Genomic DNA, 144,179 nt, shown 5'->3' with positions numbered 1-144,179 from the left:
ACGTTACCTATACCTGAGCTACCGTAATATCCATCACTATCGACTATTCACTGTGGTATAAAATCTTGTATGAGCATAATAAAAAAACAAAACTTTTTTTGCGCTAATCTTATGAGTGCGGCTGTTTACTTTCTTTGTGATTTATTGGAACTCTTCAGTTCAGCCAGCACCACCACGACAGCTGAGTGCGCATCTTATCTATTGCATATAGCGGTTTCCAACATCCCCTGTAAAAGAAAAATGTAAATGGTATAGGTATGTCTTTTACAGGATACCTTAGTATGGAATAGTGCAGTCTACTACATTATCCCATACTTTTATTTGTAGTATACTACCAGATACCAGACAGACATATAATGTAACACAATATATACATGTTTGGGCTCTGCTAATTCCAGCAGATATCACGTAACCACGAATATGCGCTTTGCACACATGCTGTCAAGATCCAACTAGAGTGTCATCCATGTCTTGCAATGTTTTATTCAATGACATAGCTTACGCTCTAGTTATCACTTGACTGCAAGTATGACTGTGTTGAATGCAGCAGAGCTGAATCCTAATGGGTATATATATATATATGCAGCTCTGGCAAAAATGAAGAGACCACTGCACAGTTTTATAAAAATCAGCTTCTCTACATGTCTGACAGCCATTCCATTCCGGTGTCAGTTGAATTCCAACCAGAGTACACCTCATACTACTTAATGTGCTTCTGATTAGATGATCACCTGAACCAAATCTTATTTAACGAAGGAAAGTATAAAAAACACTGCTGTTGTGACAATCCTCTTGCAATAGGACAAGCTGGATGGCAAAACAAGTGCTAGTAATATCCCAAAAGTAATAGGAATGAAAAAATAACTTTTAACCATGCCTAAGGAGTTGAAAAGAAAAGTCTTGAGTGAGGAAAAGAAGGCTCAATTCTGGCTTTACTAGCAGAGGGACACAGTGAGCGTCATGTTGCCTCCATCATTAAGACATTGGGGATAACAAAGGTGCAGACCGGCAAAGGGCGAAAACGACTCTCCACTGACCGGGATGACCGTCATCTTATTCGAATGTCACTCTGCAACCGCAGGATGACCAAGTGACCTTCAAAAGGAATGGCAAATGGCAGCTGGGATGAAGTGCATGGCAAGAACAGTTTGTAACATGCTCCTATAGGCAGGGTTCAAGTCACGTAAAGGTAGAAAAAAGCCTTTCATCAATGTGAAGTAAAGGAGAGCCAGGCTGAAGTTTGCCAAAGACCATAAGGATTGGACTATAGAGGACTGGAGTATGGTAATCTTCTCTGATGAGTTGCCCAACACCTGGTCGTCTAATGGTTAGACGGAGACCTGGAGAGGCGTACAAGCCACAGTGTCTTACACCCACTGTGAAATCTGGTGGAGGATCGGTGATGATCTGAGGATGCTTCAGCAAGGCTGGAATTGGGCAGGTTAATCTTTGCGAAGGACATATGAATCAAGTCGCATACAAGGTTATCCTGGAAAAACAGTTGTTTCCTTCTGCTCAGCAATGTTCCCCAACTTTGATGACTCGTTTTCCAGCAGGACAATGCGCCATGCCACACAGCTAGGTCAATCAAGATGTAGATGAAGGACCACCACATCAAATCCCTGTCATGGCCAGCCCAATCTCCAGACCTGAAACCAATTGAAAACCTCTGGAATGTAATCAAGAGGAAGATGGATAGACACAAGCCATCAAACAAAAAAGAACTGCTTAAATTATTGTACCAGGAGTGGCATAAGGTCACCCAAAAGCAGTGTGAAAGACTGGTGGAAAGCATGCCAAGACACATGAAAGCTGTGATTAAAAATCATGGTTATTTCTTAAAATATTGGTTTCTGAACTCTTCCTGAGTTAAATCATTAGTATTGTTGTTTCTAAATGATTATGAACATGTTTTTTTGCATTATTTGAGGTCTGCAAGCAATGCATTTTTTTTGTTATTTTGACCATTTCTCATTTTCAAAAAGAGCCTGAAGACCCACCTCTTCCGACAAGCCTACAACCTGCAGTAACCACTGATCGACCAAACCGCTGCATGACCAGCTCTATCCGCACCTTACCATGGACCCAGAGTTCCTTGTGAGCCTTCGCGGGCAGGGTCCTCTCTCCTCCTGTACCAGTTATGACTTGTATTGTTTAAGATTATTGTACTTGTTTTTATTATGTATACCCCTCCTCACATGTAAAGCGCCATGGAATAAATGGCGCTATAACAATAAATAATAATAATAATTTTCAGAAAATAAAAACAAAATTTATTGCTTGGAACTTCAAAGACGTTGTCAGTAGTTTATAGAATAAAAGAACAATTTACATTTTACTCAAAAATATACCTATAAAAAGAAAAATCAGACAAACTGAAAATTTTGCAGTGGTCTCTTCATTTTTGCCAGAGCTGTATTTAGCAATAGACTGCAAAGCCATAAGCCCTGCCTAGAGGCTGTATTCAGCCACTCTCTTTGCTTCAGCAGTCGTCCCTAGTCTAAATGCAGAATGTATGGCATACAGTGGGTACGGAAAGTATTCAGACCCCTTCAAATTTTTCACTCTTTGTTTCATTGCAGCCATGTGGTAAAATCAAAAAAGTTCATTTTTTTCTCATTAATGTCTACTTTGCACCCCATCTTGACTGAAAAAAACAAATAAAAATGTAGTAATTTTTGAACATTTATTAAAAAGGAAAACTGAAATATCACATGGTCATAAGTATTCAGACCCTTTGCTCAGTATTGAGTAGAAGCACCCTTTTGACCTAATACAGTCATGAGTCTTCTTGGGAATGATGCAAAAAGTTTTTCACACCTGGATTTTGGGATTCTCTGCCATTATTCCTTGCAGATCCTCTCTAGTTCCGCCAAGTTGGATGGTGAACATTGGTGGACAGCCATTTTCAGGTCCCTCCAGAGATGCTCAATTGGGTTTAGGTCAGAGCTCTGGCTAGGCCAGTCAAAAAAGGTCAGAGTTGTTCTGAAGCCACTCCTTTGTTATTTTAGCTGTGTGCTTAGGGTCACTGTCTTATTGGAAGGTGAACCTTCGGCCAAGTCTGAGGTCCAGAGCACTCTGGAAGAGGTTTTCATCCAGGATATCTCTGTACTTTACCGCATTCATATTTCCTTCAATGACAACCAATCGTCTTGTCCCTGTGTGGCGCCCCTGTGGGTCCAGTCGCCACAGATGTACTGCACCTCAGCCAGAGGAGCTCTCGGGTAAGGAGGGAGCACTACCCAGTACCCACACACTAGCACCCAACACCTCAATCAACATTGACTTTTACTCATTAACTGCCCTGGGGCCTAGCTCTACCTGTGGAGAGCTGTAACATCCCTGCTGCATTACCAACTGCCCCAGTGGACCTGAACTGCAGCGTTGGCCATTTCCCTATTGCCGAGCACCACGGGTGGCATCACGAACAAATCCCCTATAAACTTTATTCCCCCTTGAATTGACTTTTATTGGACACCCAGGGCCACGGACCAGGTCACAGCTGCAGTGACAACCCCTGAAGAACCGTCTGATCCAGCCTGAGTACCCGACGGCTCTAGTGGGCGCTCAATTTTGGCATCATGAACAGGATGTACTGACCCGGTAAACCAGATCCCTTGTGCCTATCGTGGCCGGGTTACTGAATGGCGCGAAAGCCGTACCCGCCCACTGTAAAGACTTCCATGCAAAAATAACTTGTCTGCAGTGAGATGATCTGCCTCCTAATATGGGTGGCGGGAAAAAGAAGAAGGAACCCCCCCATGAAGGAGAGAGCGGGACCAGCTCGTGGGCGTGGCAGAGAACCCGGCAAGCAAGATTGTGAGCAGTGGTTGCCCGAAGCGTGGGGTGGAAGTGGTGGACTCCCGCAGCAAGTGGGACGGGGACCAAGACCAGCTGCTTACCATGGACCCAGAGTTCCTTGGAGCAGAGGTGGAGGAGCTGAGCCGCCAGCTCCTGCGGTCGCAAATCACCACGTTGACGGCGTGGAATGACGCCTTGTTGGAGAAAGTGTGTGAGCGGCGGGCGGCCTCGGACCAGCATCCCTGACCCCAGTGGAGTAGGAGGAGGAGGCCGGCACAGATGCAGGTGCTGTGACCAACCCTTCCCCGGTGACCGAGGAGACCCTGGTAGGCCCACTGAACCCCCCAGTCGGCCCTTAGACCCGGCCAGACATGTGAAAATATAGCCTGGGATCAGACATCAGACATCATGGACCGACTGACGGTGCTGCTGCAACTTAACCGTACGTCCCAGGAGGAGCACAGAGAATGGGTGGGGTTCCACTGGGAATGCTCAGGAACTGATATAAGGGGGTTTCCTGGGAAGACCCAGATGGAGGGGGACTGTGTAGAGATTATTAGCTGGGTAGAATATTGCCAGCATCAGGCGCTCAAGTGGGAGCAGGAGGAGAAAAAGTGCAAAGCCCAGCGGAGGGCCTTGGAGGACAGGAACAGGCAGACCAAGGCCCAGGCCCGCAAAGCTAGATATGCTGACTGAGGTCTGCTGAGGCAGGGCACTGTGGTTTCCTTTAAGCTAAGGAAAGACTGGGGATTTATTAAGGAGCCCGGAATGGTCTCAGAAATTTGGTGGGATGTTGAGGAACACCTCCTGGAAGGACACCCAGATCATGAGCTATACCCGCGAGACCAAGTTACTTACACTCGGCACTGGGGTGAAAAGGGGTGGCACGCCCTTAACATACAGAAAGGCCCATGGAGGCGCATGGCACCCAGGCCAGTGGCTGCCAGCCCAAAAAGACAAACAGAGGCCTCAACACCAGCTGCTGCAGCGGTCCCTGCAGCTCCAGCATGATCACAAATGTGCACCCAGGCTACCCAGACCCCGGTGGTAGGACATGATTCATTTGAGTTACCAAGTGTGACACAGGAGACAGAACTTCCCCAGCCAGGAGGTTGCAGGCCTGAGGATCTGCCCTGGAGGAAGAAGTAAGAGGTGACAGAACATAATTGTAAATAGTTAAGTAAAGCTGTTTAGGTCTTGTTAAGTCTAGTTAATGCAGAGACAGAGTGGTCATGGACAGTGAATGGCCAGAACTTTTATTGTACAAAGTTAGCACTTAATGTGCTCCTTGTTGGTTTTACATTACCCATTTAGAGTGCTAGAAGGACGCTCTATATCTTTAACAGAAGACCAAAGAACAAAAAACATCTGGTGTGGCCAAAAAGTGGTCCAACGAGGTGATCAGCTATGCCCTGTAGCCACGCCAAGGGCCTACGTTGGGGGTTTGAGACGGGTTCCTCCATATAGCACTATGGACAGTGAGGAGAATACCTGGCTCGGGACCTCACTGTAATTTATTGAACTCGATTGAGAAAGTTTTATTGAACAAAATGCTATGTTTTAAGTTATTGTTAATTATATGCAACGTTAAAGTGCGCAATACCTCCCATAAAGGGAAGAAATAGCTCTTGATTGTTTACCCGTTTGACTTGTTGAATTGCTATTCAAAAATTTTGATTTTTTTAACATTTATTTTATTTACTCTGTTCCAGCCCACGGACGTGCTGTGGTTAACGGGGGGATGTGGCACCCCTGAGGGTCCAGTCACCATAGAGGTACTGCACCTTAGCCAGAGGTGTGGTTCTCCACTCTCAGGTAAGGAGGGGACACTACTCAGTACCCACAAACTAGCATCCAACACTAGACCTCTCCAGGCCAGGGAGGGACTAGGTAGAGGGTATGGGTGGAGAGAGTGACAGTAAAAGGGAGGAGTTGGTGAGGAGAAATGGAGGAGAGCAGACGTGGAGAGAGAAGCTCCTGGGAGAAGAGAAAGAAGGGGTCCTAGGGGCACAGGAAGTGAAGAATCCACCCGTGGCACCCGAATCCTTGCCGACTGTAGTCGGGTGGAGGGACCAGGTCACAGTGGGGGAGCTGGCCCCCAGACTAGTGGAAAACTACAAGGCTCAGCTAGCAAGCTGGAGGCTGTGGTAATTGTATGTGCCACAGCCACAACCACACATATTCACTGAAAAGGCAGCCACATAGGGTCAAGGGGACAAGGAGGACATCGTCCGACAGGATCCGAGGCTGCTGGCTTGGGAAACTGTGTGTGAGGCGCAGGGCAGGAGAGGCGAGGGCCAGCACAGTGAGAAGGCCAGAGAAGGAACATAAGAAGGGGGTCTGGCAAAGTGTACTCCAAATTATCTGAGAATTGGCTGGACCACAGACCCGGAGGACACAGCACCCAGCTGGGGACTGCATATAAGAACTGTGAGTAAAGTGTGGAAACTGCACCCTGCTGTGTCCTCAGAATTATTTATTGCGTCACCTGCCCTGCACCACAACATCCATCATCATTGACTTTCACTCATTAACAGTTGATTTGAACCGCAGCGTCGGCCATTTCCCTATTGTCGAGCACCATGGGTGGCATCATGAACAAATCCTCTATAAACTTTATTCCTCCTTGAATTTACTTTTATTGGACGCACAGGGCCATAGACCAGGTCACAGCTGCCGTGACATCCCCTGAAGAACCGTCGATCCGGCCGAGTACCCGACGGCTCTAGTGGGCGCTACACCTGCAGCTGAAAAAGACCCACATAGCATGATTCTGCCACCATCATGTTTCACTATTTGGAATTGCATTGGGTAGGTGATGAGCAGTGCCTGGTTTTCTTTACACATACCGCATAGAATTATCAACAAAAAGGCATATCTTCGTCTCATCAGGGCTGCAGTGATAGTTGACTTTGTGGAACTATCTGTAATCTCCGTACTGCATCTCTGGAGCTCAGCCACAGTGATCTTGGGGTTCTTCTTTACCTCTTTCACTAAGGGTACCGTCTCACAGTGGCACTTTTATCGCTACGACGGTACGATTCGTGACGTTCTAGCGATATCGTTACGATATCGCAGTGTCTGACACGCAGCAGCGATCAGGGACCCTGCTGAGAATCGTACGTCGTAGCAGATCGTTTGGAACTTTCTTTCGTCGCTTGATCACCCGCTGACATCGCTGGATCGTTGTGTGTGACACCGATCCAGCGATGTGTTCGCTTGTAACCAGGGTAAACATCGGGTAACTAAGCGCAGGGCCGCTACAAACAGGTATCTTTGACAGGGTCCACTACAAACAGGTGTCCGGTACAGCGATGGGGGCGAGGTGTGCGCCCCCTTATGCAAATCTTTTTATGGGGTGGTGGGAGGAGACCCAGGTGTATAAGAACAGTTATTATCGGGAACACGTCCTGAAATGGTATCGCTTTATTGACGACATTGTGATCTTGTGGACAGGCACAACTGAAACCCTGGGAGACTTCGTCAGGGAGCTGAATACCAACCAATGTGGCATCAGGTTGACATCAAGCCACCCCGGGAAAACGGTGGACTTCCTAGACCTGAGGATTATGATCGATAACCATCGGATCACCACAACCCTCTTTCGTAAGAAGACAGCCACAAATAACATTTTACACTATTCCAGTTTCCACCCATACCATTTACGAAATAGTATCCCTAAGAGCCAATTCCTACGTGCTAGGAGAAATTGCAGCACTATGACTTGCTTCCAGGAACAATCGAAACTGCTTACTAAACGTTTCCAGGACCGGGGATATCCACGCAGGGTGGTCTCAAGGGCATACGAGTTTTCCCGGCAGAGATCAAGGGAAGAGGTCCTCAGGACGCAACAGAAAAACAACGGGAATCAGCTGAGTTTGATTACAAGGTTTAACAACCAGCGGAAGGATGTATACCACATAATGGAGTCGAATTGGGGTATCCTACTCAGCGATATGAGGCTGAGGAATATTATCCCGAAGAGGCCAAGAATGGTAGCAAGGAGGGCGCAAAATCTAAAAGACTGCCTGACTAGGAGCCACTTCAGGCGACCTACGACCAGATTAAATACAGGTAAAACCATCATTGGGTCTTATCCCTGTGGCAGTTGTTCGATTTGCCCCCTGATGTTGGCTGAAGTGGGAACTTGTATTCCATCCCTGCCCTTCCGGGTCAAATCAAAGTCATATTTTAATTGTCGTACCAGGAACCTGGTTTATGCCTTAATCTGTGGCTGCCAGAGAGTTTATGTTGGGCAGACCACCCAAGAGTTGCGCCGGAGGGTGCAACAGCACATCTCGAATATTACCATGGCCAGGAATGACAGGGAAAAAGGGAAACAGATCACTTCTGTGGCGGCCCATTTTTTAGAACATCATAGGGGCAGCCACAGGAGCCTCCGTGTCATGGGCCTCGAGGGGGTCACCCCTAACATTAGGGGGGGGATACTCACGGATGAGCTACTAAGGAAAGAATCCCGTTGGATATTTGAACTTAAGAGCTTGGCTGGCTTGGTTGGTCTGAATGAGGAGCTATTGTACACGGGGTTCTACAAAAAGCTTTAGTTGTTTCCATCTATGGTCTCTTTGTAATTCCCATGTGCTGTGGTCAATTGGGGTGCTTTGGCTGTGGGTACCATTACCTGTTATCCTCACCTTTGATTTCTTCTTATAGGTGATCTAGGTTGGTTTCATCCGTTGGTGGCAGTTTGACCAAGACATGGTGGATCTTCAATTCTGACTCCTGCTGGTACCGTTTGGAGAGAAAATGAAAAAGAAAAATGAAAAAGAAACATAAAATCAGAGATCAATCTTGGAGTAACCGAAGCCCATAACCTCAGTATCTGAGTAATAGATTTGAGTAGTGTTTCTTATCATCTGAACTGTTATCTGGCCCTTGGCCCCTTTCCTTTTGAGTTCTTTTCAAGTACTTTATTTAGATAAACAACCACTTACCTCTCTTTGGGCGTTGGGTTCTGGCGTAATCTGACACGTCCTGGTAGGTCATGCTTTAAAGGGAACCTGTCACCCCGTTTTTTCCGTATGAGATAAAAATACTGTTAAATAGGGCCTGAGCTGTGCATTACAATAGTGTAGTTTGTGGACCCCGATTCCCCACCTATGCTGCCGAAATACGTTACCAAAGTAGTCGTTTTCGCCTGTCAATCAGGCTGGTCAGGTCGGATGGGCGTGGTTTCTTCCCCCAGATATTGCGTAGTTTTCCGTTGGTGGCGTAGTGGTGTGCGCATGTCCAAGGTCCCGAATCCTGCATAGGGGTGTGAAAATAGCAGCGATGTCCGTTAATCCATTAGTGGTCGGTGGGCGCGGCCATCTTCCTTTGGCCGCGCGTGCGCAGAAGCGGCGCTCTGCTGGCCGCGGCTTCAGGAAAATGGCCACGGGATTCCGCGCGTGCGCAGATGGATATCGCGGCGGCCATTTTCCTGAAGCCGCGGCCAGCAGAGCGCCGCTTCTGCGCACGCGCGGCCAAAGCAAGATGGCCGCGCCCACCGATCACCAATGGAATAACGGACATCGCTGCTATTTTTACACCCCTGTGCAGGATTCGGGACCTTGGACATGCGCACACCACTACGCCACCAACGGAAAACTACGCAATATCTGGGGGAAGAAACCACGCCCATCCGACCTGACCAGCCTGATTGACAGGCGAAAACGACTACTTTGGTAATGTATTTCGGCAGCATAGGTGGGGAATCGGGGTCCACAAACTACACTATTGTAATGCACAGCTCAGGCCCTATTTAACAGTATTTTTATCTCATACCGAAAAAAACGGGGTGATAGGTTCCCTTTAAGTCTAACTTGACTAAGTTTTCTATTTTCAACAGCCATATTTGGATGGATTGTGTGTGTTTGTGGTGTGTTTGTACCCTGGCCAGGGTTTGTATCTGTTTGAAGTAGTTTAACTTGGATGTTGCACATGGTCCAGATTGGTTGTAAGTGGTGGACAAGTAATATATAAATGTGTAATGAGCTTAATTGCCCTTACACCGAAGTGCAGGACCTGTGATGTGACAGTCCCAAACAGTCCCTTTTGGGACCTCTATTGAGGTTGAGAAATCTGAGTGGGGTCTGGGATGGGCGCATCTACTAGTTAATGACATGTTGCTAAGGTGCCAGGCGCCGGGCATGGTGGGAGATTGTTTTCTTTGTTGGGCGCTAGCGCGACCCACTACAACCTAGAATCTTGTTCTATCCTCCCCTATTTGGGTGATCGCTGTATGCTTATGCCTGGGAACTGCACTGACACTGAGTAATTTTTGTGATTTGTTATTATGGGGCCAAAGTATAGCCGGCCGAGTGCCGGTGGTTACTATGGTAACCATATCTAGACCTCAAGGTCTCTGCGCATGTCAGGAGGATGGCGCACAGCCCTCTGGGACTTTGCTCACCTGGCGCCTGCGCAGTTCATTAACTATGACGCCGGGTGGAATCTCCGACGACGCCATTCCGCTGCACAGCTGACAGGAGGATTGCGCACAGCCCTCTTGGACCTTGCTCACTTAGCGCCTGCGCAGTTCATTAATCATGACGCCGGGTGGAATCTCTGACGCCGACATGCCGCTGCACAGCTGACAGGTGCTCCCTCCTTTTTTGATTTATCTTCTTATTATAAATACCAGAGAACAAACATGAACAACAGTATATTGACCTTGAGGAAGACGCCTTGAGCGTCGATACGCGTGGGTCAGGGCACCCACACAGCTATCCTGTTCTGACATGTTTGCTGGCTAATACCATTGAGCTAGTTACCCATACTAGGGCTAGGTAAGAACCATTATATCATTCCCTTTAGGTGGACATAGTGGGGTGACGATTTGAGTATTTAGACTCTTTCTTTTATACCCTTATTTGTGTTACGGTTCTTATTTGGTACCAGTTTCCAACTGTGGCATTTAGCCTCAAATTATTTTGGAATGTGTACATGGGTTTGGGACATGCTGTCAGTAACTAGTGTGTTGACATATCAAATGATGGTATAATATATTAAGCTGTGTAGGGTGCTTGCTTACTTGTAGTATTTATTGTATTCATTGTATTGATGGACCCTTTATGTCCTTCTGTTTTTAGATGTTTTTAATGTTTTTGTCTATGTTGTTTTCTAAATAAAGATTTGGTCTATTGTAAAACTATGTTGTGGTGATCCCAATAATTATGCATACGCTTGCTCTTGGTTGATTTAATTGTTTATTGGTATGCATATGGTGATCCCCTTTTTATATTATAAGACTTGGATGGTGCCCACTCACACACAAGGAGTCCGATGTTTACCCTGGTTACCAGCGTAAACGTAAAAAAACCAAACAGTACATACTCACATTCCGGTGTCTGTCCTCCGGCGTCTCAGCTCCTCTGCAATGTGAGCGCCGGCCAGCCGGAAAGCGAGCACAGCGGTGACGTCTGATGTCACCGCTGTGCTTTCCGGCTGTGGTGCTTACACAGTGGAGAGAAGCAGAACGCCGGGGGACAGACACCGGAATGTAAGTATGTACTGTTTGTTTTTTTTACGTTTACGCTGGTAACCAGGGTAAACATCGGGTTACTAAGCGCGGCCCTGCGCTTAGTAACCCGATGTTTACCCTGGTTACCCGGGGACTTCGGCATCGCTCCAGCGCCGTGATTGCAACGTGTGACCGCAGTCTACGACGCTGGAGCGATAATCATACGATGCTGCGATGTCACGGATCGTGCCGTCGTAGCGATAAAAATGGCATTGTGTGACGGTACCCTAAGGCTCTTCTCCCATGATTGCTCAGTTTGGCTGGATGGCCAGGTCTAGGAAGATTTCTGGTGGTCCCAAACTTCTTCCATTTAAGGATTAAGGAGGCCACTGTGCTCTTAGGAAACTTGAGTACTGCAGAAATTCTTTTTTAACCTTGGTCAGATCTGTGCCTTGCCACAATTCTGTCTCTGAGTTCCTTGGCCAGTTCCTTTGACCTCATGATTCTCATTTGGTCTGACATGCACTGTCAGCTGTGAGGTCTTATATAGACAGGTGTGTGTCTTTCCAAATCAATGTGGGAAGGGAAGCAAAAGGCCAGAAAAAGCCATACACCTGATAACTACTATTGAGAACTCTGCTATTAGAAGTGGAAAGGAAGAACAAACACAACAAATCTAAATAATAAAAATATTGGAGGAAGAGAAACCAATCACAAACTAAAATGTTTCTATACAAATGCACAAAGCATGGGCAAAAAACAAGGAGAATTGGAACTACTAACACAGGAGAAGTAATAGGATGTTATTGGAATCACTGAAACTTGGTGGGACAATACACATGATTGGAATACAAGACTAGAAGGCAGGGCCGGACTGGGACTAAAATTCAGCCCTGGCATTTGAAGTTACACAGGCCCACTTGTCACATGGTGACTGTATAATATCTTTGTACACTTGTAGGCAGGGCCGGTTTTAGGCAAAGTGGGGCCCTAGGCAAAGTTTAAAATGGGGCCCCAAAAGCTAACATATTCCACATCACACAGAAGCCTTTCTGTTGTATTTACGTGCGCTGAGTTCAGGCCGCTAAATGAGTTTGATCGACAATACGGAAGTTGTTCAACGCTTGTTTCCCGGCCTCTTTCCACCAGCTGAGGAATAATGATGGGACAGAACGATCACTAATAGATCACTAACAGATCACTAACAGATCACTAACAGATCACCATACAGTATCATGTTTTCAGCAGCACATCTACAGTTTACACTGGCAATGTGCTGCTGACAACAAGGCTTTTTGTTCCAGCAAAAACAATCTGAATATGCAGCATTTTACTTGTTTAGTAAAATACACCCCATAGTCCTCCATATATTATAATGTGCTCCATAGTCCTCCATATAGTATAACACACTCCCTATAGTCCTCCATATATTAAAATACACTGCTCAGTCCTCAACATAGTATAATACACTCCTCATAGTCCTCCATATAGCATAATACACTCCTCATAGTGCTCCATATAGTATAATGCACCGCCACAGTCATCCATGTAGTACAATTCACTTCCCATAGTATAATGCACCCCATAGTTCTTCATATAGTATAACGTATTCCCCATAGTCCTCGATACAGTATCATGCAGCCCACATATAGTATAATGCAGCCACCCCAGAGTATAATACACCAACCACAGAGTATAATGCAGCCACCCCAGAGTATAATGCAGCCACCCCAGAGTATGTAACCCCCATAGAATATAATACAGCCCACCTCCCCATAATATATAATGTAGGCCCCCATAGAATATAATGCAGCCCCCCATAGTATAGAATATAATATACTCCCCATAGTATATAGCAAAACCCGCATATTATATAGCACAAACCGCATAGTATACAGCACAGCCTGCATACTATAGCACAGCCCGTGTAGTAGATAACACAGCCCACAGAGCAGTATTCAGCACAGACCACACAGTAGTATACAGCACAGACCACACAGTAGTATACAGCACAGCCCACGTAGAAGTATACAGCACAGTCCACACAGTAGTATACAGCACAGCCCACAGAGTAATATATACAGCACAGCCCACAAAGTAATATATACAGCACAGCCCACAAAGTAATATATACAGCACAGCCCACAGAGTAATATATACAGCACAGCCCACAGAGTACTATATACAGCACAGCCCACAGAGTACTATATACAGCACAGCCCACAGAGTACTATATACAGCACAGCCCACAGAGTACTATATATAGCACAGCCCACAGAGCAATATATACAGCACAGCCCACAGAGTACTATATACAGCACAGCCCACAGAGTACTATATACAGCACAGCCCACAGAGTACTATATATAGCACAGCCCACAGAGTACTACATACAGCACAGCCCACAGTGTACTATATATAGCACATAGCATACAGTAGTATACAGCACAGAACACAGCCCACAGAGAACTATATACAGCCCACAGTAGTATACAGCACAGAGCACAGCCCACAGAGAACTATATACAGCCCACAGTGGTATACAGCACAGAGCACAGCCCAGAGAACTATATACAGCCCACAGTAGTATACAGCACAGAGCACAGCCCAGAGAACTATATACAGCCCACAGTAGTATACAGCACAGAGCACAGCCCACAGAGAACTATATACAGCCCACAGTAGTATACAGCACAGAGCACAGCCCAGAGAACTATATACAGCCCACAGTAGTATACAGCACAGAGCACAGCCCACAGCCCACAGAGAACTATATACAGCCCACAGTAGTATACAGCACGGAGCACAGCCCACAGAGAACTATATACAGCCCACAGTGGTATACAGCACAGCCCACAGCCCACAGAGAACTATATACAGCCCACAGTGGTATACAGCACAGAGCACAGCCCACAGAGAACTATATACAGCCCACAGTGGTATACAGCACAGAGCACAGCCCACAGAGAACTATATACAGCCCACAGTGGTATACAGCACAGAGCACAGCCCACAGAGAACTATATACAGCCCACAGTGGTATACAGCACAGAGCACAGCCCACAGAGAACTATATACAGCCCACAGTAGTATACAGCACAGAGCACAGCCCACAGAGAACTATATACAGCCCACAGTAGTATACAGCACAGAGCACAGCCCACAGAGAACTATATACAGCCCACAGTAGTATACAGCACAGAGCACAGCCCACAGAGAACTATATACAGCCCACAGTGGTATACAGCACAGAGCACAGCCCACAGAGAACTATATACAGCCCACAGTGGTATACAGCACAGAGCACAGCCCACAGAGAACTATATACAGCCCACAGTAGTATACAGCACAGAGCACAGCCCACAGAGAACTATATACAGCCCACAGTAGTATACAGCACAGAGCACAGCCCACAGAGAACTATATACAGCCCACAGTAGTATACAGCACAGAGCACAGCCCACAGAGAACTATATACAGCCCACAGTAGTATACAGCACAGAGCACAGCCCACAGAGAACTATATACAGCCCACAGTAGTATACAGCACAGAGCACAGCCCACAGAGAACTATATACAGCCCACAGTGGTATACAGCACAGAGCACAGCCCACAGAGAACTATATACAGCCCACAGTGGTATACAGCACAGAGCACAGCCCACAGAGAACTATATACAGCCCACAGTAGTATACAGCACAGAGCACAGCCCACAGAGAACTATATACAGCCCACAGTGGTATACAGCACAGAGCACAGCCCACAGAGAACTATATACAGCCCACAGTGGTATACAGCACAGAGCACAGCCACAGAGTACTATATATAGCACAGTAGTATACAGCACAGAGCACAGCCCACAGAGAACTATATACAGCCCACAGTGGTATACAGCACAGAGCACAGCCCACAGAGAACTATACTATATACAGCCCACAGTGGTATACAGCACAGAGCACAGCCCACAGAGAACTATATACAGCCCACAGTAGTATACAGCACAGAGCACAGCCCACAGAGAACTATATACAGCCCACAGTGGTATACAGCACAGAGCACAGCCCACAGAGAACTATATACAGCCCACAGTAGTATACAGCACAGAGCACAGCCCACAGAGAACTATATACAGCCCACAGTAGTATACAGCACAGAGCACAGCCCACAGAGAACTATATACAGCCCACAGTAGTATACAGCACAGAGCACAGCCCACAGAGAACTATATACAGCCCACAGTAGTATACAGCACAGAGCACAGCCCACAGAGAACTATATACAGCCCACAGTAGTATACAGCACAGAGCACAGCCCACAGAGAACTATATACAGCCCACAGTAGTATACAGCACAGAGCACAGCCACAGAGTACTATATACAGCCCACAGTGGTATACAGCACAGAGCACAGCCCACAGAGAACTATATACAGCCCACAGTGGTATACAGCACAGAGCACAGCCCACAGAGAACTATATACAGCCCACAGTGGTATACAGCACAGAGCACAGCCCACACAGAACTATATACAGCCCACAGTGGTATACAGCACAGAGCACAGCCCACAGAGAACTATATACAGCCCACAGTGGTATACAGCACAGAGCACAGCCCACAGAGAGCTATATACAGCCCACAGTGGTATACAGCACAGAGCACAGCCCACAGAGAACTATATACAGCCCACAGTGGTATACAGCACAGAGCACAGCCCACAGAGAACTATATACAGCCCACAGTAGTATACAGCACAGAGCACAGCCCACAGAGAACTATATACAGCCCACAGTAGTATACAGCACAGAGCACAGCCCACAGAGAACTATATACAGCCCACAGTAGTATACAGCACAGAGCACAGCCCACAGAGAACTATATACAGCCCACAGTAGTATACAGCACAGAGCACAGCCCACAGAGAACTATATACAGCCCACAGTAGTATACAGCACAGAGCACAGCCCACAGAGAACTATATACAGCCCACAGTAGTATACAGCACAGAGCACAGCCCACAGAGAACTATATACAGCCCACAGTAGTATACAGCACAGAGCACAGCCACAGAGTACTATATATAGCACAGTAGTATACAGCACAGAGCACAGCCACAGAGAACTATATACAGCCCACATCTCTTCTCTTCCTCCACCCCCTCCCCTCACCTCCTCCGAGAATGGCCCCACAGTCCAGAAAAAAAAACACTCTCCTCACCTCTCCTCTTGCCAGCGTTGCTTCCGCCTTCCTGCTCCTGTCTCTGTCTCAGCAGCGTGCAGTCTGCCCGGGACACAGCAGGTGCGCGATGATATGACGTCATCGCACACCCGCAGTGTCAGAGGCAGAGCGGGGAATGATGGGAGAGGAGCGTCTGTAGACGCTCTCTCCTCCATCATTGAATTCAACTGTACCGGCGTCTATACGCCGGTATAGTTGAATGCGACGGCGGAGGCGGGGGGAGACGGATCGAGCGGCCCACTACTGGCACCGGCCCTTCTGGCATTTGCCAGAAGTGCCCGATGGCCAGTCCGGCCCTGCTAGAAGGATACAACTTATTTGCAAGAAACAGACTTGATAAATGAGGAGGTGTTGCATTGTATGTTAGAAAAGTGTATATCTGCACAGAAATTGAAGCTTCAGAGACTGGGAGTTCTGTGGAAACTGTTTGGGTAAGAATAAAAGGAGAGAACAATGGAAAGGACACCATTGTAGGCATTTACTACAGGCCGCCTGTGCAAGCTGAAGATGTGGATGAACTTTTTATGCATGAAATGGCTAAGTTCTCCAAAAAATATGACATAGTGGTCATGGGAGATTTCAACTATCGAGACATTTGTTGGGTATCTCTCTCAAGTAAAACTAGCAGGTCAAACAAATTCTTATCTTATCTTGCTGACAACTTTATCTTTCAAAAGGTAGGGGAGAAAACAAGGGGATCTGCTACCTTGGATCTAAGGGTATGTGCACACGTTGCGGATTTCTTGCAGAAATTTCCTGAAGAAAACCGGAAATTTTCTGCAAGAAATCCGCATTTTTTTTTTTGCGTTTTTTTTCCGTTTTTTTCGCGTTTTTTTAGCATTCTGCAAGCGTAATTAGCTTGCAGAATGCTAAAGTTTTCCAAGCGATCTGTAGCATCGCTTGGAAAACTGACTGACAGGTTGGTCACACTTGTCAAACATACTGTTTGACAAGTGTGACCATCTTTTTACTATAGATGCAGCTTATGCAGCATCTATAGTAAAAGATAGAATGTTTAAAAATAATAAAAAAAATAAAAAAAATGCTTATACTCACCCGCAGACAGCTGATATCCTCACCGGCGTCCGTTCCGTATAGATGGTGTGCGCGCGCAGGACCTTCCATGACGTCGCGGTCACATGACCGGTCTCGACCAATCACAGGACGGTCACAAGACCGTGACGTCATCGCAGGTCCTTCACCGCACATCAGCTACAGGAACCGAAGCGGCAGCATGCAGCTGAGAGGCGGGAAGACATCGAGGGTGAGTATAGGACTATTTTTTATTTTAATTCTTTATTTTTGACCACTTATATGGTGCCCAGTGCGTGGAGGAGAGTCTCCTCTCCTCCACCCTGGGTACCAACCGCACATAATCTGCTTATTTCCCGCATGGTGTGCACAGCCCCGTGCGGGAAGTAAGCAGATCAATGCATTCCTAGGTGTGCGGAATCCCCGCAATTCCGCATTTTTAATGAACATGTTGCTTTTTTTTCCGCGATGCAATTTTTTCGCGGAAAAAATCGCAACATTTGCACAAAAAATGCGGAATACACTGTAAATAATAGGAGGCATATGTTAGCGTTTTTTTCGCGTTTTTATCACGTTTTTATAGCGAAAAAACGCGAAAAAAACGCTAAAAATCCTGAACGTGTGCACATGGCCTAAAGGTACCTTCACACGAAACGACTTTGTAACGATATCGCTAGCAATCCGTGACGTTGCAGCGTCCTCGCTAGCGATATCGTTTAGTTTGACACGCAGCAGCGATCAGGATCCTGCTGTGATGTCGCTGGTCGCTGAATAAAGTCCAGAACTTTATTTGGTCGTCCGATCGCCGTGTATCGTTGTGTTTGAAAGCAAAAGCAACGATACCAGCGATGTTTTACACTGGTAACCAGGGTAAACATCGGGTTACCAAGCGCAAGGCCGCGCTTAGTAACCCGATGTTTACCCTGGTTACCAGCGTAAAAGTAAAAAAAACAAACAGTACATACTCACCTGCGCGTCCCCCAGCGTCTGCTTCCTGACACTTACTGAGCGCCGGCCCTAAAGTGAAAGTGAAAGCACAGCGGTGACGTCACCGCTGTGCTGTTAGGGCCGGAGCTCAGTCAGTGTCAGGAAGCAGACGCTGGGGGACGCGCAGGTGAGTATGTACTGTTTGTTTTTTTTACTTTTACGCTGGTAACCAGGGTAAACATCGGGTTACTAAGCGCGGCCCTGCGCTTAGCAACCCGATGTTTACCCTGGTTACCCGGGGACCTCGGCATCGTTGGTCGCTGGAGAGCGGTCTGTGTGACAGCTCCCCAGCGATCAAACAGCGACGCTGCAGCTGGGACCCTATGAGGTAGCGACCATGCTATTATAGAATTTTTGATAACTAGAGGAGGAAGACCTGTAAAGACTCAGGCTTCAAGGTAAGATTTCAGAAAGGCAGATTTTAAGGGACTCAGAAAGAGAATCGGAGGGATCCAATGGCTGGATATCTTTAAGGACAAAAATGTCCAGGAACGTTGGGAAATGGAAAGAAGGAGGCATATCCAAAGAAGAATATAATGCTGTCTGCAGAACCTGCAGGGCACAAATCAGATTATCTAAAGCTGACAATGAATTAAGGCTTGCAAGAGACGTCAAAAGCAGTAAAAAAGGATTTTGGGGATATGTCAAAAGTAAAAGAAAAGTCAAAGATGCTATAGGATTTTTACAGGATGAAAATGATGAAATGGTAAGAAAGGATGTTGAGAAGGCTGAACTTTTAAATTCCTATTTTGCATCTGTTTTCTCTCAGAAAGGAAATGTAACATCAACTGATCTTCCTGTCCTATTAAAGGAATAGAAGAATCCAGGATATCTATAAACAGAAAGATAGTGAGGAACCACTTAAGTAACATAAATGAATTCAAGTCTCCAGGTCCAGCTGAATTACATCCCAGAATACTGAAGGAGATAGCAGAAGAAATTTTTGAACCACTCTCCATAATCTTTGAAAATTCAAGGAGAACAGGAGAAGTCCCAGAAGACTGGAGAAGAGCAAATGTCGTTCCTATCTTCAAAAAGAGGAAGCAGGTGGACCCAGGGAACTATAGGCCGGTGAGTCTGACTTCCATACCAGGAAAGATCTTTGAGCAAATTATTAAACAACATGTATGTAAGTACCTGGATAAGAATGGAGTGATTAACCAGAGTCAGCATGGGTTTGTAACTAATAAGTCATGTCAGACTAACTTAATTTCCTTCTATGACAGAATCATTGACTGGGCGGATCAGGGAAATGCTGTAGATATAGTATATCTTGACTTCACAAAGCATTTGACAAAGTATCTCACACCATCCTTATTGAAAAACTGACTATAAGTATTGAATGGACAAGGCAACTGTTAGGTGAATTCATATCTGGCTTAGTGATCGGACCCAAAGAGTGGTTGTAAATGGCTGCACATCCAATTGGAAGAATGTCTCAAGTAGGGTACCACAGGGTTCTGTCCTGGGCCCTGTATTGTTCAACATCTTTATCAATGATTTAGATGAAGAAATTGAGGGTACACTAATTAAATTTGCTGATGACACAAAGCTAGGAGAGATAGCTAATACTAGAGAAGAGAGAGAAAGGATTCAAAAAGATATAAATAAACTGGAGCAGTGGGCAGCAACTAACAGAATGGTTTTTAACAAGGAAAAATGCAAAGTACTACATCTGGGCAATAAAAATGAAAAAAAAACAGTTACAGAATGGGAGGCATAGGGCTAAGCAACAGCACATGTGAAAAAGACTGAACATGAGTCAACAGTATGATGCAGCAGCAAAAAAGGCAAATGCAATTCTGGGATGTATTAACAGAAGCATGCAGTCTAGATCACGCAAAGTCATTATTGCCCTCTACTCATCTTTGGTCAGACCTCACCTGGAATACTGTGTCCAGTTTTGGGCACCACATTTTAAAAAAGACATCAACAAACTGGAGCAACTTCAGAGAAGAGCGACCAGAATGGTGACCAGTCTGCAAACCATGTCCTATGAGGAACGGTTGCAGGATTTGGGAATGTTTAGCTTGCAAAAAAGAAGACTGAGAGGAGACTTAATAGCTGTCTACAAATATCTCAAGGTCTGTCATTGTAGAAGGATCATCTGTATTCTCATTTGCACAAGGAAATACTAGAAGCAATGGGATGAAACTGAATGGGAAGAGACACAATAGATATTAGAAAAAACTTTTTGACAGTTAGGGTGATCAATGAGTGGAACAGGCTGCCACGAGAGGTGGTGAGTAGTGATGAGCGAATATACTCGTTACTTGAGATTTCTCGAGCACACTCGGGTGTCCTCCGAGTATTTTTTAGTGCTCAGAGATTTCGTTTTTCTTGCCACAGCTGAATGATTTACATCTGTTAGCCAGCATAAGTACATGTGGGGATTCCCTAGCAACTAGGCTCCCCTATGCCTCCAAACTACTGGAACAACACGTCTACCTTCTATTTTTTAGTGCTCGGAGATTTAGTTTTTATTGCCACAGCCGAATGATTTATTATTATTATTATTTATTGTTATAGCGCCATCTATTCCATAGAAATCTCTGAGCACTAAAAAATACTCGGAGGACACCCGAGCGTGCTCGAGAAATCTCGAGTAATGAGTATATTCGCTCATCACTACTCACCACTTCTTGTGGCAGCCTGTTCCACTCATTGATCACCCTATCTGTCAAAAAGTTTTTTCTAATATCTAATCTGTGTCTCCTCCCATTCAGTTTCATCCCATTTCTTCTAGTCTTTCCTGTGCAAATGAGAATACAGATGATCCATGTTTTTGGCAGGCAATCCCCACATGTTTATTGGCTGTGTAACAGGCGCCAAACATGCAGGGCTAGAATTCAGGTATTCAATCTGAGCACCAGCCAATGCTTGACCAGTGCCGAGCATATCCGAGCGCCCAGAAACTAGAGTGATATCCGAGATTCACAGAGCACGCTCTGTCGTTCTCTCATCACTAGTGACTTTAGCACTGGGACTCTTCGTAAGGCAATAGAAATGTAAGAGGTGGTCAAGAGTTCCCCTTTCAAGAAAACAATCACAGAATATGTTGAAAAACAAATTACAGATGCAGAATATGCTCATTAATTACCATTCACAATTAGGACTACATTAAGCTAATCTGTGACATTATGCTATTTCACAAAACTAGTAATGTGGCAGAAATTTTTACAGTTGAGGGCCCAAATGCCACAAATTCACTAAGATGAAAGCAAAAAAATGATCAGTTATACAACTTCGCCTTAGGCCGGTTTCACACGTCAGTGGCTGCGGTACGTGTGGTGACAGTTTCCTCACGTACCGGAGACACTGACTCACGTAGACACATTGAAATCAATGTGTCTCTGCACATGTCAGCGTGTTTTCACGGACCATGTGTCCGTTTGAAAAACACGGAGACATGTCAGTGTTCGTGGGAGCGCACGGATCACACGGACCCATTAAAGTCAATGGGTCACGTGGTGCCGCTCATTACAGTGATGAATATGCAGCTCCAACTCCCATATGGGTGGAGCCGCATATTCATCACTGTAATGAGCGGCACAACGTGACCACTCATACAGGACAAGCTGCGACGCTGAGAGGAAGCATCGAGGGAGCTGAGTGAGTATTTTATTTCCAGCGGGTGGGCGCACAGGGGGTGGGAGGGGGTTGGTTACCGGGAACTTTATTTCAACCGCAAAAAAACAAAAAAAACAATGATTTTTCATTCCTTCTCTCCAGCGAACGCTGCTGGAGAGAAGAAATTAATGGCGGCTTCAGCACCCAAAGCAGGGGACAGCGCTTACTGTAGCGCTGTCTCCTGCACGGTCCGTGTGGTACCCAGTCGGCCACGTGAGCACACGGACACACGGACACGGATAACTCCGGTACCGATTTTTCCAGTACCGGAATTATCTGGACGTGTGAGACTGGCCTTATGCTCACTGGCAGAACTAGACTAAACTTTGCAGAAACAGTGTAGTCGACCTCATGCAACATGTTGGTCGCAAACCTTTTCCAGGTTGAAGTTTCTTTTGGCGTCTATCCAGATATTGCCTTCCCCCAAATTAATTCTTCATTCCACTAAAGCGACTTTGGCTCCAGGACTGGCATCTCTCCCAGCCCACACAGGCTACCCTCTCAGGCTACACGCTGCCTCAGCAGCTCCTAAACCACTTAGCAAGTCCCACCCACAGAAACCCTTGATTCAGAGCCAAATACAGTGAGGTTGAAGGTCTTCTCAGTCACACTTTTAACTGCTGTGGACTCAAGCCTACCAACACCTCAAGCTGGACAGGCCAACTCCTAATTCCAGTTCACTGAAACCTTCATGATGGACAACACTGCTCCATCCTCCAGCTCACCAACACCATGATTGACAAGCTAAATCTTATGATCTACATAAGCTAATACAGGTTTTCCAAGCACCTCAAGCAGTTTAACTACACTATGCAATTTGATAAGAAACTACCCCCTTATCTACATTATTTGGCTCATCTTACCAACATTCCAGAATCACAACTCACAAGCCTATGTCCTGGACTAATGTGGACGCTGTTACCTCCTCCTGTTTGACCACTAGGTGGGAAGCTGACATCTTTGCTGTCAGTTAATATGGCTGCTCCACTGTGCACTATAGCTCGCAAAGTCGACCAAATCCTGGGCTTCAAAGTACTGATCTGGCAAAGCAAAATAGCTAAAATTGGAACATATATCTGTACAAAGTTTGAATGTCTATTAGATGCAAGTTTCACTTTGGCGACCCACATCAAACTTGAGAACAGGGCATATCCTCTGGAATTTTTTACTTCTTTAGACTTCCTTAACAAATATTACAACATTTAAAGTATTTTTTCTTTGACTTTGAAGAAACATAATTTGGCTGTGGTGTAATTTTTATACTACAATTTTACATTGCTTTTTTGTGTTTTTTCAAAACTTAGGTTAAAAAGTATAAAAAAACCCACAATACCCTATTGACTTTAAGTGAACATCTAGTTAAACCATTTTTTGCCTAAGAAGGGCACACTGCCATGAAGAACACCGCAAGAAAGCTCCTTTTTTATAAAAAAAAATCACTAGGTTTCTAATTCATCAAGATGTTTTCACGACCCTTTCAACACCTTAAAATATCTCAAAATTTTTGAAATCTCATAGATTTTTCTGGGACTGTATAAAGCAACTTTAAATTTGCATAAAAAACAGCCAAAACGCAACGTGAGTACATAGCCTTATAGTTTTATGAATGTACCGTACATCTATAGAATATGTTGGCATTTACTTTTATATCACGTAAGAAGCACATTAACCTTGTAGCAAGGTGGTTTAGTATTCAGTGATTTATCTTACTGTTGTTTGTGGGTCGATACACTGTGACACCTACATTTAAGGAAAGCTGAATCTGTGGAATGTTAAGGATGAGCCGAGCATTCCCGACTGACAGGAAGGATAAGCAAAGCCTGATATGAAACATTTGTGTGAATGGTACCAGGTTTTGGCATCTCCAGTCTGGAATCCCCCATGAGTAAGCAGAGACAAGTATATTTTCAGAAATAATGTGCACTTGTACATGTTTTTCATTTTGTGACATTGGTCATTTTTAATAAGGACAAAAAGGAATAATATTTTTAATAAGGACAAAAATATAACGAACCCCCCCCCCCCCCCAAAGCTTTTGCATGGTTGCAGCCATGTACGCAACTGGCATAAAGGTGCACTGTATATTTACCGCATCAGTCACCAGTTAATCAAGACTGGCGTTTTGCACACCAGTCCTGGTTAAGAATCTACTAGAACTAGATGCGTCAAATTCAGTAAGATGTGAACGCCTCCGCAAAGGCTGGATCACATTTCCAGTATAATTTACCCCACCTCTGTGGAATTCATGATAATGAGTTCCCCCTGTCTCCCAATAAGCTCCTCTCACTTCAAAAATTTGGCAAAACTAGTGAAAAAATGCTAGCGTTAAAACTTCATCTTGCATAAATACGTTGCTAAATTTGCAATAGTTTTACTACAGTGTGGGGGCATAAAACACCCTTACATTATAAAGAATTCAACTGACACGTGAGAGAACTTTTTCTTACTGGTGATTTATTATGGAAAAGTTGTTAATGAAGCACCAGTGAACTGGAACAGGAAATATATGTCAATGTAAATTTAAAATTACATCTTTACTTTCACAAGAAGTCTAAAATTATTGCAATCATCTATCTGGAGGGAACAGTTGGGAGGCCCCATACACATTAGATGGTAGGACAATCCTGCTGAAATTAGTGGGTTCAGTCTACTTCAATTTAATGTGTATATGAGCCTTTACAGGGCTGGGACGAAGGGAAGGCAGGGTAGGCTCCTGCCAAGGGTGCAACCTCCTGCCTACCTGAGGGGGGCGCAGGCACAGAGGTGAGTGATGTCCTGCACCCCAGCCATTGATTCTTCCCTGCTCTCAATTGCATTTGCGTCTATCAAACAGCAGAGAAGCTGTCATCTCCACTGGTCCGCTGAGATCTCCACCAGGACGCACGCAGGCCTCTTCCGGCCTGCACCCTTTTGGAGAAGGCACATATGGGTGATGTTGGATGGCGCGGTGCAGTAACGTCATCGCACCATCCAGCGTTCACTGCTGCGCATATCAGATGGTGGACGGGAGCTGGGAATGGGTGAGAATGATCTTTTTTTTATTCTTCTTATATTGCTATGCATGGGGGCATACAATGAGGGGAGGAGCTGTGCAGTTGGGGATGAATAAAATGAGTGGAGGAGCTGTGCTAATATGGGAATAAAATGACTTGAAGAATTGTGTTAATGGGCGAATAAAATGAGGTGAGGGGCTGTGCAGATGGGGGAATAAACTGAGGGGCTGTGTAGATGGGGATAATAAACTGACAGGCTGTGCAGATGGGAATAAGTTGAGGGGCTGTGCAGAGGGGGAAAGAAACTGAGGAGCTGTGTAGATGGGGATAATTAACTGACAGGCTGTGCAGATGGGGGAATAAGCTGAGGAGCTGTGCAGGGGGGAATAAAATGAGGGCCTGTGCAGATTGGGGAATAAGCTGAGGGGCTGGGCAGAGGGGGATAAAATGAGGGGCTGTGCAGATGCTGGTGAATAAACAGAAGGCTGTGCAGATGGGCAGAATAAACCAATGGGCTGTGCAGATGGGGGAATAAACTGAGGGGCTGTGCGGTTGGGGAAGTAAACTGACAGGCTGTGCAGAAGGGGGGAATGAGCTGAGGGGCTGTGCAGAGGGGGAAATAAACTTAGGAGCTGTGTAGATTGGGATAATAAACCAATGGGCTGTGCAGATGGGGGAATAAACTGAGGGATGATGCAGTGGGGGGAATAAACTGAGGGGCTGTGCACATGGGGAAGAATAAACTGATGGGCTGTGCAGATTGGAAGAATAAGCTGATGGGCTGTGGAAGGGAGAATAAAATGTGGGCTGTGCAGATGGGGTGATAAGCTGAGGGGCTGTGAAGAGGGGGGAATAAAATGAGGGGCTGTGCAGATGGAGGGAATAAGCTGAGTGGCTGGGCCGAGGGGATAAAATGAGAAGCTATGCAGATGGGGGAATAAACTGATGGTCTGTGTAGATGGGGGAATGAACTGAGGTATGATGCAGTGGGGGGAATAAACTGAGGGACGGTGCAGTGAGGGGAATAAACTGAAGGGCTGTGCTGATTGGGAAGAATAAAATGATAGGCTGTGCAGATGGGGGAAAAAGTTGAGGGGCTGTGTAGATGGGGTGTAAGCTGAGAGGCTGTGCAGAGGGGGTAAAATGAGGAGCTGTGCAGAGGGGGAATAAAATAAGGTGCTGTGCAGATGGGGGTATAAACTAATGGGCTGTGCAGATGGGAAAAATAAACTGATGAATTGTACAAAGGGGGGAATAAGCTGGGGGCTGTGTAGGTGGGGGAATAAGATGAGGACATGTGCAGATGGGGAAAAAATGAGCGGCTGTGCAAAGGGGGGAATAAAATGAGGGGCTGTGCAGATGGGGTGAATAAACTGATGGGCTGTGCAGTTTGGGGGAATAAAGTGAAAGGCTGTGCAGATTGGGGGATAAAATTAGAGGCTGTGTAGATGGAAGATTAAGCTGAGGGGCTGTGCAGAGAGGGGTAAAATGAGAGGCTGTGAATATGGGGGAATAAAATGAGGGGCTGTACAGATGGGGGAATGAACAGGGTCTGTGCAGATGGGGGAATAAACTGATGGGCTGTGCAGTAGGGGGGAGTAAAATAAGGGTCTTTGCAAGGGGGCATAAAATGAGAGGCAGTGTTGGAGAACATGAAATGAGGGGCTGTGCTGAGGCCTTAAAATGAGGGGATATCCATTTGGGCCATGAACTGAGGGGCTGTGAAAGGGGGACAGCAAAGTATATGAGGAGCTGTGGTGATCATACTGTATATGCGGCTGTGGAGGTCATTATTCTGGGGGCTGTGGTGACTATACTAGACAGGGGACTGTGGTGAATATCATACTGTATGGGTGTTATTTGTGGGCTATAATACTGTATGGGGTGTTGTGGGTATCATAATATACATGGGGCTGTTTTGAACATCATATTTATGGGGGTCTGTGGTAGACATCATACTATATATAGGGGGCTCTGGTGGTGACATACTATATATTGGGTGATTGTTGTGAATATGGGTGGGTATGGGTGGCTGTGGTGACCATCATACTGTACAGGGAAACAGTGTGAGGAGTGGTTACAGTTTGAAGAGGGCAGCATGGTGGGCAGTATGAGGGCATAGTGTGAAAAGGGGCAGAGAATGAATATGGAGAGAGGGCAGTGTGAAATAGAGGCAAAATATGAAGAGAGGTTAACATGGTTGGGGGATAGTGTAGAGATATAAAAAGTGTAATAGAAAATTAGAGATGGAATAGCCCTGGTATAGGACATGGTTCATAAGGGCGGTTGGTGTGGAGGAGACTTATTTAGAGTCATCATATGGACAGATATTTTTATGCAGACGGTATTTTAATAATACTCTTATTTTTAAGGGCACTGTGTTAGGATATGCGGCAAAAAAACAGAGAAGAGGGAGGTCTGCAGAGACGGCTGTAGATGTGAAAAGTCATCATGGCATCTACACAAGATGGAAATGAAAACAAAGAAATTATTTTAGAGAAGATGTCATCTATAAGGTACCTGGATGTAAATGTCTATTTGTGTTACTAACTAATTCTCATCAGTACTGTGGTTCCTGTGTGGTCCGTAGTCTGAAGATGACTGTTAATAACAATTCCAAGTATCTACTTATCATTTTTAAGGACATACTGGGAGTTGTAGATTCATGCGATACAATTGTTTATTGGGCTGACTTGATATTACAATTGATTGTTGTACTAAGCTTGGTTCTTGTATTCAAGTACTCTTGGTTCTGGTCATGTATTCATGTACTTATGGTGGGTCTGGTGACATATTCATATACTGATGGAGGTTCTGGTAAGTATTAATTTACTGATGGTGGTTCTGGTGACATAGTAAAGAACGGATGGTGGGTCTGTTGATGTATTCATGTATTGATGGTGGAAATAGTGATGCATTCATGAACTAATGATAGTTCTGGTGACGTATTCAGGTTCTGATGGTAGTTCTGGTGACCCATTCATGTACTGATGGTGGTTCTGGTGACTGACATTCATGTACTGATTGTGGTTCTGGTGATGTATTTATTTACTGATGATATTTCTGGTGCCATATTCATGTTCTGTTGATGTCTCTGGTGCTCTAATCATGTACTTATGATGATTTTGGCTTCATATTCATGTACTGATGATGATTCTGGTGATGAATATATCACTACATGAATATAGCACCAGAACAAACATCGCTACATGAATATGTCACCAGTACCGGAATACATCACGAGAACGATCATCAGTTTTGTGCAAGCTGTATTTGTCACATGAAGTATGTAAAAAACATGAGACGTAAACTTTTATTTATAATGGGGTCTGTTTATTTTCCATTAGGATATTTGCCAAATGCTGGATACCTTAATTGAAACCAAACAGCCCCAATTGTAGATACGCTTTATTAGTTTCCATATTTATCCTTGGGTTATATATTTAAAATATAGGATGTCAGGGATGAATATTGCTATTTTTTCCCCTATATTGTAAATGGTCAGATAAAAATGATTGATTCTGTATCTAGCTTTGAAATCCACTCCCTGTTAAGTCGCATCCCTAAAGTACACCACTTCTTTTCTTTCGAAAACTATTTTTTGTAAAAAAGGTAACAATTCTAGTGGAAGTGGTCATCAGAGTTTGCTACCTAACCCATTGGCGTTGAAGCATTAGGGTTCTTATTACCTTAGTCTCTGAGCCATTCTTTTGCTTTGGGGTGGGGGCAGGGAGGGGGGTGCCATTGGATTCATCTACCTATGGCACCAAAATGCTTTGTCCCAGCCTTTTGCCTCCATATGGAGGTTGTTATTGTCTCACCTTGTGAGGTGAATTCTCCAACCCCATGTCTGGGTGATGCTGAGGCAGCAAGCAGGTAAGAAACCCAGGAAATAAGGACTAGGAGTACTGGAGGCCATAGGCAAACAGGACACCGAAAATCAGGTATGGAGCAAGTGCTTGAAGCATTGGAGGCCGCAGGCAGACAGGACACTAGTAAGCAGATACGGAGCAGATACTATAAGTATGGGAGGTCGCATGCAGGCAAGATACTGGAAAGCAGGTATGGAGCAGATACTAGAGGCACTGGAGGCCACAGGCAGACAGGGCACTGGAAAGCAGGTATGGAGCAGGTACTAGAGGCACTGGAGACCGCATGCAGACAGGATACCAGAAAGCAGATATTGAGCAGGTACTAGAAGCATTGGATACCACAGGCAGACTTAACACCGGAAAGCAGGTATGGAGCAGTAGCTAGAAGTACTGGAGACCGCAGGGAGACAGGACACAGGAAAACTATGAGTCTTACGACTTAAGACACGTGTGTGTCTTGGTGGGCCTTATAAAGTGCTAGGATGATAATCACATGTGAGCACACCGGGTCACTTGCAAAATCTAGCCTAGAGCACAGCAGAGAGCAGGGGCCATAGAAGGTGAGGAAAGCCCTGCCTAGTCGGAGCAGATGCATAACAGAGGTAAAAGGAAGCTAACTTTCTCAGCATTACTAAGATAAGTACTTCCAATTCACAAATTATATCAAGCCTCCATGAGCAGTGCAGGATTACCAGTTAGGCATAGTAGGCACTGGCCTATGGGCTCTGCATCTTTTGTTGTTCCTGGGTGACAGATGGAAAATAATAACATTACTTTGATGTTGAAAGAAATATCCCAAAAGTGTGCTGGACGGGCCATCTGACATTGGAGACAAGCTGGAGCAAGGGAGCTCCAAAGTGAACATTACAGCAAGTGGCAATGTAATAATGTTTCAGCTGTTGTCAGGTATATTAGAGAATTCACAATTAGTAGAGGAGAGACATCTATGTGATTCGGCATCACAACTGTGCGATTGGCCAGAACGGGGAGTAGAAAAGGAGGAGAAGCAAATGGTCGCGAGTTCTCGGCGACTCCAGATCTAATAGAACACTCATGAGTAGAAGTGAGTCGCCCACCAGGGCAGTGGGGCACTCGGTACAGGGTCCGGTCACTCTTAAAGGGAATGTCACGGTGGCTGCACCCCGGTCCGTGGCCCTGGGACTCAATTAAAGGGGAACGGTCTTCTAAGGGGTATTGTGAAAGTCTATTTTCGTGATGCCACCTGTGGTTCTCAGTCAGTAGGGACCGACGTCGCTTAAAGGGGTCCTCTGGGGTGATGGTATGGCGGCTGGATGGTGATGCTTCCCACAGGTGAAGCGGGGTCCACAAGGCTCCCAAGGTATATGGCAGGGATGATGTGTTGCCGGTAAATAACAGAGGACTCAGGGCTGCAGTCTTTACCTGGTTTACTGTTGGTAGCAGGCCACAGTTCAGGGCTCTGGCAACAGGTACAGAAGGAGTCCAGGCAGCCCGGAAACAAGAAGTCCCCTTGGCAGGTCAGGTTGGGAGCCTTCCTCTATGCGCTGGGTTTCTGGTACCTTGCTATCTGAGGTTTGCTGGCAAAGTACTCCTTTCTCTCTCCTGTCCTGGGACAGAATCTGCATGGCAGGCAGCTTGAGCTGTACTCTTGGGGGGTCTCTGACATGGTGACTCCAGGCTCTATCTGCTGCTTTGCCTCAGGTATGGCATGAGCAGTATACTTATAGTCCTATGTCCTCCGGCTCTGCTGTGGACCCTACAGCTATCGACAACCTCGGGCTCCCGGTGCCCGGTTTCTGCTCTCTGGTTCTTAGTGGCCTAATCGTCGCCTCCTTGAGCCCTCAATCTCTCATCTGCTCCTTTCCTGTCTGCTCCAGACTGAACTGAACTCTCTTGTCTCTCTGGACCAACTGTCTAACTCCTCCTCCAGACCAGGATCCTTATTCAGGGAAGCTGCCCTAAAACCGGGTTTTGAGCTCCCCCTTCTGGACTGGATTCAGAAGGTGTTGTGTGTGATATTACCTGCCAAAAGGAACCCTCTTGTCTCCAGGCATAGCATTACCCTCCCCGAGAGGAAGGCAGCACTACTGTGGTACCCGAACTCCTGGGGTGCCACAGAAGCTTCGGGAACAGAGATGAGCATATATAGACGGACACCTGAGGTCCACACTAGTTAATTATCTTTGCTGGGATATAATGAAGTTTGATTGACTTAATTTTTGTTCTGTTAAATAAAATTTAATTGGTGTATTACAATTGTTGTTAGTAAATTTAAAAACATATTAGTCAATCATGATGGGGCCCAAAGACTCCCTAGGGACCTCCACAGGGTTTAATAGGGTACTGTTGCCAAGGATATGATTCCACACCCCACTGTCTATTCTAAGCACAGAGAGATTACCCACCAGAGACATGGCAAGTACCCTCTGACGTACACCCAGGTTAAAGGGAACCTGTCACCCCCCCCCCCAGTCGTTTCAAACTAAAAGAGCCACCTTGTGCAGCAGTAATGCTGCATTCTGACAAGGTGACTCTTTTAGTTCTGGGTGCTGTAACTAGAGAAATAATCAGTTTTATAATTTGTCTGAAATACCTGGTCCTCAGTCAAGTAGGCCGGCGTTTCCCCCCTGCTTCAGACAGCACACAGCTGTCACTCACATCTTCTTGGTGTCGTTTTAGTTTGAAACGACTGAGGGGTTGGGGGGTGACAGGTTCCCTTTAAGGACCTAATCCCTAGAATACTGAATGAAGACATTACTTGGACACGGTGCAGCATAAACTCCTTTGGTGGGATATAGCATGGCGGCACAGCTAACCATGTCCTGAAATTCCATGGGGATGATTTACACTTCATCTGGTTTATACATGACTGGAGGAGATAATTTGCCAGTGTTGGATATGCAGGGAGGGGATAGTAATCCATGTTTTGATATTGCAATACAGGGAGAGTTGCCCACTCTTGCTGCATATTTATATGGGTGATTGTTGGTATAGGAGAATCTATTAATGTTGTGATATCTTCATTATCCATTTGCCACATTCTATTCTATTCTTATTATTATGATGAGATATGTTTTGGATTGAGTCTTCTAAGAGAAGGACCATCCTTCAGCCATGATTCCTTACATTTCTTTAGTGGAATATTATTATTATTATTTTTTATTTTAATGCTTTTTCTTGCAGTTTTAAAAGTAAAATAAAACCAGAAAATAGAAAAAAAAATCAGTTTATTGAATATCAGATGATGACGTTAAAGTAGTGACAGGACAAATGATTAAGATTAGGTGAAACACAAGTAGAGATTTGACAGCTATTGCTGTTATGTACAACACACTAATATTAATTCAGAAGCCATGATGCCAAATTTTGTTATCAACCTGGGAAATCCATGTTCAGCTTTTTAAAAGTCTTTTACATAGCAGATCTGAAATAACAGATTTATTGGTTTTCACAAAAATCACATAATTACACACATACAACCACACACATTCACACTTGCACAGACACAAACCCTTGTAAAAATGTGTATTAATTATTCTTGGCCTCCAGTGAGTTTGTGGAATAGTTCTTCATCCAAAGTTTCATTCTGGTCCTTTGATCGAGTAGAAAGAAAGATGTATCCTCCAATGTATTCATGTACGACTTTGCAGCTTGCACTATTACATGTAAATGCGATAGCAATGTTGGGGTCAAACTCAATAGCAACCTGAAAGACAAATCAGATATTATAAATCCAACATGACGATTTCTGCTGAACCAATCTGATAAATTTGTATTGTTAAAGACAAAAACCTATTAAGTCTGTAATTTTAGTGAAAACTCTTCTGGACAATTATAGGGGTATTAGTCATACTAACACCAGTATGACTTTGACTAATCCATTGCGTTAATTTAAAGATTATTTTTTTTAAAGATTTGGCTTAACCCCTTAATGACCGCCGATACGCCTTTTAACGGCGGCCGCTAAGGGTACTTAAACCACAGCGCCGTTAATTAACGGCGCTGTGGAAAAAGTGAATAGCGCCCCCCAGAGTCTGATTTTCTCTGGGGTCTCGGTTACCGGGGGTAGCCGAGACCCCAGAGAACATGATTCGGGGGTTTTTACCGACCCCCAAGTTGCGATCGCCGGTAATTAACCGTTTACCGGCGGTCGCAAAAAAAAAAAAAAAAAACGCGATTTCCCATTTAATTTCTCTGTCCTCCGATGTGATCGCACATCAGAGGACAGAGAAATGGGGTCCCCGATCGCCCCCGTTACCCCCCGATACTCACCTGTCTCCCCCGGTGCTCCTCATGGCTCCCAATGGGCGCCGCCATCTTCTTCAGGCACATCAGAGGACAGAGAAATAGGGGGATTCGGGGACCCTATCATACTTATCGGTGTCCCTGGGTCCTCCTGTGTCCTCTTCTGGCCGCCGGCTTCTTCCCTCTGTAAGAAAATGGCGGGCGCATGCGCAGTGCGCCCACATGATCTGCCGGCCGGCAGCTAGAGGAGTTGGGGCTAAATTTAGAGTTAGGGTTAGGGTTAGGGCTAGGGTTAGGGATAAATTTAGGGTTGGGGCTAAATTTAGGGTTAGGGCTGGGGCTAAATTTAGGGTTAGGGCTAGGGTTAGGGTTGGGGCTAGAGTTAGAGTTGGGGCTAAATTTAGGGTTAGGGTTGGGGCTAAATTTAGGGTTAAGGCTAGGGTTAGGGTTGGGGCTAAAGTTAGGGCTAGGGTTAGAGTTGGGGCTAAATTTAGGGTTAGGGTTAGGGTTGGGGCTAAAGTTAGGGTTAGAGTTGGGATTAGGGTTTGGATTAGGGTTGGCATTAGGGTTACGTTTGGGATTAGGGTTAGGTTTGGGATTAGGGTTAAGGTTAGGGTTGGGATTAGGTATATATTGGGATTAGGGTTAGGTTTGAGGTTAGGGTTGAGATTAGGATTAGGGGTGTGTTGGATTTAGGGTTCTGATTAGGGTTATGGTTGCGATTATCCTTAGGGTTGTGATTAGGATTATGGATCGGGTTGGCATTAGGGTTAGGGGTGTGTTGGGGTTAGGGTTGGAGTTAGATTTGGGTGGTTTCCACTGTTTAGGTACATCAGGGGGTCTCTAAACGCCACAGCCAATTTTGCGCTCAAAAAGTCAAATGGTGCTCCCTCCCTTCCGAGCTCTGCCGTGCACCCAAACAGTGGTTTACCCCCACATATGGGGCATCAGCATACTCGGGATAAATTGGACAACAACTTTTGGGGTCCAATTTCTCCTGTTACCCTTGTGAAAATAAAAACTTGGTGGCTAAAAAATCTTTTTTGTGGGAAAAAAAATATTTTTTATTTTCACAACTCTGCATTATAAACTTCTGTGAAGCACTTGGGCATTCAAAGTTCTCACCACACATCTAGATAAGTTCCTTGGGGGCTCTAGTTTCCAAAATGGTGTCACTTGTGGTTTTTTTTACTGTTTAGGTACATCGGGGGCTCTGCAAACGCAACATAACGCCCGCAGACCATTCTATCAAAGTCTGCATTCCAAAACGGCGCTCCTTCCCTTCCGAGCTCTGCCATGCGCCCAAACAGTGGTTTACCCCAACATATGGGGTATCAGCCTACTCAGCATAAATTGCACAATAAATTTTGGGGTCCAATTTCTCCTGTTACCCTTGTGAAAGCAAAAATTTGGGGGTGAAAAATCATTTTTGTGGAAAAAATATGATTTTTTTTATTTTCATGGCTCTACATTATAAACTTCTGTGAAGCAGTTGGGGGTTCATAGTGCTCATCACACATCTAGATAAGCTCTTTGGGGGGTCTAGTTTCCAAAATGGGGTCACTTGTGGGGGGTTTCTACTGTTTAGGTACATCAGGAGCTCTGCAAATGCAACATGATGCCCGCACACCATTCCATCAAAGTCTGCATTCCAAGCGGCGCTCCTTCCCTTCCGAGCCCCGATGGGTGCCCAAACAGTGCCCCCATCCACATATGGGGTATCAGCATACTCAGGACAAACTGGTCAACAGATTTTGGGGTCCAATGTCTCCTGTTACCCTTGAGAAAATAAAAAATTGCAGGCTAAAAAAATCATTTTTGAGGAAAAAGAAAAAGGATTTTTTATTCTCACGGCTCTACTTTAAACCCCCAAGTGCTTCACAGAAATTTATAAAGTGCTCACCACACATCTAGATAAGTTCCTTAAGTGGTCTAGTTTCCAAAATGGGGTCACTTGTGGGGGGTTTCTACTGTTTAGGCACATCAGGGGCTCTCCAAACGCGACATGGTGTCCGATCTCAATTCCAGCCAATTCTACATTGAAAAAGTAAAACGGCACTCCTTCTCTTCCAAGCTCTGCGGTGCGCCCAAACAGTGGTTTACCCCCACATATGGGGTATCGACGTACTCAGGACAAATTGCACAACAACTTTTGTGGTCTGATTTCTCCTGTTACCCTTGTCAAAATAAAAATTTGGGGGCAAAAAATCATTTTTGTAGAAAAAATGCGACTTTTTATTTTCACGGCTCTACGCTATAAACTTCCGTGAAGCACCTGGGGGTTTAAAGTGCTCACCACACATCTAGATAAGTTCCTTGAGGGGTCTAGTTTCCAAAATGGTGTCACTTGTGGTGGGTTTCCACTGTTTAGGCACATCAGGGGCTCTCTAAACGTGAAAAAACACCATTGGAGGAAAACCTCCACTAAACTCAAAAAAAACACCAGAACACAGGCATGCTTACCTGTTCAAGGCCTCCAACAATTGCACTACCCAGGGTGCACCAGGCCCAAGTAAAGATAGCAAACAACACAGGTGCAAATAATACCGATGCAGCCAACCTACAATCAGGAATTGGCTGCTTGGAGCACCCATGCAAAAAAATAGTCTGTATGTGGCATGTTCACACAGGAATGCAAAGTATATGGTGAAAAGCCTATTAATGACGCCATAGATATAGCGGGCTAACCATGATGCATCCTGTGTGAACAGAGGCCACAGTGTACAGAGCCATCTAGGGCCCAGGCGCACCCTGGAAAAATGTACAGTGCACCAAAAACATAACAATGTATGCAAGGTATTGGTTGATATTATGGCCACAATATTGAAGCTGCCAACCCACACTGTGGCCTCTGTTCACACAGGATGCATCATGGTTAGCCCGCTATATCTATGGCGTCATTAATAGGCTTTTCACCATATACTTTGCATTCCTGTGTGAACATGCCACATACAGACTATTTTTTTGCATGGGTGCTCCAAGCAGCCAATTCCTGATTGTAGGTTGGCTGCATCGGTATTATTTGCACCTGTGTTGTTTGCTATCTTTACTTGGGCCTGGTGCACCCTGGGTAGTGCAATTGTTGGAGGCCTTGAACAGGTAAGCATGCCTGTGTTCTGGTGCTCTCTAAACGTGACATGGCGTCCGATCTCAATTCCAGCCAATTCTGCATTGAAAAAGTCAAACGGCGCTCCTTCCCTTCCAAGCTCTGCGGTGCGCCTAAACAGTGGTTTACCCCCACATATGGGGTATCAGCGTATTCAGGAGAAATTGCACAACAACATTTATGGTTAAATTTCTGTTTTTACACTTGTGAAAATAAAAAAAATTGTTCTGAAGTAAAAAGTTTGCGAAAAAAAGTTAAATGTTCATTTTTGCCTTCCACATTGTTTCAGTTCCTGTGAAGCACGTAAAGGGTTAATAAACTTCATGAATGTGGGTTAGAGCACCTTGAGGGGTGCAGTTTTTAGAATGGTGTCACACTTGGTTATTTTCTATCATATAGACCCCTCAAAATGACTTCAAATGTGATGTGGTCCCTAAAAAAAAATGGTGTTGTAAAAATGAGAAATTGCTGGTCAACTTTTAACCCTTATAACTCCCTAACAAAAAATGTTTGTTTCCAAAATTGTGCTGATGTAAAGTAGACATGTGGGAAATGTTATTTATTAACTATTTTTTGTGACATATCTCTCTGATTTAAGGGGATAAAAATACAAAGTTTGAAAATTGCAAAATTTTAAATTTTTTGGCCATATTTCTGTTTTTTTCATAAATAATCGCAAGTAATATCGAAGAAATGTTACCACTAACATGAAGTACAATATGTCACGAAAAAACAATCTCAGAATCAGCAGGATCCGTTGAAGCGTTCCAGAGTTATATCCTCATAAAGTGACAGTGGTCAGAATTGTAAAAATTGGCCTGGTCATTAAGTACCAAATTGGCTCTGTCACTAAGGGGTTAAGAATCTATTTAGGATCATTATGTGTTGATTAAATTCCTAAGAAATCCTTTTAGAGGTCAGTTCTTTTCTTTTTTTGTTATAAATCTGAGCATTTCTGGAGGTCAGTCATGTACCCCTTTTCCGCCCACTGCACTGTGTCTGGCTGTAAGACAACTATCTGCAGCAGAAGCCACAAAAAAAAATAATTTGTAAGTCCCACCTCTTTTGCAAAGGAGGCATGGCTCTGGCTAACCACAAGCCTTAGATGAAGAAATCTTGCAGAGAACAAAGGGAATATTCTCTGGCTGATCAGTTTCAAGACAGACTGGCGACTAACAAACAGTGAGGACAACTAAGTTAATTTATTCATTGATTTCTAGATCATTATTAATTGATTTCTAGATTTAGAATTTCTTTATCCCCTTCAGCCCCGAGCCTGTTTTAACCTTCCTAACCAGGCCAAATTTTAAAATTGTAGGACTGCTACTTCCAACAGGTGGCGCTACATAGAGTTCAAGTCCTCTTTCCCTCTGAAGAGGCAATTTGCATATAAAATTTACCAGAGGAGCACTGCATGACAAATAAGCCTCCTTACCTTGACAAGCCGGAGCTGGTATGTCACTCTCCACAAGGAGAAACTTACCCCTTAGACCCCAGTCCAGAGCCTCTCACCTAGCCAAATCAGATCTCATACTTTGCACTGACGAAGGCCCATAACCCGAAACACCGTGTCTGCGAATTGAGATTCTGAATTGGCTTTTATGCTAAGTCATATTGCTAGACTCGTTAAAGGGTTGATTGTGACTTATAGGATCGCTACTTCCAACAGGCGGCACTATATAGAGTTCAAGTCCTCTTTCTGTCTGTAATTTGCACAACAAATGTGATAATTTCTCAATTTTCAAACTTTGAATTTTTATGCCCTGAAACCAGTTATACCTCACAAGATAGGTAATAAATAACATTTACTACATGTCTACTTTACATCAGCATAATTTTTGAAACATACATTTTTAGTAAGTTAAAAGGCTTGAAAGCTAATCAGCAATTTTTCGTTTTTCCAACTAAATTGTCACGCTATGGCGGTCTTCATTAAGGAAGGATGGGTTCTCAAACTGTCCATGGAACTGGGACCCTAACTATCCCTGTCCCGGGGGTACTCTTAAAAATAGAGAAGCCTGAGTCCCTGACCTTACTATGCTCCTGTTAATGTCCTAAGCTGCCCACACCCTGTCCCCCAGGGGGCCTGGGACAGAAATGTTAGTGTATATACACTAGTGTATATACACGTAAGACAAACGGGAATAACAAAAAAAGCAACTTACATATAAAAACACTCACCAATGGTACAGAAGAATAAAGGGAAGGATAGGAAGGTACAAACCAAATGGAAATAAGATAATGGAGAAAGCATAAACCCAAAAAACAACAGACAACAATCTCCAGCAGCAACTATGAACTCCAACTTCAGCCCACCAACTCCAGTAAGCAAAACTTTAACAGACAGGAATGAGAAGGTCTGGCCAGGTTTTATAGAGAAATAAAATGAGCAGGTCAGGAGCAGCTGTGAAATGGAGCTGCATGTCTCTATCCAGCATACAAAGAGTTGTTAACCTCTTCCTCTTTAGGACCAAAGGAAACGAAGTCCATTTAATATGAAAAACAAATATGGAAGACCTGTGATTCACAGTACAAAAAGATCGCCTAACCCTAGATCTTCCAGGAGGACATGCCATAATTTTTTTAGGGATCGCATCACATTTAAAGTGACTTTGGGGGCCTATGTTACAGCAAATACCTAAACGTGACACTATTTTAACAACTGCACCCCTCAAAGTGCTCAAAACCACGTTCATGAAGTCTTTTAACCCTTTAAGTGCTTCACAAGAATTAAAGCAATGTGGAAGGTATAAATGAAAATTTTAATTTCTCACAAAATTGTTGCTTTAGCCACAAATTTTCACAACGGTAACATTAGCAAATGGACCAAATAGTTTGTTATGCCATTTCTTCTGAGTACACTGATACCCCATATGTGGTGGAAAACTACTGATTGAGTGCACGGCAGGGCTCGGAAAGGAACAAGCGCCAATTGAATTCTGGAGCGCAATTTTGACTGGAATAGATTGCGGATGCCATGTCACAATCGACGAGCTCCTGACATGCCAAAACAACAGAAGCTCCCACGAGTGACCCCATTTTGCAAATTACACCGCTCGAGGAAATCATCTAGAGGTCTAATGAGTATTTTTTAACCCTCAGGCAATTCACATAATTATCAAACATTGGGCTGAGTAACTGGAAAATAACATTTTTTTCCACTAAAAAGTTGCTTTGGCCCTAAGGTTTTAATTTTCAAAAGGGTTAATTGGAGAAAATGAATGGTACAATTTGTTACACATTTTCTCCTGAGTACGCAATACCCCATATGTGGTCAAAAACTGCTTTTGAGGCACAGTGCGAAGCTCAGAAGGGACTGAGCACCATATTGGAATTTAGATTTTGGTTTGAGAGTGCCATGTGACATTAAAAGAGCTCCTGAGGTGCCAGGACAGCAGAACACCCCCAAAAGTGACTACACTTTACAAACTACACCACTCAATGTATTCATCTAGGGGTGCAATGAGCCTGTTGACACCACATGCACCTCACAGAATTTTATACCATTGGGTCATGAAGAAACAATAATTACATTTTTACCACTAAAATGCTGTTTCAGCCCCATGTTCATTTACAAACGCAGACAGCGGCATTTAACTACCGCTTCCGGCCGGGCGGCCGGAAATGATCGCATCGCCGACCCCCGTCACATGATCGGAGATCGTCGATGCTTCAGAATAGTAACCATAGAGGTCCTTGAGACCTCTATGGTTACTGATCCCAGGCAGCTGTGAGCGCCACCCTATGTAGCAGAGGCGATCGTGTTGTGCCAGCTTCTAGCCTCCTATGGAGGCTATAGAAGCATGGCAAAAGTTAAAAAAAAAGTTAAAAAAAAGTGAAAAAAATTAAAAAAATATAAAAGTTTAAATCACCCCCCTTTCGCCCCAATCAAAATAAATCAATTAAAAAAAATCAAATCTACACATATTTGGTATCACCGTGTTCAGAATCGCCCGATCTATCAATTTAAAAAAAAGCATTAAACTGATCGCTAAACGGCGTAGCGATAAAAAAATTCGAAATGCGAGAATTACGTTTTTTTGGTCGCCGCGACATTGCATTAAAATGCAATGTAGCCGCGACATTGCATTAAAATGCAATAACAGGCGATCAAAAGAATGTATCTGCACCGAAATGGTATCATTAAAAACGCCAGCTCGGAACGCAAAAAATAAGCCCTCAACCGACCCCAGATCATGAAAAATGGAGACGCTACGGGTATCAGAAAATGGCGCAATATTTTTTTTTTTTAGCAAAGTTTGGAATTTTTTTTCACCACTTAGATAAAAAATAACCTAGTCATGTTGTGACAGGTGTCTATGAACTCGTAGTGACCTGGAGAATCATAATGGCAGGTCAGTTTTAGCATTTAGTGAACCTAGCAAAAAAGCCAAACAAAAAACAAGTGTGGGACTGCACTTTTTTTGCAATTTCACCGCACTTGGAATTTTTTTCCCATTTTCTAGTACACAACATGGTAAAATCAATTATGTCGTTCAAAAGTACAACTCGTCCCGCAAAAAATAAGCCCTCACATGGCCAAATTGATGGAAAAATAAAAAAGTTATGGCTCTGGGAAGGAGGGGAGCGAAAAACGAACACGGAAAAACGGAAAATCCCAAGGTCATGAAGGGGTTAATCCAGAAGACTGGCAGTGTTTATAAAAAAAATATACAAAGATGTCACAAAATGGGAACAAAACAACACGGTATATACAGTGCCTACAAGTAGTATTCAACCCCCTGCAGATTTAGCAGGTTTACACATTTGGAATTAACTTGGCATTGTGACATTTGGACTGTAGATCAGCCTGGAAGTGTGAAATGCACTGCAGCAAAAAAGAATGTTATTTCTTTGTGTATTTTTTTTTTAAATTGTGAAAAGTCTTTTCAGAGGGTCATTTATTATTCAACCCCTCAACCCACCAGAATTCTGTTTGGTTCCCCTAAAGTATTAAGAAGTAGTTCAGGCACAAAGAACAATGAGCTTCACATGTTTGGATTAATTATCTCTTTTTCCAGCCTTTTCTGACTATTTAAGACCCTCCCCAAACTTGTGAACAGCACTCATACATGGTCAACATGGGAAAGACAAAGGAGCATTCCAAGGCCATCAGAGACAAGATCGTGGAGGGTCACAAGGCTGGCAAGGGGTACAAAACCCTTTCCAAGGAGTTGGGCCTACCTGTCTCCACTGTTGGGAGCATCATCTGGAAGTGGAAGGCTTATGGAACTACTGTTAGCCTTCCATGGCCTGGACAGCCTTTGAAAGTTTCCTCCCGTGCCGAGGCCAGGCTTGTCCGAAGAGTCAAGGCTAACCCAAGGACAACAAGGAAGGAGCTCCGGGAAGATCTCATGGCAGTGGGGACATTGGTTTCAGTCAATACCATAAGTAACGTACTCCACCGCAATGGTCTCCGTTCCAGACGAGCCCGTAAGGTACCTTTACATTCAAAGCGTCATGTCAAGGCTCGTCTACAGTTTGCTCATGATCACTTGGAGGACTCTGAGACTGACTGGTTCAAGGTTCTCTGGTCTGATGAGACCAAGATCGAGATCTTTGGTGCCAACCACACACGTGACGTTTGGAGACTGGATGGCACTGCATACGACCCCAAGAATACCATCCCTACAGTCAAGCATGGTGGTGGCAGCATCATGCTGTGGGGCTGTTTCTCAGCCAAGGGGCCTGGCCATCTGGTCCGCATCCATGGGAAGATGGATAGCACGGCCTACCTTGAGATTTTGGCCAAGAGCCTCCGCTCCTCCATCAAGGATCTTAAGATGGGTCGTCATTTCATCTTCCAACAAGACAACGACCCAAAGCACACAGCCAAGAAAACCAAGGCCTGGTTCAAGAGGCAAAAAATCAAGGTGTTGCAGTGGCCTAGTCAGTCTCCTGACCTTAACCCAATTGAAAACTTGTGGAAGGAGCTCAAGATTAAAGTCCACATGAGACACCCAAAGAACCTAGATAACTTGGAGAAGATCTGCATGGAGGAGTGGGCCAAGATAACTCCAGAGACCTGTGCCGGCCTGATCAGGTCTTATAAAAGACGATTATTAGCTGTAATTGCAAACAAAGGTTATTCCACAAAATATTAAACCTAGGGGTTGAATAATAATTGACCCACACTTTTATGTTTAAAATTTATAAAAATTTAACTGAGCAACAATACTTTTTGGTTTGTAAGATTTATGCATCTGTTAATAAATCCTGCTCTTGTTTGAAGTTTGAAGGCTCTAACTTATTTGCATCTTATTAAACCTGCTAAATCTGCAGGGGGTTGAATACTACTTGTAGGCACTGTACAATTAAATGAAATAAAAGGAATAACAAAAGAAAATTACTAGATCTGTCTCACGAAAATGGCTCAGAGCTTAGCAGAGGGTGGTAAATCTCAGAAAAATGGACAGAACCAAAGCAGTACTAACAAAATACACATACCAGAATTCCTCTTTTTATTAGATCAAGATTACGCCCACATACCTACCGTTGGTGAGCTCTTGTGGGGGCTGGTTATGGGATGTGCTTGGTTTTTCAGAATATTGTGAGATCCGGAACTTACAGGATATTTTTGTCCCTCAAGATCTGAGGCGGTAGATATTGTCATGTTTCTTATCACAATTTTACCTGTCTATAGTGATGAAACACCATGCATTGCCCCGATAATTATTTGGAGGGGTAAGAATAAAACGGTGATGTGAGTGAATGTGTTTTGCTCGTCCCTTCACTACAACATCAAAAATATTTCTCCCATAAATATTGGATCAATGCAGGCCTCAATATTTATTACTGCCCATTGGCTCCAAAAGGTCTAGCAAAAATCCTTTAAACAGAAGAAGCCCCTATACTTCTCCGCCTCTGAGTAAACAAAACCCAGTCTTGGTGATTGGTTGTCAGAGCAAATCTCCTGTTGTAATTACCAGATCACTGTAGGAGGTCCCCAGTTCAATGGAGGTTGGAGTGTCAACTGTCTCTCTCACTTCTCCAGTCATTTTAATCCCATATGTTCAATGTGAGAGTGATATGTCCTGTCTCTGGAGATGTTTTTATGGATTTTTCTCTACAGCAATCATCCAATTATTTTCAAGAATCTGCGATCTTATCCCAGATAAATAAATCCACATATTTCTTAATATGCAAATTAGGTGCAAATTAGGTCACCTCCGAAGCCCGCATCAAAGCGGGGCTTCTGACCTCGGACGTACTATCCCGTCCGAGGTCAGAAAGGGGTTAAATATATAAAATTTAATAGCTCTTTTCCTTTTGTTCTGTAAATTGCACCCCTGAAGTCATGCGCTACCTGTAACGGGTGTCCAATCGGCCTGTATAAATGATTGGTGGTGGCAGCTAGCAGTTCTTCTTGTTATTGTGGAGGTGGTCAGGGACTGTGTGGGGAATATATAAATTCTATGCATTGGAATTGGAGGTGTATATACCATACGCTCACTGTGAGTTCCCAGATACCAGGCCCAGTAGTGGAAGCAGCCATGGCCTTGTCCATCACTCATCAGTCAATTGTGTATTTATCCTGACCTTTGGAGGCAGCGGAGTTGCGTCCCCTCACAAACTAGTGACAGGGTGGAATCTATGGCTCTTGTGCTTGACATTGATTTTGGAAGAAAAATATGTTTTTGTACCTGCTGTATTTCCCAGTTGACATTCCATTGTTTCATATTTGAAAATCTCCATGTTGTAACAGGATCTCCAGTTGTAATGTCTATTCTGATCAGTCTGTTATAGGAGACTCCAAGCAGTTCTTCTTTCTTGCCATCTCTAAATCTGGAAAATAAAAATTAAAAAACTTATCAAGCCTGTAAATGATAGTTATTCTTAAAAGTATATGAATATGTGTGTTTATTTTGTCTTGGATCTTGGTTGCTTTTTAGCTGTGCTTGATTAGGACACATTGTGATTAGTGATGAGCGAATAGCATTGTTGCTCGGGTCTCCCCGAGCACGCTAGGGTAATCTCCGAGCATTTGTTAGTGTTCGGACATTTAGTTTTCCTCACCTCAGCTGCATGATTTACGGCTACTCAGGCCCGGATTTAGGGGGGCCCATGGGGCCCGGGCCCTGGGCCACTCACCAAGCGGGGGCCTCCCACCAATATAGGGATAAATATCTCAAAACATGTAAAATACACATCTTTGCTGTGAACCATTTTTAATTATAAGGAACATTTAACAAAAGAGAAACTATTGAAAGAGTAGGGACCTGGGTACGGTCCTACATCTCAGTGGCTGACACAGAGTGACAGGGTCATGGCACCTGACCTGAGTCAGCATCCACTGACCTGGCTAGCCTAGCCAGACTTCCTTAGTACCCTCCTTGTACCTAATGCTTAGCTTATGGCATGCGGCAGCTGTCAAGCTGCTGCAGTGCAGCATAGCACAACCTTCACCAGAGAGAGCTTGAGAGGGTAGTGAGACTGCGTACACAGAGAAACACCACAGAGCAGCAGCACAGGCACCACCAAGGGGCGAGAGAGTGGTCAGACAAGCCGAGTCAAAAAACAGAGGCAGAAGTATTTAAAGGGATCAGCAGTACACATGGTAAGGAACAAGGCAGTAGGTTCAGCAATGGTCAGGAGTGGATAAGACAAAGTCAGAAGCAAGTACGAATACAAGCCAAGTCAGAAACCAGAGAATCAAACCGACAAACGGAAACGCTGGGAAAAGGGCAGACAGAGGGAGTCAACAGACACGAGGAAAGTCAGGGATCACAGCAAGACAAATCAAGGGCTACCAGAGACAGGTTCACACGCTGAAGGCAGAACTATAGCTGACACCACCAGCAGGATCCATAGGAGCTAAATAGCAAACCTGAACCCAGAATGAGGCAGTGCAAAATTAACCCTTGACATGATCCGCCTAGAAAAAGGGCAGACAGGATTAAACCCTGGAACGGATCATGACAGCAGCCTTCTCTGATACCAACAGAAGCTTCTAGGTGCTACCTATTCAGCTATATGATCGCTCCCTCGGATTAGATCAGATGAGAGTTTGTTCAGCTACCTTCGAGGAAGGAGGCGGAGCCACAATGTTGGCGCGAGAAGAGGATTCTCCACCGCAGAGTGCGGCAGGACTTCACTCTGGATCTTCAGTCACTGAATTACTCTGCGTAAATGATTTTTGTAAAAAAAACTTGCGTTCGTTTCATTATGTGTTTTTGCATTACATATTGCAACTCCTTGAAAAATGGGCCTCCCTCCAAAATGGGCCCTGGGCCACCCACCTCTTAAATCCAGCCCTGCGGCTACTGGACAGCCTGAATACATGTGAGAATTCCCTAACAAACAGGCATTCCTCACATGTATTCAGCCTGACTAGCAGCCGTAAATCATGCAGCTGAGGCAAAGAAAACGAAATGCCCGAGCACTACAAAATACTCGGAGATCACCCGAGCATGCTCGGGTTGACCCGAGCAACAATTCTATTCGCTCATCACTAATTGTGATCTGTAACTGTAGCATCGTTGTGTGTGGTTTCTGAGGCGCTCTAATATCCACCTGCTCTGTCTCTTATGTTTTTTTTGGACTGCAGATCAGCCTAGCTAGATTGACTGCTGTGCATAAAAGATCCTCCGCTCTCCTATAATAAATCTCACTTCTGGCAATACATTGACCATTACTCACCAGGTGTCATTGGACAAATGGCTGCTTTGAACAGCTATAATGGACAAAATGAAATCAAATGTTATGGCCGCACCAGCAATGCGATCATTTAACGATTCGACCAATTACTGTCCAGTTATCCACCCACTGCTATCGAATGTGTATGGCCACCTTTACGCACAGTAAAGAGTGAGCAGCTCTTTCATGTGTTCTGTATGTACAGAGTAGAGCGTTGGACATCATATAATGGCACCTTATCTCCAGGGAGAGCAGAAATAAAAAAATAGAGAGCTTAAATCCAAAATGCATCATCTGTGGGGGAGCAACAAAGATCCTTATACAGCTTAGATAGTTTGCCAGTCTCAACAAAATTGATTGGTTTGGCCATCTTTAATGGGTATGGTGGCCTTAAATCATTTTTCAGTTTATTTCTTCTATTTTGGATTAAATATTTTGGACTATTATAACTGATGGATTGTGACATAGCGACAAGGAGAACACTCATTCTGGGAAAAGTCTAGGTTTCCTGTACATTGCTTATACAGTGAAATGGGGAAAAATGGGGGGAGGGTGACATATGTACAGAGTGTTATATGCAGCACTGAGGAATGAGAAGGATAAAACATAGTAGGACAGGAGTAGTAGTCTGCGCTACTCTGCTAGATTCAAGAACTCTGAAGGACATAGTAGGGGATTATTTGTATGTTAGCTCTCTGACCGAGCACTCCACCCTCCAGCCTGTGGCAGTTTTAATTGCAACACGATCCAACCTACCCATAAATTTAGGCTTTAGCCTAAGAGAGATGTTCACACTAGATAGGTTCCCAGCAAACCGGAGATCGCCTTGTCGTTGACTGCCGGGCATGCACGAATTGGCCAAATCATGTGCTAAGTATCTCCATTTTTTCTTAATATCTAGAGCATTAATGCTATTAATATTTCATATCTACATGCTTTCACACTACAGAGTGCAACTTTATTTGTTTGTATAGTAGGGGATTAGATCATATGATTTATTTTGAACACGCTTCGAAGTTGAACCAACTTCATCAGGAGAACCACAATATATATAATACCACCCTAACTATTGTTCTCCACAGTGGGATCTCTCGATTTGAGGGTACTGCAGCAGCTGTCATACTTTGATTCCTCAAAAGGTGAGCATTTTCCATACATTTCGGCTAGACCATTTTCTCCTCCAGATAACATTCTGTTGCGCTTAGTATTTCCCCTCTTTCAGGGCGAAAAAATACATTTTAAAGAATACCTATAGCTTTTGTAGTGCAGTACTCATCAGACCGAAGCCCTGAGCTCCTGCGTGCACAAAGCAGTGTACGGCTCATTAGAAAGTCTATGGACCCATACTCTACTCCATATACATACTCAGAGCCTTTCTATTGAGCCATTATATGTGTGTTTAAATTGGAATATGCCTGCAGCAACATATAAAATACCACTATAATTACCATGCAAATATATTTACCTGACAATGTAGTAGGCTATGCCAAACTCAGGAAGAGATTGCCATGCCTGAATAAACCGCATTTTTGCTTCAATAAGAGGCATCTGTGATATATTCTGTTGCGCCTCCAAAATGCGGGAAGCTAACTGTAAAAAAGAAAAAAAGTGTTAATATCCTCTGGATGTGTGATCAATAAAGACAATGCCAATCTGATGCATAGAAACTTCAGTCCTGTAAAATTTACCTACAGTTCACAGATGACATTGCCTTGGCCAGGGACATACACAGAAATTGTGAGGCCCCATACCAAAAGTCCCAATTGCCTCCCCCCACCCCACCCCAAAAAATTCAGCAATTCAGTGGGGTTACTGAAGAGCATATCTCACAACTTTGTAGCCCTTACATGGTGGTTTTGCCCCTATTAAACCCTCTAAGTGTTTCCATGCGCTAAGATACCCCTTTTATGGCCCCCATAAAGTATGATGGCCCTCCTACAGCCCTGCAAACAGCATGAAAGCCTTCTGTCAGTCAGTGCTGAGGGGGTGGTTACAGCCACTGCTCACTATGCACTAAGGGGTGACAGAACCCGCACTGGCCACACCCCTATGACTGAAAGCCCGAGGCAGCCTGGGGGGAATAAAGCAGAACAGATCATTTACATGTCTCCAGCTATGGCTTATGATGACATACCTGTTTGGTTTTGTATTTCTTTGCATACTTCGGTGACACAAAGCACTCAGGCTTGATGTCCACGTTTTCAATCTTGGTATTTATTTGAGTTGTAGTGTTGGTGTTCTTCAACCTCAGAAATGAGAGGATGCTTTGTACTTCTGATCGATAGGAGCTGTCGGCCATTGTCTTTCCTTTTGATGCCAGTATGCATGCAGCCATCCATTTGGAGTACTGGGATTCCTAGTGATCCATGGTAGAAAAAGTAGATAAACTATACACTGAATTTCCATGTCTTTACTACCTATCATGGAAAAAACGAAATCCATCACTGTTGCCCCGATCCACTCCCGCCTTGACTACTGTACTGCTCTATTAATTGGCCTCCCCCCTGACTCGACTTTCCCTTCTCCAGTCCATTCTTAACGCAGCCAGGATAATCTGGCTAATCGGTACTCGGACGCGTACGCTCTTTGCCAGTCATTGCACTGGTTGCCCATTCATTATACGATCCAATTTAAACTGCTTGTGCTCACCCACAAAGCTCACTCTGTGCAACACCCCCCTACATCTCTTCTCTCATTTCTGTTTATCGGCCTACCTGCTCGTTATGCTCTGCAAGCGACTTTCAACTAACCTCTGCACTAATCCGTACCTCCCACTACCGGCTCCAAGACTTCTCCCGAGTTGCGCCAATACTCTGGAATGCTCTGTCCCAAGAAATTAGGACTAACCACAACTTATACAGCTTTAAAGGATCCCTCAAAACACATCTGTTTAGAGTGGCCGGACACATTCCCTAATCAAAGTGTGTGCATGTCATTCACTAGTTATCTGAGAATAACACTCTATCAAACTCCACCACACTCAAAAGCACCACAAATACTGGCTGGCAGCCTTTATCTATCCTCCATTCCCTCAAGATGGCTGTACCATCATTGTAAATATACATCAGTACTTTGTGTCTCCCCCACCTCATTGTAGATTGTAAGCTCTTACGAGCAGGGTCGTCATTATTTTGCTCTAATTATTGTATTATCTTTACAGTTATTACTTATGACTTGTCTATGAACTGTTGAATTTGAAAGTGCTGTGGAATATGTTGCTGCTATATAAATAAAGATTTTTATTATCATCATTACTTATAGTTGACATCTGACAAATCATCTATAGTGTAAAGAGAGGACTGGAAGAAGGGGATATTCCCATGGACTGGAAGAAGGGGATATTCCCATGGACTGGAAGAAGGGGATATTCCTATGGACTGGAAGATGGAGATATTCCCATTTACTGGAATAAGGGGATACTCCCATGGACTGACATAAGAGGATTTTCACATGGACTGAAATATGAGGATATTCCCATGGACTGGAAGAAGGGGATATTCCCATGGACTGGAAGAAGGGGATATTCCCATGGACTGGAAGAAGGGGATATTCCCATGGGCTGGATGAAGGGGATATTCCCATGGACTGGAAGAAGGGGATATTCCCATGGACTGGAAGAAGGGGATATTCCCATGGACTGGAAGAAGGGGATATTCCCATGGGCTGGAAGAAGGGGATATTCCCATGGACTGGAAGAAGGGGATATTCCCATGGGCTGGAAGAAGGGGATATTCCCATGGACTGGAAGAAGGGGATATTCCCATGGACTGGAAGAAGGGGATATTCCCATGGACTGGAAGAAGGGGATATTCCCATGGACTGGAAGAAGGGGATATTCCCATGGACTGGAAGAAGGGGATATTCCCATGGACTGGAAGAAGGGGATATTCCCATGGACTGGAAGAAGGGGATATTCCCATGGACTGGAAGAAGGGGATATTCCCATGGGCTGGAAGAAGGGGATATTCCCATGGACTGGAAGAAGGGGATATTCCCATGGACTTGAAGAAGGGGATATTCCCTTGGGCTGGAAGAAGAGGATATTCCCAGGAACTGGAAGAAGAGGGTATTCCCATGAACTGGAAGAAGGGGATATTCCTATGGACTGGAAGAAGGAGATATTCCCATGGGCTGGAAGAAGATGATATTCCCATGGACTGGAAGAAGGGGATATTCCCATGGACTGGAAGAAGGGGATATTCCCATGGACTGGAAGAAGGGGATATTCCCATGGACTGGAAGAAGAGGATATTCCCATGGGCTGGAGGAAGAGGATATTCCCATGAACTGGAAGAAGGGGATATTCCCATTTACTGGAATAAGGGGATACTCCCATGGACTGACATAAGAAGATTTTCACATGGACTGAAAGATGAGGATATTTACATGGACTGGAAGAAGGGGATATTCCCATAGACTGGAAGAAGGGGATATTCCCATGGACTGGAAGAAGGGGATATTCCTATGGACTGGAAGAAGAGGATATACCCATGGACTGGAAGAAAAGGATATTCCCATGGACTGGAGGAAGAGGATATTCCCATGGACTGGAAGTAGAGGATATTCCCATGGACTGGAAGAAGGGGATATTCCTGTGAACTGGAAGTAGAGGATATTCCCATGGACTGGAAGAAGGGGATATTCCCATGGACTGGAAAAGAGGATATTCCCATGGACTGGAAGAAGGGGATATTCCTATGGACTGGAAGATGGAGATATTCCCATTTACTGGAAGAAGAGGATACTCCCATGGACTGACATAAGAGGATTTTCATATGGACTGAAAGATGAGGATATATCCATGGACTGGAAGAAGGGGATATTCCCATGGACTGGAAGAAGGGGATATTCCCATGGACTTGAAGAGGATATTCCCATAGACTGGAAGAAGGGGATATTCCCATGGAATGGAAAATTGGATTTTCCCATGGAATGGAAGAAGGGGATATTCCCATGAACTGGAAGTAGAGGATATTCCCATGGAATGGAAGAAGGAGATATTCCCATGAACTGGAAGTAGAGGATATTCCCATGGACTGGAAGAAGGGGATATTCCCATGAACTGAAAGAAGATAATATACCCATGGACTGGAAGAAGAGGATATTCCCTTGAACTGGAAGAATGGGATATTCCCATGGACTGAAAGAAGAGGATATTCCCATTTACTGGAATAAGGGGATACTCCCATGGACTGACATAAGAAGATTTTCACATGGACTGAAAGATGAGGATATTTACATGGACTGGAAGAAGGGGATATTCTCATGGACTGGAAGAAGAGGATATTCCCATGGACTGGAAGAAGGGGATATTCCCATGGACTGGAAGTAGAGGATATTCCCATGGCCTGGAAGAAGGGGATATTCCCGTGAACTGGAAGTAGAGGATATTCCCATGGATTGGAAGAAGATGATATTCCCATGGACTGGAAGTAGAGGATATTCCCATGGACTGGAAGAAGAGGATATTCCCATGGACTGGAAAAAGGGGATATTCCCATGGACTGGAAGAAGAGGATATTCCCATGGACTGGAAGAAGAGGATATTCCCATGGCCTGGAAGAAGGGGATATTCCCGTGAACTGGAAGTAGAGGATATTCCCATGGACTGGAAGTAGAGGATATTCCCATGGACTGGAAGAAGAGGATATTCCCATGGACTGAAAGAAGATAATATACCCATGGACTGGAAGAAGAGGATATTCCCATGAACTGGAAGAATGGGATATTCCCATGGACTGAAAGAAGAGGATATTCCCATTTACTGGAATAAGGGGATACTCCCATGGACTGACATAAGAAGATTTTCACATGGACTGAAAGATGAGGATATTCCCATGGCCTGGAAGAAGGGGATATTCCCGTGAACTGGAAGTAGAGGATATTCCCATGGATTGGAAGAAGAGGATTTCCCATGGACTGGAAGTAGAGGATATTCCCATGGACTGGAAGAAGAGGATATACCCATGGACTGGAAGAAGGGGATATTCCCATGGACTGGAAGAAGAGGATATTCCCATGGACTGGAAGAAGAGGATATTCCCATGGCCTGGAAGAAGGGGATATTCCCATGGACTGGAAGAAGGGGATATTCCCATGGACTGGAAGAAGGGGATATTGCCATAGACTGGAAGAAGAGGATATTTCCATGGACTGGAAGAAAGGGATATTCCCATGAACTGGAAGAAGAGGATATTCCCATGGACAGTTCTCTCCCTCTTTACATAGGAAGAGATCTGTCAGGCAAAGGGATTGGGGGAGAAGCTAGCCAGGTACTGCATTGGACTAGTCAGGCAAGACACATAATCCTCAGATGGCCTCAGTGTATGCAACCTTTATAACTCGGGCATTGACAGTATATTTATTTCATGCCTCTTTTCCACATCACTAGTTTACAACTAATGGTAGATCCTCTCAGCACATGCACTTTATGATTGTTGCAGTATTACTTTATTTGCACAAGGAGAGTATATGTTTACATGACTTTTATTGCAATTTATGTAAACTGTGGAATTATCACTTACCCCAATTCTGCATCCTTAGGGTTCCTATTGAGGATCCTATCTTTAACCTTCCTCAATAATCTTTGTGCAACATGTTTATGTTACTTATTATTATATTAATACAATTTTGTTTATTTTTTTAAGTCAGCTTTCCAAGTCTCTTTATTTATATCCCCTAGGAGTTTCTTCTACATTTCATCTTTATTTTGTATTAAGATTGTATTGTGGATTATGTTCATTATACTATTTTTGACTTGTTTTATAATCAACGATCCTGTGAATTATTTTATAATGCAGTAATGCTACCTGCTAATGATACTTATACTCACATTATCACATCTTAGATATACTTCATTCATTCCTTCAGCAACTGGTATTAACAGCTTTATCCCGAATCTTCTCTGTGATACATTGACATCTGGTACAACTTCACAACCTGAGTATAAATACACATGAAATCCTTTAACCCACCTGAAATTAATGTATTTTGTAGCCAACATACTGTAAGTACATTCTGTGTTTGCACAGTTGAACTATCCTAAGTCTGTGGCATGCACATATTCCTTCTCTTATAACGTTTTGTCGCTCTCTCGGGTACACTGTATACATTATGAATATGTTAAAGGGATATTCTCTTCTTCCATCTTCAAGAGCACACCACCTACCTGCCTCCGTGCACTGGGCAATCACTACCAACATAACAGAATTTGACATGCTGGATTTCAAATCCTTAGCGCTGGTCAATTTCAAATGAGATTTCTTAAAATCTCATTCACATCTCTTCTACTGTAATGTGCAGCTAATTTTTTAACTGGAATATCTGGATGGAAAATCTGCAGCGGATATACCCCATGTGGGCAATTTGTGCTCTGAAGCGCTAAAATCAGGGTTTCCTACTGTCCAGGAATGACTGGATAGTCCATAAAAATGGGAGATTTCTTCCCAATGTCAGTAAAAGATCTTTACAGATTATTGCATTTGCAATTTTGATAATTTTTCAGTTCACAGTTAATGCTCCTAAAGTATTCAGATCAGTAGGCTGTAGACATAAATCACCTACAATCTTAATGATATACAGTACAGACCAAATGTTTGGACACACCTTCTCATTTAAAGATTTTTCAGTATTTTCATGACTATGAAAATTGTACATTCACACTGAAGGCATCAAAACTTTGAATTAACACATGTGGAATTATATACTTAACAAAAAAGTGTGAAACAACTGAAAATATGTCTAATATTCTAGGTTCTTCAAAGTAGCCACCTTTGCTTTGACGACTGCTTTGCACACTCTTGGCATTCTTTTGATGAGATTCAAGAGGTAGTCACTGGGAATGGTCTTCCAACAATCTTGAAGGAGTTCCCAGAGATGCTTAGCACTTGTTGGCCCTTTTGCCTTCACTCTGCGGTCCAGCTCACCCCAAACCATCTCGATTGGGTTCAGGTCTGGTGACTGGAGGCCAAATCATCTGACGTAGAACCCCATCACTCTCCTTCTTGGTCAAATAGTCCTTACACAGCCTGGAGGGGTGTTTGGGGTCATTGTCCTGTTGAAAAATAAATGATGGTCCATCTAAACGCAAACCGGATGGAATAGCATGCCGCTTCAAGATGCTGTGGTTAGCCATGCTGGTTCAGTATGCCTTCAATTTTGAATAAATTCCCAACAGTGTCACCAGCAAAGCACCCCCACACCATCACACCTCCTCCTCCATGCTTCACGGTGGGAACCAGGCATGCAGAGTCCATCCGTTCACCTTTTCTGTGTCGCACAAAGACACGGTGGTTGGAACCAAAGATCTAAAATTTGGACTGATCAGACCAAAGCACAGATTTCCACTGGTCTAATGTCCATCCCTTGTGTTCTTCAGCCCAAACAAGTCTCTTCTGATTGTTGCCTGTCCTTAGCAGTGGTTTCCTAGCAGCTATTTTACCATGAAGGCCTGCTGCACAAAGTCTCCTCTTAACAGTTGTAGTAGAGATGTGTCTGCTGCTAGAACTCTGTGTGGCATTGACCTGGTCTCTAATCTGAGCTGCTGTTAACCTGCGATTTCTGTGCCACTGCACTTGGGGACACTTTCAAAGGTTTCCCAATTTTTCGGACTGACTGATCTTCATTTCTTAAAGCAATGACGGCCACTCATTTTTCTTTACCTAGCTGCTTTTTTCTTGCCAGAATACAAATTCTTACAGTCTATTCAGTAGGACTATCAGCTGTGTATCCACCAGACTTCTGCACAACACAACTGATGGTCCCAACCCCATTTATAAGGCAAGAAATCCCACTTATTGAACCTGACAGGTCACACCTGTGAAGTGAAAACCATTCCCGGTGACTACCTCTTGAAGCTCATCAAGAGAATGCCAAGAGCGTGCAAAGCAGTCATCAAAGCAAAAGGTGGCTACTTTGAAGAACCTAGAATATAAGACATATTTTCAGTTGTTTCACACTTTTTTGTTAAGTATATAATTCCACATGTGTTAATTCATAGTCGTAGTCATAGTCATGAAAATACAGAAAAATCTTTAAATGAGAAGGTGTGTCCAAACTTTTGGTCTGCACTGTATATTATAACTTTCCAATATGTTCATAAAAAATGTTGGTTTTCCCTGATTTTATCAGATGTTTCCAGAAAATAATCATAAATTAACTTGACAACCTTGCCTCCAATATTGGTTAATTTAAGCAAATCTAGAGAAGAATCAGACAGAATTCCTTGAGAATGGTGGTAAGAAATGAGCTGCAGTTGTTTGAAAGTTTCCGATTGCAGTTGGTGGCATCCGGGTATTCCAGGGGCATAGTTACAGGGGATACTGTCGGGTGCACTACCTGTGTATCACTAACACTTAGGAACATACCAGTATTGTAAATGGCACCCAGCCACCCAGCCTCCTATATGGCACTGATGAGGTGCAAAAACCCTAATACAGCTGCCTGCAAATGAAGATTCAGGTTTGACATTGTATTCTAGGTTATGTGGCAAAGTACATTGACTTACAGAATTGGTGCTTCTAATAGGTATCAATGGAGACTTTACTCTCTTCCTCTGTGAAGAGAATATTTGCTTATTTTATTTCCCAGGGAGCAATGCATGGCCTATTAGTCTCACTGCAACTGTTCAGTGATCTCCTTAAAAGGGTTGTCCACTACTTGGACAACCCTTTCTCAAGCCATAGGTTTCCTCCTTTTAAAATAACTACACTTTTACTCTTTTCTGATGCTGGCGCCGTTCCAGCGGTATTGGCACTGTGTCCCCTGGCGATCGCATAAAAGTGTGACATCACGCGAACCCTGTGGCCAGTTAGTGGTGGTTTCACTCTCCCCGCCTTTGGACATATCACGTACATCTGGAGGAAGAGCAGGAACAGCAGCGCTCACTTCTTCCAGATGTAAGCAATTTGTCCGAAGGCAGAGAGGGAGAAGCGGCTGCTGATTGGCTGCAGGGTTCTAATGACATCACACTGTTACACAATCCCTGGGAGAAACAGCGCAAACACTGCTGGAATGGCGTTAGCACTGGAGGGGAGTATAAAAATAGTTATATTAAAAGGAGGAAACATATGGCTTGTAGATTGTGAGCCCTCGTGGGCAAGGTCCTCTCTCCTGCTGTAGCAGTTTTGCAATTTTGACTTGTATTGCTGAAGATTATTGTACTTGTTTTTATTATGTATACCTCTTTTCACATGTAAAGCGCCATGGAATAAATGGCGCTATAATAATAAATAATAATAATTAATCATATGGATTGAGTTGTGGACAACCCTTTTAAAACTTTACTCCTTAGGATCCCCAAGATTTTTCCTGTAATACAAACCTTTCTTTTGATAGAAAAATATTTTGATTGTACCAATGTCGGAGTGGACGTCTGATATTCACCACATTTGTTGTGTCTGTAGCTGCCATTACTGAGAACTAATTTTTCTGCACTATGATTCCCGCATTGCTTACCTACCAGCTATTTTTGCAGAACAAGTGATTAGTACAAACACATCATGGTCAGCAGGCTACGGGTCGACAGTCATTTGTGAGGAATGTTGGGCCCTTGTGGGAGTCGTGTGAAGCTTGGGATGTGCTGTTTATTTTAGAGACTCCTCTTGTGTATTTTTGTAGATACAGCACATCAGTCTTTCTGTTTGCAGTTGGAGATGAGAGCAAATATTTTTAGCAAAGCACCTTACATGGTACTGACACACTTCTGGGTAAGGGTGGGGTCATACACATAAGATACAGAAATGCATGCACATGGAGAAGGAATAACCCCATTCACATGCTGCAACAAATCAGAATTGTGTAAATATTCTCTGAGAGAAAAACTCTTATGGGCAATTGCTGGATCTTATTTTGCTTTATTGGGTATTTTTTTTGTTTTTGTTTGCATATCATGGTATCTAGTTTTTATCTACAAGGATTGCAGAACCAGCAAGACAGGCCAATCACAAGGGACTGTCACTGAACCAATATGGCCATTAGAAAAGTGTGGCATCTTATTTACCAGGAGCAGACATAGTCAGAAAACTGCTCCTGAGCAAGAACAATATATGGGCCCTTTGCAGTCCAATAAGCTCATCATAATGCACCGATACTGGCTCTTTAGAGGCGGAAGTGGGTCCCTTACCACTTGGGCCCACGTGTGGCTGCACCAGTGGTTTGTCCGCCCCTGCAATTTATATACCCACTGTCATTTGCCACTATACCGTATACAGTTTTTGGTATGGATTTACTCTTGACCCGGCATTGTCCCATATTTACTCTTTTGCTTAACCTTTGAATGCCCTTCTGAATTAACCTAGCGGACAGCGTGCTGTTTCCTGTTTTGCCTTCCGTCTCTGCCTGACCTTGTAGACTTGATCCCAGCTGTCCACTTAGCCTTTAGAGTTTTGTCATTCTCCGCACCTCTCTGGGTCTTACTTAGCTTTCTGAAGCTCTTACTCAGACTCTTGGCTACTATGTAAATGCCACCTGGGAGTCTCTGCACTGAAGGCCAGATCCCTGTACAATAGTAAAAGTGTGAACACCATGGTGCCAATGGGACTAAGTGTCTTGTGCCAATTCTGTCTGCAGTAGCCCTTTTGAGTTTATGGTTTTATATTAGAGGACTGCTAGGACTCATAGTGCATAAAGCTCAGGCGCAGCAGATGACTCCATACTTCCATTGCGGGCACTATTTTTCTATGTTTTCTTACCTCTCAGGTTCAGTTTTTCAGCAGGTTCTCCATGAGCAGCTTCTTTATTCTTAAAATATGATATGGAAGTATCTTTAAAAACAAACCAGTATTGCTTGTAAGCTTTGAGCGTTAGCTTCTTAGGTCTGTAAGGCAATCAGAAACAGGTTATCAGCTCCGTGTACAAGCATATAAGACTTTGCCAGACCTCAGCTATATTGATTGATCATCATCATCACACAATGCAGTAATGTGGCGCCCCCACTGCCGCAGGGCCGAGGGGCACCCGGTACCGGGCCTCCGAGTCTCTGCTCTGGGGTTGTCACGGCGGCTAGGCCCCGGTCCGTGACCCTGCCGTGGGGCGCACAGGGAATAATAGGTGTGGATGATGGTGGTGAGGCTGTAGTGGTGCGGTGCAGTAAATAACGAGGACACCAGGTTGCAGTCTCTTTACCTCTTTACTGAAGATCTCTGGGTCCTCAGTCCGGAACACGGTTCACCAGGCTGCGCAAGTCCGGCCGGTCCAATGGCACCTCCAGAGTTCTCTTCACAGGTGGAAATCGGTGCCTTCCTTCTAGCGCTATGTGTTGTGGTCCTTCCCTGCTGTGCTTACGGAAAGTCCCCACAACTGTTGTGTCTGTTTCTTAAGTTCCCTCACAACTCGATTAGATGATGTTCTGCTAATCCTCCGTCCCTCCCTGGTGTTCTGGTTGGGACGGCACCCATTTGACGGGTAGGCTCGGAGCTCTTCCGGGACCCTAGAGTCGCCCCTCTCCACAAGTTGCCCCCCAAGACTGCATAGGTGATATGTGTTAGACAGCCCGCCTTAAACTGACTGTCCTGCCGCTGTTTGGAGTATTGCTTGAAGCTGAATGTTATTCTACTCCCTCGGCGTTCTGGCCACTGGTAGTGCGCCTCAGTAGGATGTTGCTCCGGTCTTACAGCACGACTCCTACTGGTATTTCTCCTTTGCGTGATCTCGTTTCTCACTCAGCACAATCTATCTCTCTTCTAATCCTTTCTTGGGCACCGCCGCTACCCGGAGCAGGCACGGTCCCGTTACGTTCGTTCTTGTTGCCAAGCCTCTGTCAGGATCCCACCCCTGACAGAGACCCTACTGTATCTTCCCCTACAACACCCTCTGCCACAAGGTGTTGCCTGGTTCCAACCCAGTCAGCTTTCTGATCTAACTTCCTGCCTGACCCCCAGTTTACCCACTATGGTGGGGAGTGGCCTAATGAATAGCACCCTTAGCTCCCCCCGGAGGCCCAGCTGTGAAATGTATTGGTGTCTGTGATACCTGATCAGATGAACTCCTTCAGTGCCATCAGACGCACCGTAGCTCCCCATAGTGGCGGAGCCACAGTACTGCAACGACCAGGACTATGGGGCGCTGCACTCCCCCCTGGTTAAACACAGTACTCCGGGACTGGGAAGAAAACAACAATACAAGTTAGCAAAAAGACATACAGTTTGGTTGAGTGCAATAACAATAAGTATACTTGAACAGGCTTCCCTTTATGGGAGGTGAGGACACTTGAACGTTACAAACATGGTTAAATATCACAGCAACAGGCTATAAATAACTCTTCTTACCCAACCGGGTATTCTACTAAGTGCAAAATTGTTGAACAATAATTTAACTTTGCCTTTAAGGACATACACTCTTAATCCACTAAAGACCTTCTTATAATCACATTATAAGGCAATTTAACTTTTTCATTCTCCTCCTTTAAATCTGCAGGACCGCCTGTCCTAACGGCACCAGACCTACTGCCTCTCCTTTCTGTTACAGGACCGCCCCGTTCAGCCAGGGCCTACTGCCTTTTCAACTACTATACACAGTATAGAACATAACATTACTTTCAGTTTAAGAGCACTGAGCCATCTCTACATGGCTCCTATGAGGACTCAGGGTTTACCTTCTATCCTAACTATCTATCAACATTATCAAAACATTTTCTATTGAACATTAAGCCTTCTCATTATCTCTCTTTCTATCATGCATGCTGGACACCACGTCTATCCCTACGGGCCCACTGCATCCTTCTTCTATCTTTCACCTTTTTCTTCTCAGAGAACATCATCAGTATTTCTTCACAATTAACTAATTAAATACATATAACTTTCTCATGTAAACATTATCATCTCTTTCTTTGGTCAAGACATTATTGCTTCCTATCTTAAGCAATATCACAGGTTAAGCGCAACAAATGAACATCCCCTTTAAGAGGGGACCAAGTCTCTATGAGGTAGCACGCCTTCTCAAGCTACCAGTCCATACTCAGCAAAGGTTCCAGTGTGGTATCTTCACAAAGAGTCCTTCTTTAAGTAAAACCAGTAGGGAGCGCCTTTAATAAGGTGCAAACTATGTACAAGAAGTTCGGATCATGCACTGTTCATGATTTCAGCAGTTCTTTTCAACTATAAACTTGTGCAAAAACTTTAGAAAAATCAAACAAAAGCAAACAATAGGGATCCCAAGTCAACAGAAGGATCCCTTTTAGAGTTAACCCTGGACGGGTTCAGCAGCAAAAATCAGGAAACAATAACTATTTGCATATTCATGGTATCGAGGTTTATTCTCTTGGTAGGTTGCCAGACATCAGCTGATGGTGGACATCTCCCGACCGTGCAGGCTTCAGCCCTTGGTCCACGGCTGATGCTGCGGTAGTTTGTTCCCTCTCTTTCCAGTCCTTCCATTGTAGGATCAAGTACCGCTTATATTGTTCCCAATTCAGCACGGCAATGGTGTGACCTTCTCGCCGGACTCCATCCAGCCCAATTCGGGGGGCCTCCCACCGGAGGATGACTCCCTCCGGGCTCACATCTACGAACTCCCCCGTCTGGGTCGGTGGCAAAGGTATCAGCCTCCCCATTGCACCGGGGGATAGTACCCCTAGCCCCGCCAAGAGGAAACGGTTATTGTGGAGGCGAGGATCGATCGCAGGATCGGGATCGGTCGGGGGAGCAGGGACGCTTTCTATACCTGCGTCTGATGTGATTCCACCGATGTCGGTCCGTTCCATTAACGAGGACGCTGGAATCGGCTGCAGCCCGGACCGCAGCTCCTCCTCGGCAGCCTCCGGATATGGCTCCGCTCCCCATAGCTCCTCTTCGGCTAGTTCCGAGGTCGGGATAGGTAGGCTCAGCTCCGCTACCGGCTCCGAGGAACTCAGGTCCTCCCGCTGCGGTGGACGCGGGTCCTCTTCTGATGGGTGAGGACAAGCCGGGATCACCTCGCCGTTGTTCGGGCTCCTGCTGTTCATCGTCGCTGTCCGGCATTCGGCAGCAATGCATGCATCTGACTCTGCCATTTCTCCGAGGTCGAGTTCCTCCTTCCCCTCGTTCCCGCCGTTGCAAGTCAAGGGGCCGTTCTTCTCTGCTGCTGGGCAGGTCATCCTCTCGCAGCAGGAGTTGGAGGGGCCGATCACTACTTCTGGCGCCGCTTTGGTAGTCTCCTCCCATGGCACGCCCTCCGTCTCCCTCTGCGCTCCCTGTGACGCTGCAATGGCGGCGGTTTTGGCGCGAACTTTTGGCGGCAAGTGACAATCCACAGTCTTTGCAATAAAGTACAGTCTAAGCACAGTAAATCACAGTTCCAAGGCACACATGACCTGATTCTTCAGGCTTAAGTAGATCCTGTTTGTGACGCCAAGTTGTGGCGCCCCCACTGCCGCAGGGCCGAGGGGCACCCGGTACCGGGCCTCCGAGTCTCTGCTCTGGGGTTGTCACGGCGGCTAGGCCCCGGTCCTTGACCCTGCCGTGGGGCGCACAGGGAATAATAGGTGTGGATGATGGTGGTGAGGCTGTAGTGGTGCGGTGCAGTAAATAACGAGGACACCAGGTTGCAGTCTCTTTACCTCTTTACTGAAGATCTCTGGGTCCTCAGTCCGGAACACGGTTCACCAGGCTGCGCAAGTCCGGCCGGTCCAATGGCACCTCCAGAGTTCTCGTCACAGGTGGAAATCGGTGCCTTCCTTCTAGCGCTATGTGTTGTGGTCCTTCCCTGCTGTGCTTACGGAAAGTCCCCACAACTGTTGTGTCTGTTTCTTAAGTTCCCTCACAACTCGATTAGATGATGTTCTGCTAATCCTCCGTCCCTCCCTGGTGTTCTGGTTGGGACGGCACCCGTTTGACGGGTAGGCTCGGAGCTCTTCCGGGACCCTAGAGTCGCCCCTCTCCACAAGTTGCCCCCCAAGACTGCATAGGTGATATGTGTTAGACAGCCCGCCTTAAACTGACTGTCCTGCCGCTGTTTGGAGTATTGCTTGAAGCTGAATGTTATTCTACTCCCTCGGCGTTCCGGCCACCGGTAGTGCGCCTCAGTAGGATGTTGCTCCGGTCTTACAGCACGACTCCTACTGGTATTTCTCCTTTGCGTGATCTCGTTTCTCACTCAGCACAATCTATCTCTCTTCTAATCCTTTCTTGGGCACCGCCGCTACCCGGAGCAGGCACGGTCCCGTTACGTTCGTTCTTGTTGCCAAGCCTCTGTCAGGATCCCACCCCTGACAGAGACCCTACTGTATCTTCCCCTACAACACCCTCTGCCACAAGGTGTTGCCTGGTTCCAACCCAGTCAGCTTTCTGATCTAACTTCCTGCCTGACCCCCAGTTTACCCACTATGGTGGGGAGTGGCCTAATGAATAGCACCCTTAGCTCCCCCCGGAGGCCCAGCTGTGAAATGTATTGGTGTCTGTGATACCTGATCAGATGAACTCCTTCAGTGCCATCAGATGCACCGTAGCTCCCCATAGTGGCGGAGCCACAGTACTGCAACGACCAGGACTCTGGGGCGCTGCAGTAACACTTTACCATTGTCCCCTTTTATGGTCCTTCCTTATATATAAAGCTAATCGATATAAAAAGCTTTTTTTATAAAGATAAAAATCTAATATTTTAGTCAAATCACTTTCAGATTACATTATCCTTCAGATTACAAAATTGCCTAAAGGTGATCATATACATGTGATGGATACAGGCTGACTGCTCATTCGGCCAACAGCCGTCTCTCCCGACTCTCCATATATAAGGCTTGGCTAAGCATTTATGTGTTTTCAATGGGGAAAGATAAGAAAGCTGTTACCAGACACTTCTTGCAGCAGCTTATCTCCCAGACAGAAAAAGGGTTTGGGAGATTGAATCTAAACTACCCGTTCCTTATCTCCCCCAACATTGTCTGTCTCTGTCGAGCGAGAGGTGGGATGTCCCTATCCCACTGTAACCGTCTAGTTTGACTGACTTCAATCTAATATATAAAATATAATATCAGTAACAACTATAAACTACATAGGTTATGTGGTGGCCCAGTAGCCTTTCTGTGGGTCACTGTTACATGTCACTGCCAATCATTGCTGCAGGTCGTTATGACATGTAACAAGGCTACCAGCTAGGGGCTTTCACAATATGGGTGGGTACAGGATTAAAAGCACCTCTTGAGCCCTAAACCCTCCCAGCTCATCAGTGCACCACTCCTTAACAGTGTAAATTGAATATAATTATTCATAATACAGCTCCTCTACTGGTGAAATGTTGACATTACATGGGATGTATTTACTTTTCACCTGCCAATATAACATAATCTGATTTGCTGGTTGTTAGGGGTCGAGTTCCCGTCTCTGCACAGGGGGAGTCTCAGGCCATCTCCGCTGCAGTCTCCCATTCTTCTCCTGCCGCAGTGGAGCCTGCTCAGCGGAGACGTCGGTCCCAGCATCTTGCTCAGTCCCACTCTGTACAAAGAGTTACTGCTGCTTTTCCTGCTTCTGCCATTGAAGTCAGTGCTGGGCAGCGGCGAGCAGACGCTTTTGGGACTAAGTCCTGCTCTTCTCGTTCTGAGCATGCCCTGAGTAAGATCTCTCAGTGGAGATCGAGGGTCACATGGTCAGATACTGCAGCTAAGTCCATTGGTCCTTTCAGGAAGGTCCTGTAGGTGCTAGGACTAAGTCCTGCTTGGCACACACTGAGCATGCCCAGGGCAAGATCTCTCAGTGGAGATTTAGGATCACATGCTCAGGTATGGCAGCCTCTCATTGGTCCTTCTGGGAAGGTCTTTTACTTGCTGCAGCTATATAAGGCTCGCATGGCCGCATGGCCATGCGCTAGTATTGCTTTCATTTATGTACTTTGCGCCAGTGTGGTCTTGTATGTGTGTGTTCAGGGACCCGGCTGAAATAAGCCCCTAGAATGCTGGCACCTCCGGCGAGGAGTTCGTATGCTTGTGTGTTCAGGGACCTGGCCGAAATAAGCCCTTAGAATGCTGGCACCTCCGGCGAGGAGCTCGTATGCTTGTGTGTTCAGGGACCTGGCCGAAATAAGCCCCTGGAATGCTGGGACCTCCGGCGAGGAGCTCGTATGCTTGTGTGTTCAGGGACCTGGCCGAAATAAGCCCTTAGAATGCTGGCACCTCCGGCGAGGAGCTCGTATGCTTGTGTGTTCAGGGACCTGGCCGAAATAAGCCCCTGGAATGCTGGGACCTCCGGCGAGGAGCTCGTATGCTTGTGTGTTCAGGGACCTGGCCGAAATAAGCCCTTAGAATGCTGGCACCTCCGGCGAGGAGCTCGTATGCTTGTGTGTTCAGGGACCTGGCCGAAATAAGCCCCTGGAATGCTGGGACCTCCGGCGAGGAGTTTTGTGTGCGTGCAAGACCACTAACTGCTCTTGTTAGACAGTTAGCCTGTGCCTCTGTGGAGTCTAACAGGGCGCAGTGCTTTGAGTTCATGGCTGCTCTGTGAAGTAACAGAGTTAGCTAACACTGCTATTAGTTCCGCTATTTACTAGCAGCAGGTTCTCCTGCACGGTGGACCCCGGGCTGCGAACGCATCTATCCTAATAAAATATATACTTTCTTTAGGTGCGTTCCGCTAGCCCTATCATAACACTGGTTTTCAAATATTCTGCTACTGTAATGTGCAGCAGATTTTTTTCACTGGAAGATTTGGATGGAAATTATGTGGCCGATATACCCCATATGGACAATTTGTGTTCTAAACCGCTCCAAATAGGGTTGATGTTATCCAGAAAAAAAAAATCATAATTCAAGCAGGCAACCTTGCCTTCCATATTGCTTAAAGGAGTAGTTTGCAGTCCAAAATAAATTTCTTCCTAAATCGCTATCTATTTAATCCCATTCTCCAAACTATTTTGTAATATTTTTAACATAAAAATTCCCTAGTCTTTCCCAACTACACTATCTAACTACTTTTCTTTGTGTTTTTTTCCAATTTCTTTTTGATGATGCTTCGTTTGAGAATCCCAGTGCATGCTAAGATACTTAAACAAAGCGTCATCAGGGGGCAGAGGCTGTGGTCACTGCCTCTGCCCATTCCCTCAAACGAAGCGTCATCAGTGACAGTCGTTTCCCTGGCTGGTCTAGTCCTTGTGCACTGTGTGATGTGCACAATGACAGCGCACACTCTGTTGTCAGATCAGATCAGCAGGAAAGAGCTTACAGCTGAGTGCATTTTCATAATAACTGGCGTGCAGAGACTAGCACCGCCCCCGCAAGGGACGGCGGAGACAGTAGCAGAGATCTGATGCTCCACACACATCTGCCAGAGTGTCAATCACCAAGGATGTCTTCACAGGCGACAGTGATGCAAGAAACTAATGAGTAACTGCAGTGCCTTACCCTGTGACATTTTGTTCCAGAATGGGCTATGGATGTTGTGGGAAGTGAGTGCAGCACCAGCCTCCTGTGACTTCATGTTTGAGACTCCTCTCAAATGATTTGCCACAGGAAAAAACGCATTTAGAGATAAGGTAGATAGGCAGACGTGTAGAATGTTGTGTAATAAAGCTCATTACAAAAGTGGTTAGGATGTAAAGATAGTTAGAAATGATATTTTAGGTGCTGGGCCACACTTAAGGCACAAAAAATGGTTAAAGACAAAAGTAAAGAGCATTTTAGATTTTGCACCAAGATTATGAACCAGATGCATCATTTTGGCTCAAAATATATAATTGAATACAACAAGACAAAGAAGGAAATTTAACTTAAAAACTTTGTAAATGATGACACTATGTTAGGTATTTGCAGAATGTTTTATCATACAGCAATTAAGGATTATGAATTGAAAGAATATCTAATCAATAAGTTATTAAAATAATAAAATGTTGCAAATAATACATTTATAATAAAACATTGTACATTATTCTAAACTGTAAAATTATTAATGAAAATGCTACTTATACTTATAAAACCATACCATCCTTGGCTGCATAACATTAGTGTGAAACTGGGCTTGGTCGGGAAGCATAAATGTTTACTCAGGTTAATGATTAAACTGGTAGCAAAGCTTTGAAGTTTGCAGAGAGTTTCTAGATGTGGTGAAGTGACTGATGTAACTATTGTTCTATAAAGATTAAGAAAGTTGGAAAAAAATGTCTGAAATGGATGGAGAGACTAAATGCTTAATGATGCGAACTACAAACCTGAAAAGTTTAAGATTATCAGCAAGTTTCGGAATGTCTGTGATATCCTCCTGTAAAATAGGTAAAGGCACAATTATGCATTTTATACAAGAATTATTGTTAAAGGCACATTCTTTCAGTAGCCAATTGTAGCATATCTACAGGGTATAATTTTGGAAGAATATACGTCACTCCGGGAGGTTGGATGCCAGAGTAAGATTCCATTCCATATAACACTAGATAAGTAACTCGGCCAGGACAACTTATTTAGGTGCCCTAGGCAGATTAGATAAATTGCATCCCAACCCACCTTGAGTCAATTGATAACTATTTTAAGGGTATGTTCACACAGTGTTTTTTTCTACACTAAAAACTCATTATGCTGGCAGTAAAAATGTTGCATACATTATGAGCGTTTTTGATGATTTTTTTAGTTTGTAATTTGTAGGGTCTTTACCAAGGAGGTGTGGCTCACAGGATTCTCTGGGGGTGCGTACTTATCATTCTGTGAGCCAGGCCGCCTTAGCACATGGACCATACAAAATAGCACTAAATAAAAAAAGACCATATCTCTGGAATCAAAAACAAACAAATAAAAAATGGAATAATGGAGTAGCGAGAACAATATAAGACCACTTTTGGCCTAGTGACATGTATTGTTTAATGATATTTACCTTCCACATAACGGGAGAAGCAAAGAGAAGAAAGACGCTAATAATTATATTCCATTTCAATGGCTCCACATTTAAAGGTTATCTGTCATCAGGATTTCACCACTATTTACATGTGCATGTAGCGCTTTCGAATAATATTCCAGCAATACCATTACATGGCCAGTCTGTTCATCCATTAGCATTCAAATCAGCATTTAAATTTATATGAAAATGAGGCTGAAAGTCTGAAGCGTTCTGTCATTCCAGCTCTATTTCTGGCCCAGCGCTGCCTCTTCCTGCTCGACTAATGGCTTCTTTGCCTAAAGTCACAGGGCATAGAGGCTGTCTGTCCAGTGTGCGGGGGCGGCGCTGGGAAGGGTATAGAGCTGGTGTGACAGAAGCTTCAGATCTACATCATTTCCATATTAAATGAAACTCTGATTTCTCAGTAACGGAGAAATGGATGGTCTAGGTAAAGGTAGTGTTGGACTTGTCTTTGTAAGAGCTACATGTGCATATAAATAATTTGGGTTGTGAAATCTGGCTAACAGATTCTCTTTAAGTGTTTGAAATTATAAGTAACACATAAAGTTACATGAAGCTTGTAAAATAATATTAAACTGACCTATTATGCTGCTCTATATCAGTGACAGTGTGTACGATGTTTAGTATGAGGGTTTGTCCAGGAAGGAACAACCACGGGAAGGGCAGCATCCAATAAAGGAGAATATCCAATAAAGGAAGACCACCTATGCCAAGCATGGTATCCATCCACAAACAGCTGTTTCGGGGGTTTTGCCCCTCATCAGTGTGGAGTAGGAAACTGGCTATTAGGAGCAGTGCCTGGTGAAAGGCTATGAAGGAACAGATGAATGACCTCGGGGAGACCAAAACATCCAACACTGCGGAGACACCATCACGTGTTTCTCAACGCAGTGATCCAGAACACTGCCCCCATCCCTTATGGGAAATATGCAAACGCATGTAAAGTAAGCTGCGGAGACACCATCACGTGTTTCTCAACGCAAGCAATGAATAGCCAGGCCTTTCTCCGGGAAGCAACAACCACGGGAAGGGCAGCATCCAATAAAGGAGAATATCCAATAAAGGAAGACCACCTATGCCAAGCATGGTATCCATCCACAAACAGCTGTTTCAGGGTTTTTGCCCCTCATCAGTGTGGAGTGGGAAACTGGCTATTAGGAGCAGTGCCTGGTGAAAGGCTATGAAGGAACAGATGAATGACCTCGGGGAGACCAAAACATCCAACACTGCGGAGACACCATCACGTGTTTCTCAACGCAGTGATCCAGAACACACGTGATGGTGTCTCCGCAGTGTTGGATGTTTTGGTCTCCCCGAGGTCATTCATCTGTTCCTTCATAGCCTTTCACCAGGCACTGCTCCTAATAGCCAGTTTCCTTCTCCACACTGATGAGGGGCAAAAACCCTGAAACAGCTGTTTGTGGATGGATACCATGCTTGGCATAGGTGGTCTTCCTTTATTGGATATTCTCCTTTATTGGATGCTGCCCTTCCCGTGGTTGTTCCTTCCCGGAGAAAAGCCTGGCTATTCATTGCTTGCATTGAGAAACACGTGATGGTGTCTCCGCAGCTTACTTTACATGCGTTTGCATATTTCCCATAAGAGATGGGGGCAGTGTTCTGGATCACTGCGTTGAGAAACACGTGATGGTGTCTCCGCAGTGTTGGATGTTTTGGTCTCCCCGAGGTCATTCATCTGTTCTTTCATAGTATGAGGGTTTGGACATATACTATAACCTTAGTAATTATCACAGATGTAATCCCATGAGTAGTGATGATGGTGTCTACATCCCATCCTGCTGATATAATTCGTTAGCGCTTAAATGGATATAGTGTCTAGATCCCATAGTTACAAGACTGTCTAGATTTTACACATATAAAAAAACACGATACGCATCAACATCAAAACCTACCAAAATTTTGTTGGATTTTCCTCCATCCAGGGCTACTTCCAAATTAGAAAGAGCTGCTTCAATTTCATCTGTATCTCCTTCTGTCGTTAGCTCAATTGACTCAGCTGATAGCGATAATTTGCTTATGTGGTACTATTGTAGATGTAGAAGAAGTTGTACATTACGGACACATACTTGCACATACTTTATGTCATACTATTGTATATATAATAATATATACAAGTGTGTAGCTTCCAGCAGCTTCAATCAATGGGAGGCAATAGACAGAAAAACATCAATAGACTGATGTGACCTCCAGAGCGATATAGTGATAGATTTACTAGTGAAGTAAGATGCCCCAATTTGTTTAGAGGAGCATACCTCCTAATACATGTGACCAACCTTAAATGAACCTGTGCCAGAAAGTGAAATCTATGCAGGCGTAGGATTGCACTACAATTTGCACCAATTCTTGATGCAAGATTTAATGAATTTGTCAACAATGGTGTTAAAAAATGGTCTGGCCAGTGGTCATAACACATTGATAGGAGCTATTCTGCAGCACCCAGGATGGGCTACTACACATTGACTAAAGCTGTGCAGTACAGCATCATGTGTTTACAACATGTGGGGTAACATCTGACCGGAGGAGTGTCTGGTGCTGGACTCTCTCCAATTTAATATTAATCATCTACTCTAGAGACAGGTCATCGATATATTATGGCCAGACCACTCCGATAAGCTCCAATTTATATTAAATTAGTGTTAGGCAAACCAAACGATTTCAGCTGAGCAACTATATAATGCGTATAGAGGTTTTGACTACCCCAATGCCAAATGTTGGAAAAGAGAAGGATCCGGCATCCCCTCTTCCTATTGAAAGTGCATGCACACAAGCCAGGGCTAAGCATGTATGTGTACAGGGGTGGGGGTTCCCAAATGATAGAAAGAAAACAATGTAAAATGTTAAATTTACTTGTAGTGCTGCAAACATTAACATTTCCTCCTCAGTGCAATCGATTTCTCCCAAGAGGATAGCCCAACGTGCTTGTTCAAACAGCTGGTTTATACGGACAGCATCATACTAAAAGATCGGAAAGGTTATATTAGATTTATACAAAGCTCAATAACAGATTATGTGTTTTTAAAGTAAGTAGCTATAATATCATTTCATGTGAACATTTTCAATTTCAGAAATGAAATATACATTGGTCCCAAAGTTTCAATGGCATTAAGGTACATTATCTCAAATTTAATGTCAGACAAGGCCACTCTTAGCTTCCCATACCATATCACTCCAATAGAGCAAATCACTCAGTAGCACAACAAAAATCTAAAATATCAAATCATCAAGCAGGTCCCGAGACCACGTAGACTAGGTGACCGTAGCAGACTAGTGAAACAGCATGAATCCCATTGGATCCATAAATTACAAATCTTGTTCCCTTTGGGTCTCAATTGGGAGTATGATCTATTGAACTGATATCATGTCTACATATTTCCTATTGTCTCACCCGGTTCAGGTGGTGCACATGGTTCGTGGACCCACTGTGCCACAGGGCCGGACCTGCCTAGGAAGGTATGTAGTTACGCTGCTACCTGATATTCGCCGGAGCTCCTGATGGTGGAGACAGACTGGGCTTCAGGTAGCTGCCACTAGGCAGGTGCCGGTACTGCAGCTGCCAATCCCAGGGGTCAGGTTCGCTGATGTGGGGAGACGTGACCAAGGTCACTGACTAGCGGGATACGGACACTCACATACTGTACGTACAACTTAAATATTCAAGACAGGTTCTTGTTCACACTCGTAGATATCAGGAAACAGTTCTGGAGATGGCCGCACTAACACTAGGGACAACGGAATCAGGACTGGCTGCACCGGAAGCAGGAGATCGGGTATAGGTATCGCAGATGCAGTTTCGGGATTAGGATACCGCCGAAGAGGTCACAGGAACACGGATAAACTATACTAGACCAACAGGAACACAGGATAAAGGAATAACTTTAACAGACCAACAGGAACACAGGATAAAGGAATAACTTTAACAGACTATGCCTCCCAGCTGACAGGTGGCACTATGAGTGCGCACTGCCCCTTGCATTCAGAGGAGGAGGAGACAGCTTCCAAAGATGCTGCTGTGGCTGGGGCAGTGAGTAAACCGGTGTCCTTACATGGTGAGAGGAGGGGAGCCATGCAGACGTGCCAGCAGACACTACACCTATTTATCTCTTTCATGTACATTTGGAACCTCACTTGCTTACTATATATTTTAATGTATTATCCTACATAGAAAAACTGCACGAAACATATAGCTTTATTATTAACATCTAAAAACATTTAAAACGTATATACAGTATGTGCGAGAAGACACCATCATATAAATACCAACCAAGAAATAAGTGGTTATGATTGCATTACTCCTTTGAATCATCAATTGATATACAGTATATTGTTGCAAGGACAGAAAACATAATAGAGTAGAGGAATAATAAATTCCCCAAAAATGATGGACATTTCTAATATATAGATTCTTTTCTACAATAATTCAATGCCACCAGTGACAGAAGTAGATAATTAGGCCGGCGTCACACTAGCGAGTTTTACGGACGTAAGAGCGCAGAAAATACGTCCGTAAAACTCGCCAAACAAACGGCACAATTATTCTCAATGGGGCTGCTCCTATCAGCCGTATATTACGGTTCAGTATTATACGGCTTTCTACGGCCGTACAAAATCGCAGCATGCTGCGTTTGTCAGCGTATTGTGCAAAAAAATGCCAATGAAAGTCTATGGGGGCGAGAAAAATATGGATTCCACACGGACCAGCAGTGTGACTTGCGAGAAATACGCAGCGGTGTTAGTGAAAAGTCGGTAATTCAATTGCCGGCTTTTCATTTCTCCTGCACAAACCCGACAGGATATGAGACATGGTTTACATACAGTAAACCATCTCATATCCCCCTTTTTTTTTTGCATATTCCACACTACTAATGTTAGTAGTGTGTATGTGCAAAATGTGGGCGCTGTAGCTGCGAAAATAAAGGGTTAAATTGCAGAAAAAATTGGCGTGGGCTTCCGCGCAATTTTCTCCGCCAGAGTGGTAAAGCCAGTGACTGAGGGCAGATACTAATAGCCTAGAGAGGGTCCATGGTTATTGCCCCCCCCCCCCCCCGGCTACAAACATCTTCCCCCAGCCACCCCAGAAAAGGCACATCTGGAAGATGCTCCTATTCTGGCACTTGGCCACTCTCTTCCCACTCCCGTGTAGCGGTGGGATATGGGGTAATGAAGGGTTAATGTCACCTTGCTATTGTAAGGTGACATTAAGCCAGATTAATAATGGAGAGGCGTCAATTATGACACCTATCCATTATTAATCCAATTGTCTGAAAGGGTTAAAAAACACACACACACACATTATTAAAAAGTATTTTAATGAAATAAACACACAGGTTGTTTTAATATTTTATTGCTCTCTCAATCCAGCTGAACACCCTCACTTGGCAAAATAATAAACCCACAATATACATACCTTCTGATGACCTGTCACGTCCCACGAGGTAATCCATCTGAAGGGGTTAACTCAATTTACAGGCAGGAGCTGCGCTAAAGCACTCGCTCATGCCTGTAACCCCCGGGGAATGAATGAAAGCTGAGTGATCTGTACTTACATTGAGTTGCGGTGAGGCGCCCTCTGGTGGATGAACTCATGAACTGGAGCCTTGGAAAAGTTCCCACGCTCGAGTTCATATGAGTTCATATGCGAGGAAGCGAGGCTATTATCAGCACGCGAAACGCGCGTTGGGGTAACCCTTTGGCACTGGAACTGGATCTGCTGTACTATTATGGGTAATTATGTTTTATTTATTAGTATGCACATCATAATCTGACTACTATTGGGCTTGTGGCTAAGTTACATGCATGAAAATGCATTGATCTCACTATAGTCAGAGTGTCGCAGCCCATGCATCTGTGGTCAGATCTGATAGCAACAGTATAGATGCACGTTGTTACAGGTCAGCAGTATCTCGCTCTATGTACCTTGGATTTTGATGCACCTATGAATTCATCACATTCATGTAATGATTATGGTATACACTTTTTTATGTAATTAATTTTTCAATAAAATTTAGATTATTTAAAATAACCTTTTTTTGTTTTGGCTATTTTTGACTTATAGTTCTCCTTAGTTTTGATACACTACTAACATTAGTAGTGTGGAATATGCAAAAAAAAAGGGGATATGAGATGGTTTACTGTATGTAAACCATGTCTCATATCCTGTCGGGTTTGTGAAGGAGAAATGAAAAGCCGGCAATTGAATTACCGGCTTTTAACATATATCGCGCTGAATTAAATATAAATACAGAATATATATATATATATGTGTCTCAATGACATATATATATATATATATACTGTATATATGTTTTCCCGAACATTTGAGCACATAAATCCATTAGATGTCGGTTTTGCAAGCCTGCGAGAAAATATCGCAGTACGGATGCCATACGGATTACATACGGAGGATGCCATGCGCAAAATACGCTGACACACCCTGCCTACGGATCACTATTTTGGGAACATTTCGCCGTATTACGGCCGTAAAAAACGGACCGTATTGTCTTACGCTGAGTGTGACGCTGGCCTTAGTGTGAGGCTATGCGCACACGTTCAGGATTTTTCGCGTTTTTTTCGAAATAAAAACGCATAAAAAACGCATCCTATCATTTAGAATGCATTCTACAATTTTTGTGCACATGATGCATTTTTTTCCGCGAAAAAAACGCATCGTGGTTAAAAAAGCAGCATGTTCATTAATTTTGCTGATTTTTTGCGTTTTTCCGATCATTTCATGCATTGGGAAAAAATGCACTAAAAACACGCAAAAAACGCATAAAAAACGCGAAAAAAAATGCGGGAAAAAAAGCATGCGGATTTCTGGCAGATATGTCCAGTTTTTGTCACGAAATTTCTGCATGAAATCCTGAACGTGTGCACATACCCTTAACCCCTTCCTGACATCTGACATACTATCCCGTCGAGGTGGGGTGGGCCCGTATGACCACCGACGGGATAGTACGTCATACGCGATCGGCCGCGCTCACGGGGGGAGCGCGGCCGATCGCGGCCGGGTGTCAGCTGCATATCGCAGCTGACATCCGGCACTATGTGCCAGGAGCGGTCACGGACCGCCCCCGGCACATTAACCCCCGGCACACCGCGATCAAACATGATAGCGGTGTACCGGCGGTATAGGGAAGCATCGCGCAGGGAGTGGGCTCCCTGCGGGCTTCCCTGAGACCCCCGGAGCAACGCGATGTGATCGCGTTGCTCCGAGGGTCTCCTACCTCCCTCCTCGCCGCAGGTCCCGGATCCAAGATGGCCGCGGCATCCGGGTCCTGCAGGGAGGGAGGTGGCTTACCGAGTGCCTGCTCAGAGCAGACACTTGGTAAGCCTGCAGCCCTGCACAGCAGATCGCCGATCTGACAGAGTGCTGTGCACACTGTCAGATCACCGATCTGTAATGTCCCCCCCTGGGACAAAGTAAAAAAGTAAAAAAAAAAAATTCCCCACATGTGTAAAAACATAAATAAAAAAAATATCCTAAATAAAGAAAAAAAAAAAATATTATTCCCATAAATACATTTCTTTTGCTAAATAAAATAAAAAAAACAATAAAAGTACACATATTTAGTATCGCCGCGTGCGTAACGACCCAACCTATAAAACTGCCCCACTAGTTAACCCCTTCAGTAAACACCGTAAGAAAAAAAAAAAAAAACGAGGCAAAAAACAACGCTTTATTATCATACCGCCGAACAAAAAGTGGAATAACACGCGATCAAAAAGACTGATATAAATAACCATGGTACTGCTGAAAACGTCATCTTGTCCCGCAAAAAACGAGCTGCCACACAGCATCATCAGCAAAAAAATAAAAAAGTTATAGTCCTGAGAATAAAGCGATACCAAAATAATTATTTTTTCTATAAAATAGTTTTTATCGTATAAAAGCGCCAAAACATAAAAAAATGATATAAATGAGATATCGCTGTAATCGTACTGACCCGTCGAATAAAACTGCTTTATCAATTTTACCAAACGCGGAACGGTATAAACGCCCCCCCCAAAAGAAATTCATGAATAGCTGGTTTTTGATCACTCTGCCTCACAAAAATCGGAATAAAAAGTGATCAAAAAATGTCACGTGTCCGAAAATGTTACCGATAAAAACGTCAACTCGTCCCACAAAAAACAAGATCTCACATGACTCTGTGGACTCAAATATGGAAAAATTACAGCTCTCAAAATGTGGTAATGCAAAAAATATTTTTTGCAATGAAAAGCGTCTTTCAGTGTGTGACGGCTGCCAATCATAAAAATCCGCTAAAAAACCCGCTATAAAAGTAAATCAAACCCCCCTTCATCACCCCCTTAGTTAGGGAAAAATTAAAAAATTAAAAAATGTATTTATTTCCATTTTCCCATTAGGGTTAGGGTTAGGGCTAGAGTTAGGACTAGAGTTAGGACTAGAGTTAGGGCTAGGGTTAGGGCAAGGGTTAGGGTTAGGGTTGGGGCTAGGGTTGGGGCTAGGGTTAGGGTTAGGGCTAGGGTTGGGGCTAGGGTTAGGGCTAGGGTTAGGGCTAGGGTTGGGGCTAGGGTTAGGGCTAGGGTTAGGGCTAGTGTTACGGCTAGTGTTAGGGCTAGTGATAGGGCTAGGGTTATTGCTAGGGTTAGGGCTAGGGTTAGGGCTAGGGTTGGGGCTACAGTTAGGGTTGGGGCTAAAGATAGGGTTAGGGTTTGGATTACATTTACGGTTGGGAATAGGGTTGGGTGTGTCTGGGTTAGAGGAGTGGTTAGGGTTACTGTTGGGATTAGGGTAAGGGGTGTGTTTGGATTAGGGTTTCAGTTATAATTGGGGGGTTTCCACTGTTTAGGCACATCAGGGGCTCTCCAAACGGGACATGGCATCCGATCTGAATTCCAGCCAATTCTGCGTTGAAAAAGGAAATCAGTGCTCCTTCCCTTCAGAGCTCTCCCGTGTGCCCAAACAGGGGTTTACCCCAACATATGGGGTATCAGCGTACTCAGGACAAATAGGACATCATCTTTTGGGGTCCATGTTCTCCTGCTACCCTTGGGAAAATACAAAACTGGGGGCCAAAAAATAAGTTTTGTGGGAAAAAAAAGATTTTTTAATTTCACGGCTCTGCGTTGTAAACTGTAGTGAAACACTTGGGGGTTCAAAGTTCTCACAACACATCTAGATAAGTTCCTTGGGGGGTCTAGTTTCCGATATGGGGTCACTTGTGGGGGGTTTGTACTGTTTGGGTACATCAGGGGCTCTGCAAATGCAACGTGACGCCTGCAGACCAATCCATTTAAGTCTGCATTCCAAATGGCGCTCCTTCCCTTCCGAGCTCTGTCATGCGCCCAAACAGTGGTTCCCCCCCACATATGGGGTATCAGCGTACTCAGGACAAATTGGACAACAGCTTTTGTGGTCCAATTTATCCTGATACCCTTGTGAAAATACAAAACTGGGGGCTAAAAATCATTTTTGTGAAAAAAAAAAAGAATTTTTATTTTCACGGCTCTGCGTTATAAACTGTAGTGAAACACTTGGGGGTTCAAAGTTCTCACAACACATCTAGATAAGTTCCTTGGGGGGTCTAGTTTCCGATATGGGGTCACTTGTGGGGGGTTTGTACTGTTTGGGTACATCAGGGGCTCTGCAAATGCAACGTGACGCCTGCAGACCAATCCATTTAAGTCTGCATTCCAAATGGCGCTCCTTCCCTTCCGAGCTCTGTCATGCGCCCAAACAGTGGTTCCCCCCCACATATGGGGTATCAGCGTACTCAGGACAAATTGGACAACAGCTTTTGTGGTCCAATTTATCCTGATACCCTTGTGAAAATACAAAACTGGGGGCTAAAAATCATTTTTGTGAAAAAAAAAAAGAATTTTTATTTTCACGGCTCTGCGTTATAAACTGTAGTGAAACACTTGGGGGTTCAAAGTTCTCACAACACATCTAGATAAGTTCCTTGGGGGGTCTAGTTTCCAATATTGGGTCACTTGTGGGGGGTTTGTACTGTTTGGGTACATCAGGGGCTCTGCAAACGCAATGTGACGCCTGCAGACCAATCCATCTAAGTCTGCATTCCAAATGGCGCTCCCTCCCTTCCAAGCTCTGTCATGCGCCCAAACAGTGGTTCCCCCCCACATATGGGGTATCAGCGTAGTCAGAACAAATTGGACAACAACTTTTGGGGTCCAATTTATCCTGATACCCTTGTGAAAATACAAAACTGGGGGCTAAAAATCATTTTTGTGAAAAAAAAAGGAATTTTTATTTTCACGGCTCTGCGTTATAAACTGTAGTGAAACACTTGGGGGTTCAAAGCTCTCAAAACACATCTAGATAAGTTCCTTAGGGGGTCTACTTTCCAAAATGGTGTCACTTGTGGGGGTTTTTAATGTTTAGGCAGATCAGGGGCTCTCCAAACGCAACATGGCATCCCATCTTAATTACAGTCAATTTTGCATTGAAAAGTAAAATAGCGCTCCTTCCCTTCCGAGCTCTGCTATGCGCCCAAACAGTGGTTTACCCCCACATATGGGGTATCGCCGTACTCAGGACAAATTGCACAACAACTTTTGTGGTCTAATTTCTTCTCTTACCCTTGGGGAAATAAAAAAATGGGGGCGAAAAGATCATTTTTGTGAAAAAATATGATTTTTTATTTTTACGGCTCTGCATTATAAACTTCTGTGAAGCACTTGTTGGGTCAAAGTGCTCACCACACATCTAGATAAGATCCTTAGGGGGTCTACTTTCCAAAATGGTGTCACTTGTGGGGGGTTTCAATGTTTAGGCACATCAGGGGCTCTCCAAATGCAACATGGCGTCCCATCTCAATTCCAGTCAATTTTGCATTGAAAAGTCAAATGGCACTCCTTTCCTTCCGAGCTCTGCCATGCGCCCAAACAGTGGTTTACCCCCACATATGGGGTATCAGCGTACTCAGGACAAATTGTACAACAAATTTTGGGGTCTATTTTCTCCTGTTACCCTTGGTAAAATAAAACAAATTGGAGCTGAAATAAATTTTGTGTGAAAAAAAGTTAAATGTTTATTTTTATTTAAACATTCCAAAAATTCCTGTGAAACACCTGAAGGGTTAATAAACTTTTTGAAAGTGGTTTTGAGTACCTTGAGGGGTGCAGTTTTTAGAATGGTGTCACACTTGGGTATTTTCTATCATATAGACCCCTCAAAATGACTTCAAATGAGATGTGGTCCCTAAAAAAAAATGGTGTTGTAAAAATGAGAAATTGCTGGTCAACTTTTAACCCTTATAACTCCGTCGCAAAAAAAAATTTTGGTTCCAAAATTGTGCTGATGTAAAGTAGACATGTGGGAAATGTTACTTATTAAGTATTTTGCGTGACATATGTCTGTGATTTAAGGGCATAAAAATTCAAAGTTGGAAAATTTTCAAAATTTTCGCCAAATATTAGTTTTTTTCACAAATAAACGCAAGTTATATCGAAGAAATTTTACCACTATCATGAAGTACAATATGTTACAAGAAAACAATGTTTGGATCGTCAAGATCCGTTGAAGCGTTTAAGAGTTATAACCTCATAAATGGACAGTGGTCAGAATTGTAAAAATTGGCCCGGTCATTAACGTGCAAACCACCCTTGGGGGTGAAGGGGTTAAAGTGCTTATTGCATTAATTAGTATTTAATAGAAAATTAATCAAATTAATAAAAAATATAACACTATATACAGATATCAAATAATGCGCAAGAGGTTAAAGAAAGGAAGTATGCATAGTGCAAATGGAGTGCTACATATAATGTTCTGCATACTATGGCATAAAAGCCTATACCTCCCTCATCAGCATATACAGTGGGTACGGAAAGTGTTCAGACCCCTTTAAATTTTTCACTCTTTGTTTCACTGCAGCCATTTGGTAAATTCAAAAAAGTTATTTTTTTTCTCATTAATGTACATTCTGCACCCCATCTTGACTGAAAAAAACAGAAATGTAGAAATTTTTGCAAATTTATTAAAAAAGAAAAACTGAAATATCACATTTTCATAAGTATTTCAGACTCTTTGCTCAGTATTCAGTAGAAGCACCCTTTTGAGCTAGTACAGTCATGAGTCTTCTTGAGAATGATGCAACAAGTTTTTCACACCTGGATTTGGGGATCCTCTCCAATTCCATCAGGTTGGATGGTGAACGTTGGTGGACAGCCATTTTCAGGTCTCTCCAGAGATGCTCAATTGGGTTTAGGTCAGGGCTCTGGCTGGGCCAGTCAAGAATGGTCACAGAGTTGTCCTGAAGTCACTCCTTTGTTATTTTAGCTGTGTGCTTAGGGTCATTGTCTTGTTGGAAGGTGAACCTTCGGCCAAGTCTGAGGTCCAGAGCCCTCTGGAAAAGGTTTTCATCCAGAATATCTCTGTACTTGGCCACATTCATGGCAACCCGTCGTCCTGTTCCTGCAGCTGAAAAACACCCCCATAGCATGATGCTGCCACCACCATGTTTCACTGTTGGGATTGTATTGGGCAGGTGAGCAGTGCCTGGTTTTCTCAACACATACCACTTAGAATTATCACCAAAAAAGTTTATCTTCATCTCATCAGACCAGAGAATCTTATTTCTCATAGTCTGGGAGTCCTTCATGTGTTTTTTAGTACATTAATGGGAAAAATATAACTTTTTTGAATTTACCAAATAGCTGCAATGAAACAAAGGGTGAAATATTTAAAGTGGTCTGAATACTTTCCGTACCCACTGTAAAAAAGATGAGCCAATCCTGATGTGTCCACATAAAAGACCACACAGGAACAAAAGCTATGAAGCAGTAAACATAGTAAGACTGGATCTAACAAACCACATCATGTGTTTGTGCCCGATATGCATTTTGCCATCTCTACATTGCTTATTTTTTCCCCAGAACCACTGACTGGCTCAGGGCTCCTCATGTTCCTCCCTCCAGAGAAGTACACCAGCTACTGCACCACTAATCTCCTTTCCCTCTCTTGTCTTCCTTTTTAACTTCCTTCCATTTCTATTCATGACTTCTACCTCTTCTATCATACTTGTCATAGTTCTACTTACCGCTATTTCCTGGTTTTTTTCGGCCTATCCGTGATCCTTATTGCAACTCAGACACGTGTCATCATGGTGACCACATCCCTCTCCAAAAGTTATACAGACATTTGCGTTACAAACCTCCGACTTACATCATAGGAGTAGGGTTGAGCGAAACGGATCGGACAATTTCAAAAGTCGCCGACTTTTGGCAAAGTCGGGTTTCGTGAAACCCGACCCCACTGTGGGATCGGCCATGAGGTCGGCGATCTGCGTGCCAAAGTCGCGTTTCGTATGACACTTTAAGCGCCATTTCTCAGCCAATGAAGGTGCACGCAGAGTGTGGGCAGCGTGATGACATAGGTCTCGGTCCCCACCATCTTAGAGAAGGGCATGACAGTGATTGGCTTGCTTTCTGCGGCATCACAGGGGCTATAAAGGGTCGTGCACGCCGACCGCCATCTTACTTCTGCTGATCGTAGCATAGGGAGAGGTTGCTGTAGCTTCGTCAGAAGCAGGGATATTGTTAGGGAGGAAAGATTAACCCCCAAAACGCTTGTGCTGCAGCAATTTCCACTGTACAACACCACCTTTTCTTTGCAGGGACAGTGGAGGCTAGATTTCTGTGCAGGAGCTCTGTACCTTATAAGGCTCCCTGATAGCTGCATTGCTGTTTGTACGCCGCTGTGCAAACCAACTGCTTTTTTAAAAGCAAAAATCCTGTTGCTCTTTCCTTTTTGCACAGTTATCTTGTTTATTTGTTCACACTTTTGTGTGCAGCAGTCCTTTTTATTGCTGGCTGCCATACTTTTCCTGAGATCATTGTAGGGAGATTGTTATTGTAGTACAGTCCCTTTTTGTTATATATCTGCCAGCCACTGTCTGCCACTGAAACTGTGTAGTGTAATACAGTGGGCCTGATTTTTTCTGCATTCTCCCACACATAAAAAGGGAGATTTATATTGCCACTAAGTGCATCTGCGTCAGTCCTGTTTGTGGCATATCTGCCAGTCACTTTCTGCCACTTATACTGTGTAGTGTAATACAGTGGGCCTGAATTTTGCAGCAGTCTCCCACACATATAGAAAGGGAGATTTAAATTCACAACAAGTTTACATACACCTTCTACCTTGTTTTACAGTACCATATAACGGTTGTTAGTTTGGTTACATTTTCCCAAGAATGAGGAAGTCTGGTGGAAGAGGTCGTGGCCGTGGGCAGTCATTGCCAGCTGGTAATGATGGTGGTGGTGGAGCATCTGGTGGTAGTGGGAAAAGCAAAATAACACCTAAGGCTCGAGTTGTTGAGCCAGCGTCATTGTCTGGCTACACAAGGCCTCGAAGGCTCCCTTTTCTGGGAGTAGAAAAACCGCTTTTAAAGCCGGAGCAGCAGGAAAAAGTTTTGGCTGACAGCCTCTAGCTCTTTCGCCTCCTCTTCCGAAAGTTCCAAATTTAAAAGCAGAGAGTCGTCAGTGGATGCTCACGGTCAGGAACAAGTCGCTTCCTGGTGTCCTTCACCCAAAGCAAAAGAGAAGGATGCGGCAGGCGACACTACAGTTTACTCCATGGAGCTCTTTACACATACCGTGCCAGGGTTAGAAAGGGAAATAGTTCACAGCCCATTACAAGATGAATCGGACATGGAGTGCACAGATGCACAGCCACAGCTAGATTGTTATGCTGTTCCATTGACTCAGATCACAACATTGCCCTCGCAGTGTACTGAGCCAGAATCTGACCCTGATGAGACTATGGTGCCCAGCCCCGAACGCTATAGCACCTTACATGGTGACACAGAGGAAGGTGCACAGGACATTGAAGAGGAGGTGATAGATGGCCCAGTTGTTGACCCCGATTGGCAGCCATTGAGGGAACAGGGTGCTGCTGGCAGTAGCTCTGAAGCGGAGGAGGATGAGCTGCAGCAGGCATCAACATCGCAACAGCTTTCATCTGGCAGGCCCACATCAGGCCCAAAACGTGTGTCAAAAACCACAACAGGTGTAGGACAGCGTTGCAATCCGGTGACAGTAGCACGGCGTGCAAAGCATGAAAAGGTATTCCATAGTAGGACGAGTGCAGTGTGGCAATTTTTTAACCAAGATCCGAATGATCAGTCCAAAGTTGTATGTAAGAAATGCTCCAAGACCTTTAGCAGAGGGAAGAATCTACAAAGTTTAAATACAACGTGCATGCGTAGACATCTAACCAGCAGGCACTTGGAAGCATGGACTAACTACCAAACTTCCCGTACCGTTGATGCACCTGGTCATATTGAAGTTAGTCAGCAACGCAACATTGCTTCCCTCACTGGAAGCCCACCAGTTATGACACCACCAGTAACAAATGTGGAGGTATTGTCGCAAGGCCAAAGCAGTCAGGGAATCACAAGGTTCTTGGTTGGAAACACTGTAGGTAGGCCCACATCAAGAATTCCATCACCAAGCCTCTCTCAATCTGCCATGTCCACCACCACCCCCGCTAGTTCCACCATATGCAGCTCTCCAGTCCAGCTCAGCCTACAAGAAACTCTTGATAGGAAAAGAAAGTACTCTTCCTCTCATCCGTGTACACAGGGTTTGAACGGCTACATTGCTCGACTAATCTCGTTAGAGATGATGCCTTACCGGTTGGTTGAAATCGAAGCTTTCAAAGCCCTGATGGCCTACGCAGTACCACGCTATGACCTACGCAGTCGACACTTCTTTGCGAGAAAAGCCATCCCAGCACTCCATCAACATGTCAAAGAACGCATTGTGCATGCACTGAGGCAATCGGTCAGTAGAAAGGCGCACCTCACAACTGATGCATGGACCAGTAGGCATGGCCAGGGACGTTACGTGTCCATCACGGCACACTGGGTTAATGTGGTGGATGCAGGGTCCACAGGGGACAGCCATAGTGGCACAGTTCTGCCTAGCCCATGTAGACCATGGGAAACAGTTGGCTGTAGGCGTTTGCACCTCCTCCTCCTCCAGAAGCGAAAGCTTGTCCACAGAGCTCAGTCGCACGAACACTCCATCCGCAGCTGCCAGTGTTGCACCCGTGGTGTCCCATTATGGAACAGCTAGTGGTAAGCGTCAGCAGGCTGTGCTGCAAATGAAGTGTTTGGGTGACAACAGACACACCGCGGAAGTACTGGCCGAGTACTTGCAGCAAAAAACTCAGTCATGGCTGGGCAGTGTACATCTTGAGGCAGGCAAGGTAGTCAGTGATAACGGAAGGAAATTTATGGCTGCCATAGCCCTTTCCGAAATTAAACACATACCTTGCCTGGCTCACACCTTGAACCTTGTGGTGCAGTGCTTCCTCAAGAATTACCCTGATTTATTAGCCCTGCTCCTGAAGGTGCGCAGACTTTGCTCGCACATCCGCCGGTTGCCCGTACACTCCAGCCGTATGCATAACCATCAGCGATCACTGAATCTTCCCCAGCACAGCCTAATAATAGACGTTGCAACAAGGTGGAACTCTACACTGCACATGCTTCAGAGGCTGTGCGAACAGAGGCGTGCTGTCATGTATTTGTGGGAGGATACACATACACGGGCAGGCAGTTGGATGGCAGACATGGAGTTGTCTGGTGTGCAGTGGTCGAAGCTCCAAGACCTCTGTCAAGTCCTTCAGTGTTTTGAGGAATGCACATGGCTGGTCAGTGCGGATGACGCCATCATAAGCATGAGCATCCCACTAATGCGTCTGCAGATGCAAAGTTTGACGCACATCAAGGAGCAGGCGTCTGCGGCTGAGGAGGAGGGAAGCCTTGATGACAGTCAGCCATTGTCTGGACAGGGAAGTCTCCGGGACGAGGTGGCGGATGAAGAGGAGGAGGAGGAGGAGGAGGAGGATGGAGCTGAATATTTATGGGAGGAGGATGCTTCTCAGGGGGCAATAGAAACTGGTGGCATTGCAAGGTCAGGTACAGGGTTTTTGCGGGCCACAAGAGAGGTAGATTTTCAAGAAAGTGCTCCTCAACCCAGCACAAGCAGTGAATTGACACCTGGAACTTTGGCCCACATGGCAGAGTATGCCTTGCGTATCCTAAAATGGGACCCCCGCATTATCAAAATATTGACTGATGACTATTACTGGTTGGCCTGCCTCCTGGATCCACGATACAAAGGCAAATTACAAAATATCATGCCACATGAGAACCTTGAGCAAATATTGGCTACCAAACAAGCAACTCTTGTAGACCGTTTGGTTCAGGCATTCCCAGCACACAGCGGCGCTGATGGTTCTCACACGAGCTTTAGGGGGCAACATGGCAGAGGTGCACAAAGCCAAAGTGGCATTGGACAGAGGGGATTTCTCACCAGGTTGTGGAGCGATTTCGCAATGACCGCAGACACGACAGGTACTGCTGCATCGATTCAAAGTGACAGGAGACAGCATTTGTCCAGTATGGTTACCAACTATTTTTCCGCCATTATCGATGTTCTCCCTCACAGGTCATTCCCCTTTGATTACTGGGCATCTAAACTAGACTCCTGGCCTAAATTGGCAGAATATGCATTACAGGAGCTCGCTTGCCCAGCTGCTAGTGTGCTCTCAGAAAGAGTCTTCAGTGCTGCTGGTTCAATACTGACCGAAAAAAGGACATGTCTGGCTCCCCGAAATGTTGATGATCTAACCTTCATTAAAATAAACCAATCATGGATTTCAAATTATTTTGCCCCACCTTCCCCTGCTGACACGTAGCTTGCCAGAAAAATTTCTTGTTTTTGGTCTCCTCTTACTGACTGCTCCAATTCCGCCATTTGCAGGTGCCGAATGTCCACCATAGGCCATTTGTATACCTCCCTAAATGGGCTGACTCCCCCCACAGGGCCGTGGTCATAACGTGGCGCAAGCACCCGTGCGAGTGCCGTTTACTGTTGTGAATTAGACTTTTTTGGCTCCCTCTTGTGGTCACTAGTGATATGACTCTGGGATTGTCTTTCTTCAGTTTGGCACCCACCTGGGTCGTTAGTCCAGGGGTGTTGCTATATGAACTTCCTGAATTCTCAGTCTGGTGCCTGGCATCGTTGTAATCAGTCCTTTCTGTTTGCTCCTGTCTGCTGGTCCTGGTTCTTGCAAAATTAAGCTAAGTCCTGCTTCTTTGTTTTTTGGTTATTTGTATTGCTCTTATTTTTTGTCCAGCTTGTACTAAATGTGATTCCTAATTTTGCTGGAAGCTCTAGGGGTGCTGGTATTCTCCCCCCGGGCCGTTAGACGGTTCGGGGGTTCTTGAATATCCAGCGTGGAAATTTTGATAGGGTTTTTGCTGACCGTATAAGTCATCTTGCTATATTCTGCTATTAGTCAGTGGGCCTCTCTTTGCTAAATACCTAGTTCATTCTTACGTTTGTCTTTTCTTCTTACCTCACCGTTATTATTTGTTGGGGGCTTGTATCCAACTTTTGGGGTCTTTTCTCTGGAGGCAAGAAAGGTCTATCTTTTCCCTTTTAGGGTTAGTTAGTTCTCCGGCTGGCGCGAGACGTCTAGAACCAACGTAGGCACGTTCCCCGGCTGCTGCTATTTGTGGTGCTAGGATTAGATATACGGTCAGCCCAGTTACCACTGCCCTATGAGCTGGTTTTTTGTGTTTGCAGACTTGGTATTTATTTCTGAGACCCTCTGCCATTGGGGTCATAACAGTATGGAGGCAAGAAAGGTCTATCTTTTCCCTTTTAGGGTTAGTTAGTTCTCCGGCTGGCGCGAGACGTCTAGAACCAACGTAGGCACGTTCCCCGGCTGCTGCTATTTGTGGTGCTAGGATTAGATATACGGTCAGCCCAGTTACCACTGCCCTATGAGCTGGTTTTTTGTGTTTGCAGACTTGGTATTTATTTCTGAGACCCTCTGCCATTGGGGTCATAACAGTATGCCAGGCCAAAGTTGAATGTTTAATGGATTGCAGAAGTGGGATAATAAGAAAGGAAATTCTGAGTTTTTTTTTTTTTTTCTCTTTCTTCCTCCCCTTTACCTCTGAGTGGCTTGAGCTTGCTGCAGACATGAATGTCCAGACCTTGATTACAAGTGTGGACCAGCTTGCTGCTCGTGTGCAGGGCATACAAGATTTTGTTACCAGTAGTCCTATGTCTGAACCTAAAATACCTATTCCTGAACTGTTCTCTGGAGACCGATTTAAGTTTAGGAATTTCAGGAATAATTGTAAATTGTTTCTATCTCTGAGACCTCGTTCGTCTGGAGACTCAGCTCAGCAAGTTAAAATTGTCATCTCTTTCTTACGGGGTGACCCTTAGGATTGGGCTTTCTCGCTAGCGCCAGGAGATCCGGCATTGGCAAATATTGATGCGTTTTTTCTGGCGTCGGATTGCTTTACGAGGAACCCAATCTTGAAATTCAGGCAGAAAAAGCCTTGCTGGCTATTTCTCAGGGCCAGGATGAAGCTGAAGTGTATTGCCAAAAATTTCGGAAATGGTCCGTGCTTACTCAGTGGAATGAGTGTGCTCTGGCCGCAAATTTCAGAAATGGCCTTTCTGAAGCCATTAAGAATGTGATGGTGGGTTTCTCCATTCCTACAAGTCTGAATGATTCCATGGCGCTGGCTATTCAAATTGACCGGCGTTTGCGGGAGCGCAAAGCCGCTAATCCTCTTGTGGTGTTGTCTGAACAAACACCTGATTCTATGCAATGTGGTAGAATTCAGACTTGAAATGAACGGAAAAATCATAGACGTCAGAATGGGTTGTGTTTTTACTGTGGTGATTCTACACATGTTATATCAGCATGCTCTAAACGCCTAACAAGGGTTGTTATTCCTGTCGCCATTGGTAATTTGCAACCTAAATTTATTTTGTCTGTGACTTTAATTTGCTCATTGTCTTCCTACCCTGTTATGGCGTTTGTGGATTCAGGTGCTGCCCTGAGTCTTATGGATCTGTCATTTGCCAAGCGCTGTGGTTTTGTTCTTGAGCCGTTGGTAAATCCTATCCCTCTTAGAGGTATTGATGCTACGCCATTGGCGGAAAATAAACCGCAGTTTTGGACACAGGTAACCATATGCATGACTCCTGAACATCGGGAGGTGATTCGTTTTCTTGTTCTGCATAAAATGCATGATTTGGTCGTTTTGGGTCTGCCATGGTTACAGACCCATAATCCAGTCTTGGATTGGAAGGCAATGTCTGTGTCAAGTTGGGGCTGTCAGGGAATTCATGGTGATTCCCCGCCGGTGTCTATTGCTTCCTCTACTCCTTCGGAAGTTCCTGAGTATTTGTCTGATTTTCAGGATGTATTCAGCGAGTCCAGGTCCAGTGCTCTGCCTCCTCATAGGGACTGTGACTGCGCTATAGATTTGATTCCAGGTAGTAAATTTCCTAAGAGAAGACTATTTAATCTGTCTGTACCTGAGCATACCGCAATGCATTCGTATATCAAGGAATCTCTGGAGAAGGGGCATATCCATCCATCCTCTTCCCCTCTTGGTGCGGGATTCTTTTTTGTGGCCAAGAAGGACGGATCTTTGAGACCTTGTATTGACTATCGGCTGCTGAATAAAATCACTGTTAAATTTCAGTATCCTTTGCCTCTGTTGTCGGACTTGTTTGCCCGGATTAAAGGTGCCAAGTGGTTCACCAAGATAGATCTTCGTGGTGCGTACAACCTTGTGCGCATTAAGCAAGGAGATGAATGGAAAACTGCATTTAATACGCCCGAAGGTCATTTTGTGTACTTGGTGATGCCTTTTGGGCTCTCTAATGCTCCTTCAGTGTTTCAGTCCTTTATGCATGATATTTTCCGGAAGTATCTGGATAAATTTATGATTGTTTATCTGGATGATATTCTGTTTTTTTCTGATGATTGGGACTCGCATGTAGAGCAGGTCAGGATGGTGTTTCAGGTTTTGTGTGAGAATGCTTTGTTTGTTAAGGGCTCAAAGTGTCTCTTTGGAGTACAGAAGGTTCCCTTTTTGGGTTTTATTTTTTCCCCTTCTGCGGTGGAGATGGACCCAGTCAAGGTCCGAGCTATTCATGATTGGACTCAACCCACGTCAGTTAAGAGTCTTCAGAAGTTCTTGGGTTTTGCTAACTTCTACCGTCGTTTTATCGCTAATTTCTCTAGCGTTGTTAAACCTTTGACGGATATGACCAAGAAAGGTTCTGATGTTGCTAACTGGGCTCCTGCAGCCGTGGAAGCTTTCCAAGAGTTGAAGCGCCGGTTTACTTCAGCGCCTGTTTTGTGCCAGCCTGATGTCTCACTTCCCTTTCAGGTTGAAGTGGATGCTTCTGAGATTGGGGCAGGGGCCGTTTTGTCGCAGAGAGGCCCTGGTTGCTCTGTAATGAGACCATGTGCTTTTTTCTCTAGGAAGTTTTCGCCTGCTGAGCGGAATTATGATGTTGGCAATCGGGAGTTGCTGGCCATGAAGTGGGCATTTGAGGAGTGGCGTCATTGGCTCGAGGGTGCTAAGCATCGTGTGGTGGTCTTGACTGATCACAAAAATCTGATGTATCTCGAGTCTGCTAAACGCCTGAATCCTAGACAGGCCCGTTGGTCATTGTTTTTCTCCCGTTTTGACTTTGTGGTCTCGTATTTACCAGGTTCAAAGAATGTGAAGGCTGATGCTCTTTCAAGGAGCTTTGTGCCTGACTCTCCTGGAGTCGCAGAACCAGTTGGTATTCTTAAAGAGGGAGTAATCTTGTCAGCCATTTCTCCGGATTTGCGACGTGTGTTGCAGAGATTTCAGGCTGGTAGACCTGACTCTTGTCCACCTGACAGACTGTTTGTTCCTGATAAGTGGACCAGCAGAGTCATTTCCGAAGTTCATTCCTCGGTGTTGGCAGGGCATCCGGGAATTTTTGGCACCAGAGAATTGGTGGCTAGGTCCTTTTGGTGGCCTTCCTTGTCACGGGATGTGCGGTCATTTGTGCAGTCCTGTGGGACTTGTGCTCGAGCTAAGCCTTGCTGTTCTCGTGCCAGCGGGTTGCTCTTGCCCTTGCCTGTCCCGAAGAAGCCTTGGACACACATTTCCATGGATTTCATTTCAGATCTTCCGGTGTCTCAGGGCATGTCTGTCATTTGGGTGGTATGTGATCGCTTTTCCAAGATGGTCCATTTGGTATCTTTGCCTAAGCTGCCTTCCTCTTCCGATCTGGTTCCTTTGTTCTTTCAGAATGTGGTCTTGGTGAGGGTTTGGTGACCCCTCCTTAAAGGGGGGGTACTGTTGTGAATTTGACTTTTTTGGCTCCCTCTTGTGGTCACTAGTGATATGACTCTGGGATTGTCTTTCTTCAGTTTGGCACCCACCTGGGTCGTTAGTCCAGGGGTGTTGCTATATGAACTTCCTGAATTCTCAGTCTGGTGCCTGGCATCGTTGTGATCAGTCCTTTCTGTTTACTCCTGTCTGCTGGTCCTGGTTCTTGCAAAATTAAGCTAAGTCCTGCTTCTTTGTTTTTTGGTTATTTGTATTGCTCTTATTTTTTGTCCAGCTTGTACTAAATGTGATTCCTAATTTTGCTGGAAGCTCTAGGGGTGCTGGTATTCTCCCCCCGGGCCGTTAGACGGTTCGGGGGTTCTTGAATATCCAGCGTGGAAATTTCGATAGGGTTTTTGCTGACCGTATAAGTCATCTTACTATATTCTGCTATTAGTCAGTGGGCCTCTCTTTGCTAAATACCTAGTTCATTCTTACGTTTGTCTTTTCTTCTTACCTCACCGTTATTATTTGTTGGGGGCTTGTATCCAACTTTTGGGGTCTTTTCTCTGGAGGCAAGAAAGGTCTATCTTTTCCCTTTTAGGGTTAGTTAGTTCTCCGGCTGGCGCGAGACGTCTAGAACCAACGTAGGCACGTTCCCCTGCTGCTGCTATTTGTGGTGCTAGGATTAGATATACGGTCAGCCCAGTTACCACTGCCCTATGAGCTGGTTTTTTGTGTTTGCAGACTTGGTATTTATTTCTGAGACCCTCTGCCATTGGGGTCATAACAGTTTACCTGGACAGGTGGGTGTGCCCACTCTTGGGCCACGGCACTGGCACAGGGTCCCTCATAGTACAATGAAGTGTTTCTGACGGTGGTGGTGCACAACCAACGTCAGACACACCGTCGTAATATGAGGGGCCCTGGGCCAGTACCGCCGCCCACGAGAGAGTGTCCCCCCCAGTTCGAACTGTGCTCTACCACTTGCAAAACTTACCTCTCCCTGCCCCACCACTGTGTAGTCTGTGCTGTTAAATCCTTAAGTGGCACTGCCAAAACAAATTTGTTGCAATGATAGATGATAGTAAAAATATACAGGGGCCCTGGCCTCCATTTAGACCCCTTAATACTTTGCGCCAACTACCCCTGTCTGCAACTCTGCAGAGGAGCCCACCCCTGTACCTCGCTATGCCACCAGTTTATTTATGACCAATTCCTTGGCTGACATTTTGCCCACTTTAGTATTTTGGCCTACTAACTGTGTCAGCCACTTCTAACAGTTGACCTCCGCTGAACAAAGCTATGCCACCTCTGTACTCCTGTTACCAATTGTGAACTGCATGTAGCCTACTTACTTATTTGTGCCTAGTAACTGTGTCAGCCTCTCATAACAGTTGTCCTCCCATGCTCAAACAAGCTAGGCCGCCTGCTTAGTCCTGCTAGCAGTTTTGAACTGCATTTAGCCATCTTTTTTTATGTTAGGCCTCTGTATGTCTGTCTGTCGGCGCCACACATTACAACTGTCCCCCCCTGAAAAAAGCTAGGCCGCCTGGTTAGTCCTGCTAGCAGTTTTGAACTGCATTCAGCCAGCTTTTTTTATGTTAGGCCTCTGTCTGTCTGTCTGTCGGCGCCACACATTACAACTGTCCCCTCCCCTGAAAAAAGCTAGGCCGCCTGCTTTGTCCTGCTAGCAGTTTTGACCTGCATTCAGCCACCTTTTTTTCGGTTAGACCTGTCTGTCTGTCTGAGTCACTTATTACCGTAGTCCTCCGCTGAACCCAGCTATGCCGCCTGTGTACTCCTGTTACCAATTTGGAACTGCATTCAGCCAACTGTTTGATTTTAGGACTACTCAGTCTGTCTGAGCCACGTATTACAGTTGTCCTCCTCCTTCCCTGTATCAAGCTATGCCGCCTGTGTACTCCTCTTACCAATCTAGAACAGCATTTAGCCTACTTATTTATTTTGTCCTAGTAACTGTGTCAGACTCTCACAACAGTTGTCCTCCACCGCTGAACCCAGCAAGGCTGCCTGTGTACTCCTCTTACCAATTGTGAACTGTATATAGCCTTCTTTTTTATTTTACGCCTACTCAGTGTGTCAGAGCCACTAATTACACTTGTCCTCCTCCGCTGAACCACGCTATGATGACTATGTACTCTGTTGTGAATTCTGTTTGTGGGCTCCCTCTGGTGGCTACTGGTGGTGCTGGTTGACTTCTGTCTTCTATCTCCAGTGCACCTGTTCCCATCAGGAAATGGGAGTTTCCTATATAGTCTGGCTTCTCACTCATTTACTTGCCGGCTATCAATGTTACCAGAGCTCCTCTGTTACTTGCTACCTGCTCCAAGTCTGCTGAGTCAGATAAGTTTGATCATTTGTACCTTTTGTCCAGCGTGCATTTATATTAATCTTGCTGCTGGAAGCTCTAGTGAACTGAAATGACCACTCCGGTGTCATGAGTTGATACCGGAGTTTAAAGTCATTTCAGGATGGTAGTTTGTAGGGTTTTGAGTTGACCGCGAAGTCCACTTTTGTATTTTCTGCTATCTAGTTAGTGGGCCTCTCTTTGCTGAACCTGTATTCATACTGCGTATGTGTTTTCTTCTTAACTAACCGTCATTATATGTTGGGGGCTACTATTACTTTGGGGTTTTCTCTGGAGGCAAGCCAGGTCTGTGTTTCCTCTGGTAGGGGTAGCTAGATCTCCTGCTGGTGCGAGACGTCTAGGGATAAAACGCAGGTACGTTCCCCGGCCACTGGTAGTTGTGCGTTAGGTTCAGCATCGCGGTCAGCTTAGATTCCATCTTCCTAGAGCTAGTCCTGTTTTTGCCTATGTCCCTGCCATTGGGAATCATGACAGTATAGCCGGCCCAAATGTGTTAAGTATTGGCTGAAGTAGGAGAGAAAGGAAGTCTCTGACACCTTTTTTTTTTTTTTTTTTTTTTCTTTACTCTGAAGTCTGTTTAGCCATAATTGCAGTCTGCTTCTTTCCCTCCTCTTAATCCCTTAATGGCTCAGATCTCAGCTGCTGAAAAATGGATATCCAGAGTTTTGCTTCAAATCTGAATAATCTTGCTTCTAAGGTTCAAAATATACAAGATTTCGTCATACATGCTCCTATGTCTGAACCTAAAATTCCTATACCAGAGTTTTTTTCTGGAGATAGATCTCGTTTTTTTGAATTTCAAGCACAATTGTAAATTGTATCTTTCTCTGAGACCTCACTCCGCTGGAAACCCTGCTCAGCAGGTTAAGATTGTTATTTCTTTGCTGCGGGGTGACCCCAAGAATTGGGCATTTGCATTGGCGCCAGGGGATCCTGCGCTGCTCAATGTGGATGCGTTTTTTCTGGCGCTGGGGTTGCTGTATGAGGAACCCAATTTGGAGATTCAAGCTGAAAAGGCCTTGATAGCCCTCTCTCAAGGGCATGATGAAGCTGAAATATATTGTCAAAAGTTTCGTAAATGGTCTGTGCTTACTCAGTGGAATGAGTGCGCCCTGGCGGCGAATTTCAGAGAGGGTCTCTCTGACGCCGTTAAAGATGTCATGGTGGGGTTTCCTACGCCCACAGGTCTGAATGAGTCCATGACAATGGCTATTCAGATTGACTGGCGTTTGCGGGAGCGCAAACCTGTGCACCATTTGGCGGTGTCTTCTGAGCAGGCACCGGAGAATATGCAATGTGATAGAATTCTGTCCAGAAGTGAACGGCAAAATTATAGGCGTAAAAATGGGTTGTGTTTCTATTGTGGCGATTCTGCTCATGTTATATCAGCATGCTCTAAACGCACTAAAAGGGTTGATAAGTCTTTTGCAGTTAGCAACTTGCAGTCTAAGTTTCTTTTGTCTGTAACTTTGATTTGTTCGTTATCATCTATTAATGTGAATGCCTATGTGGACTCTGGCGCCGCCTTGAATCTTATGGATTGGTCCTTTGCCAGGCGCTGTGGGTTTAGTCTAGAGTCTCTGGAAGTCCCTATTCCTTTGAAGGGTATCGACTCCACACCATTGGCTAGGAATAAACCTCAATACTGGACACAAGTGACTATGTGTATGACTCCAGACCATCAGGAGGTGATTCGATTCCTTGTGTTGCATAATTTGCATGATGTTTTAGTGCTTGGATTGCCATGGTTACAAACTCACAACCCAGTTCTTGACTGGAAGACAATGTCCGTATTAAGCTGGGGATGTCAGGGGGTTCATGGGGGAGTACCCTTGGTTTCCATTGCTTCATCTACTTCCTCTGAGGTTCCGGCATTTTTGTCTGACTATGGTGATGTTTTTGAGGAGCCTAAACTTAGTTCGCTCCCTCCTCACAGGGATTGCGATTGTGCTATAGATTTGATTCCTGGCAGCAAATTTCCTAAAGGTCGTTTGTTCAATCTGTCTGTGCCAGAGCATGCTGCTATGCGAGAGTATATTAAGGAGTCCTTCCTCATCCCCTTTAGGAGCAGGTTTTTTTTTCGTGGGTAAAAAAGATGGTTCCCTGAGGCCTTGTATTGATTATCGGCTGTTGAATAAGATTACAGTCAAATATCAGTATCCTTTGCCACTGTTGACTGATTTGTTTGCTCGTATTAAGGGGGCAAGGTGGTTTTCTAAGATTGACCTTCGGGGTGCGTATAATTTGGTGCGGATTAAGCAAGTAAATGAGTGAGAAGCCAGACTATATAGGAAACTCCCATTTCCTGATGGGAACAGGTGCACTGGAGATAGAAGACAGAAGTCAACCAGCACCACCAGTAGCCACCAGAGGGAGCCCACAAACAGAATTCACAACAGTACTCCTATTACAAATTTTGAACTGCAATTAGCCACCTTTTTTAATTCTAGGCCTACTCTGTCTGAGCCACTTATTACAGTTGTCCTCCGCTGAACAAAGCTATGCCGCCTGTGTACCCCACTAATCAATTTTGAACTGCATTTTGCCTACTTTCTTATTTATGCCTACTAACTGTCTGCCTCCCATTACAGTTGTCCTCCACTCAACAAAGCTGAGCTTGGGGTTCTCCTGTGCTTTTCTCCTGTGCTTCAATCTTCAGGCTTTCGGCCTATAGGAAATTTTAAACTGCATTTGGCCTACTAGTTTGGTTGGGCCCTAGTAACGGTGTCTGCCGCTCCTTGGTGTTCTCCTGTGCTTCAATCTTCAGGCTTTAGGCCTATATTTACAATATGAAACTATATTTGGCCTACTACTTTGGTTGGGCCCTAGTAATGGTGTCTGCCGCTCCTTGGTGTTCTCCTCCACTGAATATAGCTGAGCTTCAATCTTCTGACTTTCGGCCTATATCAGATATTAACCTGCATTTGGCCTACTTGTTTGGTTGGGCCTACTAACGGTGTCTGCCGCTGCTTGGTGTTCTCCTCCACTGAACAAAGCAGTGCCGCCTGTTTACTCCTGTTACCAGTTTTGAACTGCATTTAGCCTACTTTATTCTTTGGGACTATATCTGTGTTTCCTCCTCATCCTGCCCATTGCCCAGCCAGTGCTAGATGAATCTGCTGGTACATTGACCCAGACCACTACATTCCCCTTGCACTCTACACAGCCAGAATCTGACCCTGCTGAAAGTCAGGTTCCCCTTCCCGCATACTATACCACCTTACACGGGGACAAAGAGGAAGGTGCAGATGAAAGTGCAGGTTCCTTCATGAGGTGGGGGGGCATACTCGCTGGTGATGTCACTGGTACAGGGCCCCTCATAGTACGCAAAAGTGTCTCTGAGGGGCCCTGTGTCAGTGCCAATGCGAACGAGTGGGCCCCCCCTGCTTGCTCGGGATCACAGCACTTGCAAAGTTTTAATACTTACCCCTCCCGGCTCCACTGCCGTGACGTAGTCCGCGTTTCCTGGGCCCACAAAAAACTTGAGCCAGCCCTACCCCCCTCCCCACAAATTTTGCCAAATGACCCCCAATTTTCAATGCCTAACTATTATTATAAGGTAAATTAAGATTCACAAGCTTAAGTGACAAGAATTGATGTTTTTGACATTAAAATGGGCACTGTAGGTGTTTTCCTGTCCTCCACTCACTGCCGACTTTGATTCCCCATTGACTTACATTGGGTTTCGTGTTTCGGTCGATCACCGACTTTTCGCGATAATCGGCCGATTTCACTCGACCCGACTTTTGACAAAATCGGGTTTCGCGAAACCCGACTCGATCCTAAAAAGTAAAAGTCGCTCAACCCTAGTTAGGAGTGTAAGATGTAAAAAAAAAAAATAAAAAAAAAATATTCACCTCATCACTCTGGAAGCCCCACTGCTCACTCCACGCCATCCAGTCCTCCTCTTTCCACCAGAGCGCACTGCATATCCTGCCTCTCCATTATAGGCCAAGACTTCAGGCTGTGTTCAGGCCTCAGAGGTGACTGTATGTTGTAAGGTTGTGATGTCGTGATGTCAAGACGTGCTCCGCGACCTTATGACATGCAGTGACCTTCGAGGCCCAGAGGTCCTGGCGTATAGTGAAGTGGATGGTGATGCAGCAAGATGGTGGAAAAGGAGAGAACTAGGTGATGGGCAGAGGCGTAGCTAGAGCTTTGGCCGCCCGGGGCTGTTCCCGAGTTTGGCCCCCCCCCTCCCCCTCTATAATACTATCTACAAGGCACAAATACCGCCACACCATGACCAGATGACATATTACCACCACAGTGATCGAATAATATCAAATACAAGGAACAAATACCAAAACATCATGACCAGACCACATATTACCACCACATAGTGACTGAATACTATAGTACTGATGAATAATAAAAAAAACCCCACAATACTATCACTATAAGTGCCATTATACACAGGAGATCTGTACTTAGTATGCAGTGTCTGTGTACAGGTAATACAGTGATCACCAGTGACATTATACACAGGAGCTCTGTATATAGTGTATAGGTAATCCAGTGATCACCAGTGACATTATACACAGGAGCTCTGTATATAGTGTATAGGTAATCCAGTGATCACCAGTGACATTATACACAGGACCTCTGTATATAGTATACAGTGTATAGTGTCAGTGTATAGGTAACACACTGACTCACCAGTGACGTCTCTAGGTGAAGTCCTTCATCTTTCATCCCGCACAGACCGCCATCACTTCATCCAGCCAGGACTCGTCTCTGCAGGAAATAACACAGTTATCTCGAGTTCCACTTGCAGAACACATTACTTAATTTTCCCAACTTTTACATTACACCACACGAAGAAGGCGACATAGTGTCACTGTACACAGTAATAGGATCGCCCCTCCATTTAAAACAGTATACTCAAAAAATAAAATAAATACATCACTGCAGTAATAATATCCCTTAATTAGCCCCTATGGTAATAATATTCGCCATCCTAGCCCCTGTGTGTCTCATTCCTGGCGTCAGCCATATGTTCTCACATCCTGCCCTAATGAGTATCCATCCTGCCCCATATGATCTTCCCATCCTGCCCCATCTGTCTCCATCGTATCCATCCTGCCCCATGATCCTGCCCCATCTGTCTCCAATCCTGCCTCCAGTGTCTCCAGTCATGCCGCCATGTCTGTCATCCTGCCCCCTGTGTCTCCAATCATGCCCCGTTTCTCCATTCTGCCCCTGTGTCCAGCAATCTGCCCGTGTCCAGCTTTCTGCCCCCGTGTCCAGCTTTCTGCCCCCGTGTCCAGCTTTCTGCCCCCGTGTCCAGCTTTCTGCCCCCGTGTCCAGCTTTCTGCCCCCCTGTGTCCAGCTTTCTGCCCCCTGTGTCCAGCTTTCTGCCCCCTGTGTCCAGCTTTCTGCCCCCGTGTCCAGCTTTCTGCCCCCCTGTGTCCAGCTTTCTGCCCCCCTGTGTCCAGCTTTCTTCCCCCCTGTGTCCAGCGTTCTGCCCCAGCGTCCAGCTTTCTGCCCCCGTGTCCAGCTTTCTGCCCCAGTGTCCAGCTTTCTGCCCCAGCGTCCAGCGTTCTGCCCCAGCGTCCAGCGTTCTGCTCCTGTGTCCAGCTTTCTGCCCCAGTGTCCAGCTTTCTGCCCCAGCGTCCAGCGTTCTGCCCCAGCGTCCAGCGTTCTGCTCCTGTGTCCAGCTTTCTGACCCCCTGTGTCCAGCGTTCTGCCCCCCTGTGTGCAGCTTTCTGCCCCCCTGTGTCCAGCTTTCTGCCCCAGCGTCCAGCGTTCTGCTCCTGTGTCCAGCTTTCTGACCCCCTGTGTCCAGCTTTCTGACCCCCTGTGTCCAGCTTTCTGCCCTGGGCCCCCCCGATCGCCGCTCTCAATAAATAAAAAAAAAAAAAGTTCTGCTTACCTGACCGCGATCCTGCTCTCTCTGGTTATCGGTGGGGGCGGCCATCTTCCTGTGGCCGCGCGTGCGCAGGTGGAGTGCTCTGCTGCCCGGGGCTTCAGGAAAATGGCCGCGGGATGCCGCGCATGCGCAGATGGAGATCGCGGCGGCCATTTTTCTGAAGCCGAGATGCGAACAGGTAAATTCTGCGCCGCCGGCGACCCGCCCCCCGTATTGTGCCGCCCCCCGCATTGTGCCGCCCGGGGCGGCCCGCCCCCCCCTTCCTACGCCACTGGTGATGGGACAGCCAGAATGTGAATACTATACATGCAAATTGCCTCTTCAGAGAAAAAAAGGACTTAAACTCTATAGCTCCACCTGTTCGAAGTAGCGATCCCACAAGTCACAATCAACTCTTTAACAAGTCGTGCAATATGACTTAGGATAAAAGCCAAATCAGTATCTCAATTCGCAGACACGGTGTTTCGGGCTGTTGGCCCTCATCAGTGCGAAGCTTGAGAACTCATTTGGCTAGATGAGAGGCTCTGGACTGGGGTCTAACGGGTAACGTTTCTCCTTGTGGAGAGTGACATACCAGCTCTGGCTTGTCAAGGTAAGGAGGCTTATTCACCTTCCAATGCTCCTTTGGGAAATTTAATATGCAAATTGCCTCTTCAGAGACTAGGGTCTTTATCTTAAGTCATATTGCACGACTTGTTAAAGGGTTCATTGTGACTTGTAGGATCGCTACTTCCAATAGGTGGCGCTATAGAGTTTAAGTCCTCTTTTTCTCTGAAGAGCCAATTTGCATATTAAATTTCCCAGGGGAGCACTGCACGGCGAATAAGCCTCCTTACCTTGACAAGCCAGAGCTGCTATGTCACTCTCCATAAGGAGAAACGTTACCCTTAGATCCCAATGTGAATACTAGGGTTTGTTTTTTTTAAACCATTTGTTGGCCATGTACCTATTCCAACTTACATACAATTTCATCTTAAGAACAAACCTACAGAACCTATCTACTTCATAGTCCGGGCCTGTATTCCACTCTCACAATGGCCAGAGGATTAATATTTTCATTATTATTCATTTACATGTTTATTTATTTTATTTGCTTTATTGTTTTTTTCCTGTATTGTGTAGGTCTTTTTGCTTAAGATCTTTTTCTTATAACAAAGCCTTGACCTACCCTGCCATCTCCTACTTGTTCCCCATGATATCATACATACTGTAATTACAAACTGCAGTCCTTTCAGCATTCTTTTGACATTTTGAAATTTCTGTATATAGTGTGTTATGTATTTAATATCACTATTTGTACATATTACACTTTTTATGCCATGTTGATACTTTAGAACAAAATCTATGATAAAGTCTTGGGAGGGTCAAAATATCCAGGTTTATATGGTCGCTGAAGACAACACAAGGAGAACATATCAACTCCTTGAAGATACTGTTCTTAGTGGAATTTGAACCCAAGCCACCGTGAACTACCTATTATTTTTCAGGGCAACTCTAAGTGTACTGAGCAATAGAGACTAGAACAGTATAGTATATAAAAAATATATAGAGTGTGTTCAGGTGAGAATTGTAAATGTCAGTTGACTATATCTACATTGTCATTGTCTCCGTAAATCTCAGGTGTATGGTTACACATGCTTACAGGTTATAACCATGTATTTTCCTACCTTTGGATTCAAGTCATAGAAGCAGTAATACTTAAATCTCAGTAAAAGTAGCTCATCTTCCTGGATGCCTTGCTCCATAAGAGACCTAGATGAATCCAACCACCTGCAAAAGATGGAATACATGGGAAGATTAAGACGTTTACTATTTTCTGTTACAGTACAGACATGAGTTATTTCCCACTACAAAATGTCTGTAGCCCCTTCTATAACCTTTAATATGATGGGCACCTAACTAGTACTGCCAGTGATTGGTGACCGAAATTACATGGTAATAATTGCTGGACCCTTCTCTGTCCTTACAATGACTGACACATTACCAATACAGTTAGGAATTGTTTACAGCAGTCACTTTATGCGAGAAGGAATGGCATGAAAACAAAGAAGCAGTTGGGAATATTAGAGGCAAGTTGCACTAGAAGGTAAGTATTTTAGAACTTTTTTTACCATTAGCAGTAGTAATTTCATCTCTTCATCAAACTTTGGAATGTTCCAGGTGCGTTTGTCTGCCAGAAGGCATCCGGTTAAACTCAAATAGGCCAATAGGGAGGACGAAGGCCATCTTCGGATGATCTTCTACGGCGACCAGAACTTGCCGGTAGCGGCTAGCTAACTCAAGGGAGGAGAAGTACTTTGCCTTTCCCAAAGCGGACCGGGATTCCTCTAGGAAATAGGAACCCCGTACAGTGCAGGCATTCAGCCATCTGTAGTCCACACAGAATCTCAAAATACTGTGTTTTTTCAGAACCAACACAATAGGTGCCGCCCAGGGACTCTGGCTTTCACGGATCAACCCATTGCTTGGCACGTGCGCCAGTAGTTCTTTCACGTCTTTGAACATCTGAGGTGGGATCTGCAGATACCTCTCTCAAATGGGAGCAGCAGTCCCTTTAGCAAACTCGTGCTGTATAGCTTGGTTACACCAAAGTCATCTCTATGTCATGCAAACACTCCCCGATACCTCTGCAGTAGCTGTTTCAAACTTGTCTCGAGGAGAATTCTCTGAGATTACCCTCCATTTGCTCCAAGATATGATGTCCAGCTAGTGGTTCGCTTTTGTCCTTTTGACCATGGAGTGACACCACGAAGGTCCAAGAGTCTCCACCTACAGGCGTTAATTCTAGAGCATCGGCTCTAGTGAGATCTTCCTGCGTTACACAAACTTGGGCTACTTCTTGTTGGGGCATCAACTTCAAGCTTGCTCTACTCAAGCTTATACAATGCATGGGTACACATGCCTGTCATACAGTGGCCAAGGTGCGGGCAACTAATAGTCTGGAAATCACTTCTTCCCCCTCTATCGGCTCAATTTGGACATCCACACCTTATAAAGCCAAGAGCCAGTACCAACATAGTGTGCACAGTCTGCCCCACTAGTAGCATCACAGTGGCTTCCGGGGGTATCAACACTTTGCCAAGGAGCCATCAGCCCCCCTTTTTTTAATATATCCATCCCACTGTTACAATGGCCATGCCTCCTCCAGACCTTTTTACGATCACTATCCCTTTTTGGCCCGGATCTTTTCCAAACACCCGTAGAGACATCCACACTACTCAAGCCATTGGAATAGGCAGTTGGTTGACTGTCACTAGTTGAATAGTGTGTTCCTGTCCAAAGAGGGCAACTTCGGAAAAGTGAATCTGAAAATACTCTTCAGACATAGTGGTCACCTAGGACCCCATGTCCACCAAACAATGGATGTGCTGCTAATTGAATTCAACCCAAGTAATGGTTCTCTCTGAGACAATATCTTCAGAGACTTCCTCTCTCTTTTCTGGGGCTCAGAACCCCACGATATGCTCCTCGACCGTGGGGTGCATTAGTTTAACGGACGCCCCCTTCTCCTCCTTTCCCTGTTTGGATAGTATCTTCTTATATGTCCCCTTCCACCACATGACCAGAAATAGGGTACGTGCTCCACTGATGGGCTGCGGATGCGGCATGGCCGGGTTTGTGGGAGTCAACTTTCTTGCTCTGGTCTACTTTCACTTTGGGTCATGAGGACAGATAGGAGGACATTAGTGGCAGTTCCCTTGATACTGCACAGCTCACCTAGGATATCCTGTATTTCCGAGATAGCTCCCGAGCCCAGTCAGAGTGCATGTGCATTTGGCCTAGGATTGGCCACTTTATGGCTCCATACTGCGCCCATTAGTACAGAGGCTTCTCTTTCTAGAACTCAAGCTTTGGTTCCGACTTCAAGGAAACCCGGATCTGGAATAACGCACAGACGCTCCTTCAAGGCCCGTCTCAGGTAGGGGTCTCACAGTTCAGTAACTAGTTGGTCCTGCAGCACTTTATCCAATGAACTCAGCCCTATGTGCCCATCTTGGGTCTTCTTGGTGATATGGGCCATCTCTTCCTGCAATGCATTAGCATACTAAGCTACAGTCTCACTTTCTCCTTTGACCCACTGGAACAAACACATGCAGAGGTTCCCTAAGGGTACCGTCACATTAAGCGACGCTGCAGCGATAGCGACAGCAATGCCGATCGCTGCAGCGTCGCTGTGTGGTCGCTGGAGAGCTGTCACACAGACCGCTCTCCAGCGACCAGCGATGCCGAGGTCCCCGGGTAACCAGGGTAAACATCGGGTTGCTAAGCGCAGGGCCGCGCTTAGTAACCCGATGTTTACCCTGGTTACCAGCGTAAAAGTTAAAAAAACAAACAGTACATGCTCACCTGCGCGTCCCCCAGCCTCTGCATCCTGACGCTGACTGAGCTCCGGCCCTAACAGCAGAGCGGTGACGTCACCGCTGTTGCTTTCACTTTCAGTTTAGGGCCGGCGCTTTAGTGTCAGGAAGCAGAGGCTGGGGGACGCGCAGGTGAGTATGTACTGTTTGTTTTTTTAACTTTTACGCTGGTAACCAGGGTAAACATCGGGTTACTAAGCGCGGCCCTGCGCTTAGTAACCCGATGTTTACCCTGGTTACCAGTGTAAAATATCGCTGGTATCGTCGCTTTTGCTGTCAAACACGGCGATACACGGCGACCTAGCGACCAAATAATGTGCAGACCTTCTAGCAGCGACCAGCAATTGCACAGCGGGATCCAGATCGCTGCTGCGTGTCAAATACAGCGATATCGCCATCCAGGTCGCTGCAACGTCACGGATTGCTGGCGATATCGCCTAGTGTGACGGTACCTTAAGTCGTAAGTGTCATTGTGCATGTCCTCTAAGATTTTTATCACTTTGTCCACAGTATCACGGTCTAAGTAGGTTGTACATGACCATCTGCTGGGCCTCCCTCTCAAGGGTCAAGAGGACTAGCTTGGCCTGGATGGAGTGGGCTAGGGGGTACATGTACAGGATGCTCTTTAGTCTCTCTACTCAATCCCACAGTGATATACTGCTCCCTGTGAACTTGGGAAGGTTGTCGAGCATAGCCCCAGGTCCAGGGGTATATTTCCTGTGATGGACTCGGTCACTGACTTGTCTGCCATTTCCATGTTTGAAAGTTGCATCCTGCCGACTTTTTCCAAATGTAAAACAGGGGACTGAATGCAACTCACAGGAGACACAAGGCAGAAACAGTCAATAAACGGTTCAATTCTTTCAAATGCTGAGGGGATTTACAGTAGATAAGAGACAATAACATAAAACAATGCAAATCAACAATGGATCATGCAACAATACAATTATAATAACAGGGAAAGCTTCTCGTTCTATTATGCTAATGTTCTCCTTACAAGGGTGGTATGCCCATTCATGGGAGCTACCATGTTAGTTCTTCCTGAAATCCTGGCCCTAGCGGGGGTCACTGTGTTTTTCCGCTAGTCCTTCTGATAAAGTCTATCCATTATTGTTCAGCCTCCTGTGCCCTAAGCGTCCCCCTCGACCTCTGTTGTCCTAACCCAGGCCAACCTCTGTACTGTGCATTGTAACTGGAAGTGATGGCACTGCTCACTTGTGCCGTCCCTCTGTAACCCCAGGTGTGCTCCTCTGATTGCCGTATCCTCGCGAATCTTCTGCGCTTGACTGTTGGCGGGCGTCTCCTAGGCTGGGGGCGGAAAGGATTGGGTCCCGACTCTCGATGGGTGTCGTCTGGCATTTGGGAATTGACGGATGTAGGGCGACGGTTCTGGTCTTGACCAACGCAGTCTGAACTCTGGGTCTTAACCGCCTTAGTTCGGTTCTTGACCAGCATAGATGGGTCTCTGGGCATTGTTTGGACCTTGTCTGGTGATGACTGGCAACTTGGTGGAGTACGCTTCCTGACAAGGCCTGTCACGCTGGCCCCAGCGCCGTCTCTGGTCTGCGTCTGTTCTGCTCTTCTCCTTGGCACGAAATTCTCCTGCTGTTTGGCATTCAGGGCTTTTCTATCCGAGAGTTCTGTCATGCAAGGCACGTGACCAGGTCTTGCACAAGAACTTGCTCCCCTTGCAACTCTGCTGGTGCCAATTGGTTCTGCTTGACTTCATCCGGCCTGCAGATGGTAGTCTTTCCACACTAATATCACACCACGAAGGGGCTCTTCAGGGGTGTGATCACTTCCTCTCACAGCTTTGTATCATGGTTTAGAGACATATACAATATAATAATATGTTCACACATCATGTTTTGCCACATTTTCCTTGCACATTTTGCCACGCATAAAGCAGAATTTTATTTTCCTCCTTCTTTCACGTAGATGTGCTTACATTTGATTAGGTTTTTCTGTGAAGACTTTTTCTTTTTTATTTCTTTGTTTTTGAAACTGAAAAACTTTTTTTTTTTTTTTGCTTAATCTATCAATTGATCAACTACTTTCTTATGCATATTGCAAAATCCAGTTAACCCGCATTGCCTTTTTTTATTGCTTGTAATGTTTTGTGTATGAGTACTTGTTGATGGGTGTTTGCATGGGTTTCCTCCGGGTACTCCGGATTCCTCCCACACTCCAAAGGCATACTGATAACTGGAATTTAGATTGTTGGCCCCCTCGGGGACAGCGATGATAATGTATGTAAAGCGCTGCAGAATATGTTAGCGCTATATAAAAATAAAGATTATTATTATTATTATGGGTATCTTTACCCTTATATTTGCTGGCTGTGTTCCTTGACAATTTTATTGTTTACTTGCTACTGATATATAAAGTCATATAAACCAGGCCAAACCAAGACTATTTAAATTAGGCAATACATCTGAATGTATATTGAGTAAAATTAGCATATAATGACAAGACACTTACCCAGTGTTAAGTCGTGCCTTATCAATCAGTGTCCTGGGCTGATGCATTTGAGTCAGGATATCTGGAGAAGAGATTGGCTGACTAAGAGCTAAGATGTTGCAGTTTTGATCGGCTAATGGACTATCAGTAAACCATGTGATTGTGGAAGAGGCAGGGGTACCATTGACAGGATCATACATGGGTGTCATCGTTTTGCTGTATAATCCAGGACTACCTATGGAATGAGAAGCTTGTCAGCCATCAGAAAAGAATCAATAAATCATTTAAATATACCGTATATTCACTATATGTATTTATATTTGAAATAAAAACTTGAACCATAGACTTTAAACTAAAGACATCTAGTAGATTAATACTCTTCATGTTTAAAATATTAATAAAGTACGGTATTTAAACTTTTCCCAATTACTTGGCTTTATTAACTAAAAATGTGAAGACCACATATGGGTCATAAAAGTAAGAAATGCAATAATGGAATACTTTTTATTTGACCCCTTTTGGTTCTGGTTAAAACACACTAGGAGCAACATAGTAAGATAGAAGTACACGTAATCAACCATGTCATGGTTCTGAATGAGGTGCATTTTGGTCTAAAAAGGATTTTCGGTCAGGTAGAAGTTACTACCCATTCCTCAAAATATGTGAAAAACTGCTAGATCGGTAGTGATCCAGAACAGCTGACATCTCCTCTTATTTCAAGAATGGGCCATGATTGAGCATGAGCATTGCTCCAATTTTTCTCTATGGGACAGTTGGAGAGAGCTGTACTTTACCATCTCTGGCAGCACCATCTAGATTTTGCTCATCATGAATCCTCACGGTGACGAGTCGCTATATTTTGCCTGATGAACTCAATGGCAAATATAATATTTTTTACATGGCTGTTTGTTTCCTCTACAGTATTAGTTAAAAGTTTGAACATCCCTGTTCATGCAATAGCTTTCCTTGTTCTAATTGATATGTGCACATTGTAAATTTAGACTGAAGGCTGCCAAACCATGAAGGAACACATAAAAATAATTAGTAAAGAAACATGTGTGAAACAAACCAGAATGTGTGTTTCCACAAAGTACTCCCCTTTTACCCTGATGACATGATGATGTGGCGCCCTTGAAGGTCCCGTCGCCACAGAGGTACTGCATCTCAGGAAGAGGTGCGGTATCCCAACTCTCTGGTAAGGAGGGAACATTGTACAGAACTCTAACACTCGCACCCAACACATACCAGTTTAGACGGGGCATTTGGGTGTACCCTTAGGGAGGATGGCCTCATCCCAGTCTGGATAGGAAAGGGTGTTGGGGAGTGGGTGGGGTAAGGTAGGATAAGAGGGGAGTGACAGAGAGAGCTAGAGTTAGTGTTAGGGAGGCGCTGAGAGGAAGGGGAGTTGAACAGACGTTTGGGTCTGAAGCTCCAGAGAAACTGAAAGGGAGAGAAACAGAAAGAAGCTCCTAGGAAGAAGGGGTTCCAGGGACATGAGAAGTGCGGAAGCCACCCATGGGGACCATATCCAGACTGACCTGCGTCAGTGGTGGAACTAGCCCGCAGTAGGGGAACCGACCCCTGAACTAGTGGGAAAACTTCATGCTCCAGCTAGCAATCCGGAGGCTGCTGTGTCTGTAGGTGCAGCAGCCACATTTGCACCTACTCGCTGAAAAGGTGAACACAGGGGGTCCAGGGGACAGAGAGTACGTTGCTCGACAAGACCCGCGTTCATCGACTTGGGACACTGTGTGGCAAGCGCAGGGCAGGAGAGGAGGTAGCCAGCGCAGAAAGACAGCCAGGAGAGGCATATAAAAGAGGAGTTCTGGACAGGTGCCCAACGTGCTGGAGAGTTTCCTGGACTTGATACCTGGAGGAAACAGCACCCCAGCTGGGGAGCCTAAACTGTGAGTAAAATCCTGAAAACTGCAACATGCTGTATCCTCTCACTTCTTTCCGGCATCACCTACTCTGCTCCTCTACCTGTCACTAGCAACATTGCCACTCACACCACTAACTGCCCTGGGGACTAGGCTATACCTGTGGAGAGCTATAACAACTCAGCTGCAATTGCCATCTGTCCCCAGAGGACCGTACAGCAGCGTTGGCTAACAACTTTTTTGCCCACTACCACAGGTGGCGTCATGAACATTATTCATCATAGACTTTATTATCCACCACACTTCATCCTCTTTAATTGGACGCCCAGGGCCACGGACTGGGTCCCTGCTGCCGTGACCTTCCCATTTAAGACCTGTGTCTGGCCCGGTACCGAGTATCCCACGGCCCTAGTGGGTGCTCCAACGACAGCTTGGCATTCTGTAAAGCAGTTTCATCAGGAAGTCCTCATGAGAGCTAGTTTCCTCATAGCAATTAACGGTTTTTGTGACCTCACTTTAGGATATAGTCGAAGTTCTAGCAATTTTCAGAATTGACTGTCTTTCATGTCTAGAAAAGTATTGATTGACTGACATTTTTCTTTAATTGAATAGTTCTTGCAATATTCTTGCTTAGAATAGTTGTAAGGAATTGTAGAATTTGTGGTTTTGCTGCATTCAGTTTGAATCTACAAAGCGCACATTCCAATAAGAACAAGAAAAACCACTGCATTATCAGGTGTCTCCAAACTTTCGTCTGATATTGTAAACTACTTCCTGTCTCGTGTCTTCAGCTTCCTGTCTGTGTGCACAGATTGCAAAGAGGAGATGCTTTGATAACTCTCTGACCAGGGAGGGCTCAGAGGTTGTGACTTAGAGTATTACTTCTTCATTGGATAACAGTGCTGTGAGGACCATACAGCTAATTCATGTTATTTACTCATGGATTCAATGTACTTTCTTTATTAATTCCTTATGGTTCTTGTCATTCAGTAGGAAATGTTGGGGCTAATTTTTGAAAACTGTCCCTGTTAAAAAAAACTATCCCTGTTGTCCATAGCAACCTATCACAGCACAGCTTTCATTTCAGGTCCTGCTGTGGAAAAATAAAAGCTGTGCTGTGATTTGTTGCTATGAGCAACAGGGACTTTTTTTTCATTTTAGAGATAAGATAATAATCTCTCTATGGCCATGTACAAATAACTGACTTTTTATAGTATATATCACACATAAGTTTTGTAGTGTACCATGCACCAAGTTTTTTTTCTTTGTATTGTTGCATTCTGTGCAAGCCGGGGTGTGGCCTACCTGTTTCTGAGGTAGAGATCATATATAAGGCTTCCCCAGTCTGGTGTTTCACTGGTTGGGCCCAGTCCTTTTGTCTGCCCTTATTCACACTGAAGTCAACATTGACACATGGTAAGGTTTTAATATTAGACAGTGTAGGACTGTCCCGATCAGAGTTACCTTGATGCGGTGGGATGGTATTACTAAAAACTCTGTGTTATTTAAATGCACTTTTGCTTTTTTACTTAGTTACGTCAGGGTTTTTGCTTACTTTTTTCTCTTGTAGGTTTTAATGTTTTGTGGCCAATGTGAACATGCGTTTAACCTCTGCATGTGTACCAACTCAAGTTAAGCTCAATTTTTTTTTCTTTACTGATGAGTGGCGGCACAGGGGTGGACATATCATTGATGCAAACCCGTGCAGCCCCACAGGAGCCCAAGAGGAAAGGGGGTCCATATTTACCTTCAAAGCAGGAACAATTTTGCATTTTTAGGAGCTCTTCAGCTGCAAAGGACCCATATATTATTCTTGCACAGGGACCCTTTTCTGTCTTTGTCTGCCAATGGAGATGCAGCAAACTGAAGTGACGCTGTGCAGGTAGATACCTGAATTGGGTAGTGACCCTGGTCATGCTGCAGTGCTTGTTAAAAGGAATCTTTGCTACCTTATCTGAGAGCAGCGTAATGTAGGGAAAAAAGAAGCTGATTTCAAAAATGTATCACTTAGTTTACTGGGTTCAGAAGTTGTGACACAGAGTTCTAAGATCACGTTCACATGTTCAGTATTTTACCTCAGTATTTGCCAAAATCAGAAGTGGAACAATCAGAGGAAAAATATAATAGAAACATGTCACCACTTCTGTGTTTATCACCCACTCCTGGTTTTGGCTTACAAATACTGAGGTAAAAAACCCTCAAAAAATACTGAACGTGGCCTTAGATGTAGAATGCAGCAGAGCTCAGAAAGCTAACCCCACCCACACTACAGATTTCTGTATACATTGTATATAGACAGTAAGCTGCTTATCAGAGGAGGGAGCATGGTCAGTCTAGCAGTCCAATGAGCACCAGTCCTGGCAGTGATAAGGACACAACAGGACACTACTTAATAAATGACACCTAGCTGAATTCAGTGTTTTAACCTCTACCTCATGCTGTCCTCAGATTACATGGCAAAATCTGCTTTGTATTAATGAGGAGCAAGCATCCCGAAACAGCTGGCTACAGATGGGTATTGAACTGATTGAAATCCCTAGTCATTTTACAAGGCTCCTTAGAGGCAATCTGTCACCAGGTTTTTGTTATGTAATCTGAGATCAGCAGTGTGGGAGCAGAGACCCTGAGTCCAGCAATGTATCTTATACTAGTCTGATAAAATCATTGTTTTATCTGTTGCAGATCTAGCAGTTCTCTGAATGCTCTGTATAACCCCGCCCACATCATTGATTGGCTGCTTTCTGTGTGCACTGTGCATAAGCAGAAATCTGCCAATCAGTGGTGGTGGTTGGGTTGCACAGAACAGGAAGACTCTATTACATGAGACAACAAGTCCTCTAGTGACAATTTCCTAATGATAAAACAGTGATTTTTATTGATACTACAAATAGCAGCTCAATAAGTGACACATCACTGGAATCAGGGTCTCTGCCCATACAGTACGCTGCTCAACGATTACATGGCAAAACCTGCTGACAGATTACTTTTTATATACTTCCAAAGAGAGGCACAAGTGAGACACTGTCTTATATTCTAGGAGAGGGCTAGTTTGCCAACTTTTTTCTAATGGAGTTTTGGTAACTCTCCTCCTCAGAGGCAGTAACCCATGAAGCTGATAATTAATAAAAATATACCTCTTATCTATAAAAAAAAACCCCAGTATAACTACGTACTACTTAGTACAATAGAAAAGACACAAGACATATTCTATTACAGGAAATAGAAACAAATGCAATTATTTACAGGAACCGTTTATTATCATGATGAAATGTTCATTATCTTTACCTAATGATCCGGAGTTACTTGTTGGACAGTCCAAGTTTATAACTTCTTCCAGCATTGCTTCCTTGACGTCTTTTTTCTTTTTCTTCTTCACAGAATCTTCCAAAGGTTTTAACAACGAAAGTTCTTCAGGTCTTCTAATATCTAAGATGGTAAAAACAGTTTGATAAAGCCAATAACACTCGTCACCGCTTGTACCGGTGGCCATAGACCCAACGATAAGACCGCCGCCATAGATACATTACAATAATGAGTAGATTTAGTGATACTTGTGTACCGAGTGAGATAAGGAGGGAAAGGATTCAACTCCTGTAAAGTTACATTTTGAAGATACCCGTAGATAGTTGTGAGATGAATGCTGGTGTACCCGATATCTCTCACTACCCGTCATACGCATGCATACTCAGTCCAGCCAAGCATACGTGTGATTTCAATGAGGAGGAGGGGTCTGGCAGCTGCATACTTCTCTTAGGAAGAAAAGCTTTAGAGATTAACATTTCTAATAACTTCGGGAAGCCCACAAACACATTAGATGGTTAGTCGATCCTGTCAAAAATGTCCGGTTTGCTCGACATTAATCTAATGCATATAGAGGCTTTAAATGGGTTGTCTTCTACTGGAACAAAACCTTCTGAAATACTATACTCCCCTTTGTAAATAAAATATCCTATACTCACCTTCGATGCTGTTCCAGTGATTTCAGCATCGAGTCTTGGGAGGGTCGCATGACACTGTCCTGCTACATGAGCCCAGCAGCCAATAAATGACTGCTAATGGGCTGAAAAATTCCAAAATTTGGCCAAAGGATGTGAGAGCACAGAAGCTCAATAGTGTCTGCTGATTGTAATACCATGTATGCTAATGTCATGTGAGCTCGGGAGAGGAGGATCTGACATAGCTGAAAATAGCAGGAAATGGGTATAGGGTATTTTTATTGTAATGCGCCACTCCAGCGGTTTTTTTTTACAGTGCTGGAGTGGTGTCACTTATCTAAGTCCCTTGCACCTAGTCTCCTACTTGCCATCCGCTGTCCTCCTCTGTTCTCGGCACCCCTCCAGATTGCTCAAGAGTTTTCTGGGTGAGCCGGAGTCACTACTCAGTGTAAGTCTATGGAAGCCAGAATGAGGCCAGAACAAGGGTTCCATAGACTTACCCTGAGACCTTGTGACCTTTACCTCTGACTTCCAGTCAGTTAGAAGTTGCAGGAACAACATGGCGGAGCAGGATCGGCGCGGCACTGGGAAGAGCTGAAGACAGCGGCTGGTAAGTATAATTCTGGGTCAAGGAACTTACGTTAGTGGCACCACTCCAGTCCTAAAACAAGGAAAAAAACACTGGAGTGGTGCTTTAAAAGGGGGATATACTATTTAGGAAGGGATTATCAACAAACTTATCTTCTCATGACTTAAAAGTGTTCATTGACTGATCAATAAGGAGGTGAGGGGTCTATATACAATAACATTGCCAGCTCTTGGCCTTTTTTTCCTCTATAATGTCCAATTTGTAACCTGGACCTGAGCAGGAATGGAATGTCATTGGCAGTGTCATCCACATTACTGCTGAATATTGTTGGGAAATCTCTTCAAATCCTAACAGTATTTTCTCCTTATTGGGTTTTATTAATAGCAATGTCGCACCCCCTAATAACACGCTTACATGGTTCCTAGGCTGTGCATTTATGATTTTTTCCAATAGGGCCCAATATGTGACATATGTCAGTGTGCATTCTTTTGCCAGACCTAGTTTTAACACATCCCAATTTTCTTTCCCCTTGCTCTTGGAGCTGCGATACCATTTCAGTCATTGACATCTTTTTTACTTGCTGTAGTTGCCTCTCATGCCTCATTTAAGTTAGAATTTACTATCAGGAAGCTAGAAATGAAAGCGGAGCAGATCTCCTCTGCAGGACGCAGAATAAGTCATGTAGTGCAGTGTTGGGAGAAGAACAAGCATGGACATGCACGGTAACGCTGGAGTTGTGTCTATTGTACTCAATGACATTCCTGATCCCCCAGGGTATCGGTATTTTCTCCCAGACTCTGCTATGGGTGCATGCCTTCATCCTAAGCTTACATTGGCATGCAAAACAATAGATAATATTATATGAAACAATGAGCCATTTAATATTGTCTGCATGCTACAGTAGTTTCTCATGCAATCATAGCTTTCAAGAATTTGCTTTTTCATTTAGAAAAAAAGCTGCTCCCGGGAAGCTTACGTGCAAAATATTACACAAATGTCATATTACATTAAACATTATATAAATTAAAAAATTAGTGTTTATTAATTTCTTAATAAATATTTTTATCAACTGGGGCTTTATTTTATTATTTATATGTTATGCAAAGGCGTAGATTTAAATGATAGAGTTGTGTCTACTTGCAGCCTCCACTAGAGGGAGCACAGGAGCTTATTGCATACTGTGTCATTGTGGTTTTCATTGTACCATATGCAGTAAACTCTTGTGCTCCCTCTAGTGGTGGTTGTGGCCAGAATGTTACAATTTAAAGGGAACCTGTCAGTGTAATGGATAAAAACAGCCAAATATGTATATGTATATGACCAAACTATTTAGCTTTTTTTTCTAGTCCTTTAATGACCACAAGCAGGCAGTCTCTACAGAAAGAATGTTTAATCATTATCAAAGATGGCAATTCTTTAGTGAGCAATCAGTGACACTATCGCTTTTTTACTGTATGAGCAATGAGACTATGGAGGTCTCTGCCACAACATGTTGTGATAATTGATTCACTAAAAGCTAAAAATAAAAAGACTAATGGTATTGAACTAGGGAGTGTGAAAACATAAAATATTATAACACTACAGATGAAGCCAATTCTGCCAATCTCTACAATATACAGTATATATACACACAAATGAATGTTATAAGTATGCGATTATAACTTATAACACTATTACTCAGAAACGTAGTCAATATACCCCGAGTACTTAACAAGCACAAGAAGGGTCTGGATGGTTTTCTTGAAAAATATAATATTACAGGTTATGGGTGCTCCATTCTGTGATGGGACGTTGATCCAGGGAACTAGTCTGATTGCCGTATATGGAGTCGGGAAGGAATTCTTCCCCTCATATGGGGCAATTAGCATCTGCCTCATGGTTTTTGTTCCTCTGGATAAACATGCTAGGTCATAGGTTGAACTCTATAAATTTGTGTCTACTTTCAACCTTTTACACTATGATAGGTGTTTGGTAGTAGGTGAAGTCCTCCTTTGTGTCCAATGAAGCTATGGCACAGTAGTCATCGAATGCTGCATATGTCAGTAATTTTTGGGTACAGTAGAATTCGATGTGAATTTTACAAGGTCATAAGAATTTAGCCTCTACGTCCACATGTAATCAGAATATCCTTTATATAAAACGAATCTGAACAAAATACGTGTATTAATACTTACTTAGTGTTCTACAGAGTTCTGTGACTGCTTTGAAGACCAGAGATGAGAAGCTAACTTTAAGTCTGACAGTTTTCATATTTGGCAGTCGGAGACGAAGAACCTTGTGCTGAGGGGTGAAAAAAAGCTTTGCATTGGCTTGTACTCCACATTTGTCCAGAGTCCAGTGAGTCTTTAGCAGCCAGCAGTTTTTTTGTTCCCACCATAGTGCATAGTCTGACCAGTCCCTGGCCACACCTAGACACACACATAAAAAGAAAGTTTATTTGAGTAAAGACAGAAACTATAAAATACAAGAGATGCTGTTATATATACCTATCCATTTTTTCAGATAATTACGTCTTCAATGCTTTAGGTCACTGTGTTTGAAACTTACCATTAACGAACGCCAACAACCCTTTGTCTTGATTTTTGTCACTTGGCCAGCATACAGATAGTGAACCTGCTAGATTTCTAATGGGTTTGATGTGAGACTATGGAGTGTTATCGCTGACGACCGATCAGTCAGGTGTTGGTGGCGCAGGACCGGAACGGTGCCGGGAATAGCTGAAGATGGCGGATGGTGAGTATCGTACACCCTGCTGTAGTGGTGCTTTAATACAATCATTCTCCATACAGCATCATGTTATAGGAAGCACATACCCTGTTCTGCTCATTCGATGATTGCCGGCAAGTTTATTTGGGCTGCTAGTAAGGATCAAGCATTGCTCTTAACACTTTTTTTGCTGATTATCAGACCATCTAAATGTACTATTAGAGAATATCCATTCTTCCCCTTAACCGTCAAGTCAATATTTAATAGAGTTGAATTTATTGAATATTTTGACTCATACTTAAATTTAAGACACAATAGCTTAATCCAAATAAGTCAAACTCTGACCCGTGGGCCAAATCTGGCCTGCATGGTGAGTATATTTGGCCTGAGATGCCGGGCTAGTCCCTTGGGTTTATTTGGCACACCTGGCATTGCACTTTCAACTATGTTGGCATCCAAGAGGCTGATACAGTTGAAAGCAATGATGGAGGAAGGAGCATCAGCTGACGCTTCCTCCGCAAACATCCATCCGCTGTCTCTGACATCTCAGTGCAGTGGGTGCAATGACATCATTACAGCGCACCTGCTGTCTTGAGATGTGTAGAGGATTTTAAGACACCATGAAGAGACTGGAGCAGCAGGGGAATGGGTAGCAGTGAGTATTCATATCTTTTTAACCCCTTCACGGGTTATGATATATTATTACATCATTTGGCGTTTCTTCTCCCTTAATGTGGGCTCCAACGCTGATCCCGCAACTTTTCCACTACATGACAGCCAATTTCATCAGCTGGTATGTGCCCATAACAGCCGTGGGTGGAATCGCGATCCACTCTCGGCTGTTAACATGTTAAATGCCACTGTCGATCTCTGACAGCAGCATTTAACATGATTGCGCCAGAAGCGCGTCACATGTCTACAGAGCGCCGATAGGTTGGCATGACAACCCGGGATCTGCAGGAGGCCCCAGTGGTTGTCATTGCCGATATGCTATGAGCGCTACCCCGTGGCCGGCGCTCATAGCGGAAGATCAATTCTGTTACACATAGCAGGGTTGAAGTCCTGCTATGTGTAGCACAAATGATCAGACGATTGCAGTTTCAAGTCTCCTAAGGAAACTATTGAAGCAAGCAATAAGTAAAAAAAAAATGTTTTTAAAAACATATATTTTTTTTAAATATAAAAGTTCATATCACCCCCTTTTGCCTCATTCAAAGTAAAACAATAAAAAAAATAAAAAATACAAATATTTGATATTGCCACATTCAGAAACACGTGATCTATCAAAATATGACAAGAAATAATCTGATCGGTAAACAGTGTAACGAGAAAAAAAACAAAAATGCCAGAATTACATTTTTTTGGTCACCATAACATTGCAATAAAATGTAATAACAGGCAAACAAAACATTGCATCTAACCCAAAATGGTATCGCTAAAAATATCATCTCAGCGCGCAAAAAATAAGCCCTCACCCAGCCCCAGAAAAAGGAGACGCTACAGGTCTCAGAAAATGGCGACATTTTGTTTTTAACAAACTTTGCATTTTTTCATTACCACTTAAATTAAAAAAAAGCCCTATACATGTTTGATATCTGCAAACTTGTAATGACCTGTAGAATCACAATGGTAGGACAGTTTTAGCATTTAGTGAATATGGTAAAAATAAATAAATAAATAAACAATTGTGGAATTGCACTTTTTTTGCAATTTCACCACACTTGGAATTTTTTTTCTGGTTTTCCAGTATATTATGTGGTAAAATCAATGGTGTCATTGAAAAGTACAACTCCTCCTGCAAAAAACTAGCCTGCACATGGTCATATTGACATAAAAATAAAAAAAGTTATGGCTTTGAGAAGAAGGGGAGCGAAAAACTAAAACAAAAAAACGTAAAATGGCCTTGGGATGAAGGAGATAATGTGGGGTCCATTATATAGTATGTAGCATTATGTGAGGTGTATTATGTTGTATGAAGCACTATGTGGGACCCATTATACTATATGGAGCACTATGTGGTGCCCTTATACTATTGAGTACTATGTGGTGCCATTATACTGTATGGAGAAGTATATGGGGCCATTATAATGTATGTAGCACTATGTGGGGCCATTATACTGTATGGAGCACTATGTGGGGCCATTATACTGTATGGAGCACTGTTTGTGGCCATTATACTGTATGGAGGGCTGTGTGGGAATTCCAGCTGGAGAATCATACTGTGATGGGTTACCATTCTTTGTCTGGGGGATTGAGGGAGGGAGGTACAGTATGTGGTATAATACTGTGTTTGGGGCACTTTTGTTGGCATAATACTCTATTATCTGTATTATTCAAAGTTTTTTTATGCTTTGTTATTATATATTTAAATTAGGCCATTGGGCCATGTGCTTTTTACTGCTCTTATATAACATATTACGTTATTCCAATATTTTAGTCTAAGCTCTGTTAATTAAAATGTACTGTTTGTGGGGAAACCATATGAAAAAGTTCATTGTTATATTTGATGATAAGGAAAAACTTCCTCAATGGTAGACATTTTTTGAGCAAGCTTTTAATTTTGGCCCTCTGTGTATTTGAGTTTGACATCCCTGGATTAATCCCTCAAGAGAATGTGAAAATAGTCCTATTTGTAGGAGCAAGGTATAGCAGACTCAGGAACTTTCTATGGGTCCTAGCTATATCATATTTTGTCAATAGTCATTACAGCATTGAAACATTTAGATTGATTGGCTCCTCTGTCACAGCAACGGCCCTTAGAGGAATAAAAATATTAAAAAAAAACTTCCCCCAAAACACACAAAAACCTAACAAAGTTTAAATCTTCCCATTTTTCCCATTTATCTATTTCAAAAAATCTGAAAAATAAAGTTAGTGTAATTAGTATCACTGCATCTTTAAAGTCCAAGCTATTTAAAGATTACATTATTCTTCTTCCCTGCCAAAGCAAAAAGGTAATAAAATGCAATGAAAACTTGGTCCCCGTCTTTTCTCTGTCTCCTCTATTGGATAAACTATGAACAGATCTGACTTTCAGCACCATCTCTGCTGAGGACACTCAATTATGCACATTGTTTCCTGACATCAGCCCCACATTACTGCAAAACACTAGTATCTGTTCGCTGTCACCAACGTCATGTCCTCCATCTATCTGATTCTGAATCTTTCCAAAACTGTACTTGTATTTCTTCCTTCTTGTAATCCAGCTAACCCTGATATTTCCAATCCATTTGTGTGGTACTAGCATAACTCCCGCTTTCTTGGGGCTACATTTGCTTCACTCCTTCTTTCCAATTACACACTGTCGGATGTCACCTGCAACTCAAAAAACCACTCCAGAATCTACCATTTTTGTACCTTTGAGGCCAGAATATCAGGTGTAAATAGCTTAAAAAAGTGGCAAACTATTTACGCCTCGGCTTGGTTGACCTCTCAGAGGCTATATACCCAATACATGGATACTAAATCTAAACGTAAGTAATTTTTACCCGTCAGTCTTACTTTGAACTGGGGAACCAATCTAGTAAGTTTTTGGCTTTTTTGGTGCATCAGCACAACACATCCAACACTATTCTTAAGATTCGGAGAGCGGATCATTCATTGGCGACCTCAACAGAAGACATACTTCATCGTTTCTATGATTATTACAGAGCATTATATGGCTCTGGGAGTGGCCTTGGTATTCCAGAATGTTTAGACTACTTGTCTGATATAGAGTTCCCTACGCAGAGTTCTACTGAACAAGCTTTTTTGGACACTGATTTTACTATAGAAGAAATTGAAAACGCTATGATGAATATGGCCTTTGGGAAGGCTCCTGGACCAGACGGGTTTCCCATTGAAGTATACAAAAAGTATAGAGATATATTGGCACCGCTTCTTCTGAAAGTATTTAAGGGGCTTGGGGAGGGGGATTATCTGCCAGATTCCTTCTATGAAGCGAATATCATTATACTTAAGAAAGAAGGAAAAGACCCCCTTGAGTGTGGATCTTATCGTCCCATATCGCTGGTTAATGTGGATTATAAGATTTTCACCAAGGTTCTAGCTACTAGACTAAATACTGTTATATTAAACCTTATACACCCTGACCAGACTGGTTTCATGCCCGGTAAAAATACCTCTATTAATATTAGACGAGTCCAATCAGTAATCCAATTTAGCTCTTTAGTGCCAGATTAATTGGGCTCAGGCATCATTGGATGCAGCTAAAGCCTTTGACTCCCTTGAATGACCCTTTTTATTTGCATGTTTGAAGAGATATGGCTTCGGGGCTAGGTTTCAAAAATGGGTAGGTGCAATATACGCAAAACCTAAAGCTCGTATAATTATAAATAATTCAGCCTCTGAGTCATTTTCTCTATCTAGAGGGACACGTCAGGGGTGCCCCTTATCCCCAGCTATATTTGCTCTTGCGATTGAGGCATTGGCTATACGCATGCGGTCCTCTCCAAATATTGTGGGTATAAAGATAGCTGACCGTTTAGAGACTATTGGCTTATATGCTGATGATATGATTTTATTCATGGATAGGACAGAGGAGACGCTCCCACATGCGGTTACTATTATAGATAAATTTAGTAAATGCTGTGGATTATATATTAACTGGGATACATCCGCCCTATTGCCTCTTTCTCATAGCCCAATGACTCACCTTGCTACTTTGTCTTCGCTGCCTATGGTGTCTCATTTTAAATATCTAGGTATTAACATATCCAAAGACAGTGAGCTTGATTTACAACTCAATATTATTCCTCTACTGGACTTAGTCAAAATTAAATTTGCCTCGTGGGGTAAACTTCCACTATCTGTAGCTGGCCGTATAAACTTAATTAAAATGGTTTTACTTCCTAAGCTCAACTACTCCCTCCAACATAGTGCGGTGTTGATTCCTAAATCCTTCTTCAAGAATCTAAATTCCTTGACCTCGTCTTTCATATGGGGAAAGGCAGACCCAAACTTAAACTTTCTACTCTACAGAGGTCCAAACAGATGGGGGGAGCGGCATTGCCGGATTTTTATTTATATTACCTAGCCGGACAAATTAAGACTTTGAGTAAGTGGATGCCAGACAGTCACCTACCCAACTCAGAAAGTCACTTAATGCATGCTGCAAAGGTGGATTGCCCATTAGGTTTCTTAGAAACAAATAGACCTGGTGTCCCTCGATTACTACCTCTACTTAAATTAGCACGGTCAGTTTGGAGACAAATTAAAAAAGTCATCCACTTTGAAGATATCATAGCAGAGATGCCACTGTGGAACAACCCTTATTTTCCGGTGCTGTTGGGTCACCCGTCTGCTAATTTTTGGATGTCACATAATATTTTCTCGATTAAAGATTTGTATGATAATGGAGTATTGATGTCCTTTGAGCAAATTCAGTCTAATTATAATGTCCCGAGGTCCCAGTTCTTTTGTTTTCTTCAGCTCAGATCAGCTATCCAGTCACATCTACGTTCTGTGAGTTTGACTCAAATTATCTCATCTTTCCCTTTGATAGGAATTCTTAAATCACAAGATCCCCAGGGTCTCATCTCAGCTTTATACACATACATGTTATCGGTGGGAACCAATTCTGCTATTGTGTCAATTAAGGGAAGGTGGGAAGCTCTCATTCCTGATGCTCAAGATGAGGATTGGGAGGAAATTCTTGAATCTCCGATTGGAGTGTCCCCATCAGTCAATAATAGAATGACCCAGTTATATTTCATACATCAGTCATATTTAACTCCATTACGGCTCTTTAAGATGGGTCGGTGTTGGGAGTCAAGTTCCTGCCGCTACACAGTGGGAATCTCAAACCATGTCTGCTGGGGTCTCCCATTCTTCTCCAGCCGCAGTGGAGTCTGCTCAGCGGAGACGTCGGTCCCAGCGTCTTGCTCAGTCTCACTCTGTGCATAGGGTTACTGCTGCTTTTCCAGCTTCTGCCATTGAAGCCAGTGCTGGGCAGCTGCGAGCAGACGCTTTTGGGACTAAGTCCTGCTTTTCCCCTTCTGAGCATGCCCAGGGCAAGATTTCCCGTTGGAGATCGAGGGTCACATGCTCAGATACTGCAGCAGATCCCATTGGTCCTCCAGGAAGGTCCTGAAGGTGCTCAACTTCTGTGGCAGCCTCCCATTGGTTCTTCTGGGAAGGTCCTGTACATGCTGCAGCTATAAAATATTTGCATGACCGCACGGCCATGCGCTAGTGTAAACTTGTGAACGTGTGTGTGTTGATGTGTGAAAGTCGTTCATTAATTATCCCCTCCCTTGTGTATGACTACTCGCGTAAGGTGGATGATTGCTATCTAGCGCCCGACTTAGCCATCAGCACATAACACACAAAACAGCGTCTAATTGCTGTGACCGCCAGTGCGGCGCCGTGCGCTTTCTCAGGGCTTTCCTGACCCAAGCCTGGGTGGTTAGTGGCGTCTGCCAGTGCGTCACCGCACGCACTCTCGCGCATCTTTATTATTATTTCTTTCACTCTGACACCCCAGTTGCGGTGTCGAGCGCAAGAGGTCTATATGAACTCAAATCTTGTGTCTTGGGATTGAGTTCTGAGACTCCTTGCTTGCGCTCTTGGTGCGGTACCGCGGCCCTGTGACGCAACAGGGTTCGCTTCCTTCACACAGGGTGAAGTTAACCCGTGTGTGTATCCACATTGTACCGCCATATAGTCCGTCATTACTTGGCAGCAGGTTCCATCTCTGCACGGTGGACCCCGGGCTGCGAACGCACCTTACTCTATCTTTCTTATTATTTGGTGCGTTCCGCTAGCCCTAACAGTCGGTTTCAAACATCGGAATGTTTGAGATGTCACTCGCTGGAAGCAAACTTTATACACATGGTTTGGGGTTGCCCCATTATTCAGTCTTACTGGAGCCAGATAAAGTCGCTGTTGACTTCTCTAGCACAATCCCCTGTTCCTCTCAATCCCTTAGTTTGCTTATTTGGGGTGCTAGATGATAAAGCCTGGGGACACTATGTTAAAATTTTTCTACGTGAGACACTCTTTCTGGCTAGGAAGGTGTTGGCATTGCGTTGGATGGGTAGTGTACACCCCTCTCTCCGGACGTGGATAAAATTGGTAAACTCAATCATACCGTATGAGCGGACATTATATCAAAATAGGGGCTGTTTAAAGAAGTTTGATAAGATTTGGGACAGGTGGAACTCTTCTTGTCTTACTGTATCAGGACATGGTGGCCTGGCACCACCATGAGGGTCATGGTTGTAACGCATTAACACATACTCCACAGCATCAGATAGTTATTATAATATATATAGATATTGGGCGGCAGATTAGGATAAGATAGTTATGACTTAATTGGTTGTATAATGAAGAGGAGAGAGGAAGGAGAATACCTTTTTCTTTGTTTTTTTTATTCCTTTTCCACTTTTTTTCCCTCTTTTTGGATATATGCTACCAGGCCGACATGAAGTTATGTTTTCTGTTCACTTGACCAGTATATATATATATATATATATATATATATATATATATATATATATAGCAACATATGGACTTATAATACTGAAAGAGTGTGAATAATTTAATGCATAAATTTGTTGTCCATTCGTAATTACCTTGACCGTAATTACCTTGACAAGTGTACTTATGCTGGCTTGGATGCACAAATATGTATATGTTGTTACTGTTTTGGGTAATAAACGAATAAAAAAAAAAACTATTTACGCCTCTGTGAGTTGTGCAACAATTTTGTGACTTTGTGGGTTTTCATGCCAGTTTCTCCCATCTCTGCCACATTGGGCAGAGCTAGGGCAGGACGAGGGGGTCTGTGGGAGAGTGATGCCACAGCTCATCTACTTCATGACAAGCCATGGCATTTCCTACTGCAAAAATCTTATTCCATTCAGGGTTTGGAGAAAAATTTGTGGCGTGGAACATGGAGGTATACGCTGCTCATCAGACACTCCTCATTCATGAAGAGGCACACATCTCTTCATGGAAGAGGAGAATCTTCCACACAGATCTACATCTCTGGACCAGATATCACCTCCCTACTAACCAGAATCCCTCAATGCCTGTCTACTATTTCATCCTTCTTCTCCGCTAGATTTCTGAAACTTAACATGGACAAAACAGAATTCATCATCTTTCCCCCATCTCAAGCGACCCCCCCAACGAACCTATCCATTACAGTAAATGGCTGCCCACTCTCCCCAGTCCCACAGGCTCGCTGCCTCGGGGTAATCCTTGACGCTAATCTCTCCTTTAAACCACATATCCAAGCCCTTTCCACTTCCTGCCGACTTCAACTCAAAAATATTTCACGAATCTGTACATTCCTCCACCAAGAATCTGCAAAAACCCTAGTCCATGCCCTCATCATCTCTCGCCTTGACTACTGCAACCTCCTGCTCTGTGGCCTCCCCTCTAACACTCTCGCACCCCTCCAATCTATTCTAAATTCAGCTGCCCGACTAATCCACCTGTCCCCCCGCTATTCCCCGGCCTCTCCCCTCTGTCAATCCCTTCACTGGCTCCCCATTGCCCAGAGACTCCAGTACAAAACCCTAACCATGACGTACAAAGCCATCCACAACCTGTCTCCTCCATACATCTGTGACCTCGTCTCCTGTTACTTTCCTGCACGCAACCTCCGATCCTCACAAGATCTCCTTCTCTATGCCCCTCTTATCTCCTCTTCCCACAATCGTATACAAGATTTCTGTCGCGTATCACCCCTACCCTGGAACCCTCTACCACAACACATCAGAGCCTGAAGACCCACCTCTTCCGACAAGCCTACAACCTGCAGTAACCACCAATCGACCAAACCGCCGCATGACCAGCTCTATCCTCGCCTACTGTATTCTCACCCATCCCTTGTAGATTGTGAGCCTTCGCGGGCAGGGTCCTCTCTCCTCCTGTACCAGTTATGACTTGTATTGTTTAAGATTATTGTACTTGTTTTCATTATGTATACCCCTCCTCACATGTAAAGCGCCATGGAATAAATGGCGCTATAACAATAAAATAATAATAATAATAATCTGACTTCATCATGCCCCCACTTCAAGACCGGCCCGAAATTCGCCGGTCTTGATGAATTCGGACCACGCTGTTGCTCTGATTCATTCTCATTTTAGCTACTGAAACTTAAAACTATAAAGTCTGCCTATCACTAAACTCTCTCCAATCTATCTTGAAATTATCAGCATGGCTTATATTTATTTCCATCCACTACACTGATGGCTCCTCCCTGTGCCAGTTACTGCAGTGGTTGCTCATCTACTACAGAATACAATTTAAAGCAAAGCTGTCACCAGTTTTGGCAGATGTAAGATACGGCCATCACCTTTCAGGGCTGATTTATAGCATTCTATAATGCTGTATATCTGCTCCAAACCCGACCTTTAAGAGAAGAAAAATAATTTTTATTATACTCACCTGCGGGGCAGTCTGGTCCGAGGGTTGTCGCAGGTCTTGGTCCGGTACCTCCCATCTTCTTACGATCACCGTTCTCCTGCTTGCTTCATGTGGATTACGTGTTCCTACGTCATGCACACAATCTCCTCGGCATTGTGCTCCTGTGCAGCATACTTTTCTGACCTGTTGAGGGCAGAGCAAAGTACTGCAGTGTGCAGGTGCTGGGAAAGGTCAAAGAGCCTCAGCGCATGCACACTGCAGTACTTTGCTCTGCCGTCAACAGGTCAGAAAAGTATGCTGCGCAGGAGCACAATGCCGAGGAGATTGTATGGATGACGAAGGGACCCGTCACCCACATGAAGCAAACAGGAGGAAGATGATCGTAAGAAGATGGGAGGTGCCGGACCAAGACCAGCGACACCCTTTGGACAGGTCCACCCTGCAGATGAGTACAAATAAAAGTTATTTTTCTTCTCTTATAGGTCGGGTTGGGGGCAGATATATAGCATTGTAGAATGCTGTATATCAGTCCTGAAAGGTGGTGGCCTTATTTTTTATCGGTCAAAACTGGTGACAGGTTCCCTTTAAACTTATTATCTACAAAGGTTTAGCACAATTCTGCACCGCCTTACATCTCTTCTTTCATCTCACTATACCATCCTACCTGTGCTCTCCGTACTGCTTATGCTCTAAGACTAGAAAAACAAGGGGGTCAATACAATAAGGTCTTATTCTATAAATCAGTGGAGGATTTAGATGATGCGGTCACCTTGGGAGGTTGTGTGAATCACAACAAAATTTTGTGCTTTGGAAGGTAGTTGTGCCAGCTGCTCCAATTCCAACAGGTTGGGAAATCCAACAAAGTAATCAAACAGAAGGACAAAAGTTGGGAAATCTCCTCTGGTGGTTTTATATTCACAATAAAGATCCCATATGTCATAATCCACTGTGAACATATAACCCCTAAAATATACGTTTAATACAAATTCTAAAATAACACCTAGGGAAACCCTCAGTGAACAAAATTAGTGATAAACATACAGATAATTTTGAAATATACTAAGTTAATGACTGTTTTGGAAATCCATATTTTGAGACAATCACAAGAACTCCACTATCTCTGTCTCCTCCTACATACACCAAAAAATATGGGGAAGAATTGAAGGGTAGCAGGGGGGACAAGTGGACTAGATAAGCTCTACAGGAGATATCACAGGTGCTACCACACACAACCTAGGACACCATACGTGTCCACTAAAACATCACTGCCTACCAGCTCCTGAAAAAAAAAAAAAAAAAATCATTGTTGCAGTTAAATTCTTTTGTTAAACCATTGAAGTCAATGAGAGACGATCAGTTTTGTAGTGGATATAAAATAAAGTTTTGTGCTATTCATAGGAGGAACTAAACCTAGTTCCTCCTATGAATAGCACAAAACTTTTTTTTACAATGTAAAAATAAAAAATAAATAGACAAATCCTAAATGGCCAACATTGGTCTTTTATAGAAATTTTGGACAACCACCAGCTCTTGCCTCATCCAGTAGTAAATGTGGTATAGTGATACAATACTTACCAATTTGTTCTACCAGTTTGAACATTACTCCACCAATATGAAGATCTCCAGACACTCTTATTGTGACATCAAGGTTCTCGAATTCGTTCTGTTGATCCACGGTCACACATAGTTCCCATGATGCCGGTCCAACAGCGGCTGTGTGAGTCATTGTGGAAAGCTCAAAGGGGTAGAAAGAAAACGTGTTATAAGCCATATGCCTACATTAAGAAGAGTCTTAAGCCACATAGACAAATGAAAACATGTTGCATGGCATCACAATATGTATGAATGATGGTCTTAAAACCCTATGTATGAGTAGGAAATTTCATTGCTGTGGATTTACGACTCAGTCAGATGAGCGGATTATACGGATGTGCGCTGCCTGAGTAATAATAAGACAGATCACTGAACAAGTGTAATTCAATAGCGTTGTTCAGATAACAGTTTTTCACACTTGTTCTGTGTGAAAAAAAATTGCAGCATCCACTGTGCTCTTCCAGGAATAAGATGAAAATCGCCTATGCAAGTCTATGGGTGCTCAAAAACAATTGACACTTCCGTTTATGGATCATCTGTGTAGCATCCGATTTTTACGGATACATTGCCATTATTAACTTAGGAATCTGTATTTGATCAGGTACATTTTAAAATGAGAAGGTATAAAAACCAGCCCAAATCACATTGCTGCACAGCAAAAGCTTTAGAAGATAGTAGAGAAAACTAGAGGACATGGAGGTCACCCACTCATACTCCATGCAGATGTTATTCTTGGTCAGCTTTGGATTTAGGACTCCAGTGATGTAAAGCAACCGAGATGGCCATGATATGTGGACATAAGTGCACACATAACTAGATAAAACCCATGTCTGACAGTTGTATGATGTGTAAAACTCACACTTCACATCTATGTACATTTTTGAACAACAAATTTGTGGAACCTGTCAATAGTCTACTGTAAAATTTTAAGGCCCAACAGATCCCTTTGACTGTTTCCTGAAAGACTGACATGACAGTTAGCCCAGTTTAACTTTTTGGGGTTGATGTACACGCCTGTTAATGAGTTTCACCTATCACGTGACATGTTCTAAAGCAGTCAATCACGGGGGACAATCACATGGACTATAAATGATGTGGGCAGGGAAAGCAGCAACTATTTTAGGATTTTACAGTCTATGGACAGGAGGTCAGAGTGCACTGCTAATTAAACATAGGGATAGATCAAGACCTATATTTTATATTTGTGTACTATTGCAATGGTGAAAAACATTGAAAATGAGAGTTGTAGTCTCAGGCTGTGATAACAATACAAAGATTAAGTGATGTGGAGGTGCTGGACCTGCAGAGTCTAGGTGACTGTGAAAAATCCTGTAACCAAGAATTTTGTGAAAAAGACAAGTCATAAACTCTATATTTTTTTGTGTTTATTGTCTTTTTTTTAAAAACAAAGACAAAAACCCTCCACATTCCAGAAATTTAAATACGCCTGTCAACCTCCTAAAATGCGCGTGCTGTAAAAAAAAAATGTTTGTCCATTTCCTTGTTGTAATCGTAAAATATTATACCAGTACATGCCACCCAAATACAGTGGCTTTCGGGACATAGCCTCTTTTTCACAAAGGGTTATCAGCCCCTCACCCAAAAGGGATAATTTAAAGACTGTTTTTATAATTTAAGTATCATAAAACGTCTGATACTGCAGAATATTGTTATTTACTACTGGTTAACATCACTTTTTCACTAGTCAGATAGATTAAGGCAGTGGTGGACACAAACAGAAGAGTGCCCCTGTGCAAGGACAATATTTCTCCTCTTGCAGTCCAATAGCTCAGTAGAATGTACAATTCCATATGCATTGGAGGTGACAATAGGCCCCCTTACCTCTTGAACCCCTTTGTGGCTGCATAGGTTGCACCAATGGTATGTCCACCCTTGGATCGTGGTCACTTGGACATGTTTAAGGATGTGAACTCGAGATGGGTTCAGTACTCTCCTGGGAGAACTCAATCTGTAATTTTCTGAGTAATTAGAGGCATTGCAGTATTGAGATTTGCAGCAAATTTGGTGAATTTGAATGTTAAAAGATTTGCTCATCTCTTATTAGGACCTTTGCGCTTTTTTCTTCAAAGTTTGCAACATTGGTTTGCCTGAATGCTACTTTTCCTGCATGTTATTCCTCTCCTTGGCTGAACTCACAGAGGCATGTAAGAGTTTGGTCACCCCTGGTGAAAATTACGGTTTTTGTGAACAGTTAAGCAAGTTGAAGATGCAATGAACTGTAAAAGGCCTAAACTTAAAGATGCCACATTTCCTTTGTATTTTAGGCAAAAAAAACTGAAACAAATGTAATGTGAACTGTAATAATAGAAATTGTTTATGGGGAAAATGCTTGTTGGTCGTCTAATGTGAGCTCTACTCCTTCATTCATCCTCATTAGCCATTTACATACAGTGGCATGTAAAAGTTTGGTCACCCCTGGTCAAAATGACTGTTATTGTGAACAGTTGAGCAAATTGAAGATGAAATGATCTCTAAACTACTTGTTTTTATGTATACCCCTCCTCACATGTAAAGTGCCATGGAATAAATGGCGCTATAATAATAATAAATAATAATAAAAATAAAAAGGCGAACATTAAATACGTTTTCTTCGTATTGCCTGGCTACAAAAAGATTTTAAAAACTGTGATTCTTGGAAAAAGGGGTGCTACTAAGTACTAACCATGCAGGGTGCCCACACTTTTGAATTCCTTTCTGTAATTTTTAAAATGTAAAAGATAAAATAGTTTCACCACTGTTCCATGTTTTGGCCATTTGTGGATAATGGCTCTCACAGTGGTTCGCTGGCGTCACAAAACTTGAGAAATGGCTTTATAACCTTTTCCTGACCAATAGATCTCAATTACTTTTTCTCATTTGTTCTTCAATTTCTTTGTATCGCGACATTAAGTCTAGCTTTTGAAGGTCTTTTTGTCTATTTAATTTTGTCAGGCAAGTCCTATTTCTTGATTAAGAACAGGTGTGGCAGTAATTAGGCCTAGGGAATTTTAACTCAGCTTCCCAAAGATGTGATAGATCAAAGGTAATTTATGATTTAAGCCACTTTTTCACACAGGACCCTGTAGGTTTGGATCTCATTTTTCCTTAATAAGAAAGACCTTAATTTAGAAACTGCATTTTGTGTTTGCTTGTGTTATCTTTGTCTAATATTTATGTGGTGATAAGAAACATCTAAGTGTTAACAAACATGCAAAAGAATAGGAAATGAGGAAGGGGGAACACTTTTTCACACAACTGTTTATTAGCCTACAGCTGGCTGTTGCTCCTTTTGTTAGATAAAAGTGATTTCTACATACTTGCAACTCTAATAAAGTTTATCATAGACTGTTGTTGTTTTTTTTTTTATATGACAGCATTACCTGTATGCACGTTATACTAAATACAAGATTACTTAAGGAAAATATTGTTACGGCTCTTGACATCATGCGATCTGGAATTTACAGCTAAATTATGCACAAAAGGCATTCATCAAGTTTATCTACATTCCTGTTAATATCGCTGTCCTGAGGGCAAGCACTGTGTGCTCCGTTTTCTAGGGAAGCGTGTCTGTGCTTGTGTTTGTAAGCAGCCAAACTTGGAGTCTTGCAGCTATAGGTAGTTCTGAGAATAAAGAGAACAACCCTGGAAAACCACAGAATTGAGGAAAATACGTGTGCAGACAAAAAGCAGCGAAAAGGCAGTAAAATAATGAATCTTAGTTTTAACCAAAAGGGTCTTTAACCAGATTTCACAATAGAAACGACATTCAATATTAAAGGGTTATTCCTCAAAATAATAAATTATCCATAGGAAAGGGGATTACTTGCTGTCTGCTGAGTATCTGACTGCTGGGACCCACAGTATTTCCTAGAATGGTCCAAATTTTCCATGCAAAAATAGAAAAAAAGGGTGGCACTCACCGTTCTTAAAATCCAGACTTTATTAGTACAACGTTAAAACATCTTCAAACAGGCAGGATGAGGACAAGTGGATAAAGGATTGAGCTCCTGCGCTTCTGCGGGTCCTGTGAGTTGTGGGAAGTGACGAGGTAGATATGCCTAATACAAGGTCAAGTACCTCACCCAAGCCCAACCCAGCTGCAATCCAAAAGGCTGCTAATTTCTATTCGTACAAGGTTAGCCATATTCAGAAAATGCAGCAAACAGATTGAAATCAAATAGAAATAAATAAAAACAAATCATATTTTGCGGTAACGTGAGAATCATTAAAAAAACCTCAACCCCACCCAAAAAAAGCAAGTGAAAAAATCACAAAAACACAGACATATCCAATTTATCATTGAAACCTGTGGGCCCCAATGCTTGTGAACGCATGAGCCACCTAGCTTCTCTTCTTAGAAGTGATTTATGCAAATCACCTTCTTGTGTGGCAAGGTCACTTTTTCCAAACCTCCAAAGCGTAAAACATTGGGGTTCCCTCCATGAAATTCTCTAATGTGATTATGCAAATTGCCTCTTCTGAGAAAAAGAGGACTTAACTCTATAGCGCCACCTGTTGGAAGTAGCGATCCTACAAGTCACAATCAACCCTTTAACGAGTCATGCAATATGACTTAGGATAAAAGCCAAATCAGTATCTCAATACTGAGATACTGATTTGGCTTTTATCCTAAGTCACATTGCACGACTCGTTAAAGGGTTGATTGTGACTTGTAGGATCGCTACTTCCAACAGGTGGCGCTATAGAGTTAAGTCCTCTTTTTCTCAGAAGAGGCAATTTGCATATTTAAATTCCCAGAGGAGCATTGCACGGCAAATAAGCCTCCTTACCTTGACAAGCCAGAGATGTTATGTCACTCTCCATAAGGAGAAACGATACCCCTTAGACCCTAATATGATTAATAAGTCATGGAACCCCTTTGCCAGTCCTTATTGAATTGGTTCTCTGAATCTTGCAAAAAGGGGCCGAATTGTTTTGCCGATGTAGAAAAAAAACCACATGGGCAAAACAATACATACACGACATAATTCGTTCTGCAAGAAATAAAATTCAGTATTTTATGGAAAATTAACCTATTTTGAGAGTATTTCCCGTGATATGTTAAAAACAAAAAAAAAATGGCCACATCTAAAATTCCCCCTCAGGATACCCGACCTGAGCCAATCTTTATTGTCAGTCTTCATGCGGTTATGCACTAATATATCCCGTAAGCTCGTGCTCTGTCCATAAGTTATTAGGGGGCCTCTCACCACTATATCAGAAATTTCTGTGTCTGGTTCCAAAAGGTGCCAATTTTTTCTAATCACAGAATGAATGTAATTATCCATCGGTCCATATTTAAAGCAGAATACAAATCTCTTGTCCTTATTTTTATCACACCACTACTTTGGGAATTGTCTGAAGTGGTCGACCTTTCTAAAGCCGTATCTAACAATTGTTTAGGATACCCTCGATTTCTGAATCTATCAAATAATTCTGCCCATTGTTTAGCAAAACCTTCAGTAATATTGTTGATTCTTTTGAGTCTGAGAAATTGACTATATGGTAATGATCGCTTCACATGTGATGGCTAAAAATTGTTCCCTGATCAATGCGAATTTTCATATCTAGAAATTCCAATGATAGTCCTCCGAAATTTGAGGTGAATCTCATATTCATGGTGTTGGACAGGTTGAGAAACTCCACAAATCCTTGGAATTCCTCCCAGTGCCATCCCACACCATGAATACATCATCCACATATTTCATGTAGAGTTTGATGTGCTTCAAAAACTTTTTTTTTTTCAGAATAAACGTATCTCTCCTCAAAAATTACAAAAAAAGATTTGCGAAAGTACGTGCTACTGGAGTCCCCATAGCAGTACCAGTTCGCTGCAGGTACCAATTGTCCCCAAATTGGAATGCATTATGCTTCAAAATAAAAGCTATCCCTTCACAAGTGAAATTTACACAAGCCGATGTCTTTCTCCTGCTATTTAAAATCTCCCTAATTGTTTCGATACCCACATCATGCGGTATTCTGGTGTAAAGACTCCACGTCTATGGACACTAATTGAAATCCATCTTGCCAAATGAAATCCTTAAGGGATTCCAACAATTTTTTTGTATCTTTAACATAAGATGGGATGTCCTGTAGTAAGGAATACAGTGGCCAATCCATGTACTGGGATAGAGGTTCAGTCAAGGACCCCATCCCAGACACGATCGGACTTCCTGGGGGTGACAAAAGAGACTTATGTATTTTAGGGATACGGTACCATCGCGGTTTACGGGGGAACTTCGGTAGCAATTTTTCCACCGTCCATTTTGAAATAATACCCATCTCCATAAATCCTCTCAAAATAGTGCGTAATTCATTTTTATATTTGAAGGTCAGATCTTGTCATAATAATTGATACGTGTCAGCATCGGACAATTGTCTCAACGCTTCTGATACTGATCTTTGGGTAACAAAACGGTGTTGCCACCTTTATCCGCGGCTCTTATGATAGTATCAAATCACCCTTTGATCTTCGCCAACGCTTGTTTTTCCTGTAGGGTTAAATTAGTAGGAAGTTTCTGGTATATCAATGCCTCCATATCCTTTACCACCTGTGCCTCAAATAGATCTAAAGCATTGTCCGGAGAAATAACAACACTGCAGTCAGGTGATAGGGAAATGATCTGTGATTACAATATTTTTGATCCTTTCACAGGAGGAGTTCCCTCTACCTATATGCACCCTATTTCTCTGGGCAATGCTATAGATCTATTTGATAGAGCCCCGGATAAAAGTGGCAACCCCCTGATGGACAAGTTCCTTCTCCATTTAAGTTTTTACAGTGGACGGGCACAGCTTTTGCGCCCTTTCTCGGGCTCTACCCACAGCAATACATCTCATTTGTTTCTCGCACGCCATGTGGCGCGACAATGGCGGTAACCGAACAGTTCAGCAAAGTCCATGGCGCACACGAGGGAGTTTGCTGGGTCAGTCCATCCTGTTCATGATGCCAGAAATGTGACACCCACTAGGGCCATGGGGTACTAGGAACTGGGTTGGACAGTTCTTAAAGGGGTGGTCACAGCAGCAGTGACCTGGTACGTGGCCCTGGGAGCGCAAATTAAAGGGATAGGATTTGGATGACGGGAAGAAAGTTTATATAAGAAAGGTGATTGTTCGTGACGCCACCTGTGGTGTTTGGCTGTAGATGGCTGACGCTGCTTAAGTAGACCACACTGAGGCCGATGGTGATACAGCTGGGATGGTTCTGCTCCCCACAAGTGGAGCGGGGCCCCAGGGCAGTTAAAATTGTATAATAAAGTTACTGTTTGATGGTAGTGGTGCAGGGCAAGTGACGCAGGAAAGAATTGAGAGGACACAGCAGGGTGCAGTCTTCACGTTTTACTCACAGTTTGAGTAAGGTATCCAGCCGGGTGCTGTGTCCTCCGGGTTAGTGGTCCAGCCAACTCTCCAGTATATTGGGGCACCCCCTTTGTATGTGCCTTTCCAGGCTGAATCATTGCGCTGGCTTCTGCCTCTCCTGCCCTGCGCTTCACACCCAGTGTCCAAGCCGGTAGTCGCGGGTCCTGTCAGGCGACATCTTCACTGCCCCCTTGACCCTCTGTGTCTACCTTTTCAGAGAAATAGATGTGCATGTGGCTGTTGCACTTGCAGATACGACAGCCTTCGGGACCCTAGCTGGGACTTGTAGTTCCTCCACTAGATCAGGGGCCGGTTCCCCTACTGTGACCTGGTCCATCCACCTGGCTATAGTCAGCATGGATGTGGGCCCCACAGGTGGTTTCCACACTTCCCGTGCCCCTAGGACACCTTTGTTCTTTGTGGGAGCTGCTCTCCCTTCTCCTGTTCTCTCTCGTGCTGGGACGAGCTCCTAACAGCTCCAGTCCCCAGCTCCAACCGTCTCTCACGTCTACTCTTCTCTCTTCCTCCCCACAGACTCACTGACTTTTCTATCTCTCTCCTCCCCTTCTCCACTCTCTCCACCATACCTTCTACCTAATCCCTCCCTGGCCTGGAGAGGTCTAGTGATGGGTGCAAGTGTTAGAGTTCTTTACAGTGTCCCCTTTTTACCAGAGAGTTGGGGCACCACACCTCTGGATGAGATGCAGTACCTCTGTGGCGACTGGACCCTCAGGGGCGCCACAGATCATGTGTTCACAAGCATTGGGGCCCACAGGTTTCAATGATAAATTGGACATGTCTGTGTTTTTGTGATTTTTTCGCTTGAGGTTTTATTTTTAGTTTTTTTTAAATGATTTTCACGTTACCGCAAATTATGATTTGTTTTTCTTTATTTCTATTGCCTTCAATCTGATTGCTGCGTTTTCTGAATATGGCTAATCTTGTATGAATAGATATTAGCAGCCTTTTGGATTGCAAGTGGGTTGCGATAGGGGGAGGTACTTGACTTTATATTAAGCATATCTGTCTCGTCACTTCCCACAACTCACAGAACCCGTAGAAGCGCAGGTGCGTGAAACGGCCGTCGTCCGATCTTTTATCCACTTGTCCTCATCCTGTCTGTTTGACGATGTTTTATAGTTGTACTAATAAAGTTTGCATTTTAAGAACGGTGAGTGCCACCCTTTTTTTCTATTTTTGCACAGAAAATTTGGACTGTTTGTTTGGGGTTGGCACCCGTGAGTTCATGTGATTATGCTTGGAGCGAGGTGACTGAACATTGTGGATATTGGGCTCTGATGTGATAGCAGTGCGGATTTCTTTCCTTTTGATATATTTCCTAGAAGGGGTCTCTGAAGCCCCATCCTGGGTCGAGCGCAAGCTTGATCTCTGCTCCATTCATTGTCTATAGGACTCTCAGAGAAAGCTGATAGCTGTACTTGGCAGTCCCACTGACAATGAATGGAGCAGAGGCCGAGCATGCTCACGTCCACGTCACTTCAAAGCCACAACCTTGGAATGGCTCTGTGTACCAGCAGTCGGACCCCTGCAACCAGTAAGTTATCTGCTATCACATAGATAGTGGAGAACGTGTTTTTGTTTGGAAAAAAACTTTTAAATAACTTTATTAGATGTAGGAGGTACATGATCGCCAACACTATATAAAATACGTTTTAAGGGGACTTGTCATAATTCCTTCTCTATTTTGACTTTAATTGAAAGCAGGAATAATGTTTCCAATGTGATTTCATTCTCCTGGGAATTAGCAATAAATCCGGAGCTGTATTCTCCCTTCTGGGGAAGGAGTGATCTTCTCCACGAACACATGTGGCTGCTTGGGAATGAGCACAAGTATTAAATCCTCAAACACAGACAGGAAGTTTGGGTATTTATTGCACTTGTTCATAGGAAACGCTTCCTTGTATTTTATGCCCAGGGATTACTCCCTGCCTAACAGACATGAAAGAAGTGATTATTAGCCTTTTCTGAAAGAAGAGGGATCTCTAGGAACCCATTTTTTGGGTGTTTACATAATACTACTAGTGATACCTTACAAGGACCTTATAAGGTGTACTTTGTAATAGGCCCAAAGGCCATGTTGAGGCCCTGCATTGGGGAGATGGGACTCTATAAGCCTGGCCTGCTGTGATTGCTGTCAGGAGAGGCACAAGGTCAGACTGTTAAAATGGAGTCTCCAGGACAAGTATGACCAGCCCAGTTGTAGGCAACTCCATTATGGATCATCTGCATATTAGCTCAGAGGTTAGCATTGTAGCCTTACAGCACTAAAGTCCTGGGTTTAAATCCCACTATGGACAACATCTGCAAGGCGTTTGTACGTTCTCCCTGTGTTTTGTGGATTTCCTTGGGTTACTCCAGTTTCCTCCCACACTCCAAAGGTATAAGGAATTTATATTGTGAACCCAATGGGGACTTGATGATGATGATGTCTGTAAAAAACTGGATATGTTGTGCTATGAAGCTTAAAGGGAATCTGTCACTTACTTTTTCGTATATAATCTGCACCCATCGCCTTTAGGGGTTAACTACAGCATTCTGTAATGCTGTAGATAAGCCCCCGATGTAACCTGAAAGATAAGAAAAACAAGTTATATTATACTGACCTGGGAGGGCGGTTCGGTGCGGTCCGGTCCGATGGGCGTCACGGTCCGGCGCCTCCCATCTTCATGTGATGACGTCCTCTTCCTTGCTTCCTGTCATGGCTCCTGCGCAGGTGTACTTTATCTGTCCAGATTATCTGCGCAAGTGCCGTGAAAGGTCTGAGAAGCCCAGTGCCTGCGCACTGCAGTACTTTGCGCTGCACTCAACAGGGCAGATAAAGTACGCTTGCGCAGGAGCCGCGACAGGAAGCAAGGAAGAGGACGTCATCACACGAAGATGGGAGGCCCATCGGACCGGACCGCACCGGACCGCCCTCCCAGGTCAGTATAATATAACTTGTTTTTCTCATCTTTCAGGTTACATCAGGGGCTTATCTACAGCATTACAGAATGCTGTAGATAAGCCCCTAAAGAAAGTAGGTGACAGACTCCCTTTAATAAATAAATTGGTACTTTATGGACGTTACTGATTTTCTTGATACTAGTTGTAACTTCATTACTTTATCAATATTGGGCCTAATAAAGTAACGATTGTAACCCTATATGACGTAAACTAGACTACTCATTGCTTAACATACTGGGAAACACGGTCACCTGTGATTGACCATCTTGACCTCTCTAGTCGGGCAGGCTTTAGTGTGTTATCAATCACTGATAATACTTTGAGTTTAGATTTTCAGTAGATGTTATTTAGGTTCACAAGCATGGAAATTATGGGGCTGGCTTACAATCTCGGGAATATCTCTATGTAATTTGCCCTGACACTCACCCTAAGCTCATATTTAGACATTTATTGGCAACCCCTTGGGCTGGAAAGTCACGCTGACAATGCTTTTTCTGCAATCTCTAATAATTACATGATTGTACATGCACATCTATCTTTGATGAGCTCTGTTCACGTCAATAAAAAATCTGTAGAACCAAGACAGGCAATGAGGTTATTACCAGCTTGTAAGGTTGACTTTTCAGGAAATATAAAGTTTTACCATAGCATAAACTACATACTTCTAATGCCTGTCATGCCATGGCCTTATAGGGTATACATGGCTAGTAGTGGGTTCTCACAAAAGTGCTATATCATTAAAACCCAATTTTTTCATTAAGCCCCAAAAAGTATTCAAGGGTATATGAGAAAATGAGACTTATTGGCTTGGAGTAGAAAGGACATGCACAACACTTCACAAGATGTGCTGAATAAAGTATTGGATTGAATATATTGATATCTGGACATTTAGTTCTGGGTTTATGGATGTCCAAATCCTATCCCTGTGTTCTGTTTGACTTACCCTGGGTTCCTCCTAGAGTGCGAATATGTGTCTATCAACAGGTTCATAGACCGTGTAAGGGCACATTTTGTTGTGTACCAGTAAGCAATATTTTTATGTCCACTTCTAAGGCTGGGTTCACATTACGTTAGTGGCGTCCGTTAGACGGACTACATTACACAGCGGCATAACGCAGTGTAACGTAGTCTGTTTAACGCCGCCATTGACTCCAATGTCGGACGCATCACTAGCGCACGCCCACAATGGGTGGGCGCTAGGGATGTGCCATCATTGAGTGACGGACCCTGGGACGTGGGCTGCAGCGTTTCCGGGTCCGTCACTGCTAGAGCAGATGGAGCTAGAAGATGCTCTATCTGCGCTAGCGGGCAGCCATACCGGCACTTGCGTTTACAGCAGCCCGTTACCATATGTGTTGAATGGGCTGCTGTAAACGCAATGTGAACCTAGCCTAAGAAAGTTTTTACAAGGCAATGAATTCCCAGGTTTGGACTAGTATTCTCACATTCCTGATGACACTGCTCGATCAGTTGCTTAACACTTGTTTTAATAAATGTAGAATAGACCTCCGGCCCACTGAACTCAGTAGACGTCCATGCCATTCACTATTTGCTTACAGCACAGCTGCAGTTTCCGGTACAAATGCCCCAATAGGGTATATAAAACTGTCTGACCGTACACAATGTGTCATACTCATGTCATCGATGCTACTCCATAAATCCCAGCTTCCAGAGTAACTTTTCTTTAGTTGAGTAATAAAGTAAGCGGCACATACGATGTCCTGACTTGGAAATAAGATATTGTTGGGTAATACCAGATTTAATGTTTATAATCATGTCTACATTTCCTAACCGTGTAGTTATGATAAAGGAGCAGCTATACCCTGTTCTATAGATATATCTCAGCCAATGAAGAAAAGCACTTAAGTGGGAGCCCCAGGCCTCAATAATTTCACTGACTACCTGAAAAGTGGAAGCATAAAATTACAAATATACCTGTATGCTATAACTACAACAGTACTGTATATAGCCCACCACTCTTTTCTTACTACTGTATATATAATGAAGTATATACTCTGAATAGTAAAAATGGAACTGTTTCCATTGATGGTATATGCAATCACTTAGTGATCACTGGGGGTCCGACTTCTGGGACTAATCCTGAGGATGAGGGGGCCGCTATGCAGGGCACCTTACACTATTTTTCTCTGCACTCAAGTCAGTTATGAAGGAAACTGCAGTTTGTGTGATTAATTTAAATTTAAGAGATTGGTCTGGACTACATGACATATTGATTGGAATGGTGACCAATATCAGGTTGGTGGAGTCCAATAGACATCACCCCCAGCGATCAGGTGTTGGGAGATCCTGCGGCTGCTTTACAGATGCAGAATATGGGGCCAGAACAGATCTGAACACTGTTACGTGGCCAATCTTGAATACTGCAGCTCAGCTCCTATTGAAGTGAATGGGAGCAGATCTGCAGTATTTGGGAGCAGCCACAGCACAGTGTTCGGAGCTTTGATTTTTTAGATACATACATTCTATACATTTGGCAGTCGAGGAATCTGCTAAAAGCTGATTGTGAGAGTTTTGGCTGTCAGTCCCCTATGTAAGATTAATGAGTTATCCTTAGAGCAGGTGCAGACGACCATATATTCATTATGCAAATAACACTTTCATCAAACTCTGGTCAGAGTGTGATCAGAGTGTGATCTGATTTTCTTGGATGAGGAGAAGATGGAGAAAAAAAAGTACTGATCTTCTCTAAGCTGTCAGACTGCACAGACAGGACTCCTGTCAGTGCAGTCTGATGTTTTCCACGGACTCATTGACTGGCATAGATGAGTGAGATCTGAACATAGGACCAAACTCGGACAGGCTGCAATTTTTTCCTTGGACGGTATCTGTCCAAGAAAAAAATCGGACATATTGCAGAACGCAATAGACTAACATTGGTCCGAGTGTGATCCGATGTTTTGTCTGATTGCACGCGGACAGACAATACGATCGTCTGCACTTGTCCATCAATTTTCTAGTCCTGCACAACCCCTTTAGCTGCTAAATGGGAATGCTTTAATAAAAAGGAAATATAGTAAGGGGCCGCAGCACCGAGACATTACTGTGCATCCCAGGGAGTCTAACAATCATACAATGATGGTATATCCTAGTGATATTATACAACTTGACGAGATTGGAAAATCCATGTAAATGAGCTGCCCTATGTATTGTATGAATACGTCATAATTTGGTCATTTCTGTAACAATGATATGGTGTAGTCTCTGCTCCATAGAAGCTGCTAATCAATGCAATCAAAAGATACCCCTTTCTCGCATCTTCTGCCGGCCTTCAGAACTTACCGATCTAACATTTATCACTTTTTCCATTATTAGCTGGAATAACCCTTTAGATTAGGCATTACACTCAGTCTAATTATTACCTAAATTACTTCATCTTATGCTAATTTAAGAGGAAATTTTAAATAGTAAAACCAAACACAGAAATGAATTCTAAACAAGGCGTACCGTATATATAGAATGGAATCTAAGAAGCTGTAACAAATACATATAAATTACCACTGAGACATGTCAAGCAGCAGCGACCATAGATCACAATGTTAAGGCATCATTGAAAATAAGTGCCGCAAGCGATATTTGTATATAAGGTGACCTTCTCACCTTAATGCTAGTTATTTATACCTTGAGGACATTGATTCCGGTATTGTATGATCATGGGTATGTATAGAGTGGTCTCACCTTGGTTTCCCGTCTTCTGTACGGTGCTCTTCTATGTCAACCTGAATTCCAAAGAGAACAGGAACAAAACACTTCAGGTAAGCAGCAATTCTTAATCTCCACCCAACTGTGACGAGGACAAGAAGAGCGAAGGGGGCAGGTTATGAGCCGAAGAAGTGCCCTCCACTTGTTATTCAATGTCCCGCCCAACTTTTCTGGCACAAGCAAGCATTTCTGTATCTGCAGGTAACTGCATGTCAAAGATGAGACTCGCAGCTTTACCGATACCGCAGACTATGAATTCTTTAAACGCCTTGATATATTTATCTGCTTTGGTTTAAGCACTAATCGCGAATAGTTGTGAACATTTCACAAATTCTTTCCTAGCATTAAACCAATGCCAAGATGTTAGGAGGCACAAACAATGTGGTGTGTGACTTACTAAGAGAGCAAAGCTGTATCCTGAAGGCAAAGGATTTACAGATTGGACTTTAGCACCTGCGGGCTGCGTTCCTTTGTGTATTTAACTCTTTCCCCTGGTACGTCATCACAATGCAGCTCTCACTGCCTGCTGGGATTACTTTCCTTTTGTTAGGGAAACTATCATTAGAAAATGAACTAGTTTTTTGTGTTAAATATATATTTTAAAAATGTTTTCATTGTAATTTTTTCACATCACAATTTGTATAAAAAATAAATACTAGAAATCTTTCAGTTTGCACACTGGCCTCTGGGACTTTTTTTTTTAGATTCTAATTTCTCTTTGTTTTAGGAAACAACACATGCACATAGCCACAATGGTCAGACACTGCATCTATCTTTTGCATTGAAGAATCTAGTGATTGTGTGCAATGTCACTATGAAGGGAGGGGAGCCGGGTCAGTTGTTACGTTGCCTAATGTGATTTTTGGATCTTGTGTTATCGGCTGTGTATAGAGGTGTTACCTGTCATTTTAATCCTTGTAATAAGGAGCTTTGCTTAAACTTCTTCCTGAAAGGGACAGTGTGCAGTGATGGGTGTGCCAAAAGTCACTAGACCATTTAAAAATGGAATAACTGTTTTATGTATTAAAAAATGTATATTTATTCTTTTATTAACAATAAATATACTTCTTGGAAAATGATTTTAAATTAGTTTTGTAGATTATGTCCATAAGGTCAAATAAGCATGGAGGCCATTTGAACACAGAGTTTTGCAAAATATCCCCCATCCAAAAATTTGCCCTACAAGCGTATTGTGCCTCATCCTTAAAGAAAGAAGGCCTAAGGACAAAGAACTCTTTCTCCAATTACACCACACCAAGCCGTTACTTTTACTGGTTGCAACTCCTACTGATTGGATTATTTTTAGTTGTTACTGTGTCATGAATTCCTCCATAATTATATTCCAAAGATTACATATAAATAATCGAAAAAAATAAAATTTGAACAAGTTAATGGCAAAAAGTTGTTATACTTAAAATGGTTTTGTGACTTTTGGGCTGCCTTTTATGAGTTTACAAAAGCCAAACCCTTCTAAGGCTACGTTCACATTTGCGTTGTGCGCCGCAGCGTCGGCGCCGCAGCGCACAACGCAAACAAAAACGCGGCAAAACGCACGCTAAAACGCTGCGTTTTGCGCCGCATGCGTCCTTTTTGGCCGAAAGTTGGACGCAAAAAAAATGCAACTTGAAGCGTTTCTTGCGTCCAACGCTTGCGGCCATGCGGCGCAAAACGCAGCACAACGCATGTCCATGCGCCCCCATGTTAAATATAGGGGCGCATGACGCATGCGGCGCCGCTGCGGCGCCCGACGCTGCGGCGCTGACCGCAAATGTGAACGTAGCCTAACTCCATATTACTGGGGTTAGTTGTTTTCGCTATTGTTTTTCATCCTCACCGTCCATGTTCCGCACCTTTTTTTTTTTATTTCTCTGTTGATGAAACAGTGTGAGGGATTTTTTTTTGCAAGGTTAGCAATAGTTTAAATCTGTACCATTTTGACATGCATATTTTTTTTTAAAGATTTTTTTTTATATAGGCAATGAGAAAATGCATGATACAAAATTGTTACGGTATATTGCTCTTTATTTAATATTTTCCAATAATCTCTTAAATAATTTTTAAATTATTTTAATTTCCCTAGGAGATTTGAACCCACAATCACTTCCTCGCTGGTACATTAAAGGGAACCTGTCACCCCCTTCAGGCGTTTGTAACTAAAAGAGCCACCTTGTGCAGCACTAATGCTGCATTCTGACAAGGTGGCTCTTTTAGTTATGATGCCTGCACACGCTGAAATAATCACTTATAAAATGTGCCCCCTCATACCCTGAAATCGCCAGGGAGGCGGGTCTTTCCTTTTTAATCAGACGCAGCCGGGCGCCGCCTCCTCTTGCTTCATTATCGTCGCCGGCACCTGCGCATTAAGTTTTTTTTCGGGCATGTGCAGTTGCGCTGCCCTTTGTACTTACAACGCAGGTGCCGGCGATGATAATGAAGCAAGAGGAGGCTGCGCCCGGCGCACACAGGCCCGAAGTGATGGCTGTGCTGCGTCTGATTAGAAAGGAAAGACCCGCCTCCCTGGCGATTTCAGGGTATGAGGGGGCACTGTCATGATTCTCAATGGCGAGAGAACATAGCCCAGCATATATGAGAACTAGCTCTTGGAAGATGGAAACTATACTGACCATGAACTAAACCTGCCGCACAACTAGAAGTGGCCGGGTAGCATGCCTACGTTTTTTTATCCCTAGATGCCCAGCGCCAGCCGGAGAACTACCTAATCCTAGCAGAGGAAAAGACAGTCCTGGCTCACCTCTAGAGAAATTTTCCCAAAAGGCAGACAGAGGCCCCCACATATATTGGCGGTGATTTTAGATGAAAAGACAAACGTAGTATGAAAATAGGTTTAGCAAAAATCGAGGTCCGCTTACTAGATAGCAAGAAGACAGAAAGGGCACTTTCATGGTCAGCAGAAAACCCTATCAAAACACCATCCAGAAATTACTTTAAGACTCTAGCATTAACTCATAACACCAGAGTGGCAATTTCCGCTCACAAGAGCTTTTCAGACACAGTAACGAAACAGCAGCTGTGAACAGGAACAAAATGCAAAAACACACAAGGACAAAAGTCCAACTTAGCTGGGAGTTGTCTAGTAGCAGGAACATGCACAGAAAGGCTTCTGATTACATTGTTGACCGGCATGAAACTGACAGAGGAGCAAGGTTATATAGCGACTCCCACATCCTGATAGGAGCAGGTGAACAGAGGGGATGATGCACACAAGTACAATTCCACAAGTGGCCACCGGGGGAGCCCAGAATCCAATTTCACAACAGTACCCCCCCCTCAAGGAGGGGGCACCGAACCCTCACCAGAACCACCAGGGCGATCAGGATGAGCCCTATGAAAGGCACGGACAAGATCGGAGGCATGAACATCAGAGGCAGTGACCCAAGAATTATCCTCCTGACCGTATCCCTTCCATTTGACCAGATACTGGAGTTTCCGTCTGGAAACACGAGAGTCCAAGATCTTTTCCACAACGTACTCCAACTCACCCTCAACCAACACCGGAGCAGGAGGCTCAACGGAAGGCACAGCCGGTACCTCATACCTGCGCAACAATGACCGATGAAAAACATTATGAATCGAAAAGGATGCAGGGAGGTCCAAACGGAAGGACACAGGGTTAAGAATCTCCAATATCTTGTACGGGCCGATGAACCGAGGCTTAAACTTAGGAGAAGAAACCCTCATAGGGACAAAACGAGAAGACAACCACACCAAGTCCCCAACACAAAGCCGAGGACCAACACGACGACGGCGGTTGGCAAAAAGCTGAGTCTTCTCCTGGGACAACTTCAAATTGTCCACCACCTGCCCCCAAATCTGATGCAACCTCTCCACCACAGCATCCACTCCAGGACAATCCGAAGATTCCACTTGACCGGAGGAAAATCGAGGATGAAACCCCGAATTACAGAAAAACGGGGACACCAAGGTGGCAGAGCTGGCCCGATTATTGAGGGCGAACTCCGCCAAAGGCAAAAAAGCAACCCAATCATCCTGATCCGCAGACACAAAACACCTCAAATATGTCTCCAAGGTCTGATTAGTCCGCTCGGTCTGGCCATTAGTCTGAGGATGGAAAGCAGACGAAAAAGACAAATCTATGCCCATCCTAGCACAGAATGCCCGCCAAAATCTAGACACGAATTGGGTCCCTCTGTCAGAAACGATATTCTCCGGAATACCATGCAAACGAACAACATTTTGAAAAAACAGAGGAACCAACTCGGAAGAAGAAGGCAACTTAGGCAAGGGAACCAGATGGACCATCTTAGAGAAACGGTCACACACCACCCAGATGACAGACATCTTATGAGAAACAGGCAGATCCGAAATAAAATCCATCGAGATGTGCGTCCAAGGCCTCTTCGGGATAGGCAAGGGTAACAACAATCCACTAGCCCGAGAACAACAAGGCTTGGCCCGAGCACAAACGTCACAAGACTGCACAAAGCCTCGCACATCTCGTGACAGGGAAGGCCACCAGAAGGACCTTGCCACCAAATCCCTGGTACCAAAGATTCCAGGATGACCTGCCAACGCAGAAGAATGAACCTCAGAGATGACTCTACTGGTCCAATCATCAGGAACAAACAGTCTACCAGGTGGGCAACGATCAGGTCTATCCGCCTGAAACTCCTGCAAGGCCCGCCGCAGGTCTGGAGAAACGGCAGACAATATCACTCCATCTTTAAGGATACCTGTGGGCTCAGAATTACCAGGGGAGTCAGGCTCAAAACTCCTAGAAAGGGCATCCGCCTTAACATTCTTAGAACCCGGTAGGTAAGACACCACAAAATTAAACCGAGAGAAAAACAACGACCAGCGCGCCTGTCTAGGATTCAGGCGCCTGGCAGACTCAAGGTAAATTAAATTTTTGTGGTCAGTCAATACCACCACCTGATGTCTGGCCCCCTCAAGCCAGTGACGCCACTCCTCAAAAGCCCACTTCATGGCCAAAAGCTCCCGATTCCCAATATCATAATTCCGCTCGGCGGGCGAAAATTTACGGGAAAAAAAAGCACAAGGTCTCATCACGGAGCAGTCGGAACTTCTCTGCGACAACACCGCCCCAGCTCCGATTTCAGAAGCGTCGACCTCAACCTGAAAAGGAAGAGCAACATCAGGCTGACGCAACACTGGGGCGGAAGAAAAGCGGCGCTTGAGCTCCCGAAAGGCCTCCACAGCATCAGGGGACCAATCAGCAACATCAGCACCCTTCTTAGTCAAATCAGTCAATGGTTTTACAACATCAGAAAACCCAGCAATAAATCGACGATAAAAGTTAGCAAAGCCCAAAAATTTCTGAAGACTCTTAAGAGAAGAGGGTTGCGTCCAATCACCAATAGCCTGAACCTTGACAGGATCCATCTCGATGGAAGAGGGGGAAAAAATGTATCCCAAGAAGGAAATCTTTTGAACCCCAAAAACACACTTAGAACCCTTCACACACAAGGAATTAGACCGCAAAACCTGAAAAACCCTCCTGACCTGCTGGACATGAGAGTCCCAGTCATCCGAAAAAATCAGAATATCATCCAGATACACAATCATAAATTTGTCCAAATAATCGCGGAAAATGTCATGCATAAAGGACTGGAAGACTGAAGGGGCATTTGAAAGACCAAAAGGCATCACCAAATACTCAAAATGGCCCTCGGGCGTATTAAATGCGGTTTTCCACTCATCCCCCTGCTTGATTCGCACCAAATTATACGCCCCACGGAGATCAATCTTAGAGAACCACTTGGCCCCCTTTATACGAGCAAACAAATCAGTAAGCAGTGGTAACGGATATTGATATTTAACCGTGATTTTATTCAAAAGTCGATAATCAATACACGGCCTCAAAGAGCCGTCTTTCTTAGACACAAAGAAAAAACCGGCTCCTAAGGGAGATGACGAAGGACGAATATGTCCCTTTTCCAAGGACTCCTTTATATATTCTCGCATAGCCGCGTGTTCAGGCACAGACAGATTAAATAAACGACCCTTAGGGTATTTACTACCCGGGATCAAGTCTATGGCACAATCGCACTCCCGGTGCG

At 44.1% G+C, this 144,179-nt stretch overlaps 1 protein-coding gene across 2 annotated transcripts; it reads right to left on the bottom strand.

The window, feature by feature from the left end:
* Positions 1 to 32,200: 32,200 nt before the first annotated feature.
* FERMT1 (FERM domain containing kindlin 1) lies at positions 32,201 to 138,539 on the bottom strand. 2 transcript variants are annotated; one of them, XM_077282643.1, is made up of 15 exons: positions 138,097 to 138,539; positions 124,057 to 124,216; positions 112,569 to 112,802; positions 109,156 to 109,296; positions 104,012 to 104,225; positions 98,840 to 98,942; positions 69,626 to 69,733; positions 68,671 to 68,802; positions 66,081 to 66,130; positions 57,668 to 57,792; positions 52,810 to 52,916; positions 48,112 to 48,333; positions 47,443 to 47,567; positions 43,985 to 44,126; positions 32,201 to 32,696 (listed from the first exon to the last, which is right to left on the bottom strand). In XM_077282643.1, the coding sequence occupies exons 2-15, from the start codon at positions 124,205 to 124,207 to the stop codon at positions 32,523 to 32,525; spliced, it is 2,028 nt and encodes a 675-aa protein (XP_077138758.1). In that variant the 5' UTR covers positions 124,208 to 124,216; positions 138,097 to 138,539; the 3' UTR covers positions 32,201 to 32,522. The 2 variants fall into 2 exon arrangements, with proteins under 2 accessions (XP_077138758.1, XP_077138759.1); XM_077282644.1 differs by lacking the exon at positions 138,097 to 138,539 and adding an exon at positions 127,995 to 128,116.
* Positions 138,540 to 144,179: the final 5,640 nt, after the last annotated feature.

This window comes from Ranitomeya variabilis, chromosome 2 (genome assembly GCF_051348905.1).
Source record: "Ranitomeya variabilis isolate aRanVar5 chromosome 2, aRanVar5.hap1, whole genome shotgun sequence".
Lineage (NCBI taxonomy): Eukaryota > Metazoa > Chordata > Amphibia > Anura > Dendrobatidae > Ranitomeya > Ranitomeya variabilis.
Note: the sequence above shows the minus strand (reverse complement) of the source record. Positions and strands in the feature narration are given on the sequence as shown.

Bases quoted from the DNA above. Each gene is read 5' to 3' on its own strand.
- FERMT1 (XM_077282643.1), bottom strand. From the start codon at position 124,207: ATGACTCACACAGCCGCTGTTGGACCGGCATCATGGGAACTATGTGTG. The intron at 69,734-98,839 runs GTAGGAAAATAC...CCGATCTTTTAG, and splicing joins TCTATGACTTGAATCCAAAG to TATGATGCTGTCCGTATAAA. The intron at 52,917-57,667 runs GTAAGAAAACAT...ATTTATACTCAG, and splicing joins TGAAAAACTGAACCTGAGAG to GTTGTGAAGTTGTACCAGAT.